General features: G+C 43.3%; 2 protein-coding genes across 3 annotated transcripts in view; both read left to right on the plus strand.

Moving 5' to 3' along the window:
• Positions 1–27,655: 27,655 nt before the first annotated feature.
• On the plus strand, positions 27,656–92,549 carry LOC147903884 (ubiquitin C-terminal hydrolase 13-like). 2 transcript variants are annotated; one of them, XM_087401903.1, is made up of 32 exons: positions 27,656–27,838; positions 27,925–27,973; positions 28,053–28,197; positions 28,281–28,438; positions 28,629–28,894; positions 29,731–29,949; positions 30,046–30,154; positions 30,257–30,372; positions 30,490–30,588; positions 48,043–48,152; positions 48,263–48,337; positions 48,626–48,704; positions 48,822–48,968; positions 49,092–49,172; positions 49,276–49,395; positions 49,491–49,613; positions 49,699–49,776; positions 50,044–50,135; positions 50,219–50,327; positions 66,872–66,940; positions 86,527–86,637; positions 88,632–88,687; positions 88,791–88,983; positions 89,120–89,221; positions 89,331–89,402; positions 90,132–90,197; positions 90,286–90,351; positions 90,438–90,524; positions 90,623–90,736; positions 91,295–91,369; positions 91,610–91,696; positions 91,839–92,549. In XM_087401903.1, exons 1-32 carry the CDS (start codon positions 27,812–27,814, stop codon positions 91,878–91,880), a joined length of 3,342 nt encoding a protein of 1,113 aa, XP_087258029.1. In that variant the 5' UTR covers positions 27,656–27,811; the 3' UTR covers positions 91,881–92,549. The 2 variants fall into 2 exon arrangements, with proteins under 2 accessions (XP_087258029.1, XP_087258037.1); XM_087401911.1 differs by having other exon boundaries at positions 88,791–88,968.
• Positions 92,550–144,000: 51,451 nt separating this feature from the next.
• Positions 144,001–144,179, plus strand: part of OGG1 (8-oxoguanine-DNA glycosylase 1) — a 42,818-nt gene continuing 42,639 nt past the window's right edge. Inside the window, 1 exon segment of the mRNA XM_087372356.1 lies at positions 144,001–144,179. This exon segment is cut by the window's right edge and continues 58 nt beyond it. Coding sequence (XP_087228482.1) covers positions 144,001–144,179 — 179 coding nt within the window.

The following is a 144,179-nucleotide window of genomic DNA, read 5'->3' on the forward strand; positions in this document are numbered from 1 at the left end:
ATAAGCCAAATGCAAAGTGCTATGTGCCAAATTAAAATTGCATTATGCTAAATGCAAATTGAAATGAACCCAAGGAAGGGCATGTTCCTTGGTCTTACAAATTTTGGAGAGGAACTGTGCCAACTCTCTCCCCATACAAATTTGTGGTTATGTGGTTAATGCAAAGTACTATGTTTAGAATGCAAAGTGCTATGTGCTAAATGAGCAATCTATATACAGCATATAACAATTTGAATTTGGCACATAGACTTTGCATTTAGCATAAACCACACATTGGTGTGGTTTATGCTAAATGCAAAGTCCTATGTGCCATTTAGCACATTGAATTTGGCACATAGGAATTTGCATTTAGGATAACCACACATTAGTGTGGGGGGAGATTTGGCACCTTCCTCTCCAAAGATTATATGACTAAGGAATGTGCTCTTCATGGGTTCATGGTAGTTTGAATCAACACATGGCATTTTGCATTTAATTGGCACATAGAAATTTGAATTAACACATAGCATGTTGCATTTTGCACATAGCACTTTGCATTTAGCACATAACCACACATTTGTATGGTGGGAGAGTTGGCACACTCCCTCTCCAAAAATTCTAAGACCAAGGAACATGCCCTTCCTTGGAATCAACACATGGCATTTTGCATTTAATTGGCACATAGAAATTTGAATTTAACACATAGCACATTGCATTTTGCACATAGCACTTTGCATTTAGCACATAACCACACATTTGTGCATAGTATCTATAAGTTTTTTAATTTGTCCTTTCATCTTGAGCAAGTGAACCTTGCAAATTGGGCTTCAACACCAATCAGTACATTTGCAATTGCCAAGTAATCCTTGAAGACCATCTCCCACATATTGAAGTAAACTTGACAAATTTTCAAACATGGGAGGAGCACCTATCAAAGAATCTATTGGATAGAGTCTGTCAACACTCCACAAGTCGACATGTCTTGCTCCTTATTGTACTTGGTTTAATTGTTCTTTTTCAACAATCTTGTGGCCACCACATTGACTAGCAATAGTGTATTTAGGTGGGACTTAAATGTGCAAGGTGCTTCTTTGTAGCTTATTGGTGCAATTTTGTAATGGAGCCATGAGAGGATTCAAAACTAGATTTGCAAACAGAAAGTCAAATGACGTAAGATTTGAGATTACTAAATGGTAGAAAAGGATTCATGGAAGTAGTAATGGTTTGAAATTATAACAAAATGAATTGATTTTTAAAAAATGGATTTAGGGGTTGAAAAGTTCTTATGGTGATAGTACCTAGGATTTAGGGATTATGGTGAGAAGATGAAGGGTTAGTGGTTGGAAGGTGATTTTGCAGCATACATATGGTCTAGGGGAAGGTGTCATGCCATTTTTGAAACTTTTGAAAAATTTTGAATTTTTGGTAGGAGTGGTACCCACCGCAAGCTACTTTTGGTTATGGGACCCCTTAGAGAGGGAGAGAGGAGCATCTTTTTCCAAGTAGGGGGATCATCCAATTGGAACAAGGAGGTGCACTTTTTGAGGCATATTGGGACCACCACCTCCTAGGGAGATGCCCCTTTTTTGGATTCACATTGACCTTAGTTCTTAATCCATTTTGCTAAGCCACTCCTTATGAGATTCTTTTTGAGTCCAAAGGTTCCCTAATGTATTTCTATTGTGTGCGTTGTGTATACTATTTATTGTCTATAATATGTGTTGTGTGTAGTGCACTATATTAATGGAAAATTTGTGGAGTAAATATTAGACCAATGGTGAATCTAGAGGCTTCTCCAAGTTGCCTGGGATAATAGTATAGCTTTAAATTTAATAAATTAATTCAAAAACTATTATAACATAAAGCATGAATTTAGCCCTCTAGGTACTCAATCGATTAGCACAAGTCATCTATAAGCTTAGATTTTCCAAATTCTAGCTTATAAAAAACTATAAGAAAATAATACGTCTATGCTCAACAGATAACAGGATCTCGTACGCAAGAGAGAAAACAAGATAGTATGGAGAATCAAAATTTTGATTATTGTAGAACTGATACAATAGATGGCGCTGCCTCCCAATAGTGCACTCCTGTGAAAGAAGCTTCAATGGCATGCTAGAAACAGTAGAAGACGGAGGCTGAATGCTAAGGAATCAGGGTTGCTGTAGCCAGTGATGAAATGGGCTTCATGGGCTTGCTCTTATATAGCCACCAATCGTAGTCAGTTAGGCTCAATTGGGTGACCGACCCAATCCGCCCAAAACAGTCGACTAAGGGTCAGTCCCGAAATAGGCCACCGACCATACGATAGAACCAGTGTGCAAAACAGAGCAACTATCCTACGGTCCCCGTTTAGCCCACAGCCATTCGAGATCATCTGAGGCTCCAAACGGGCCCTGCGACTCGAGAGTGGGCTGTCCCGAGAAATGCTCCATCTACCCTCAGTGTGGTCAGTCAAGGGATGCCTTCCTGCACTTGCATGTAGCCTAGTTCGCGGTGTGCCAACTCTATCTAAAGCTGTCCAGCCATCAGGCCACACATGGCCCCCATCTGGTGTCCAAACCAGGACCTACCATATAACCGAGCTACTCAAATGCCTTCTCCTCATATGGGGGGCTTACAAGTAGAGTTAGCTGGTTCTCGCGTAGTTACATGAGAGTGGAGCATTGATATCTAACACCCCCCCTCAATGTCCACCCGCAAGTGAACTTACTTTTTCGGCCCAATGCCAAGTCGATGAAGATGCCTCTCTAGCAAGTCTCTTCCAAGAGCCTTTGTGAAGATGTCCGCAGCATTCTTTGTAGTTGGACAGTACACCGAGTTGACCTCTCCATCCATGATGAGCTCGCATACAAAGTGATATTGAATCTCAATGTGTTTTGTACGAGCGTGGAACACCGGGTTCTTTGCAATCGCCATGCAACTCTCATTGTCACATGATAACTGCATAGGCTTGTTTTGCACTGCACCCATGTCCCCTAAAGTCCTCCTCAACCACACTGCCTTGCAAGAAGCAAAGCATGCAGATTTGTACTCAGCCTCAGTAGAAGAAAGAGCAACTGTGGGTTGCTTCTTGGTGACCCATGACACAACTCCAGATCCAAGTGAGAAACAGTATCCTATCACTGATCTCCTGCTGTCCACGTCTCCTGCCCAATCCGAGTTACAGAATTCGGTCAAGATGTTGCCCTTGGTATAGGTGATGCCATAATCAAGTGTGCCTTTGATGTATTTCAACACCCGCATCCTTGCCCTCCAATGGTTCTCCCGGGGCTTATTGGAAACTTGCTTAGTACACCAATCACAAAACTGATGTGTGGCCGTGTGTTGCATAAGTAGATCAAGCTGCCCACAAGCCTTCTGTACTTTGCTTCGTCCACCAGTGGTGATGAATCCTTGTTTGAGAGCTTCGCGTCAACCTCCAGTGGGGTACCAACTGTCTTGGACTCAGCCATGCCAAATGCCTTCAGTATCTCTCTAGCATACTTCAGCTGTGAAATGAAGATCTGTTTCGACTCCTGCCAAACTTCAATCCCCAAATAGAAATGCATCAGCCCGAGGTCTGTCATTTTAAACTCTCTTCCTAGCAAATGCTTCGTCTGCAAGATCTTCTCTTCATGGTTCCCTGTTATGACAAGGTCGTCCACGTAAAGAACCATGATCATACACCTGCCTCCTTCTTTGAAGATATACAAATTTGCATCAGATGGGCTCCTCCTGAACCCGTTTTGCAGAAAGTAGGCATCAATTCGCTGGTACCACACTCATGGGGCTTGTTTCAGCCCGTAAAGTGCCTCCTTCAGTTTATAGACTTTACCTTCTGAACCGGGGATCTCAAAACCTGGTGGTTATTCCACGTATACCTCCTCCTTGAGATCTCCATTCAGAAAGGCAGATTTCACATCCATCTGAAACACGGGCCAACTTCCCTCGGCAGCTAAAGCCAAAACACTACGAATTGTGGTTAGTCGAGCTCTGGGAGCAAAAGTATCTTGATAATCAAAACCATGTACCTGTGCAAATCCTTTTGCCACGAGCCGAGCCTTGTACTTATCCAACGTGCCGTCAGATTTGTACTTGGTCTTGTACACCCACTTGGTTCCGATTACCTTGCGTTTTGGTGGTCGATCCAAAAGGTCCCAAGTGTTGTTCTTCATTATGGAGCCATACTCCGACTACATAGCCTCCATCCACCTATCATCGCCCTGTGCCTCTTCAAGACACTTGGGTTCATCAGCACAGATCACTTCTGTCATCAAAGCATAGTTGACCAAGTGTTCCTGTGCCCTTCTTTGCTCCTCTAATCTCTTGGACCGGTGGTGTTTTGATGGTTGTTCCTCAATGGCTGGAGGTTCTCTGCCGTCCAAAAGCTGCTTTACCCACTTCGGGAATGGCCATTGCCATTGTCGTTCTGCAAGCTCTTCTTCATCTTCTTTGTCTTGAATCCTCTCAAGCACCGTTAGGGGAGTTCGGTCTACTGTTGGTGGTGGTACTAGATGGATATCCTGGTCCTGGTTGTCTAGGAAGGAAGCATCCTCCTCCAATTGATGCGGCTGTTCTGAGAAGACCACATCGTGACTTACAATTACCTTCTTGGTAGCAGGGTTATAGAGATGGTAACACTTTGCCTCTTCACTGTAGCCCAAGAAAATACTCTTCTGGCTCTTCGGTTCCCATTTGGTCCTGGTAGCATCAGGGACATGCACAAAACAGTCACATCCAAAAACTCTGAAATGTGCAGCTGAAGGTTTCTTACCAGAAAAGGCTTGCAGTGGAGTCATCCCGTTCACAGCCTTCATGTAGCTACGATTGAGAATGTAAACTACAGTGTTATATGCTTCAATCCAAAAAGTATTTGGCAAATATATCCCTTTCATCATACTCCGGCCCATTTCGCAGATGACGCACATCTTGCGTTCTGCTACTCCATTTTGCTATGATGTATGTGGCGGATATTTTTGCCTCTTGATCCTATGACTTTTGCAGTAACTTTCGAATTCAGTCGATGTGAACTCTCCACCTCTTTCTGATCTCAGCTTCTTCACCTTCCTCCTCGATTCTTTCTTGATCATTACATGCCATTCCTTGAACCTACTGAAAGCCTCATCTTTCGTCTTCAGGAAGTATATCCATATCCTTCTACTGTAGTCATCGATCAGCGTCATGAAGTAGTAGGAACCACCCAAAGCTTCTGTCTCCATCTTTCCTCAGAGGTCCGTGTGAACGAGCTCTAGAGATGCCTTTGCCCTGCTGGCCTCTTTAGGAAAGGGTTGCCGATGCTGTTTGCCCATCATGCAAGCTTCACATACATCGCGCAGATCTAAAATTTCTAGTAGGTCTGCAATCATTCCACTTTTATGCATCTCCTTCAAAGAACTAAGGTTTAGATGACCAAACCTCTCATGCCACAGCTTAGTGTTCTTCACATCCACTCGAGCGCTGAAAGCTGAGAGTTCATAAATGTTGTTGCGCCGTGTACCTTTACCAACGACCTTTCCTTGAAGATCTAGGATCTATGCACCATTCTTATCGAATTGAACTTTGAGGTCCCGATCTAGGATCACATAAACGGACAACAAGTTCCTCTTGATATCTGGCACATAAAGAACATCGGACAACTATTTTACAACTCCATCTGACTTGAGAGCAATCGTACCTTTTCCTTTTGCTGGACATTTTGCATCATTGCCGACTGCTACTAGGATGTCATTCCCTACCGGCTGTAGAGAGGTATATTAATCCTTCCGACTGGTCATGTGGCACGATGCACCACTGTCAATGATCCACGGTTCATCCGCAGGTACATGAATTGCCTCTGTGCAAATCTCCTCAATTGCGATGAACAGCTCTACTGGTACCACCTGCGTGCTGTTGCTGGACTCTTTCTTCACTCCGTTCTTCTCATCTGCAATCTTCTTGTAGCACTCATTCTGCTTGTGCCCTACCTTGTTGCAATAGAAGCACTTGATCTTCTTCTTTCTCTTTTTATCATTAGAAGAAGATGGGTTACTAGAGTCCTTACCCTTACCTTTCTTTGATTCGGTCCAGAAAGCCGAATCTTCTCCAGTCCTCGTCATTTGACGCGTCTCCTCCTCCAAAAGCATCGTGCTGAAATCCTCAAAGTTGAGGGGCGAATTTCTGTTCTGTGTATTTAGCGTCGTAACAAGACCGTCGTACTTTGGTGGGAGAATCCGTATGCACCTTCATGCTAGATTCTTGCTGGTGATGGTGATGCCAATCGCAGTCATCTGATCGCGCAGATTCTTCACCCTAGTGATGAACTTCTCTGTCACTTTAGACTTCGACAACTTCTCGTTTGTGAGTTGAGTCTCCAAATTGTGAATCTGCGTCTGATTCATGGTCTCGTACTAATTTTTCAAGACCGTCCATGCCTCCTCCACTGTGGTGACGTGTTGAATTAATGCCATGACGGAATCACTAACACTACAGACAATAGAACACAACGCATCTGCATTTCTTCTTGTCCACGTGAGAATCTCATCCGCAATTGGTACTATCTGTTGTCCTGCATTGGCTGGATCCGGTCTCACAACCGGCCACCCCAGTAGCAGTGTCCCAAAGCTCGTATGCACTTAGGATGGTCTTCATCTTGAACTTCCAGAGTGGATAGTTAGAGCCGTCTAACTTTTCGCTTTCACCAAACGGTGGGATTCGCTGTCTTGTAGGCTGGGCCATCTCTCACAATCTGCTCGCAACCAGAAACACACTACCAAATCTTCTTGCTAGAGTCCAGGCTCTGATACCATGTAAGAAAATAATACAACGTCTATGCTCAACAGATAACAAGATCTCATATGCAAGAGAGAAAACAAGATAGTATGGAGAATCAAAAATTTGATTACTGTAGAACTGATATAATAAATGGCGCTGCCTCCCAACAGTGCGCTCCTGTGAAAGAAGCTTCAATGGTGTGCTGGAAACGGTAGAAGACGAAGGCTGAATGCTAAGGAATCAGGGTTGCTGTAGCCAGTGATAAAATGGGCTTCACAGGCTTACTCTTATATAGCCACCAGTCGTAGTCGGTTAGGCTCAATTCGGTGACCAACCCAGTCCACCCAAAATGGTTGATTGGGGGTCGGTCCCGAAATAGGCCCCCGACCATACGATCGAACCGGTGTGCAAAATAGAGCAACTAAACTACAGTCCGTATTCGGCTCGCAGCTATCTGGGATCATTTGAGGCTCTAAATGGGCCTCGCAACTTGAGAGTGGGCTGCCCTGGGAAATGCTCCGTCTACCCTCAGTGCAGTCAGTCAAGGGATGCCTTCCCACACTTGCATGTAGCCTAGTTGGCGGTGTGCCAACTCTATCTGAAGCCGTCCAGCCATCAAGCCACACATGGCCCCCATTTGGTGTCCAAACCAAGACCTACCGGATAACCGAGCTACTCAAATGCCTTCTCCTCATATGGGGGGCTTACAAGTAGAGTTAGCTAGTTCTTGCGTAGTTACATGAGAGTGGAGCATTGATATCTAACAAAAACATGTACATGAAGATTACATATACTACACCCATTGAAGACTTGAAAATAGTAGCATGGGATAATATTTTTATGTCTATATTGGGGAAAGTTTTTCCCAATGACCTACAATTCCATACGTTTTTCACTCATGGTGTTGCAATTCATAAACGTTGTATTGATATGTTGGTTAATAAGTTGGAGACAGACACAACTTGTTGCTTGAGCAACGACTTGGTTTGCAACACAACCTCTTGCTAGAATCAAGAGTTTTGTTGATATAAGCAACAACTTTAATTTCACCCCAAGGTATTCCTTGAGTAATAAGTTGAGTGAAACACAACATGGTTGAGGTGCAACACATCTTGTTGCTAGAATCAATATATTTTACTCATGTAAGCATAAGTTGATCTCCATTCAAGGCACTTCTTGCTCGAATCAAGTGATCTTGGTGATCTAAGCAACAAGTAATGTTTCACTCCAAGGTGTATCAATTGTCACAATATAACCTAATGCTTGAATGAAATAAATTTCTTGATTTGAGCAACAGGTTGGAAAAAGACCCAACCTATTACTCAAGCAATAGGGAAAATACCCAACTATTCCTTAAGCATTAGGGGAAAAACGAGGAAAAGACCCAATAGGTGCAACAAAACCTATTGCTCTACCTAAGACAATTTGAAAATTATTGCTAGTGTTTTAGATTTTAGGATTTAGGCTCTATAGTCTAGGGTCTAGTGTTTAGGATTTAAGATCTACGGTATTGGATTTAGGGCATAGGCTTCTAATTTAAGGCACTAGGGTTAAAAATATAAGGTTAGGGTCTACAATTTAGGGTTTACGGTTTAGGGTCTAGGTTCTAGGGTCCAAGGTCTAGGTTCTAGGGTCCAGGGTTTAGGTTCCAGGGTCTAGGGTCTAGGGTATAGATCTATGAGGAGCTAGGGTTTAGGATTTAGGATTTAAGGTAAAGAGTTTAAGATATAGGGCCTTGGGTTTAGGGCTTAAGGTTTAGCGTATGGGTTTAGGCTCTATGGTATATGGTTTAGGGTTTAAGATTCAAGGTTTAGTGTATAGGGTTTAAGATTCTAGGTTCAGTGTATAGGCTTTAGATTCTAGGGTATAGGGCCTAGGATATATGTTTTAAAATGTAGGTAAAGGATTTAGGGTTTCAAAATTTAGGGTCTAGGGTCTAGGATTTAGTATATGATTAAAGGAATACGATTTTGGATTTAGGTTTTGGATTTACGATTTATGGTTTAGGGTCTAGGGTATAGGGCTTAGAATTTAGGATTAAGGGTACAAGGATATAGGTTATGGGTTATAGGTTTTAAGAGATATGGTTGAGGGTTTAGGGTTAAGAGTATAGGGTATAGAGTTTAGGGTTTATGGTTTGGGGTTTAGGGTATAGGGCATATGTATAGGATTTAGGATTTATGGTATAGGATTTAGGATTAAAGGTTTAGGGTCTAGGGCCTTGGGTCTAGGCTTTAGGGTCTAAGGTTTAGGGACTATGGTCTAGGGTTTATGGTATAGGGTTTAAGGTTTAGGGTCTAGCATTTAGGATTTAGGATTCATGATATAGGGGTTAGGGTTTAGGATTTAGTGTATAGAGTTTAGGGTTTAGGGTATAGGTTTAAGATTTAAGATCTATGTTGAGGATCTAAGATTTTGGATTTAGAATTTGGGATTTAGGATCTACCATCTAGAGTGTAGAGATTATGGTCCATGGGCTTCCTAATATACATTGCCCATAAATGTTTCTATATGGCCCAATCTTTGGCCACTTTTGGTTATGAATATCTATATTTTTTGGCTTCCATACAACCCCAAAAAACTTCATGACTATGTACGAATGGGAGAAGAACATACACCATTCTGAATCTTTGCATGGTTTCCAAGCATGAATATTTAGCATGATCGAATCTCTCATGCCACAAGCTTAAAGCATATTCATTGTCTTGTACCATCAAAGCACTAATCATATAAAGACCCTTATCCTCTACTGCTTTACATTTTATGCCCATGTGGCTTTGTACATGACGAGGACATTGTCTTTGTCATAGTCAACACTTATTGAATTTCTTACAAGCTAGCTTATGAAGAGCAAACTCTTGCATAGATCTAAGTACTTTCTCTTCTTTGATGGTAGCACTATCCAACTTCGTTGATGGGACAACTTTGGCTATCGCCCACCATGATACTGCATTTGGAGCCAACTTTAGTGATTCACTCTCAAGTCTTTGAATGTAGTACTTTCTCCTCTTTGATGGTAGCACTATCCAACTTCGTTGATGGGACAACTTTGGCTATCGCCCACCATGATACTGCATTTGGAGCCAACTTTAGTGATTGGCTAGAGCCACTCTCAAGTCTTTGAATGTGGCTAGAAGTACCACTATCTAGGTACCAATCTTCACCCACCAAAGTTATCACAAAGTGTAGAACATATTTTTTTCACACAAGAAACAAGAAACTTGATGATGTTTGTCATTCATGCCTTTGGTGTCTCGTTCTCTCAAGTTGTTACATTATAGACCCACGCTCTTACTTTGGCAATTTTGTGATGGGACTTGCTAGACAGTTTCATTAGCTAGCAATGGGGGTAGCTAGTGGTAATAGCTTGGAATAGAATCATGTTTTTTTCCCCTTTTTGTCTTATTATCTCTCTAGTTATCCTAGGCATGATCAAAGTAGGTAATCCAAAAAACCAATTATTGCAACTACCAAGCTACCCCTATTTATAGTCATGGTGGGAAGGGTAGCTTGCAGTTTAAATAAAGGAAAGCAAATTTGTAGATTCAATAATGGATTTTTATAGGTGGATAATTATTTCCATGTTTTTTTGTTTTGTGGTTACAATTAAAAATTGGGCTTTGGATTTGGAATCTACATAAAAGCTATCTTTGTGAGGTAGTCAATAGTGCACACAAGTGAAGCATAGTTTGGCCAGTTCTAGAGGTAGCTCCCCATGACAAAGGTTGCAAAGATAGAGAAACTATTGACATAGCTAAGGATCAATGCAAGAGATTGCAGATGACATAAAAGAATTTTAAAAAAATGTCAAGAGAATTAGAGATGAATAGAGGGTGTGATATTATCTCTAGTTGTAGGATCCTTGATCTTGACTAGGCGTTTAGAGTCCCACTGTGTAGATTCATACCCACTATGAAGGTGAGGGGGCTTAGGTCTGATATCTTACCTCTCAAAAGAGAATTACAATTTGAGTTTTGTCCCTAGAAAGGGTATGCTTATCGTACTTCTTTATTTGACTGATAGTTTTGGGTCCCATGAAATGATGTCATCAAGTGGAGACATGATAGAGAAAAAGAATGACACGTTTGAAGCTTAGTTAGGAGAGGAAACTACAATGAGATTTTTTGGTGGGAAGGAAATCATAAGAAATATATGCAATTGGTGAAGGAGTATTCAAAAGTATATGACATGTATCTTGCAATTGTGTGCACTTTAATTGATCCTCGACATCCTAGTGAGATAGATTTGGTGGCAAATTTACACAGAATTGTGTGCACTTTTATTCATCCTCAACATCCTAATGAGATAGCTTTGGTGGCACGTCTACACATAATAGGAGCATTGTGATAGCTTTGGTGGTGTTGGGTAGTCTCCTTGGATTTCTATATGGAGGGCGTATTGATAGTGGGCCAGAAAATTTGTACGATAAGTGAGCATGCCATCATCTAAACAAACCTTGAAGTTTACATTTTGAATACAATAATATTGTGTGCTTGCAAAGAGAGGACTTCACTTTCTTACTCACCATTGCTGAGGCCATACTAGCTCTCCACCCCTCCATAGTACACTTGTGCCTTACAATTTTATGTAGGCTTATACTTTTGTATAGCAAAGAGAAAGGCGCACACTTTTGTGTAAGGGTCAAAACTTTAGAACATCTCTCAATGGAAAGAAGCTCTCACTCTTGGGGATTCGGTGCTCATTTCTCTTTGGTGCCCATGTGCTTGATCTCCTTGCATCCATGCTCCCTCAACATTATCAATGTGTCATATCATGCTATGAAGGTAAATTGTCATTGTGCTAATGCATTTTTAGACACTATGGGTGTTTGCTTACTGTAGTAAGGTTGAGCTTGTGTTTAGGCCATGAGTTGTTGAATCTTTTTTTTGCTTTATAGATGACTTCAAGTCTATTTCCTTATTGAGTTGATGGGTGCCGAGTTGTTGAAGCTATCTGGTGGTTGTGTAGGTGTTTATAGGAGACTACTCAACTATCATTTTACTTGAGTTTCCCATCTTTTCCTGCTTGGAATATAGTGAGTCAAGGTTAATTATGTCAGAGCTTATAGTATCTTGTCCATGAACTTTTTTGAGTTGCTTGCTCCAAACTCTTTGAAGTAGGAGAAGGATAAGGTATCAACTGTTAGAAAACACAAAAAATGAATCCTACAAAGAATAAAGTCTCATAAAAGGAACTTTAAACAATATTTCACTCAAGAGAGCACAACTAAAGCACAAGGAATGGATTCTTCAACTTTGTAAAAAGTCAGATAGTAGATGGAGCCCTAAAAGGTGAGCTAAAGAAAGATGAAGATGTTATGGATGGTGTATATAACATAGGGTCAAACCCTTACCCTAGCCTTGAGGGGTTCATGTATATATTCACATTTATGTTCAATACAACATAGTGTATAGTTTGCTATCACATGCACTCCACTCTCTCGCTCGACCCTCCAAACATGGTATCAAAGCCACTCATGATTTATGCATTGTGAGAGGATGAAAGCCCTTGCTTCATCAAGTTGTAAGCCCTTCTAGATATGCTACAAAGGGCATATGATGACCAACACAAACACGCATCAGCAATAGGCCAAGCATTGGCATACATTAAGGCCAATATCATGACAAGATCAAACAAACATAGAAGGATGAGAACAATGAGGATTTATCCATGGAGTTTGTCGCCTTATCTTAGTTTTAGACTTTGTAGTTGCTTGTGAGCTTGATTTTGGTATTTGTATTTGCAAAGCGGTGGGACATAAAGGATTGTTATGGTTCTTTTAAGGATGTTGATGGTTCTAGGTTTGCATACATGGATGTTATAAACACATACATTTGGGATGTACTTTTACTTTTACTTGTAGTTATTATTGAAAGTGTTGGTGAATTTAGGGTGTCCTAGATAAAAATTAATTACTTGATGAATGGATTTCAATTATTTGTATTGATCTTGCATTATTAAAAATTAATTACTTCATGAATGTATTTAAATTATTTGTATTGAGCTTCCATTATTAATGATGGCAAAAACTTTGTGAATTGTGTCTATGCAACCAACTCTAGATGAGCTCACATAGCTAACCACTCATGGTGATGAGCTATAATAAAATAGGGCAAAAATAAATGATTAGATAGTCATGGTGATGAGTTATAATAAAATAGGACAAAATTAAATGATTAGATAATCAAGGGTTTCCAACAATTTAAATATCCAATCAACACAATACAAAGGTCTTCATCTATTGTGCAATCTACTAAGAGGTATTTGTATGGATTATCTATCTCTTTCTATGTCCCTAGCAAAATTTGTAATGACCTAGCTCAATGTTATGAAAGCATCAAGTAATTTGTAGCTTGCTAGCAAAACATTGGGAATGATGCCACCTTGGAGGAGCCACACAAGTAATATAGTAAGCATGCTAGCTGGACCACATCAAAAGAATCATAGATTAATACCTCCATCAAGAGCTATCATTGATACTACATTCTAAATTTATACATAGTGGTTTTTATAACCCTCAAACGAGTATACAAAATTCACTAGTTGATGGAGCCAATCGATTTATGCGATGAATTCTGATACAGAATGACTAGAGTGAGTGCTCAAAGGAATATTATTGGATTGACAAAACCCACAATAAGCACATGTTAGATTTTTTCCTCATAAACAATATGATGGTCTTTAGTAATCATTCACAGGTTTTTAGATACACCCAACCTAGACTTTCGCTTAAGGTTAGGGGGGTTTCACACCCCAAATATGCTTGTCTGCCTCCAATTCCAACAGAATGTTGCATCCGTCCGTGCCACTTTTCACAAGAGAGCAGACTTGTTCTCTTCAAATAGTTAATGCTCCAAATGTAATACACAAAAAAGGCATAGCTTGTTGGTAAAGCTCACAACCTTAGTGAGGTAGGTACTAGGTTTTAATCTTGGTGCGGGGTCTGATTGGTCCACTTTGTCGGTGGTGAATTAAGCCAAGCCCGCTTTAGAGGTTTGACATGGTGGCGGACAAGTCTGAAGTGACTTATCGACGGACGCGCCCGTCCGCCATTTTGTTAGATTAAGATTGTTTTGCACCTTTCTTAGATTAAGATTGTTTTGTTGCTTCTTCGTTTTGTTGCTTTTTTAGGCGCCGTGCTTCAAAAGCTTTTTGAGCCCATGCTGTTCGATCGTTAACAAGCTTGTACATTTTCTTTTCAGCTCACTGTATAAGCGCCTTACCATCTCGGCCTACACAACAGTTTTCACACATTTCCAGTTTCACATCATGGCAGCCTTCCGGAATCTTATCAATCAGCACGAAGAAGAGAGCATTTGTCGACCTCGACCTGGTCGAGAATCACAAGAAGATGCTTTCAGTCGGCACTACTTCGAGCGCAGGCAACTATTGAAGGAACAAGAGCGTCAGAAATTGCAAGGGAAAATTAGAGGCGCTCTGGATACAAAGCGATCCTTAGCTTGTGATGGTTATGGGTCATTCTTCGGACCATCAAAGCCTGTCTTGGCGAAGCGGATTCTTGAGGAGGCTATGGCTAGAAATGAAAAGCAAGCACCCGTCAAGGTGTCTACAATGGGACGAGGAATGGATACAGCATTGAAACTGAAAGTCTTAAAAGAATCTAGAGACTATTCCTTTCTTTTAGATGACGAAGACCTCACTACGTCGCCACAACAAGTTACTCGACCCGTAGATTGTAGAAATGTGGACTTTGACAGAACAATGACAGTCAGTCTTGCTCGGCCCATAGATTCGAGAAATGCAGACAAAGAGAGACAGAAGGAGGCCAGTCCTCATGCACCGGAAATTACAACACAGAAAAGACGTCGTCCCTTAAAAGTAAGCAGGCCAATGAAATCGAATACCACCACAGAGCGGAAAGTCCCCAGTTCCAGGGACAGGGAGCTAGGTTATAGCAGCAAACTTGCTCAGCCTACTACAAAAGCAAGTTATGAAGGCCGGGGATATTTTAGTAGAATGATTGGCAAGATCTTTCATTACAACAGAAACAAGTACCGTGATCTAGGTGATGAAGATGATCCAAATATGGAAGCAGGATTTCGTGAAATCCAAATGGAAGAAAGAAGGAGTGCAAGGATCGCTAGAGAAGAAGACGCAAGAGAGCTAGCTTTAATTGACGAAGAGGAGAGAGCAGAAAGGAGGGAAGCAAAAAGGCGGAAGCTGAATCACTAACTATGTAACTTATGCAATGCCTTCTCAAATGTCTTCCATCATCTTCCTCAAAACGGCTTAAAATATTGGCATTTCTCTTTCATGCATATTAATGCAACCTTTTGTAATTTTGTTCAAACAATCAATTCTGCCCTTGGATCTGAATTTCAGTTTCTAGACCCATTGATGTAGTAAATGTGTGAGAGATGCTTAAATTTTAACATTTGGACTTCTAAGTCTTGTTTTACTTAATTAGAATTTTTTAAAGGAAATTAAGGAACTCCCTCCCTTTTAAGGAAACTAAGGAACTCCCTCCCTTTTTACATTGCAATTCCATTCAGAAAAACCAAAACTATGGCCATACAAGTCAACCCCTAGGACCATTGACTTAGATAATGTAGCTTATGATCTGAGCTACTTGATGTTTAAGAACCTTACTAAAGGTATCTAGATTATGTATTATGTTACTCTAATAGGGGATGACTTTGGATGGATGGTCCCCTTACCCTCCTCCCTCTCCAGTGGTGGGCCCAAATTCGTAGAGATTTATTTCCCTCCTTAAAATTTTTGGAGAGGTATCCCCACCCCCCTAAACCTATCCCCATTCACTCACCATCTTCCTCTCATCCCCTAGGCCCCTCTCGACCTCTTCTCAATCTCTAGGCTCCTCTCAACCTCTTCTTAGCCTCCTCCTCTCAGCCTCCTCCTCTCAAACTCTTTCTCTTTGCTCCCATTGTTTCTATAATGGTGAAGCACTCCCCTTCCCCTAGCCCAAAGCTCACATTTTGAAGGTCGACGGTGATATTTGGAATGCTCAAGAGTTTAGGCTAAGGTCATGGGTTACAATGCAACCTTCTACAACATGTCCATTCAAGGTTTCAAGAAAGGACAAAGCATAGGAAGGATTGCATTGTAGGGTTTTGTAATACCAAAAAGGGACTCAAGGTGAAAATGCAACACGTGTACGGGACGTATACATGGCTCGAGATATGACTTTGGTCCTACAAATTGAACTTGCTTTCCTTCAAATTCGATGTACCTTTTATATTGCCATTTTGGCATTATAACAACTTCATTTATCCATTCTACTATGTATGTTGTGTGTGTTGAGAGGGGTGGCCATATTGAGATTTAAAGAGTAAGAGGAAAAGAGAGAGAGAGAGACACTAGGGGGAGTGCGTATCATTTTTTTATTACTACGCAGATATTTTTCCTTCTACCAAAGACAAAACCCAACTCTTGGAGAGTCTCACGGGAACATTTCAAGCCTTCCATTCAAACATTGTAATGTTCTCAAGGTGGAGTCCTGCTTACTTGACAAAGTTTGGTATTTTTTCTATAATGCGTGCTACCAAGTACCTCAAAGAGAGAGTGCATATGGAAGCCTCCGCCGACTTCCTCTTCCTAAATTTGATAGTCTAGAATGGCCTTTTCCTGATCCATTCTCAGTAGATGCACTCAGGATGAAGATTGTAGGGGTTAAAGGTCACTGTGCCTTACCCCGGTTATGTACAATACTCAAAACACATATATAAATGAATGAAAAAGAAGATTAGGGTGGTTCTACATCCACTAAAACTTGTGTGGCTCTCTATTTCTCTCTCTCCCTCTTCCATTCTTGCTTCCGTTGAGAGCACTCTCAACTGGTATCAGAGCCCAAGTGATCTAGCTGAGCATGCGTGAATGCTTGAAGCTCAGCAGCTGGGAGGAAGGAGAAGCTCTGTGGGAAGCTTTGTGGGTGACTTTACTTGCATCCGAGTGTGTAGAGACCTTGGAGGAACCTTTGGAAAAGTCACTTTGGTTTTGCGAAGTCGTTTTGAGAGCCTGTTAAGTATTTTCAAAGAAAAAGTCGTTTTTTGAGATTTTCCTTGTTCCGTTCGATGACAGAGACTCCGTATTGACTTGTAGAGGCAACTATTGCTTGCTTTTGGTGTCCACTTCACTTCAGAAGCTTGGAAACACCTTCATTCTTGAATCTGGGATCATTTCATTGGATTTTTGACTCACTCTGTCAGTTTCTGCGTTTTTTTGCCCGGGTGTTAGAACTCAAGTTTGGAGCAACCATTTGCAGATCTGTCAGTTCCGGTGAACTTAGGAGGTCTTAAAACTTCTATGTTGCTCATCATTTGCACTCCGGTGGAGTTTACAAACAGCTCTGTTTTCAAAAACATTTTTCAGTCCGTGTGTTGGACCCAGTGATTGAGACCACGGTTTCCAAAACCGTCTGTCCCATTGCGTTTCGGACGCCCAAAAACCCCTACTTGTCAGTTCTTACGTGATTCGGTGGAGGATTTTCAGAGTTATAGATCTCTGTGTATTCGATTTCGTCTCTCTGTTATGCATTTTTCATTCTAAGGTTTTGAAACCTTAGATTTATGCCACATGGCAGTGGATAAGTGTTGACTCCCATTTCTCACTCATCGGTTGGGATTTTGGAGTTCAGCAAAAGAGAGATATTTGCAGATTTTCTTGCTAAGTCCGATTATGCAATGGCGCCCATGTTTTGAGGCATCTCAGGTTCTATTTTTAGTAGCGGTCATTACCGTGGGACTATGATTTCTTGAGCATACCTTATGCAGATCACTCTGGTTGCAGTTTGAGCAGTGGTTTGAGCAGTGTGCGCTCATTCGTGGTGTGTATTGGGTTGCAGTGGATCATTTATAGGCCATTTGGATGCATTGCGGTCCTTATTGGATTCACTGATAGGCCCAAATTGCCTTGTGGGATGCTATTTTTATGGACACTTTGCACATGGATGCTATTTTATGCTGAGGGATAGCTTTGACACATTGCAAGTGATGCACTGATAGCGCTATGCTCTCTTGGATGAGATATTATTAATGCATATGCTAGTGGACGGTGTTTATGCTTGAGTCATTTGGCACTTATTGGCATTTTGGATTGCCATTGCAGTTGGCATTTTCTTTTGGGCCAGATTTGCTGATATGGATGCATAGTATATGCACATGAGTCAGATGCTTTGAGACATGAGTTTTGGTGATATTTCACTCTATTGTGGCATACACATTGGGTGCACCTGGTATTTGTTGTGATTCTCTCTTGTAGGCACTAGCATTTGGGATTTTTACTTCATTTGCATCATGGCATCCTCTTCCATGTCTGAAAAGGAGCTTTTTAGCATTAAAAAGTTTGATGGGACAAACTTTTCTTTGTGGAAAGAACAAATAAGGGATGTGCTTATTCAAAAGAAGTAGATTAAACCCTTGGCAGGGATTGAAGCTAAGCTTGTAAATATGTCTGAGTATGATTGGAATGAGTTGGATGCATTAGCAAAATCTACTATTAGACTTCATCTTGCAGAGTCGGTTTATTTCACAGTAGTACTACAGAAGATTTGTGGAAAAAACTGTGTGCCACTTATGAAAAGGAAACTGCCTCTAATAAAGTTTACCTCATGAAGAGGTTGTTTGAGCTGCAGATGAAGGAAGGGGTCTCCATTGCTTCTCACTTGAATGAATTCAATATTATTTTTAGCCAGCTTCAGGCTCAAAAGATGAATTTTGATGCGGAGACTAAGCCAATATTTCTCTTATGTTCATTGCCATCCTCATGGGATACCTTCCGCACAGCTGTTAGTAACTCTGCACTTGGTGGAGTACTGAAATTTAATGATGTTGTGGGTAGCTTGTTGGCCAAGGAGATTAGACGGAAGTCTATGGACGGCAACAAGCAGGATGCAGCCTTAAATGTGCAAAGGGGCAGATCACAGTTCAGGGGGAAGCCCCAACAAAGAGGGAAGTCTCGTAGCAAATCTAGGGCACGAAACATTGAGTGTTACCACTGTGGCAAGAAGGGCCATATGAAAAAGGATTGCTACAAGCTGAAAAGAGAGCAAAAGGATAAGAAAAAGAATGCAAATTGGGGTGCAAATAAGAAGGAAGAGAGTCCAAGGGAGGACAAAGGAAAAGTGAAGATCAAGGAGATCAATGCAGTCACACATGATAGTGACAATGACGTTCTCTTCATGTCTAGTTTATCTGCAGAGTTGCTTACCACTTCAGATGATGCATATTCCCAGGATTGGATTTTGGATTCTGGTGCTTCATTCCATGTTACTCCCCATAGGGAATGGTTCTCCACTTATGATAGTCGAAAGACAAGTTGTGTGCATCTTGGAAATGACTATGCATGTGACATAGTGGGAGCAGGTGACATAAAGTTTTCTTTTGCAAATGGGTTTACATTTGTTTTGAAACATATGAGACATGTGCCTAAGTTGACCAAGAGTTTTATTTCAGTGGGTCAGCTAGATGATGCTGGTTTTCACACCACTTTTGGCTTTCAGAGTTGGAAAATTCAGAAGGGATTTATGCTTTTGGCCAGGGGTGCCAAGTGTGGGAGTTTGTATCCCTTACATGTATCAGGGGTATTTGATCATGTTGTTGCAATAATCGAGCAACCAAGCACTTCTTTGTGGCATTGCAGGTTAGGGCACATGAGCCAGAATGGAATGAAACTCTTATGCCATTTGGGTTATGTAGTGCATTTGAGTTTCTCTGATTTTGAATTTTGTGAGCACTGTCTCTATGGGAAGCATACTAAATCAGCCCATAAAAAAAGGGGAAAGAAAGAGTTTGAAAAGCTTGATTTGGTGCATTTAGACGTATGTGGTCCCATGCCTACACGGTCATTAGGCGGGGCTAAATACTATGTGACATTCATTGATGATGCAACTAGGAAAGTGTGGGCTTATGCTATAGCTCGGAAGAATGATGTGTTCCAGGTATTTCAATAATGGTTGGCCTTGGTTGAGAATCAGTTAGGTAGAATGCTTAAATGCCTACGAATTGACAATGGTGGAGAGTATCTCTCTCGTGACTTTCAGCATTTCTGTGATACACGTGGGATTAAGAGGGAGCTCACATCCCCTCGTACTCCAAAGCAAAATCCAGTTGCAGAAAAGATGAACCGTACCATTCAAGAAAGGTTGCAATGCATGCTTTCCAATGCAAGTCTTTCTAGTGGTTTTTGGGCTGAGGCAATGAAGACTGCAGTGCATGTGATCAATAGATCACCTAGTAAGAGTTTGTATGGTGGTATTCCTGAAGAGGCATGGAGTGGCAAGAAGCCCTCTTACTCTCATTTGCGTATATTTGGGTGTGAGACATATGCACATGTGCCAAAAGAGCTTCGAAAGAAGCTAGATCCTAAGTCTAGGAAATGCATCTTTCTAGGTTATGGTGAAAGTGGAGAGATGGGCTATCATCTCTGGGATCCAGAAGCAAAGAAGATCATAGGCAGCCATGATGTAGTCTTCAATGAGAAGAAGATGCATAAGGCACCCATGAGGGATGTGGAAATGAGGAGAATCACTTTCCAAGATGTGAATCCACCTACATATGTTGATAGACATCAAGCTGTCCATGCACCAAATGTGCAAGAAATGGTACCACCAAATACTCCCACAAGTATACAATCAAGTGTAGATGATGGATCATCGATTGGTGGAAATGATGAGCCAAATGTGGCTGATATGCAAGTGGGACAGCAAGTTGAAATGCCCTTGAGAAGATCATATAGAGTGTCTAGACCGCCTGATAGGTTTGTTCCAGGGGTAGACTATGTGATGCTTACTGATTGTGGAGAGCCTTCTTGCAACAGAGAGGCTATGATGCGCGAGGATCAACGCAAGTGGGAGTATGCTATGCAATCAAAGATGAGTTCACTTATGAAGAATAAGACTTGGGACTTGGTTTCTTTGCCACATGGAAAGAAAGCATTGCCATGTAAATGGGTCTATAAGATGAAGGTCACAGGTGATGATGTGCCTAGGTACAAGGCCCTTTTGGTCGCTAAACGGTTCAAGCAAGAGAAGGGTGTGGACTTTGATGAGATATTCTCTCCGGTTGTGAAGATGACCACACTTAGATGCATGCTTGGACTAGTGGCATTAGAGGATATGGAGCTTATGCAGATGGATGTCAAGACAGCTTTCTTGCATGGGGATTTGCATGAGGAAATTTACATGGTGCAACCGGAAGGCTTTGAAGAAAAGGGCAAAGAGCATTTAGTTTGCAAGCTAAAGAAGAGTCTCTATGGTCTTAAGCAAGCGCCTAGAGAATGGTATCAAAAGTTTGATGCTTTCATTCGGTCCCAGGGTTTTTTTAGGAGTGAAATTGATCACTGCCTCTACACTAAAAGGGCTAAGGATAATAGCCTGATAATCCTGGCACTATATGTGGATGATATCCTATTGGCTAGCAAGAATACTTATGAGCTAGATGCCTTAAAGGCCAAGTTGCATGAGGCCTTTGATATGAAGGATTTGGGACTTGCAGGTCATATTCTTGGTATGCGCATCACGCATGATCGGAGTAGGAAACTCCTTTGGCTTTCACAAAAAGAGTATGTTACAAAAGTATTGCAGCGTTTCAATATGGAGGGGGGGAAGGCAGTGAGTACTCCATTGCCTCCATATATGAAACTGAGTCATACAGATAGTCCCAAATCAGATGAGAAAAGGGCCATGATGGCCAAGGTTCCTTATGCATCAGCAATTGGGAGTCTTATGTATGCTATGATAGCTACTAGACCAGACATTGCATTTGCAATGGGAGTTGTTAGCCGGTATATGGCTAATCTAGGAAAGAGGCATTGGGAGGCAGTTAAGTGCATCATGAGGTACATGAAGGGTACCAAGGAGATGTGCATCTGCTTTGGTAGAGGAGACATGTGTGTACTTAGGTACACAAATTCAGACTATGCAAGGCATGTGGATAGTAGGAGATCCACTTCTGGTTATGTGTTCACCTTTGCAGGTGGTGCAGTGTCGTGGATGTCTTGTGCACAGAAGTGCGTTGCTTTGTCTACCACAGAGGCTAAGTATGTTGCAGCCACAGAGGGTTGCAAGGAGGCTATATGGCTTGATCAGCTAGTGGGAGATTTGGGGATTCATACAAGTGTACCGACATTGCATAGTGATTCCATGAGTGCTGTTCAGCTAGCATGTTCAGCTAGCACGGAATCCGGTCTTTCACGCAAAAACCAAACACATTGAGGTCAGGTACCATTTCATCAGGGAGGTACTTGAGGACAAGCGCATAGAGCTTGTCAAGGTTCATACAGATGATAACCCTATAGATATGCTGACGAAGAGTCTACCTAGTCAGTGGTTTGAGTATTGTCATGTATTGATGGGCATTGGATAGTATGCTCACTGGTTGTTCTCCATTAAAGGCACATTTTCCTTTAAGTAGGAGGTTGTGGGGGTTAAAGGTCACTGTGCCTTTACCCCAGTTATGTACAATACTTAAACACATATATAAATGAATGAAAAAGAAGATTAGGGTGGTTCTGCACCCACTAAACTTGTGTGGCTCTCTGTTTCTCTCTCTCCCTCTTCCGTTCTTGCTTCCGTTGAGAGCACTCTCAAAGATGAGGTCTGATATTCACTCGTCAATTGGAATGATTCTGGCACAATCGGACGGGAAGATGGATTACCCAATTTTATTATGCAAGGAGATTGATGCCACAATCTTCATTATATCTCATCAAGGAAACGGTGGTCAAGGCAAGTTGGTGAGATGGATTTTGTTGCCTCGAGGATCAAATTTTGCATAGTTCATAAACCCAAGAAGTTGCAATTAAGAGCTGATTGTTTGTCTTCATTGCCATTAAAAGAAAATGAAAGAGGTGTAACCACCAAGTTACCGAATGCCAATCTCTGAGGACTACCAAAAAGCAAGCGACAAAAAGTGAGCGATACAAAACAATAAAAGATTTATAAATCCCCTATTTGAGTAGTAAAAACATATAATTTATTCAAAAGTCCATATGTCTCCTTAATGTTAGACGGTTAAATATGCATACAACTTTAAAGGCACTAACACTAATTTCACATCACCCATAAGAGAGTTGGTATGTTTCATTGCCAAGTCATCATTAGTATCAAAGACATATGCTACTACAGTCAAGTTCTCTCTTTCCACCATAGTAATTAAGATCATCAATGCAACCTTCCACACAAGTGGGGTGTTTCCAAGGACTACTTGAATGGATTAGTCTAGATTCCATGCATATGTAAATGATTAGATCAAATATAAATGGCATAATGTTACATATCAAACCAAATGACAAGGCATGATTTATATGAATATCATGACTTTTTGCACCATGTAAAAAAGTTGTGTCCATCAGAATATGGATTTTGTAATTTTTGGCCAATTTGTTACACCAAATTTAAAGCAAGGTTTCCCATAATAGGGAGCGAGAAGACACTATCTATTAAGGTTTTTTTTAAAAGCCAAATTTTAACATCCTTTACCTTTTAATTGCACTTGGTGGGTCACTCTTCATAAACCCTTAAAGTATGTGCAAGTAATGATGAGTTAAAATATTCCTTCATAAATCTACATATATGAATTACATCAAGTTCCTATTTTATAAATCCCCTCATGCACATAAATGGCATGTCAGTCCCCCCATTAACAAGATACGCCTCAGTGCACTAAAGTGCTATGCTATATGTTTATGAGTGACCATTGATGTAATTGCCAAACCCAAATGGGATCACATTAAAATAGTCCTTAACTTTGGACTGCTCAATTTCAAGGACTGTGACATATAACCCCCCTTTTAATTACTTTCTATTCAAACAATTATTTTATGGGACACTTAGATTCTTTCTTTGCTTGCTTGATTTTCTATTGCTTCAAGAAATTGCCGCTCGCTTTTTTGGGCTTGCCCGCTTTTTTTTGCTTGCTCTATTGATTGTCTCCCAATCTCTTTGCAATCCATTTTATTGAGACTGAGTATCATGATATGCTCCGCTATTTATCTTACGGAACATTTATTAAACATATGTCCAAAGACAACCACAAGAAACTAGCTAGCAAGGCTTGGAAATATAGCTTACTATGTATCACTAGGGTGCCGATGGTGTCTTATGTAGGTGAGCATTGCCACACGAGCGAGTTGTAATACTTGAGCTCATAAAGGGCTTGCTAGAGATCATTTTGCAAGGGACCTAACTGCCAAAAAAGTATTACAAGCTAGATTATGGTAGAATACTATGTTTCAAGATGCATATGATCATTGTGTTCAATGTGATGCTTGTTAGCACATGGGGCAAATGCTACCCCCAAATCAGATGCCTTTGCAATCGAGCAAGCCATGGGAATCTTTTTAACAGTAGGGCCCAAACTTCATCGGTACGTTCAAAACCACACAACATTACAACCAATGTGTTATTGTAGCAATGATCATGCTACTAAATGGGATGAAGCTAACGTTTTTAGACATAACTCAACTCAGACACCATCAAAATTCCTCTTTGAAAATATTATCTGTAGATATGGATGCCCAATAGAATTTGCTAGTGATCAAGGTACTCATTTTATGAATGAATTCTTTGAGTTGTTAACTAGAGAATTTAAGGTGATACACTGAGTGGTGACTACATATTATCCACGGTGTAATGGACAAGTCGAGTCCATCAACATGACTCTCAAATTGATTCTTACCAAAATTGTGAATGAGAGAGAGGATGGAAGTGCTGAAGGGGGCAAGGGGGGTGAAATGGGAGGAGAGGGAAGGGAGTGAGAGAATGAAAGGGGGTAGGGGGGGTAGGGAATAGGGATGGGATGTAAAAAGATAAAAGAGGGGTTTGATAGAAAAAGGGAGGGTGTGAGAGAGAGAGAGGTGTGGCATGTGAAAAATGAATTTTGCCACTCCTAGACCATTGTGTGGTAGTCCATTATGTCACATGACAACTCTAGATGGATAATTTTCCAAGCCAAGACTCAAGTTTATGAGCCTTGGTAATATAGCATTAGCATAGGATGGGAGACTATGTGAAGATTTGCACCCTAAGGAGGTGCTCTATGATTGCTAATGTAATACGTTGCTATAATTTCACTACCTAAAATTGACTCCATCTTGTCATGTCACCTTGGTTTGCCTCATTTTCTCAGTTGTTCATGCCTTACTTACCTTATTGAGTTACAACTATGTTGGTTGGTTACCATGCACTACTTGCTCGACAAGCATTAGTTGCCATCTTGAGCTCAACGCAATTCACGCAAGTTACAAGTATGTTTAGCTATGCTAATGGCTTGGCTATCATGGATTTCCATCCACTAATTACCATGTAGAGCTCAAGGAAATTCAGTCAAGCTACAATTATGTTGATGCTATTTGCTCAGTCATTTGCTCAGTCACTGTGGGTTTCCATACAACTATTGCCATGTCTTTGAAGCTCTAGGCAATTCACTCAAGCTTTGGAGGTTTGAGTACTTAGGTACTATTTTCAAGCTACTGCAAGAGGCACTCTTGATGACTAGAACCTATGGCCTTTTGGGAGGTAGTGCAATGCTCTTAATGCTATAAATGTCGAGTAAATGCCATGCATGTATTTAAATATGTTGTTGACTTCTATGACATCATAATGAGCTTGGGGGAGATCTTGCTAAACCGTATCACCCTTAAAATTGTAAGCAATGAATACATGATCAAAGCTCAAGAGACACAACCAAAGCTCAAGAGTTAGGAGCTTTGAAGGAAGATATTGCATATAGGAAGCCGCATGGATCTTTTATTGAGCTAAAAAATCTATGTAAACAAGGAGCTTCCATTCTTGGAGAATGTAACTAGACATGCAAACCTATGTTCTACCTTCTTCTCTCAAAACCACGCTCTCTCACTCGAAAAATGCAGACATAATGCAATACTAAAAGATAATCTAAAAATTAGTTACATTTAAAAACTCCATAATTTCCATTCTAAGCTTGAATTCTTGATCTATCTAAATCACTTTGTAGTGGAAGAGTCCGTCTACCAAAACAACTTGCTAAATAGGAAGAATGTCTTGACACAAAGGGCATATCCCTTGAATATGTAATGGGATTTCCTTAGTTCTGACACCATGCAAAAAAGGTAGGGGGAAGAGAGAGAGAGAGAGAGAGAGAGAGAGAGTGAGAAAGAGAGAGAGAGAGAGAAAGAGTGAGAGAGGAGTTCACACACACACATACACACACACACTACATGACTATACATTGGCTGACATTGAGAGGAGAATTCCCTAACACAAAGGGCTTATTAGTTAGCTATAGCAAGGGATTTCCTTAGCTTTGATACCATGTTAGATAGATAGATAGATAGATAGATAGATAGATAGATAGACAGATAGATAGATAGATATATATATATGTATATATATATGTATATATATATATATATATATATATATATATATATATCTAGAGAGAGAGAGAGAGAGAGAGAGAGAGAGAGAGAGAGAGAGAGCACGTACATTACTAGCTATATTCTAACATTGGAAATGAATATGGGAGATATTTATACAAAAAACGAATACATTTTCCAAGCCAAGGCTCAAGTTTATGAGCCTTGGTAATATAGCATTAGCATACGATGGGGGACTATGTGAAGATTTGCACCCTAAGGAGGTGCTCTATGATTGCTAATGTAATACATTGCTACAATTTCACTACCTAAAATTGACTCCATCTTGTCATGTCACCTTGGTCTGCCTGATTTGCTCAGTTGTTCATGCCTCACTTACCTTATTGAGTTACAACTATGTTGCTCAATGCTATTGGCTTGGTTGGTTACCATGCACTACTTGCTTGGCAAGCATTAATTGCCATCCTCAGCTCAAGGCAATTCACGCAAGCTACAAGCATGTTTAGCTATGCTAATGGCTTGGCTATCATGGATTTCCATCCACTAATTACCATATAGAGCTCAAGGCAATTCAGTCAAGCTACAATTATGTTGATGCTATTTGGTCAGTCACTGTGGGTTTCCATACAACTATTGCCATGTCTTTGAAGCACTAGGCAATTCACTCAAGCTTTGGAGGTTTGAGTACTTAGGTACTATTCTCAAGCTACCGCAAGAGGCACTCTTGATGACTAGAAGCAATGGCCTTTTGGGAGGTAGTGCAATGTTCTTAATGCTATAAATGTTGAGTAAATGTCATGCATGTATTTAAATATGTTGTTGACATCTATGATATCATAATGAGCTTTGGGGAGAGCATTGCTAAACCATATCACCCCTAAAATTCTAAGTAATGAATACAGATGAAAGCTCAAGAGACACAACCAAAGCTCAAGAGTGAGGAGCAATGAAGGAATATATTGCATATAGGAAGCCACGTGGATCTTTTATTGAGCACAAAAATCTATGTAAACAAGGAGCTTCCATTCTTGGAGAATGTAACTAGACGTGCAAACCTATGTTCTACCTTATTCTCTCAAAACCACTCTCTCTCACACAAAAAATGCAGACACAATGCAATACTTAAATATAATCTAAAAAGTAGTTACATTTAAAAACTCCATAACTTCCATTCTAAGCTTGAATTCTTGATCTATCTAAATCACTTTGTAGTGGAAGAGTCCGCCTACCAAAACAGCCTGCTAAATAGGAAGAATGTCTTGAGACAAAGGGCTTATGCCTTGAATATGTAATGGGATTTCCTTAGTTCTGACACCATGTTAGAAAGGTAGGGGGAAGAGAGAGAGAGAGAGAGAGAGAGAGAGAGAGAGAGAGAGAGAGAAGAAGAAGAAGAAGAAGAATGTATTACCGTCCTCTGTAGATGTTACATCTAAAAGCTCCTCCCTCTCCATGTCTAAACTAGGAAGATGGATCGAGTGATGAAGAGCAAGCACATAACCTGGGTAGACTAATATAAACCTACCCAAGTTCCAACCGAGTTGGTGAGGGATAATTGTTTGGTAATGATAGGGGTTAGTAGGAGATGCGTGTCTTAGATTTCAAGAAATTGAAGAGAAAGAAGAAGAAGAAGAAGAAGAAGAAGAAGGAGTTGCAAATATACCACCCTTGTTTTTGTTTGGTGCATTTGTTCATCATCAAAGCTCTCTGTGCATCATCTTCATCAAATCAAAGCTCTCCATTTCTCAGCTATGGCGCTCCCCCTTTCGCCATGATCATCATGGCCCCTGCCCTCGACGTAATCAAGCTCGCACCAATTTTGCACTCTTCGTCTTCGATTTCCTCCTCCTTCCCATTTTGAAGTTTGCTTTTTCTTGCTCGCAGGAGGATCGTGATATGCTCGATCCCAGCAATGGCATCGAGCCCTTGGACGGTAATTCTCAATTCTCCATCGCTGCTGTGTTGTTGTTTCTTTTGTTGCCTCGTCCCTGCCTCACCTGAGCTGCAATCAGGGCAATCCGAAGCTTTGCCGACCGTGGCGAACAAGCCAGTTGATGATCCCCTGCAAGGGAAGTTCACTTGGCGGATCCAAAATTTTTCAAAACTGAATGTTCGCAAACACTATTCCGATACGTTCGTTGTGGGTGGATATAAATGGTGCGTTGCTTCACTGAGACTCAGGATCGCGCTTCAATGGATTCTATCATTCGGATCACTCAAATCGTTTTCGATCCATGCAGGCGCGTTTTAATATTTCCGAAGGGGAACAATGTCGATCACTTTTCGATGTATCTGGATGTTGCGGATGCTGCTGTCTTGCCGTACGGTTGGAACAGATTCGCACATTTCAGTCTGGCTGTTCTAAATCAGCTGGAGCCAAAGTTAAGCATAAGGAAAGGTAAAACCATCGATTCGAAGTTCCATTTCGGCGCGCTTTAACGTAAGAAGCGGGCAACTATTCAAGTTTTTCTCTGGGGTGGAAATTTTGTCCCGATTTGAGATTGAGAACGCTTAAGTGAGGTCTATTGATGAACCTTGACAGCTCTTGCCAGCTCTAATTGCCAAAGCTATTGTGGCGTGCTTTTCAGATACTCAACATCAATTTACAGCGAGAGAAAGCGATTGGGGTTTCACTTCCTTCATGTTTCTACGCGATCTGTATGATCTATCACGGTCTTATTTGGTTAACGACACATTGGTGGTAGAAGCAGTCGTGAGTGTCAGGAAGGTGGTGGATTACTCGGCTTATGATTCTAAGAAGGAGACGGGCTTTGTTGGCTTGAAGAATCAAGGGGCTACTTGTTACATGAACTCCCTTCTTCAAACTTTGTATCATATCCCTTACTTCCGAAAGGTATGCCTTCTTTTCCTCTCATCGTATTCCTCAACTCCTGCTTGCATTGGGAATCACGTACCATGGTTGTTAAGACACTTGAGACACGTGTCTTACCTTAAGACACCTTTAGACGCTCTTGTTTTTTCTTTTCTTTTTTGTGGTGGGTAGGGTGTAACAACAAACATTGAGTTTGACTTAACCATGCTATCATTGATGGTGACTTTGGATCCAGCAGTGGGAGTGACCTCATTAGGATGAATCTTGAGAGCTTTGACTCTTGAGAGTCGAAAGTTTCCTTTCAATTATATGTGTTGAGATGCAGATTTCATTCATGTCACATGTGTTTGACTGACTATTGCCATGATATTTATGTTTATTGATATGTGATGATTGGTTTATAATATATGTAGCCTTCTAGGCTCTTGTTAAGTTGTTTATCTGGATTTTCAATATCAAGATTCAATTGTCAGTTTAAACCTTTACAATTGTGAGTCGTGACTTGCAAGCTCTTAAGTCATGACTCTTAACTTGCAAGCTCTTGAGTCGTGAGTCTTAACTTTTAAGTCGAGAGTGACAAGTCTTGACTCTTAACTACATTGTACGAGTGCATTGTTACTTCTTGCCTTGTTTAAGTGTAGCTTATTTGTACTTCTAGAATCTAGCAACTAGCAAGTTGTACACACTTTATACATATAGTAGTTAAATATTTATTATTATAACCACAATAACGTGTCTTACGTGTCTTATCTTTAAGACACTTTAGACACTCGTGTCTGACGTGTCGTGTCTTAACGTGTCTTACAACCATGTCACGTACATCCCTGCATGTATTTATTGCTTCTTGTTTTTCACAGGCAGTATACCATATGCCCACTACTGAAAATGATGTACCTTCAGATAGTATTCCATTGGCTCTCCAAAGTTTGTTCTACAAACTTCAGTACAGTGGTACAAGTGTTGCAACAAAAGACCTCACGAAGTCTTTTGGCTGGGACACTTACGATTCGTTCATGCAACATGATGTACAGGAGCTCAATCGTGTTCTTTGTGAGAAACTTGAAGATAAAATGAAGGTATTAATGGGTTCAGGCGTCAACTTAGCATCTACCTAATGCAAAGCAGAAGTGGGTTTTCAGATGCTTATATGCTGTTTGCATTTGTATATTCAGGGGACAGCAGTGGAAGGCACGATTCAGCAATTGTTTGCGGGGTACCACATGAACTACATAGAGTGTATCAATGTAGATTACAAATCAACTCGGAAAGAATCATTTTATGGTATGTGCAGTCTTCTATTCCATGTGCTTCTTATTCTGTCTTGCCATGGTCTGTATTGGTTCTTTTGCAAAAAGAGTAATGAGTTTCCCATACGCTTTACAGATTTGCAACTGGATGTCAAAGGCTGCAAGGATGTGTATGCATCATTCGACAAGTATGTGGAGGTGGAGAACCTTGAAGGGGACAATAAATACCATGCAGAGCAGCATGGCTTGCAGGTGATCGTTGTGTTTCCACTTGCAAAAAAAACCTGAGGTGCAGATGGATTGTTAATTTGCATTTGTAAATGAACTCTTGAAGTCCTTTTGAGAGATTTGCACTTCTTGTATTTGCAGGATGCACGGAAGGGAGTCCTATTTCTTGACTTCCCGCCAGTACTTCAGCTCCAGTTAAAGCGATTTGAATATGATTTTACACGGGACACTATGGTTAAGGTTGGTGCTATGGTTCAGTTTAGAGTCTACATCAGAAATTTGCCATGATTCTGAGCAAAATGAGACAAAACTTTTCAACATGAAGGAGACAAGTCAATAAGTGATAACAAACGAGTTGGGAACATGATTGATTTTTCCATTTATTTTACATCGACACTCTCTCTCTTTCTCTCACACATTTTTTTTTTTTGGGGGTGAAATCATTGATTGATTATATTATATGAGTAGCAACCTCAAAAAAAGGTGCTACAATTACATCAACTGAAGATTTCAGTATATGCCAAAAAGACCTCATGATCTATACAGCGGGTCTGCAAGCAATCAAAGAAAGATTGCTGCAGAGAATGCCTAAAAAAGCCAAATAGAGAGAAAGTAGGATCACCAAACACTTTACACTTCCTATATGTTCATAAAGTCCATAGTGCCCAGTAGCAAACCCAAACGAAGAAAAGATGAAACTCCGGTGTGGATGGATGAAACCCAAATAGCCAGAAGAACTTCCCAAACGGAACAGATGGGAATCTTGCTCGCAGGTGCTGTCGAAAACTCACGAGAGCACGGACAATGCCAAAACAAGTGAGGCATAGTCTCTGAAGAAGCAGAACATCTATGGCAAAGTGCAGGAGCAATGTGTTGATGAGCTAATAGCTGTCCAGATGGAAACACTCCCAAAAGAACTCGCCTAAAGAAAACCTTTTGCCGAAGCGGTACTTTATAGGCCCAAAGTTGCTGTAATCTTTTCCTCCACCACTTGGTTGGGCGATGCATTCGCCAAACAGAATCACCTCTCTCTGAAACCCAAGGTTGAGGCAAAAGGATTTTATACAATGCAGGTACAGTAATCTAAGATAGCCTCAAAGGACGAGAAGAGGACCCTTGAGAATTCAAAGTCCAATCTTCTAGTCGGTCGTGGAGTTCCAAAGGAGGAATCGGAACAAAGGGCGAAAGCATAGAAGTAATTTGTCGCCACAAAGGACGATAATGAGAGCCCAATCCATATGTAGTGGCTGCTAGAGAAAAGGAGAGCACAGTACCAGCATCATCTATAACATCAGCAACCGAGGTGATGCCTTTAAACGAGACAAAGTAGGAACGTCGAGGTTTGTGTAAAGCCAAGGGAGGCTGAAAGACTTTCGACCAGTGAATGCTTTCAGCTCTCAAAGAATTCCCAAGCAAAGATTGCCGTCCATTCCATTCCAGATGAGAAAGAACATGCTTCCAGTCAAGGAGCAAGCGGGAGACAAAAGGGCATCCAGGCAAAGTGCCATCAGTGCAGCCAAAAAAGAAATCCCAGTGATCGAGTTGCCAATGACCAAACGCAGAAATACTGATATGAGTGACCAGAGTCCTAATCATAAGAGCCCAAGGTTGATCACCTTGCAGAAATTGCAGCAACATTTTTCCCCTGTGGGCAAGAATATGCACATGAATATCCATGATGTTCAATCCACCATGCATCTTGGGAGAACAAATGTGATGCATCGAAAGCAGCCTGAGACTTTTTCTGCCATGTTTGGATCGCCAGAAGAGTTCCATAAAGACAGACATGAAAGATGTAAGATTTGCCTTAGTGAACATGATCAATGGCAAATAAAATTGAATATATGCCACAAGGATGGAATGCACTATTCGAAGACGAACGTGCAAAGGCCAGGTTGCCAGTTTTCAATACTCAAGCTTTTTCCGAAGCTTAGTCAAAACCCAATTAGTTTGTTGTCGGCGAGTGAGTTCCCACCCCAAAGGGTAACCAAGATGACGAACAAACTGAGTGGGTGGAATGATATCCCCGGGCCATAATGGACTATGCCAGTCTTTGGAATGCAAAGGGAGCAGCTTAGACTTCTGAAAATTAACATGAAGACCAGCTGCCAAACCATAAATAGAGAGGGCCTGCAGCAAGGCACCAAGATCATGGGGCGTATTCTTCGGGGTAAAGAAAGAATCATTAGCATAAGCTTGAGCAACCATGCTGCGATTAGCATCCAATTCCAAGCCATGAAGTGATCCTGTAGCCACAAGATGATCAATATATTGCAGCATAGGATGAGTAGCAATGGCATACAGTAAAGCACTGAGAGGGCATCCCTGGCGGACCGAACAACGAAGAGTCCACTCATCAGAGATATGCCCAGAGATAATGCAAGCCGCATTGCTATCTCTGTAAAGCCAGTAAATAACCTGCTGCATTTTTTGTTGAAACCCCAAAGCTCGCACTCTCTCTCTCTCCCTCCCTCTGGCAGCCACAGCTGCCAGAAGTTTCATTCTCTCTCTCTCCCTCTCTCTCCCTCTCTCTCTTTCTCTCTCTCTCCCTCTCTCTCTCCTCTCTCTCCCTCTCTCTCTTTCTCTCTCTCTCTCCCTCTCTCTCTCCCTCAGTCTCCCTCCTCTCTTCTCTCTCATTTTTCTCTCTCTCTCTCTCTCCCTCTCTCTCCCTACTCTCTCCCTCCCTCTGGCAACCACAGCCGCTAGGAGACCCTCTTCTCTCTCTTAATCTCTCTCTCCCTCTCTCCTCTCTCTCTTTCTTTCCCTCCCTGCTCTTCTCTCTCATTTAAGGAGCCCCTCTTCTCTCTCTAAATCTCTCTCTCTCTCTCCCTCTCTCCTCTCTCTCTTTCTCTCCCTCCCTACTCTTCTCTCTCATTTCTCATTCTCTCTCTCCCTTTGGCGGCCACGGCCGCCAAGAGCCCCTCTTCTCTCTCTTAATTTCTCTCTTTCCCTCTCTCCTCTCTTTCTTTCCCTCCCTATTCTCTCTCATTTCTCATTTTCTCGCTCTTTCTTGCGAGATGAAATCCCATTGAACTGTGTCAAAGGCTTTTGCAATATCTACCTGTAAGAGTAGAACATCCTGTTGCGTGTATTTGGCATATTCAATCCCAATATAAGCATTGGCAATGTTACTTGTGATATGGCGATGTGGAACAAAGCCGTATTGGGAGGGATGCAACCCATTATGCAAATAACCTTTAATCCGATCAACCACCATTTTGGCAATGACTGGCATGAGTGTGATTGGCCTCCAATCACCAAGTGAATCAATTAGCTGCTTTTTTGGAATCAGCTTTTGGATCCCAGAATGCAAGAAAAAATTCAATAGTGAGACCATCCCATCCTGGAGATTTCCATCTGCCACAGGATCTCAGTGCATCAGACAATTCCCTTTCAGTGAAGGGATGTTCAAGTTCCAAAGCCTGAGCATCAGAGACAGAATTGGATGAACATGCTGCAAAAGAAGCTGACGTGCAGACACGACCCGAGGAGAAAGAGTATCCAGATGCCCAAAATGAGTGAAGAAGTGTTGCACACATAAATCAGCAAGCTCTGAACGAGATGTTGACCAAGAAGCATTAGGCATCCGGATCCGACAGATATTGGCAGCCTGTCTTTTGTAGTGTAAACTCTTGGAAGAGCAGCCTTTATCCAAAAATGCCCGTTGTCTGGATCGAGTTTCCCATTTAGCAAGCTTTCTGCGATCATTAGATTGAAGAGAGAATTGAGCCTGACATAAGAGCATGCTTTCCTCTGAAGACAAAGGGCGAAGATGAGCAAGCTCGGTCAAACTCTAACATGTAAATTTGGCATGTGCTACAGTCTCCCATGTGGCTTGCATATAGGATTTGCCATAATCTTGAATAACTGCTTGCATCCGAGCAACAAAAGCCTGCCAGGCATAATCCAAACCAATGCGTATCTGACGAGAGAGAGAGGCTGAATAGCATCAGAGACCAAGGCTTTAAAGTCAGCATGCTGCAGATAACTATTATTAATCAGCAAAAGCCTTCGGCAAGGCAATCTGTCAGTGGGAAATTCATGTAAGGAAAGCCTCAACCAAAGAGGAGCATGATCCGAATGTGTGAAAGCATGATCAACCCAAATTTGACAAGTAAAGGCATCACAATGCTGTGGATCAATCTGATACCATCTGTCCAAGCGTGCCCGATAAGAAGATTGAGCATTATGCCGAAAGGTATAACCCGGAAGCATGGGCTGTAATTCCTTCCAGAGATCAACCAGGCGCAACTGAAGCAAAAAATCAGACCATGCCTGTGTTTCAGAAGCCAACATATGAGTGTGGCCTGAGGTGTTGTCACCCGATTGAGGGGCATTATTAAAGTCACCACAAATGAAGGCATGTTGTCGCCATGGATAAGTATGCATGGCAGCCCAGATCAAAGCTCTATCATGAGAAGAGTGGGGGGCATAAACCGATGCAAATTCAAAAATTTCCCCTTGAACAATAATCCATCTACCATGGCGATCATTGAGAGCCACAACAGGTTGAAGGTCGTGCTTTACCAAAAAAGCCACACCAGAAAAGGAGTGCTCTCCAGCATAGAAGATATCATAACCAGCAAAATGGCCTATTTGACTAGCATACATATGGCTGATTATGCTCTTGCAAAGCAATTATATCAGGCTGCAATTGCCTGATATACATCCAGACCAGTTTCCATTTGCGACCATCACACATTCCCTGTACATTACGGGTGTCTTCAAACCCTTCATGCATAACCTCATAAACAAGGTGAGCCTCAGCACAGTCATGAAGGGAATCATCTGAATCCATCACCTGTTTTTGTTTCTTGTTGGAAACTGACTTGTCTTTGTGAACATAGGAATAATCCGCCATTCGAGTTAAGGAAAAAACTTGGAAGTAGCAACGCTTTACAAGGAGGAAAGCGCAGTAGGTACAAAACTGTACGGTGTTTTCCTGGCTGAACGGACGAAATCGTATAGATTTTTGACAGTATAATAAAAAAACTTTTTTTTTCCTGACAGGCAAACTGTACGGACAAAATTGTATGGATTGTACGGACAAAACTGTACGGACTTTTTTGACTGTATGGACAAAATCGTACGGATTTTTTAATTGTACGGATTTTCGATAGTAAAATTTTTTTTTCTCTGACAAGCAAAATGTACGGACTTCCCCGACTATACGGACAAAACTTTACGGATTGTACGGATTTTTATGACTGTACGGACGAAATTGTACGGGATTTTGATAGTACAAAAAAAAGAAAAAAATTTTTTTTTTCTCTCTCACACACACACATTTTATTATTATAGTGAAAGCTTTGATTGATTATATTATAAGAATAGTCACCTCAAAAAAGAGGGGCTAGAAAATACATCAACTGAAGATCTCAGTATAAGCCAAATATACATCCTAATCTATTTGGCGAGTTTGCAAGCAATCAAAGAAAGATTGCTGTAGAGAACGCTTAAAGAAAGCAAACAAAGAAAATTTGGGATCACTAAAGACTTTACAATTGCGAATTCAATGCAAATAACCATGGCACCCATTAATTGTTAGCCTTTCGCATGCAAAATAACTCCTCTAGACTAATCCAAGTCTCTGTGGGCGTCCCCACCATACAAACCAATGCACAAACAATTTTGGGTCAACCATCCTAGACCAAAGTCAAGTCTTGTTGGCCGAAGTCAACTCTCTGACCGTAGTCAACTCTCTAACCGTAGTCAGCTTTCTAGTACTCTGGTTGACCGTAATGAATCCTCCTTGACCACAATCAAGTCTCCTTGGCTAGGGCCAAGTCTCTTTGACCGTAGTCAATGCTTTGGCCAAAGTCAAAATAAAAAGAAAACTTTATTTATTGCTTGGGATCTTTAAAATTGGTGACACTAGTACAGTTTGCACGTTGGGGAGAGATTGACTTTTTCAAATAAATCCCTAGCTACCAAACAGCTCTGTACCTTGGATGTCAGGTTGCTATAGACGTTTTTGCATGCCAACAAGCAGTTCTAGTTCTTAGCATTGCCAAGATTTACCTTGTTAGTAGAGCTTTCATAGTGAACTAGGTGTTGCTGGTTATATGTTACATCCTGTGTGCGCTTCCATAGAGGATGTATTGGTCAATTGAGGAGACTATTCCAAAACACTTTGAGCAGGCTTGGATGGGCCCCATGACACCCAAGCCGAGTAAAGTGTGGCAAACCTTGATCCTTCACTAGGCATAGGCTCTCTCTCTCCTGCTCAACACTAACTGCAAACTGCAAGATAATGCACTCAAGAGTCAATACACAAAGTGATGCTGTTGATGTGAGTGAGAAAATAAGAGGGAGAGAATATAGTGGGCCTTCGAAGAGGAATATATAACTGAAATGTATGAGTGCCCAAAGGGCTGAATACAACTACATGAAGGGGCTGGAACCCTCACTGCAAAACTGGGAAAGAGCTAGACTAACGACTGACTGGAGGAGGTATATCCTCACTAGATTCTTGAAGAGGCTGAGGCTACCCTGCCGGGCTGCTGTGGTACTGAAAGCTGAAGTGCCCAAGTGTGGGATGATGAATAAGGGCCAAGGGGGCTGCCTTTTTTTGGCATCCAAGCCTTGGTGTTGATAATCTGGTCGGACTTTGAATTGGTGCCACCATCGTTGCTCCCAAGATGACCTCCACTGCCTAAGTACGTGCAACCCTGAGTGGCTGACTATGTACTCACCCTGAGATCTTCAGAGTGGCTGAAGCTACATGCATGTTGCTCTCTATTTGCTGCCCCGAAAATGCACCATTCAAGGCCATTGGTTCCATTTTGGCGTAAGAGGCAACTGAGCCTTCTTAGCTGCTTTGGTGGAAATGATGTCCTCTGAACTGCCTGAATCTGCCAAGATAAGGACTTTTTGACCTCCAACTTGTCCATAAAATTGAAACATATTGGGAAACTGACGAGGTTCCCCCTTCTGCTGATCTTCAAGCTCCTTGATGACTACTAAGGTTGTCCGTGTAGTCTACTGATTTTCAAGCTCCTCGATGACTACTGAGGTTTTTGAAGATGTTGTTGAACCACTTGACATGGCTCCTGCTACTAGAAGCTTTTGGTAATGTGGGCAATCTTCCTTAATATGGTCCGGCACATGACAATGGAAGCATCTGTTCTCCTTGGCATAGAGTGCTCGTGTCGCTGCATCCAAGTAGCCACCATAGCCGTTGCCGTCCTTCGCCATCCAGCTCTTCTTTTGCTGCCCATTCCCACCATCAACTGGCATGGAATCCTGGGACTTCGTACTGTTGACCTGCTTGGATCCTTGATCCTTGTGCATGAGCTCAAAGTTTTTAGCAAGCTGGTATGCACACTCATAATCCCGTGGCCTGAAACTTCTGACATACCACTGGATGTCTGTACGCAGCCCATGGAGAAATTTTCTCAGCTTCTGATTATACTTCAGCTGCAATTGTATAAACACCTGGGTGAATTTGTTGGCATAATGATTCACCGACTCGGTGTCCCCCTGACATAGCTCGTAGAACTGACTCTAGAGCCTGTCTAGATTCAGGGATGGCAGTATAGAGAAACGATAGGGTTTGCAGTGGAGTGATAAAAAATAGACGATACTCAGACACAACTGAAGAACGGAACTCAGAAAACATAGTGCCTGTTTGGTAATATGAAAAACTGAATACAAGAACCTCAAGCCATCGTGTCTCAAGGACCGTGGCTGAGGTGAATCAGAAAGATATTCCATGTAGAGAAACAGTAGAAAAGATAGCAGCAGAGGGAGCGAAACGCAGTCCTCCGTGTAGCTCGATGATGACGAAGATGATGAAGAGCTGGAGCTGCCCTAAAATGTGGAAGCTTGTCAGGCAGCAGTCAGGAGCAGATCTGGAGCAGCAACTGGAGGTTCAGGGCTAGATCTGAAGGAGAGGAATAGAGAGACAGAGGAGTTGGGGCAGAACTGGAGCAGAGGAGTAGATCTGGAGCAGGAGGGGCTGCAGCAAAGGATGGAGGAGGTGAGGAGCAGCTGCAGGTCCAGTCCACTGAGAGTGAGGGGGTAGGGAGTCTTTTATAGGCCTGACCTAGGAGGTCGGCCAGCTGGTCGATGGACTGGCCAGCTGGTCGGCCAGGTCTGGGTTGGCTAGACCAGCTGGTCGGCCTGATTCTGGCCGACAGCATGGTCCTGCTGGCTGCTGGTTTGTTTGCCCCTAAATTGGGGATCGTAGTTGCTTAACACCCCCTCTCAATTGCCAATTTGGAGGGGCAGACATTGTGTGCTTGGAGCTTCGTGTAGAGATGTCGACGGTGGCTATCCCTGCGAAATGCCCAAGCGATGCAATGCAAAAATGCAGAGAAGGTCACAAGAGGAGTGCCCTTGCAAGGGGGAAGTCGATGTCGATGGTGTTAGAGGTGAAGGATCATGACCTTGTTCGAAGGAATGGGGAGGGTCAAGCCTGAAACCGAAAAGGGAGGGAGGGATGGGAGTGGAAGATGGAGGTTAGAAAGGGAGGGATGGGAGTAGAAGATGGAGTTTAGAAAGGGAGGGATGGGAGTAGAAGATGGAGTTTAGAAAGGGAGGGAGGGATGGGAGTAGAAGATGGAGGTCTCTCCCGTAGTGCGCAGCGGAATGAAGAGGAAACTGATATGTTCCTAGGAGTGATGCTCCCCGTACCTATGGCCTCCATGAAGAAGTAGGATCTTTAGATCACCAGAGATCTGGGGTCTTTAAATCACCATGGCTCTGATACCATATAGAGAAACGATAGGGTTTGCAGTGGAGCGATAAAAAATAGACGATACTCAGACACAACTGAAGAACAGAACTCAGAAAACATAGTGCCTGTTTGGTAATATGAAAAACTGAATACAAGAACCTCAAGCCATCGTGTCTCAAGGATCGTGGCTGAGGTGAATCAGAAAGATGATTCCATGTAGAGAAACAGTAGAAAAGATAGCAGCAGAGGGAACGAAACGCAGTCCTTCGTGTAGCTCGATGATGATGAAGATGATGAAGAGCTGGAGCTGCCCTAGAGGTAGGAGAGGATGGCAGCAGATGAAGAGGAGAAATGTGGAAGCTTGTTAGGCAGCAGTCAGGAGCAGATCTGGAGCAGCAGCTGGAGGTTCAGGGCTAGATCTGAAGGAGAGGAATAGAGAGACAGAGGAGTTGGGGCAAAACTGGAGTAGAGGAGTAGATCTGGAGTAGGAGGGGCTGCAACAAAGGATGGAGGAGGTGAGGAGCAGCTGCAGGCCCAGTCCACTGAGAGTGAGGGGGTAGGGAGTCTTTTATAAGCCTAACCTAGGAGGTCGGCCAGCTGGTCGGCCAGCTAGTCGATGGGCTGGCCAACTGGTCGGCCAGGTCTGGGTTGGCTAGACCAACTGGTCGGCCTGATTCTGGCCGACAGCATGGCCCTGTTGGTTGCTGGTTTGTTTGCCCCTAAATTGGGGATTGTAGTTGCTTAACAAGCAGGAACCGTGATCAAAGATCTTTCACGAATTTCGTCCAGCTGTAAAGACGTGTCTCCTCGTCTGCATCATAGTGGTCTTTTTGCCACTCGAGCCACCAGGTGACTGCTTCGCCTGTAAGATGCATGGATTCCAGGATGCAGCGCTCTTTGTCATTTGTACACATCACTGAAAAGTAAGTTTCGAATTGATTGCACCATGACGTCAACACCAACCTTTCTTGCTTACCACCCTACCGCATGAAGTTGAGCTTTCTCAGAAAAGAAGGCTTGATTGGCGGTGGGGGTCCTCCTTGGATGGTCTAAGTAAGGTAAGGAGGAGTCGCCGGTCCCGTTCTTCCTTCTCCTCCCGAGGCACGCTCTTTGCCTCCCTGACCTCTTGAGCCTTGTAGTCTCGGAGCTCCATGGTTTCTCTAGCCTCTCGATCGCGTTCCTCTCTCGTGCTCTGTCATGCTCTCTAGCAGCTTGCTCACGATTGTCCTACATTTCTTGGAGTTGGGCCATGTTGGTGAGGAGAGCCTCGGACTGCTGCATCTGCATTTGCATCATGTTCTACATCATGGCCATCATGGAAGACCTGGAAGTATTTGCAGGATTTTGTGCTGGGGGTGGTGGCGTTGCTCATCCCCCCCTATGTTGAACTGCACATTGCTGCTCATGGTGTCCTTACCGGATCTTGTCTGGACCATAAACAATGGGGGCTGTCCCTAAACTGACCCTCCCTATCTCAAGAAAGAAAACTGAAGCTCTGATACCAATGTAACGGGAGATAGACTAGCTCACTCTCTCTCCTGCTCAACACTAACTGCAAATTGCAAGATAATGCACGCAATACACAAAGTGATGCTGTGGATGTGAATAAGAGAATCAGAGGGAGAGAATATGGTGGGCCTCTGAAGAGGAATATATAACTGAAATGTATAAATGCCCAAAGGGCTGAATACAACTGTATGAAGGGGTTGGAACGCTCACTGCAAACTAGACTAAGAGGAGGTGAATCCTCACTAGATCCCTGAAGAGTCTGAGGCTACCCTGCTGGGCTGCTGCAGCTCTTATAAAAACCACGTACTTTGAAATTGCAGACTTTATTGTTTTTCCAGCCGAAATATTGGATACAATGGGGATAGTCTCCCCTCTATTCCTAGCAACCACACGCTGTGTTTTACCCTTATGTACAAATTCAAGCACTCTCTCAGAAAGAGCTAACTTCACTGCCTTGCGATGGAACCAAGGCATACCCAAAACCACGTTGTGATGTTTCAGTGGGGAGATGAAGAAGTCTTCTTGGTCAACATAATTTTGTACATGAAGATAGAGCTTTCCTATTAGGGGAGTAACTGGCACAGTGTTCCCACATAACATCTGGTTAGCATCCTGAGCTCTGCCCAACTCCTCCGTCTTTATTCCTAGCCTTAGGGCTAAATTCTCTAATATGAAGTTATCTGTGGCCCTCGTTTCAAATAAAATCAGCGCTTTCTGGTCTCTAATCTTGCCCCAAGATAGCATCAACTCTCTTTGCTCTGGGTTTGTCACTCGACCCAAAATGTCAGGAATTCCTCCTGCCATCGGCTTTTGCTGTCTTGGTGGCTTTCTCTGTTCCCTAGAACCCGAAGGTTTCTTGGGACACTAGGCAGCCACATGCCCTTCCTTCCTACATCTAAAATATTTCCCCTCTTTGCGAAATATGGCTATCTACTCAAGGGAAAACTAGGGTTTTCCCTTGAAGGCTTTTGGTTCTTGGTTTCCTCTCGGCTTCTGAGGCTGAAATTCCCTCTTCTAAGCCTTGGGAAACTCCTTTTTTGGGGTGTGGCTGTCTTTTTCTTGTTTGTCCCGGCATAAAGAGAAGGCACTATGGTGGGATCTTACATATTCATTTAACTCGCCACAGTGGCTGCGTGCAGGATATCCTGTATGCCCTTAAGTTGCTGGGTACTAACCACAGCCTGAATCTTTGGCGTGAGACCAGACTTGTACTTTCTTACCTGGGTCTTCTTTGAGACCTTCTTGAAGGGAGTGATTTGCAAAAATGCATCCCAAAATTTCTGGTTGTAGGCCTCTACTGTATCTCCTGCATCCATACGCAAGCTGTCCCAGGCGCCAAGTACATGGTCTTTAGACTGCTTGGGCATAAATTGTTTGTAGAAGGCTTTCTTGAAGCCCTTCCACTTTCTTGGAGCAGTGCTAGCTGTAGTCTGCGTGCTCCACCATGCACTAGTCGTTGCTGTCAGGTGTAAACTAACCGTGTGCAGTTTCGAAGACTTTGAAAATCCCTCTGTGCCAAAAGCTGCATCAAACTTTCTAATGAACCGCATGGCGTTTTCTGTCTGGCCATACTAGTCATTAAAGGTTGCAAACCTGATAGACTTACCACCTTCTTTGAACTCTTTGGTCTTTGCTCTCTTGTCTTCTTCTTATGCTTTGGCTTTGATGATCCAGAAGAAGAAGGCAATGATGAGGATGAAGAGGTAGAACTAGAAGAAGAGGAACTTGAAGAACTATGATGATGCTTAGTCTTCTTCTTCTTGGAAGGCGTACTCCCTTCCTGACTACTTGCTTTCCTCTTTTTGCTGTCCTCCTTTCAAGGTTTCTTGCTCTTCTTGAAAACATCATTTACAGAAAGAACAGGAACTGTGTCCATGGATCTTTTTTTGCCTGTCACCCTCTGGTTGGACCCAAAAGAAACTCTCTGCTGCTCTTCCTCTGCACGAGGATTTACGAGCCTGTGAAACAATGGATCCTTTCTAGCTTCCATGAGCTGTGCCAGTAAATGTCTGTAACTTGCCTCAGTCTTTTGACTCTGTTCTTGCATAGCTTGATCCTTCCTGGCACTCTCCTCATGGGAGGGCATGGCATCTTGCTGTGAAGCCATCACTGCAACTTATTTGAGACTTGCAAACTCTCACACACACTGTGTATGTAGCTGATCCACTCAGCCTTTGCTTTCAAGGAGAAAATTCCTCAACAAGAGGTGTATTGCATTCACGACTTGTGCCAGTAACAGGCTGTCAACTCAAAGCATAAACCAAAAGTATAAACCCCTTTTCTGGCTCCTACAAAAAGCACTGAAAATGCATCTGTTTTGCCCTTTTTGTCTGTTCAAAGGCATGCATTTTCCTTTCGACAAATCTCTGATTTTTCTATGTTTTTCCGCTGATTTTCTGACAGATAAAACTCTTTCTGACAGTTAAAAATTGACAAAAATTCTGCCCTTTTTTTCCCCTTTTTTTTGTAACTGGATGGGTAACTGTATGGTTATACTAATCGAACCGTTGACCAACTAGCTCTGGTCTGGTTGGTCTGTGACTGAGCCTCTAACCAGGGTTACTGATCTGGTTACAGTCTGGTTACACTAACTAAACTGGTCTGGTTAAGCCAAGCTAATTGGACCTCTGACCAGTTCAATTAACTGTAGTGAGCTAGACCAGGGTTACACTAACCACAGGTCTGCTACCTCACCAGCCTACTGTCCATTTGCCACATGTCACTGTCAGGCCACATCAGCGTTGTACAGTGTACTGCCACGTCTCCCGCATGTGTGTGCCACGTCAGCACCTGCAGAGCTGCATGCCACATCAAGACCACGTGTCATTGCACCATGTCATCGAACACATGTGGCACCGCATTATTGTCTCTCTGCCACCTTGCATTTCCTCTCAGTTCAGGCTTGCGTGAAGGCTTCGCCATCAGAGCGCTTGGAAGCCGCCTAACGCATGAACTCTGTAGGCGACCACCACATGGGTGGAGCGTCGTTGATCACGAGAGGGCATTTCTTAAGTCGTCCACCGTAATCGCCATGTTTGAGGAATCACGCACAGCGTCGCGGGTGCACAGAGCCTGGCTGAGAATTTTGTCATTGGCCACGTGATTAATCCTTGCGCTGCCTGAAAGTCCGTGACTGCGCGAATTCAACTTCACCTTTGATCACGTTTGTTGGTCAGAACTAGCAGCCGATGCCCACAAAATTAAGGTTAGGAGGGAGCAAGATCTGCGAACATGTGGCAATGGTTGATTGGATGGCCGACTTGGAGATACGTGATTGGTACATGATACGTAGGTTTGCATGGACGGCCACTTGGCGGTGCACTGAGTTGGAGACCTCTGTATCAAGGCGGAAGCTACTCGAGCTGATCGTGGCAGTGGCTGAGGTGGTTGTGCAGCGATCCCGTTAAAAGCTTGAAGAGGCGACTTGTTCCTTCTCTTTGTCGAGGCCGTGTGCCTGTAGGTGTCTTGTATGAGCAATCGCTCTTAGTTGGTTGTCATCGAGTCTATTAGACAGTAAGAAGTCTTTTACATTAGTGTCTACACTATTGTATGCCAACAAACTCAGTAGAGGTGAGGCAATTGATCTCTGGTCTATTTTGTCGTGATAATAGATCATTTTTGGCTTGCTTATGGTGTCGCCTTTCTTCCTATTCCGACTTTGTTCATGCTCTGCAGTTTTGATAAGATAACTCAATTGCATGCAATATCAATTTACGTGATTATTAGATCCAATACCTAACAGTGGTATCAGAGCAGTGTATAGGTCTTGGAGAGAGTTCCTTTGCACCGTTTTCATGATTTAGTTGTGCTCGCATGCAAAGCTTCTATTCTGAAGGAATTTGAGTCTTCAGTGACTTTGTCGTTCGAATTGCATGGCACAACAAAGTTGAATTCTAGAGAGTGGCTCAAGTGCGTGATCTGAGAGCCAGGATTCTTGTCTAATGAGGCTTTAAGTTGAAAGCATTGAAGTTAATCTGCAATTTTGGATGAAGACCATTGGTCTTTCGACGATATTGAACAAAGAATTGCTAGGATAGATCGAGGCAGTTTTGTGCCCTGAACGTGCAAAAGATGAAGAAGCTACAATTGGAAAAAGAAGAAACTTGGACTCGAAGTGCTTGTTGAAGCATGTGCACTATTCTTGGAAGATTATCTGAGCTGATCGAGATCGTGATGAGGGAATTGTGCCCTGTGTGGGTGATCCGATGTTGATGCCATGCCTTGTGTGGGTGGTTGTCGGTTACTATGCCTTGTGTAGGTGGTAGCTTTTTGTGTTTTGGTCTTGGTGAATATATTGAGCAGATAGTCTTGTAGTTCCCATGCTCGGATTTCGGGAGGGCAGTGTTGATTGCCAAGGTTTGGGCTCTTTGTGAGCGATCTTTGTTGAGCTCTTTGTGAGCATTTGATGGAGTGTTTGTTGTTCTTTGTGAGCAGGCGTTCTTTGTGAATATGAGTTTCAGTTCTCGAGATGTTTTTTGTGAGCAAAAGATTTTTTCTCTAATCTCCCCATTTTAGTTGAGGGAGGGAATGTTAGTATTAGGTGGTCACCATCATCCTCATGGGGTGACTCACAGTCTATTAAGGCTAGGAGGGAGCAAGACCTGCGAACACTTGGCAATGGTTGATTGGATGGCCGACTTGCAGATACGTGATTGGTACATGATACATAGGTTTGCATGGACGGCCACTTGGCAGTGCACAGAGTTAGCGACCATTGTATCAAGGCGGAAGCTACTTGAGCTGATCGTGGCGGTGGTTGAGGCGGTTGTGCAATGATCCCATTAAAAGCTTGAAGAGGCGACTTGTTCCTTCTCTTTGTTGAGGCTGTGTACTTGTAGGTGTCTTGTATGAGCAGCTCTTAGTTGGTCGTCATCAAGTTTGTTGGACAATAAGAAGTCTTTTACGTGAGTGTCTACACTATTGTATGCCAACAAACTCAGTAGAGGTGAGGCAGTTGATCTCTGGTCTGTTTTGTCGTGATAATAGATAATTTTTGGCTTGCTTATGGTGTCACCTTTATTCGTATTCCGACTCTGCTTATGCTCTGCAGTTTTGATAAGATAACTCAATTGCATGCAATATCACTTTACGTGATTATTAGGTCCAATACCTAACACTCACCAATGTTTGCTTCGTCAAAGGTTCCGTTATCAAGCTCTCACCAAACCTTCCGTTGTCGGACAATCTAGTTGCCTACGCTTACAAAGAGGCTTCTCAGCGCAGTTTCTTTTTGCATATGTGCATTCCCAATGGACCGTGCTCTTTTCAAAAAGAGAGCAGGCCTTGAGCTCTGATACCAATGTAAAACAAGTAAAACCTCTCTAAATACAGCCTCTGGCAAGCTGGCCGTTCAGAAAGTCTTTGCTTTGAAGTCATACCCTCTCTCTCTCTCACACACACACAGAGCACTGCGGCCTAGGACAATAGTCCGACGGCCGGCCCCCCCCATAGAGGTCTTTATTCATTCAATGAAAACTGAGTACAAGAGTTCAGCTCACGGGCTGCTTACAGAAAATCATGCGTGAGTGAATTACAAGGGAGCTCAAAGCTCATTTCTTTTGGCAACATGCCAAGTGTCCAAATTCTAGACTAGCCTTGATTACATGCCCCAAAGGGCAATTTTTGGGGGTCTTAATAGCACCAAGTCACATGAACCATTCTTGGTCGCTGGCTAGGCTCCATATAGCTTAGGCTTTTAATCCCTCTTGGTAACTATAATCATTTACTAAAGCGCACAACCATGGCACCCGTCAATGGTTAGCGCTTTGCATGCAAATATTAATATGTGGAGTAATCCAAGTCACTGTGGGCGTCCCCACCAAACAAACATGTGCACATAACATAAAACAAATTCTTTGGTCGATCGAGGTCAACCCTCTTGATCATAATTAAGGGGCTTGACCATCAGTCGAAGCCCCTTAACTATGGCCAAGTCTCTCCAACCGAGGTTGGCACATCTTGGTTAACTGAAGTTAACCCTCTTGGCATAAGCCAAGTCTTGTTGAGCGAAGTCAACACTCTCGGACCGAAGTCAGTGCCTTGGTTCTTTGGTTAACCATAGTTAACCATCTTGGCCTAAGCCAAATCTTCCTAACCGAGGTTAGGCTTACTTAACCGGAGTTAAGTGTCTTTGACCGAAGTCAATACTTTGACCAAATAAATATAATTTTTTGAACGTAATTAAATAAATGAAGAACTCATTAATTATGATCAATAAATGGCCAACTAGAACTTTGACTTTGGAGTATTTACAGCTTGGTGATAGCTATTTTGCCTTGGTCTTTGTACAGTTCTTGGGCAGTCTTGTGTGGTCTCCCACAGTTCCTAGACACTTGTGTGCGCAATTTCCAGCCCTGCAGTTGTCACCAGAGTGAGGCGAAGTTCCTTACCTCAATTTGGAGTGTTCCCAAGCGCAGTTCTAGCCTGGAGTTGTACCAATTTGTAGGCGCAGTTCAGCTTACTCTACGTGAGTACTTACACATGTCAAATACATAGTCTGATGAGAATCCAATAAAAGTCCCACTACATTCAACATTTAAGGAGGAGCCTAAGAATACACTGTACTGAATCGACTAACACTAACACCTCTAGGATCTTACATCAATCCTTAGTGATAGTGATAGTGCAGTCCTGTCTCAGTTTGCAGTCCACCAGTGGTGCAGTTCTGCCCTGTAATGGTGATCATTTTTTGGCTCAATGTGGCATCCATCTCAAAGATTTCCCTAGGACACCCCTGCCCTTGGATAATTCGGCAACAATCCTAATGGCGGATCTCCAAACTTGCTGCACCATCTGGCATCTCTAGAGGCAATGTTGGACGGTTTCTTGTGCGCTATTAGTGCGATGGCGGCAGGTGCTATTATGTCTCATCTGCTCTAACAAGGGCCAATAGATAGCCTTGCACGGGTGACCAAACAAATGTAAACATTGTCAAAGTGCAGCGGAGTAAACACGCAGAGATAGAGAGCAGATCTGCGTACAGAAAGAGACAGCTAAATGCTACTAGAGAGAGAACAGACTGCACATGAATATACAGGAAAAACTCTGCATGTATTACTGAGAAAACATCCTTTCCTCCCTCACTCCAAAGTGACAGTTTATTTCTATCTCATTTTTAAAGGTTGTGGACATTGGGGATATGTTGAGTGTGGTGCTGAAACGGTGAAGGAATACAAAGCAAAGATTTGTTGTCATCTATCTTTTACTACTAAACTAGGTTTCTAGAGGTAGTTTGGGGTGAGATACGAAAACTCCATCAATTGAAATAAGGCAGGAAATGTGTGCCCAAAAATAAATCAAACTAAGTTCAACAGAATCTTACATGGAGAATACCTCAATTTGGGAAACCTTGCTCAAAGGATGGACTTCCTCTATTTCTTGTTCTTCAAAGTGTTTGATGGCTTCAATTTCGTCTGCATATGGGTTTTCCATCTTTATGAATAGTCAGATTTGCACTTTTGGATTTTTGCATTCTTACAAAGATATGCTTACTCTCTTGATGTCAGATCAATGACCGTTATGAATTCCCAGTACAACTTGATTTAGATAGAGATGATGGTAGGTATTTATCCCCGGGTGCGGATCGGAGTGTACGTAACCTGTACACACTGCATAGGTGAGGGCTAAGAAGACAGTTGATGCTAAAGTGTCTTTCAATTGTTTCAGGAGAAGCTAGTTCATAAATAAGGTTAGCTAGAATCTAAAGCTCATCGTTTGTTGTGACAGTGTATTGGTTCATAGCGGTGGTGTTCATGGTGGGCATTACTATGCTTTCATCAGGCCGACTCTTGCAGATCAATGGTGTGGAATACTTCCAAGTCCAGCAGATGATCATTTGCAGCTATTGATTTGATACATTGCTCCTTTGTTTATTGTATGCTTTGACCTTGTGCAATTGCATAGTGCCTGGATAGAATCTCAAAACTGCCAAATAATTCATTTTCCTGAGTGTATGTGATTGCTTTGTCTTTAATGCAGACTTACTAAGGACCTGTGTGTGTGACGTTTGCATAAACTACTGTCTTCATATTAAGTTTTGATGCTGATATCTTTTGCATTGATGACATTTATGGTTCTTGCCTCTGGCAGGTATAAATTTGATGATGAACGTGTTACCAAAGAAGAGCAGAAACGAGCTCTTGAGGAGCAATTTGGTGGAGAAGAAGAAGTAAGCAAGATTACGTTCCATATATGATTATCCATGACTTCAAGTGGTGGTTTTTGACAGACTTTTGATAATGCTTATAATGGCTGATTTCACCATTGTGTACTTGGTACTGTGCAGCTTCCTCAGATGAATCCAGGGTTTAATAATACACCCTTTAAGTTTACAAAGTATTCAAATGCATATATGCTTGTATATATCAGGGAGACAGACAAAGAGAAGGTTGTATGCAAGGTGGACGAGAAAGACATTGCTGAACACTTATGGGTATTGTTGAATTTCAATTCTATCAATGAAAATATGCCAGTCCACTAGCAGTTTCTGCTGGCATTGTTTGTAAGGTTGGAATATACAGTCTCTAAGAGTTAAAACATTTGCCTCTCTGGTCAGGTGAGGCTGAAAAAAGAGCAGGAGGAAAAAGAAAAGAAGAGGAAGGAAAAGACAGAAGCTCATTTGTACACAGTTATCAAGGTTGGAACTCCCAGTCTACACCTCTGCTTGTAAGCTTTGTCACGGTGATGTTGTGGTGTTTTCTGGATCCTGGTTGTATGTTCTCATGATGTGCGCTTCTCAGATAGCATGTGATGAAGACCTTGTCAATCAAATTGGAAAAGACATTTTCTTTGACCTGGTCGATCACGATAAGGTCAGGAGTTATCGAATTCAGAAGCAGACCCCATTCAAAGATTTCAAGGTACACTGAACTTTTGAATTTGAAATCTAGTGATGTGTATGCTGGGCTTGCTGAGTGTTTACAAACAACAAATAAATCTTGTGCGCTTGTTACAGGAAGATATGGCAAAGGAGCTTGGTGTACCTGTGGAGTGCTTACGGTTTTGGGTTTGGGCAAAACGGCAAAACCATACTTATCGACCAAATCGACCTCTAACAGAGTTTGAAGAATCTCAGACTGTAAGGATGTCAGTGGGGTTGTATGAATTTACTGCTACTTTTGAAGGATTCAAGATTTACAAGAAAAGCTCTGTTTAATATGCAGGTAGGTTATTTAAAGGAAACTTCAAATAAACTTTACAATGCAGATCTGAAGCTGTTCTTGGAAGTCAACCGAAGCAAGGTATCATGCATTGGACCAGTGTTTGTCATGTTGAAATAGGTGGGATTGTTCCTGCAAGCTTGCAATAGACAATGTTTTTTGATAATAGTTTTGAGAAATAGATTGTTAAACTTGCTCTGTCTGGCAATACTTGCAGCAAGCAATGATCTTTCTCTGGTTAAACAGTATGTTTGATGCTGGTTAAAGCATTTAGCATGGTCAATTGTTGAATTCTACATGCAGGTCTGTTAGTAGGCTGCCTATTTATAAATCTGAATGCATATTCAGGATCAAGGGATTCCTCAACTTCCTCCTCAGAGAACCAGAGATGATATTTTGCTCTTCTTCAAGCTATATAGTCCAGCCAGGGAGGAGTTTCGGTAAGCCTCTTTTATGGCTGTTTTGCTCTGTTTTGAGCTTTTTTGCCAGTGTGTTAAGCTCTTCTGCTCTTATATTTCCATAGCTATGTGGGGCGAACTTTTGTCAAGGCTGGAGGAAGGCCCCGCGAGATATTGGAGAAATTGAATGAGATGGCTGGTTTTTCTCCAACAGAAGAGATTGACCTTTATGAGGTATTGTAACACCTATCTGATGATGTTGCTGTTTGTTTGGTATGCCTTCCGAATCATGCTGCATTCACCATGGTCATGTTGTTGAGTTACATCATAGATCTTGTCAAGGATGCATCTCTTAGCCTTGGAACGTCCTGTCATATAATACTTTTTAGTTTGAGCGTTTATTTAAAATTCCATCTAGATGGTAGCACTGGTGATGATTAGATAGAAGGGGTAGACTTGCACCCATGATCGTTTGAAGATAAAGATGGACGGATGACAACAAACTGAACTTTACTGTGGCATGACTTAGCACATTTTCTCCCGTCTCCTTTATCTCCTATTTCCCTAGTTTAGTGTAGAATTATATTTGTGTAATATACACTTTCATTTTCAGACTGGATCTCAGTGTTTTCCTAGCTGGTACGGGTAGATTTATCTACCCCAGTTTAGGCTGTTGTCCAGTTTTGTGGCACCACTTTTGTATATTGGTCTTTTTCCGGTCCTGTAGATCCAGGCAGGTCTCCCTTGGACTTCAATTCATGCATTTGATTTCATTTCTTTCTCTCTCACACACACTTTTATTTTGGTGTAAAAGAAAGTATGTATTAAAAGAAAACATACATTCAAAGTGCGCATACACACCCTCAAGGGATCGATCCAGGGAGGATCTAAAAAAGCTATAAAGATCCACAGAGGAAAACCCATACAGGTTAGAGTTCCGGGCATGATATAATGACCATAAAGCCCATTAATGATGCCATGCAAAAAAGTAATCATAATCCGGTGCTGCCAAAAGTATCAGTAGGAAAGCGAGTACACAGATAAGACCCCAATCAAGGAAGAGAGTCTTTGGCAGCTGAGCAGGTCCAAAGCAGATTCAGAACCGTCTCCTTGGGATGCGAGCACCTGGCAGCCAAGAAACAGCCACATGGTGCCAAATAGACCTAGGATGCAATCCCAAACGGAATTGTCTCCTAGCTTGAGGGAAGGAAAGCGTGAGGTGTCGATCATCCACCACATCAGCCACTGTAGGGATACCCAATCGAATGCAGAAAATAAGTATTTCTGGGCTGAAGATGAGCCAACGGACGATAAAAAACATGGCTCTAATGAATGCTCTGCAGGTGGAGAGTATTGCGAGCATCCAGAGGACGGTCCAACCAATGTAAATGTTCTAGAAGAAGCTGCCAATCATGGAGCAGTCTAATAGAAACGCACAGCCAAGACTGCGTCCATGAAGATGCCCAAAAATCACATCTGATATGGCAGGAATCCAATGTGCAAAAGCATCAATGCGAAGTGATGTAACTAGACAAGAAAGCATAAGCGACCATTGCTGATTAAGCAAAAACATGGCCTTACGAGCATGAGTGTGAAGATATTCGGGCCCCCGTGCATATTGGGTGAACAGACATAATCATAACAAAGAAGCCGAAGCGCCTTTCCGATTAGATTTAGTGCGGTATTCCATAGCCCTGGAGACAAATTTCTGAATATCTGAAGAAGACCAGGGGCGAATAAGTGGCAAATGAAACTGCACTTAGGCCATAATAATGGATTGCACAATTCGCAATGGCAATGTAGACAATTTCCAATAATCAATCTTATGGAAAAGTTTTTCCTATTTGCAAAGCCGTTTCTGTGGTAATGAAGTATGCCAACCAATGGGGTATCCTAAACGGACTTTGCAAAATTGACTTTTAACTTGGCTGTGAGACAAAACAAGTCCCATGCCTGCATAAGATGCCGGACATCCGATTCAGAGTTCCTACGAAAGGAGTCGTCATCTGCATAAGCCTGATTGACAAAAGGAGCACCTCCAGGAAATTGAACACTATGCAGAAGCTGGTGTGAAACTAAATTATCCACATACATCAGAAGTTGATGAGTGGCAATGCAAAACGTAAAGCACTGAGGGGACGGCCCTGACGAACAAAGTCCATGGAGAGGAAATTGCATCAGATCAAAGACAGGATGCACTGCTGCCCTCATAGAGCCAATAAACCACTCGTTGCATCTTAGATCCAAACTCCAACCTCTACATGACATCAGCAAGAAAGTCCCTTCTAACAATTTCAAAAGCTTTTTCAATGTCTATCTGCATGATCAACACATCCTGCTGTGTATATTTAGCATATTCAATACCAATATAGGCATTTGCAATGTTATCCATAATCTGTCTACGAGGCACAAACCCATATTGTGCAGGATGCAAGCTTGTGAATAAGATATGCGATATACCAGCATTTTAGAAATAAATTTATAAACCACAGGCATCAAAGTAATTAGCCGCTAGTCAGAAAAATGCTTGCATGGAGGCTTCTTGGGAATTAAATGCAGCAAGCTATTTTTCCAAGAAATAGGCATGGACTGTGAGAGCCAGGCATCATTAATCATGTACAACAAAACAAGACTGATTTCATCCCAAAATTCAACAAAATATTCCACTGTGACACCATTCCATCTTCGGGATTTGAAGTGTCCCAATTTAGATAAGGCCGCTTTCAATTCTTGATCTGTGAATGGCAACTCCAACAAGGCTGCCTCTTCAATTGAGAGAATTGGATGAACATGATGGAGAGCAAATCTGGCATTAGCGTCCACTAACAAAGAAGGAGAAGGGGCTGCAAACAACACACTGTAATAATGCTGAACAACTTTATCAAGCTGCTGCTTAGTCCACGAACCATTTGGACGCAAGACATGATGCAAGGAATGCATTCTTTGAGAAGTGTGCAAGCTTTTGAAAAAGGCCTTGGAAGAACAACCACTATCCTGCATGGCTTTTTGATGAAAATGAAGCTTCTCAGCCAGGGCAGCAAGAAATGCAGATCGCTCTTCACCAGATAATTTCGCCAGATAATTGATGCTGCTGTGCAGCCACAGTAAAATGCTGAATTTGAGCTGTTGCAGGAGTTACTTTCTGGTGTAGGTCACCTAGATAGCATTTATCATATCCTTTGATCAAAGTTTGTAAACCAGAATAAAAACAACCCATGCCCAGTCGATATTCACAGAAGCATGCAAAGCAAGCCTATTGATATGTCCCTTAACTATAACTGAAAAGGGCTGGTGATTCAAGTAGTAATTATTGACCAGCAAGGGTCTCTTGTAAGGCAACGGCACATCATGTAGTGGGAGGCCAAAAAACAAAGTCATAATGACTGGAAAGTGATCCAATAGATGCAATGAATAATCCAAAGAAATATCACAAGTAAAATCCTCAAATTGCACTGCATGAAGCATATACCAATCTTGCCCAGTACTGTGTGAATGCATTATGGTGAAATGTGTACCCATGGTCATCATGCATCGTGAAATGTGTACCCTTTTTGAAATGTGTACCCATGGTCATCAGGCATAAGATGTTTCCACAAATCACAGGCATGTAAAGAGTCATCCATTTGAGTCCATGCAACCCGTTCTCTCTGTAGCATATAAGACCAATGAGTAGTACTATTATCAATTTTAGAGAAATTGTTAAAGTTGCCTCAAATGAAAGCATTCCCACTCCAAGGTAATCAACCAGATGATGCCACATTTCAGTGGGAGCTCTCTCTCTCTCTCTCTCTCTCTCTCTCTCTCTCTCTCTCACGCACCCACGAGAGAGAGAGAGAGAGAGAGAGAGAGAGAGAGGTATTAACGTTTGTAAGAGGCCTTGCGGGCCTATGAGACAAAGTACAAGCAAAGAAGTAACTCATACAAGCCACAGAGGGCTGAAGCAAAGGGTTCACTAAGACCCTTGCTGAAAGCTAAAGTGCTAAGATGCTAAGATGCTAAACTAGTGAATCAAATGTCCAAATACTAGAGTAGCAAAAGCAAATAACAGAGAAAGTATCAGGTGCTCAGGGCTAGCACTCCTAGTACATGCTCAGGTTCTGTGTATCCAGGTAACCTAGTGGTCTGTGATGAGATGTGAGGAGCTCTCGTATCTGTGTGTGTCGAGCTGTCTCTCGACGTGGGGGAGGGCGTGGTTTCCTTGAGCTCTGGATCCGTTGGGCTACGTCAAGGGTGATACCTCGTCTCTAGCGGTCACCTCTGAGGAGGGCTGAGATAGACCGAACCTTGATCCTGCGTGCTATGGTCCCTCTCCGTGTCCCACGTGGAGTGTGTGTCCCTCGTCTGGCAGCATCGTGGTGGAGACTTCCACTGCTAATCCATGATGCTCTCATCTCATCAAGCTCCTCTCTCTCAATCTCACTGGCAACTAACTCAGATGCATAGAAGTTTGTAACAAAAGTATGTGATCTGTCGATCTCGGTGACCTGTAGCATTAGTCCCTGTTGCTCCTTGGTCTGTTGCATCAATGTGTCTCTCCGTCGCCGCATCTCAATCAGATAGAGCCCAACACAAACCTGATCGTGAAAATCGATCAGTCGTATAAGTGGACCAAAGCCATGTCCCTCTTGAAAGAGGCAGTGGTATTGTCCTCGGATCTCATAATAGACTGGGCAAACACATAGAAAATGCTCCTCCATCTCGATCTCCTCCATGTGGCATAATGTGCAAGTCCTCTGCTCTCTGGGTATGCCTGCAGCTCTCCCTGCCTCAATCTGCAGCTAATGTGATGAGACTCGCAACTGACCGATGGTGACCTCAGTGCATATAAGACTCCCGTCCTCGAGATACTGAGGTCTGATGACAAGACCGTGCTCTGAGACCCTCAGGAAGTGGTCATGGTAGAACTAGATGTCGGTGGAGAACTCTCCCCCCCAAGCCCTAGTTGTATGGAGCTGGAGGAGGTCCAACCGTATGATACGATTGATCTTATCTCGTGGGATCATCTCGGGTGGTGCATCTAGACTGTACTGAAAGGGGGAACTCTGTCCATCTGAATGCCGTGACTACCAAACCACGTGGATATCCGTGCATACCATGCCGTATCAACACTGCTCTCTGCTAGTCGCCTGGAGGACTCTAATGCTAACCTCGGTAACCTCCACTGGGGTAAGGCCCAAACTCTGTGGAGGAACGTCATTGTCTGAAAGACGGCATCAACCTGGAGAGCGGGCATGGCGAACTCAGCCTGTATAATCTGATGGGGAACTGAGGGTTCACTCCGAATCATCCTGGATCTCATAGACACCTGTAGCCTCTCAAATCTCCGCCACTCTGTGGCTGAAATATCACTCCCCCAGAAAGGTGTTGCATACATGGCATTCGGTCTCACCAGCATGTCAAAAAGAACACCCTTCGTCGGAGGGTCCTGGAAGTGTGCTTGGAAGCATCGCCTCTCCAGTTGGGCTAGAGCACCCCCTCCTCATGCGAGTCGTGCCGCACCCGCATGGATCATCGTGAAACTTGGTCCGGTGAACACTATCCCCAAATATCTGTAAGATTGCACTATCTCCACAGGCTCGCCACGGTATGTGAAGCTTTGGCGACGAGACATTTCTCGTGAGGTTTTGAAGATCATAACCTTGGTTTTCCCAAGGTTAACTGTCAAGTCTCTCTCTTCACAAAACATCTCCAGAGTCTCTAAATGTTTCTGCAGTCCCTCTATTGAGGATGATATGAGGACTATGTCATCGGCGTACAACAATATGTGCACCATTAGGTCCACCAGAAGCGAACCCCCTCCACCTAGGCGATCGACAAAAGAAGCGAGCTCATCGATATAGAGCCTGAAAAGAGTCGGTGATGGGGGGCAACCTTGTTTTACTCCGATAGTGCTCTCAACCCAGTCTGATAGGCCTCCTGGGGCACGTACCCTCCCTCTAACGGACTCATATAGACTCATGATCTCTAGGAGCTGCAACTCCTGTAACCTCTTGGTCAGGCGAGAGCGTGGAACAGTATCAAATGCCTTACGAAAGTCTACGAAGCAAGTGTAAACTTCATGATGCCTCGACTTCACCTCCTCAATAATAGCCCTTAAGGTTATTATTGCTAGAGAGAGAGATCATGGTTTACAACAGCATATGGAATTGCTAGAGAATTTCTACACACAGAGCTGCGTGACTGCAAACCTTAACAAGACCATGGTCATGGCCTTTCATACTTTGAGTCGGGTGAGACATGATGTGACTATGGCAACTGGGTAGAGGTGATGTTATCTGGATGCTAATCCTTGAATTAGTGGACTTAATCCAAGGTTAGGGGGCCTTGGGATTAAGGGAAGCAAGCTAATGTGGGACTAGAGGACTTAAACATTAGCAAAGAGCCAGTTGGCTATATTTAGCCAAGATGCTTTCCATAGAGCAGGATGTTCTTCTATCTACGAGCTGCTACACTCATGTCGAGATAACATGACCTTGTAAGGGTCATCGGGCTGTTTCCTTTAGGGGACCAAACTTTGTATTATATTTGCATTGTGTTTTATTATATTTGCATTGTGTTTTATGTGAATGGTTGAAAGGAATTAATGCCAAGGTTGTTGCTCAAGGTGAACTGGCATGATCTAAGACTAATGGCCTGTTAGAAATGACCCAACAGAGGGTACGCACAGCGGAAGACTGATAGTAATGCCCACAGGAGCTCACACAGTGTGATGTGTGGGGTGTGGAATCACAAACTTCTTAACTTATGTGCATAAAATAGATGTGCAGACTCATCAATAGACAATGAACCAGCCAGATAGAGAAACCACCAAAATAATATATTTCCGTCCAAAGCTATGGACACAATACAAAAGAGATAGATCTAGAGTCCCACCAATGGTGTGGTCCTCTGATCTTACCACAAGGTACTTCACCTATCTGCCGGCTATCTCTAGACTCGAGCCTGCGTACTCCAACCTCGAGCTTCTGTAGACTATCCGTCCAGATCCCTTCCACCTTGCTGTCTTTGCACCAGCCTAGGTAGGCAGCACTCTGAGCTAGGTCTGCAGCTCTACAGCCCACTTGAATCCTCCTGGATAGAGGCCTACAGGTGGCTGTTCTGCTGCTCTTTCTGCTCCCTAAATTGCTGCTCCAAGTGATGTAGAATGAGGCCAAGAGTCTCTGCTTTTATAGGCCCCAAGGGCCTGGCCAGCCAACCGACCCAGCAGCCCTAGAAAGGGCCGACTGCTGGTCGGTTCAGCCCCCTGCCCCTGGCCGACTTTTCTGGCCCCTCCTGGGCCGACTTTACTGTCCTATATAAGGGCTGTTGCTGGGCTCTTTTGGGCTGCTGCTTGGCCCCAAGGGCAGCCCCCATTTCGCCCTACTCTTGGGCATATCTATGACCAGGTGGCTGGCCCACCATAGCCTCCACCTCTGCCCCTTCTGTCCTGCTGGTTCTGCTTATGTCACTGCGCCTTGTCCAGGGCTTGCTGCAGGTCGAGATCCTGCCTGCAACCCTTGCCATCCGGGTCGCCTATTACGTGACTGCATCTTGCCATGAAAGCACCTTGAGCTACCTCTGCCAGACCCTTCACTGGCACCTGGGTACCATGCTTTTGTGCTTAGGTTCATGTGCTTAGGTTCACCCCCACCCCCCCCCCCCCCCCCCCCCAATGCTCTCCTCATATGGGGGCTCACAGATCGGGAGGTGACCATTCCAACAGGGCCTTGGTCCATTGAATTGTGAAATTGTGCCTAGGGGCAAGTGAACAAATTGTGTATCCCAAGAGGGGGTAAAGGGGGGTATATGAGTGCATCAAAGTGTGGCTTTAATTATTGGACAGGTGGCATCTAGATGTATCTATTTGTGGCTCTTCAGCAAGACTTGAACTTGAACGAAATAGATTAGGTGTGTCACGTGTGACATCTTAGTTGTTGAGATTGTCCAAGTGGTTATTTAGCGAAATGGAAAAGAGAATGCATTTAATGTCAGATTGGCCAAGGTAGCCTACGTGGTAAAGGATGTGGACTTTGTATTGGTTGGCCCAAGTTCAAATCTCGCTGTTAGCATGAAAATTGTAATTTTGTGAGATGGTCGGGGTATGGATGGGGAGTGGAGGCTAGACATCAAATGGGCACCCCGTTGTTTTGTGTGCCCACACACGTGGAGGCCATCACAGCCCACACCCCTACTTGCCCACCGTTGGCCCCTCGATTTGTAAGCAACCTCACCATCCAACCATACAGCGATCAGTTTATCCTTGAACACTGGAGGTCCTAGGGAAGACATAGGGCCTGCTCTAGATTAGCACATCTCTATGTCTCATACCATGGATGCCCATCCATGAGGGATGCATGATGCATCGACCTAGCTTGACATGTACAACATGCCTCTTTGGAGATCAGTATATGGGTATTGATCAATGTTTTGAACAAATGCATGTGAGACTCCTCTTTCCTCAACGTACTGGGGTCTAACGACGAGTCCATCCTTTGATAATCTCAAGAAGTGGTCGCGATAGAATTGCACCTTGGTAGGGAGCTCTTGGTCCCCCCCCCCCCCCCCAAAAGCCCGTACTATATGTAGGTGGAGGAGGTCTATTGATCCCCCTATACTAGTATATAGCTGCAGGCGACAACTATAATCAGCGTACAAGCAACATTCGACCTGCTAGGGTCTCCCTCGACCCATAGGTGAGTCACTAGGGTCTCCTTTGACACTAAACCCTAAATCCTAAACCTCTTGATTGCACCCACTAGGGTCTCTTTTAGGTGAGCGACTAGCTTATTGTGGTTAGCTAGGGGTATAACAAATCTAGATCTAGATCTAGATATAAATGTGTGTGTGCTAGCACATGCGCTTGTGTGCATTTTGCAATGACGAACATGTAAACTCCATGCTATAATAAAATTATCTAAATTTTTTTGACATCATGGGAAGTCTTTTCTATCTTGAAAATCAGCCAATCCCCAATGAGTTCCATTAGTGTACAGCAGGTGTCCAAAAGTGCAAAAGTGAGATAGATCCTAAGCTCCTGCGAGCCCCCCTCCCTCCCTCCCGCAGCTACCTCCCTACCCTCCTCCGCCTCTCCCCCTCGCCCTCGCCTCCCCTCACCCTCGCCGTCCCCCCCGCTCTTGCCGCACACCCCCACCCCTCGCCTCATCCTGCCTCCTTGCCCTCACCCCTCGCCCCTCCGTCCCGTTGCCCCTCGCCCCTCGCCTCACCTCCCGCCTTGCCCCTCGCCCTCACCACCCCGCCCCTCGCCTCACCCTCACCTCGCCCCTCCGTCCGCCCCTCGCCTCACCCCTCCGCCCGCCCCTCGACTCACCCCTCGCCTCGCCCTCTCCGTCTCGCCCCCGCTCCTCGCCATGCCCCCGTCCTCCGCCCCTCCCCCCCCGCCCTTCCGCCCCGCCTCTTGCCCCTCACCCCTCCGCCCTCGCTCTTTCCTCCCTTCCGTCCCTCCGCCCTCGTTCCTCGCCCTCGCCCCCCCTCCCCCCTCCGCCCTCGCCTCCGCCGCTGTCCCTCCCTCGCCTTCGACCTTTGCCCTCCGCCCTCGCCTCCACATCCGCCCTCCGCCCCCTTCCGTCCTCCGCCTCCGTCCCCGCCTTCGCCTCCGCTTCCCCCGCCCGCCTCGATTCGTCTCGCCTCGTCCTCTTCCGTCACACCCAGGCTCCATCCTTCGTCTATCTCCCCCCTTTTTGGTGGCAGCCTCTTCTTCATCGGAGGTCTCGCAGTTTGTCTTGACGGTATGGCGGCTCCCTGTCCGGAACCTGAGGTCCAGCCGGACCCTCCCTCTCCAGATGCCTACCGTGTGATCTTGACAGAGCAACAGTCGTCTCGGGTTCAACAGGTTGCCAATGACTTTGACCTTACTTCCGTCTATGGCAGAGTCATTGGACACTCCCCCTCCAGATCAACCATCAGGGACTGGCTCCAGTCCACTCTCATGCTAGAGGACAGCCACATCGAGGAGGTGGCCCTTATGGGAAGGGGCATCTTCTGGCTTAAACTCTCAACTGCGAAAGCTGCGAGCAACCTGATTGTTGGTTCCCCCACATCTGTGGACGAAAAGATCATCATGATAGTCCCTTGGTACCGTGGATTCAGCGCAGTGGACTTTGATGCTCGTTTCCGCATACCTCGCCACCCAGTGACGCTAGTTTTTTCAAGCCTTGCTGTTGAGTTGTGGCCGATAGTCAGAGACCTGGGTTCCCACTTTAGCTGGGTGATGCACGACACTTTCGTCGACGCGGTTACTGCGGCAGGAGCTCTCCGAGTCCGTGTGGCTGTGGCAGACCCTGCAACTCTTCCTGCAGTGATTGAGATTGTGACCGATGCTGGCAGCATTACTCAGAGCATGGTAGTCATAGGACAGCCAGGCCAGTGCCTGAGGTGTCATGGCTTTGGGCACCTGGCTGCTGCTTGTCCACGATTCTCCAACTCCTCTTGGCCCCCCCTAACCCCCCCCTCCGCCCCCTCCTCCCCCCTCCGGGCAGCCACGTCAGGAGGAGCAGAGGCTGCCGGAGTCCGGTCCAGAGGTGGCTGGCGGCTGGACTGAGGTTAGAAGGAAAAGAGGAAAGAATAAGAAGATTTCTGACAAAGGCAAGAAGGCAGAGGTTACCCAACCTGCAGCAGAGCCTCAGAGACCTGACAGGCAGCCGCCCCAGGGTCCTGGGAGAGCTTCTTCTTCGACTGTAGCCCGCCCTCCGCAGCCCCCCTCCACTCAGCCCCAGCCCCCTCCCCAGCCGCAGCCCCTTCTTCCCGACCCACAGCATCAGCCCCCGCCTCTTCCTCTTCAGCTCCCTCCTCTTCCTACTCAGCCCCAGTCCCAGGTTCAGCCCCATCCCCCCTCCCCCGTCCCTCTCAGCTCTCGTGCAGTGTCAGCTGCATCGATGGCTCCTCAGCCACGGGCAGCCCCCACTCCCCCTCCTCGGCCCCCACCGATACTCGCCTCTGTGGAGTCTGAGCTGCCGATCCCTCAGCCTCCCTCCCCTTTCCCACCCCAGGCAGGGCAGCCCGAGTCTACACCACCCCTGGAGCAGTCTTCCCTGTCTGCTAGCCCGACCCCCTCAGTTGCAGACTCTGGCGGGCCTCAGCTTCAGGAGAGAGCTTCCTCGCGACTTCTACAGATCTGGTCCCTGGGATTACTTGGATGTGGCCGACCTCGGGACCTTCCCTGCCTGCCTCGACATCAGTATCTTCCTGCTCCGTAAAGAGGCGGGTGGGAAGATCGCAGCCTTGGCCCCGAGGGATGGCCCTAGCTTTGCTTTCACCTTTCTCAGCGACGGCACCGAGACTTGGACAGACGACTCGGTCTTGGAGGCTCTCAAAGAGCAGACGCACGCTCAGGTTTGCTCCTGGATAGGCCCGTCAGGTGGACAGCTTCTCGAGACTCAGTGGTTCGAGGGTGACGTGCGCCTGCAGTGGCGTTGCGCTGCCAAGCGCTTCAGATTGATTGTGATCCTCAGGCCCCCTCTGTCGTGGCCCCTTCCCCAGGATGTCAGAGCCTGGACTCCTCAGAAACTCCGAGCCTTCTACGGGATGACTACCTCGGACATCTCGAGTTGGCTCGAGAAAGCGTTTGTCCATGGCACTAAAGGCCTCACGCCTTTGCTAAAAGTTTTGAAGAATGGGCAGGACGACCCCGCCTCCCCCTCCAAACCCTCTCATAAGCGTCAGTGTCTTCATTCTGAAATGCCAGCTTCTTCATCGACATCAGCCGCGAGCAGACAGTTGTTCGCAACCTACCAGTCCTCACCATGAGCTTACACACCTTGTCTCCTGGAACGTGAACGGGTTTCATTCTTCTGGCACCCGTGGTCCTAGGAAGCTCATCTTGAGATAGGAACTTCAGCCAGCAGTGATTGGTCGCTTGGATTTACTCTTGCTCCAGGAGCATAAGCTTTCAGTGGCCCATTCCCGTAGCTGTGGGAAGATCCTCCCTGGGCGCTCTCATACTTACTGGGAGCCCTTGATCGGTGCACAGGGGAGGAGCGGCGGTGTCTGTACTTCCGTTTGCGAGCCGTTTGCCCAGGGAGTTTTTGGTCATGGTACCTTGATCCCAGGCCGTGCACTTTGGGTTGGCCTAGAGTTGGAGGGCTCCAAAATAGGAATCCTAAACATCTATGAACCCACAGACCTCCGATGCAGAGCCACTTTCTGGAGGACACTCACAGAGATTCTCCCAGACATGGATTCATGGATTGTTGGAGGTGACTTCAACAATCTGGAGATTGTGGAGGACTAGCAGGGCAGAGGACCAGAGTTTACAGGTATAGCTCAGGCAGAGCAGTCCGCTTGGGGCTCCTTTATCTTCGCGACAAGAGGTAGGGACAGCTGGAGAGACCCGTCCTTCCGTCGATGGCACGGGAGCTTGGACTTCTCATGGGGCTTCCGCAGGGAAGGAGGCAGACTCCTGGAGAGACTGGACATATTTTATGTCAGTGATTGGGCCATTAGCAGAGGTGGTCAGGTGGGTATAGTGCCAGGGACGACACTCTCCGACCACGCGCCTGTGCTCTTATCACTAGACTCGGCAGCTCAGTCCCTTCCTCCCCGGTCGTGCAGGATTCCCGATTCCATTTTCTCTAGGGAGGAGGTGCGCAGCAGTATCGATAGCCTTTGGGACAGAGATTGGGACGAGTGCGTGGATCTGGTAGAGTCGGTGGCTCAGGCTTTGCAGGAATCCAGCTAGATTTGCCAGCTCGTAGCCCTTCAGGTTCGCCAGGAGTGGTGGGGCAGAGAGAGAGCTCTTCGTAGGGACCTCGCCTCCATTCAGCGACTCCAGCAGGCAGCTCCGGGTTCGGAGGAGCTTCGGATCCAGGCCCTTCGTGCCAGAGCCCTTCTTGAGGAGACTCTCCAGCGCCGCTCAGAGTTTTCTTATCACGCCTCCCTCTCCTACTGGGCTTGGAAGGGTGACCGGATGAGCAGAGAGTTCTTCAGGACGCATGGCCAGAGGGCAGCAGGTGATCAGCTCCGGAGTCTTAGGACAGCGGAGGGGCACATCGTTACTGATCCGAAAGAGGTCTTGGGGTTGGCTACCGACTTCTACAGGACTCTTTTCCAGCAGGAGCAGCTTGCCCCTCGTACTAGACATTCCCGCGAGGATGTGTGGAGGTATATTCCACCCCTTGTTCAGCCCAGCATGCAGGCGACGCTGATGGCACCGTTCACTACTGTCGAGATGCAGGAGGCCTTGATGGCCATCGATGGGCAGAAATGCCCTGGCAAGGATGGGCTCTCTCGCGCTTTCTTCACCTCTTTCTGGGATCAGATCCATCAGTCCCTCTACAGAGGATTTTCAGCAGCGGACGTATGCCAGAGAGCCTCTCTTCGGGATTGATTTGACTCATCCCGAAGGGAGTAGACCGACAGGAGATCCGTCCGTGACGCCCGATCACTCTCCTCACCACTGCCTACAAAATCCTTGTCAAGATGATCAGCGCCATAGTTCGGTCTCTACTTCCTGACCTCATTCATGACACTCAGACATGCTTTGTCTAGGATCGCAGTATCCTGGATAATGTCTTCACCTTCTCAGAGGCGACGGAGTGGGCTCAGCACAGTGGGTCGCACTTAGTCATCCTACTTCTCGACTTTGAGAAGGCCTACGATCGAGTGGACTGGTCATTCTTGGAAGGTACTTTGGAGAGACTAGGATTCCCAGTTTGATGGATTCAAGGTATCTCAGCGCTATACAGGACAGCTTCCAGCAGGGTCATGATCGGCGGTAGGATGGGAGAGCGATTTCGTTTGGAGAGATCAGTGCGTCAGGGTTGCCCCCTCGCTCCTTACCTGTTTCTCTTCTTCGTCGAGGCGATGACATATTACCTTCGGGCGAGGTCGACTGGGATCCGGGGTGTTCGTCTTCCCATCAGGGAGGATACGGAGCTTCTGGACTCGGAGTATGCAGATGACACAGCGCTGTATGTTCAGGACCATGAGATGATGCTGGAGAGGGTGAGGCTGGCCTTAGAGGTCTTCTGCTCGGCAGCCGGTGCGAAAATCAATTGGAACAAATCAGTTGGTTTTCTCACAAACCCTGGGGCATGCTCACGGTGGGGGAGGTTTTAGGGTTTCAAATGGATCCCGTGGGGACAGACAGCCAGATATCTCGACTTTCAGGTCGGCCTGGACATCACGCCAGCTCAGCAATTTCTCCCGGTGCTAGATTCCATTTGACAGAAGCTGGCTTTCTGGAGCACTGCTAAGCTCTCTTGCAGGACGTGCTCTTGTAGTCAACCAGGTTCTCCTGGCCACGGCCTGGTATGTGGCCTCCTGTTGGTGCTTCTCGAGATCCAGTGTGGCACAGCTCAGGAGGTTGGTCCGGAATTCCCTGTGGTCTGGGGGGATGGCCTCAGAGATACCAGAGCCAGGGTAGCCTGGCAGACAGTCATTCTTCCGCAGGCTGAGGGTGGCTTGGGAGTCATTGATCCTGAGCTTCAGAGTCAGGCCCTGTTGGGCAAGTTAGTTATCTGCGGTTTGACCCTCGGGGGGCAGACGTGGAAGATGTTACTTCAGCAGGGGATCGGTTCTTGCGTCCCACGCCGAGGTGGAGAGTGGCTACCGTCCCTTCGGTGGATCTTCACCTCTGCACCGCTCACTCACCTCGCTCCCCGCTCATTCGTAGCCTGCTCATGGTTTGGAGGCGACTCCGCCTCAGTCTCATCCAGTCCCCTCCTAGCTGTCAGGAGGAGATCGACCGCCAGCCGCTCATCTGGAACGATCAGGTCAGAGATGTCTTGGGCCTTCAGCTGGGGGAGAGGTCACATATCATGTGGGACAGTTGGATGCGGGGGCCAGCCCGGTCCCTTCGAGTTTGGAGGGACACTTACAGACACTTGGAGACCGTTGCTCTAGCGGCCGCACCTGGAGGTGTCCGTGGAGCTCAGGCGAGACGCACAGAGATAGACGGAGCGATTCCTGCCGGTTGGCTGGCTCCACCCGAGATTCAGAGCCTCATGCCTGGTGATGACCGTTGGTTTGGACAGTTCACTCCCCGTGGCATCCCATTGGTGGTTGCAGGCCGGTTGGACGACACCTCGGTTTCCTTCTTCGCGGTTTTGGGGGACAGCCGACTCAGGAGAGAGGGTGTGCTCATCGACCCCCTTCTCCCGTGGCAGAGGGTGCGGGTTGTAGGCCTCGTGGGGAAGGTTTGGCGGACCGATCCTAGTATAGAGCAGGCTTAGCTGCAGTTATGGTGACTCTGGCTTTGGGAGGGGTGGGCCTTGTCAGAGCTTGATTGGGACCCAGGTGAGTGGAGATGGCCAGAGGTTGCGGCAGGCCAGGGGCCGACCCCTTTCTTCGCTTACAGCACGACATTGGACAGGAGAGTTCTCGAGTGCAGAGCCGCCCGCCCACCCAGCGGCCCAGTTGGTATGCTCAGGGTATCTCCAAGCTATTTTTGCAGGCCTTCTGGAAGGCCTTGTGGGAGAGTTGGCGGCCGCGGAAGATTTCCTACTTCCTTTGGCTACTCGCCCACAAGGGTCTTCCAGTGGGGAGTTGGTTGCAGCAAGTTGGTCAGGATGGACTTTGTCAGATCTGTCATGAGGAGGAGGAGTCACCAAAACACTGCCTGTGGAGCTGCACTCGTGCCCAGGAAGTGTGGAGGTGGACCTTCGGGATCCTTACTCGCACAGCACTGGAGCTAGGTTTGGTTGATCACTTGGGGCGCGTTCTGCTGGAGCAACACCACACCTGACTTTCATCAGTGGTTCGAGGCAGGCCCGCAGGACCCCATGTTCCTTATCACACATGGGACTTCGGGGCCGTTAGAGGGCATTCCGCCGCACCTGGCAGAAACTGACACAGGATCTCAGGAGAGACAGCCAGTCTGGGAGATTATTAGCAGCATCGCTGGATGGCACATTTGGACCTCGCGCTGCGCGCAGATCCTCGGTGGCACCTCTCTTTCGACTGCCCAGGTCATGACTGACATCTGGAGTGAGATTATACACACACTCAGAGGCCAATGGGACCAGATACAGGGAGATTCCCGGGCTGGTCGGGAGAAGCGGAGACGATTCCTCCGTGATTGGGATACGCAGGGCTTCTTCTTCGAGCATACTTCTCAGGGCCTTCAGTGGCGCTATTCACCACCTCTCTGGCTATTCATTCACACTCGTCTGATCCCTCCATGAGAGAGAGCTTTATGTTTCCTTTTTAGGCTGCGTCCGATTTGTGAACGCAGCCCCGTCAGTTGCAAAACTGACCTCTTGTATCTTGTTTTCGAAGTAATATAATCAGCACTGTTTTTTTCGAGGAAAAAAAAAAAAGTCTTTTCTATCTTGAGTGGTTCTATGCACTATCATCTATTTTCTCTAAGCTGTTTTGTGGAGAACCTTTTATGAATTTTGTTCCTTGCAAAGAATTAAAGCTTGGACAACTATGAGACAAACAAGCTTTTCATTAGGTTGAGTGCTAGCAGTTATGAAGCTTGATTTTTTTTTTCAATCTTTGAGCCTTGTGATTTAGGAGACCTTAGGATACGTCATCATGTTGATATGCATGTCTTAGCCTATGTTTATACAATGTAATGTTGGATGGTGACAAAGTAAATCAGAGTGCTGCAGTACAACGACTATTAGGAGGTCCAATAGTATGCTTTTATAGGGTTAGTTGGGGCATGTTTTGAGATTCGTTCAACTAATTATCAATGTATGAAATCTTTTGTACTAAAAGAGGGTCTTTTGAGGGGTTTTATGTTTTTAAGCCCTTTTAAAAGTCATGGACTCGTTCTTGCAACAAAAAATGTTTGTTTTCAAGAGCCTTGCATAATGTTGCTTTTTTCTTTTGCTTAGGAAATCAAGTTCGAGCCAAATGTAATGTGCGAATTGATCGAGAAGAATGTCTCATTCAGGGCCTGCCAGGTGAATTTTTAAAATCGATGGGTTAACAAGAGGTTAACAAGAGTAATTGTTGGCTTTAACGTGTAGATGTTAGCACTAGTGGTTTTTTCCCTAGCATTTTTCATCACCTTCCCTTCACGAATGTGTGCTATTTTGAGGACAAAGGAGCAAAATAAGATGGCTATAAGGGGTTTGTAGGTTGTGCTAGATTACACTCGTAAGATTATTAAGGTTCCCTTTAAACATAGAATTGGCTTATGCTCTTAGTTGCAGCGTGTCCAATTCATAATTTTAATTTCTTCAACATTTGGGAAAAAACTTGTTGTCTAGTTGTACTGTCTAGTTGTACTATAGTACTTCTAGCCTTTCATTCACACTTGTCTAAGAGATTGTACTTTGAGTTTGCTCACAATTGGAAGATAATGTGGAGGTGGTCTACGAATACTACTCAAAAAATACTTTCGTCCTCTATGACGACAAGCTGTGATCATACTGCATAGTTTGAGTTGAAAGGGTCTTCGTTTTGGTCCACCTAGGTTGGGGCGATCTTTCATCCTTGTATCAGTTTGATCTTCTATCTATGTCCACTTCACTTTATGTGGGTGTACTGCCTCTCCCTATGGGCCTCCCTTTGATCGTATCAAAAGAAAGAATCCATATCAAGAGTTGATGTCCTACTCTTGATTGTGTTATAATCCGTGATTTCCATTTTAAAGTTAAAATATCTCAAATGAAAATATGAATAGAGATTTGAGCATATGTACATAGTCAAGAAAAGACCGTGGTACAATTCCAAACATAGACTTTGGAATAGGGCACTAGTTCTTGTAGATGATGCACATGCAAAAAAAGCGAAACGTTCATGCATTGACAATGTGAGTACAAGGTTCATGCATGTGCTGTCTTGTAAATGCATTTATCATTGAAAACTATTTCATGTTCATGAGAATATGCTTATGAAATGCATACACATTTGCACGTCTACCAAGGATCCTTGCTTTTATTGTGGCATTTCTCAATATGTAAGCTACTTAGCCACGATAGGCCTCGTAATGAAAGATTTGCTTCATTTTTAGGAGACATGCCACCATGGTCTAAGTCAAACTTGGTGGGATGGTGTCGAATATCACACCTTTGCAAAGATGGAAGCTATTGTATCATCTTATTTGCTCCAACCATGGGCCCATGGGAAGCCCTCCATGGGCCACTATATAGAAGAAATATGAATTGCGCTTTGACTGCGAATGTTTTGCTATAGCCAGCGTCTTTGGCCCCATGGCGCTGCCATGTTAAGAAAAGAACTTATGATCACTATATTACTTCTCCTAGTCTTGATAATGTAGGTTTAAGTATATATTGAAGTTACCTCAAGTTATGAGTGTTCTTCCTCATGGGTTAGAGGAGTCTAGAAGCATCTTCTAATTGCTTGTAAAAACATTAGAACAAAAGGCCTTCAATTATGCAGACATTGGTAGAAACCTTACAATGCATAGAAATCTAGCCATTCTTAGTAGCCTTGTTGTTGTACTAAAAAGCTTGCTCCCTTCGGTGATAGTTCTTTAGGACACGTTGTTACTGTTGATACTTCTATCCTTCCTACCGCCTTTTTAAGGGATCTTTTCTGACAAGGCACAATATTTCAATTTCTTCTTCTAAGGATTCATGCCTATTAAAAGCCATAGAGAAAGGAGTCTCAAATTTTTCTATTCAAGTAGAAGAATCTTTAGGGGTCCAAGGTCTCTTATCACATTGGAAATCTATAGTTTTTGAATGTAAGTTGCTTCAAAACTAAGAGAAGCTCCTTTGGTTCGCACCTGTGATAGTGGTAGCTCTCTCTCTTCAGAGGATGAGTATTGTTGTGTAAATTCCAGCAAAAGTTTGTGATTTCTTATGTAGACAAATGCTCAAATAATTTTGTCTTCACTTGTAAAAAGTTTTAGTTGCAATCCCTACTAGGAGAGGTTAACCGTACAACAACGACATATGCTAGTTTTCCTATACCTCCAGAGGATTTGATTTTGAAGCATCAAAACTTTTGGGAGTCTTTTGGGTTCATTTGCAACCCAAGTTGTCCTTATTAGAGCCATTGCATGGCTTGTAAGACTTCTCTAACTAATGTCTCAAAGTGGTTGAGTTATTGCTTCAAGGCCATTTTACCAAGTGTCCATGAACTTTGGAGAAACTTATTGAGAGAGGCTGATGTTCTAGTAGAGTTAAGTTTGATTTTGAATGATTCGGTGGGAGTTATACCGTGCCAGAGCACCCCGTCCCCGTGTGAGTTGTGCATGGGCTGCATTTGTCATAGTGAAAAGGGGTTATGTGAAATATGTGTAGGACTGCACTATCTCCTATGGCTCGTATCGATGTGAAGCTGAGTCCACGAAGCACTGCATGTGAGGTGTTAAAGACCATAATTTTGGTCTTCCCAAGGTAGACTGTCAGGTCTCTCTCTGCCGAACATTTCTAGGGCCTCCAAATTTCTCTGCAGCCCCTCTGCTGAGGATGAGATAAGGACTATGTCATCAGCGTATAGCAATATCTGTATCATGAGATCGGCCAGTAGTGATCCTTTGCCTCCTAGGTGGTCTATAAAGGAAGTGATCTCATCAATGTAAAGGCCAAAAAGGGTCGGTGAGAGGGGGCAACCCTGCTTCACTCCGATCGTACTATCGACCCAATCCGATAGGCCACTTGGGGCACATACTCTACCTCTGACTAACTCATATAGGCTCATCACCCTCCAAGAGAGTGCAAGAAGCGCATAGCCAAGGAAAAGAAAAGGGATTTCGGTATGGCTGTATCAGATGCATCAGGTCCACATTGCCATGATGGAGGAGATGTTGCAGCCAACTTGGTTGAAGAGCACTATGCCTTTTTGACTTGCACTTCAGATTTTTCAGTGGGTAGTTCGGATACTACAGCCACTAATGATGATGACCCATATGCTTTTTTGACTTGCAGTTACGATCCTTCAAAGGATGAATGCTCTCTCAGTGTTGATGAGACACTACATACTTGGTATTTTGATAGTGGTGCTTCAAAAAACATCACTTCCAAGAAAAATCTGTTTGTAACTTTGCATTCTTCACCCACCAAGAAGAAAGTCACATGTGCAAATAATTCTTCTCATTCAGTATGTGGAGTTGGAGATATTATTCTCACATCCACTGATGGCACAGATTTCAGAATTTCAGATGTACTCTATGTGCCAGGTATAAATAAGAATTTGCTTTCAGTGTCCTCACTCAATCGAGGAGGATTTCAGGTTGTTTTTTATGATGACAAGTGCGTAGTCAGAGACAAAGAAAGTGAATATGCTTTGAGATTGTCTGGCACTTTGTATTGGGGTCTTTTTCAGCTTGATTTATATGAAAAAATATCCCAACTTGCATTATCAGTTAGCACTCCCACTGCTGCAATGCACAATGCGGAGTTGTGGCATGCTAGGTATGGGCACATGAGCTATGGCAGCTTAATGACACTTCAGAGGCATTATATGGTTGATGCATTACCTCCTTTGGAGTCCCCTCCTCCTCATACATGTGAAGGTTGCATTCTTAGCAAAATGCATAGGCTTCCCTTCAAGAAGGATGGTGCAGTGAAAGCTACAAGAAAATTGCAGCTTATTCACAGTGATGTCTGCGGTCCCATGAGGACACCTGCTTTTGGGGGTTATCTCTATTTTGTTACATTCATGGATGACTTTACCAACTACACTTGGATTTATGGTCTCAAGGCAAAATCAGAAGTGTTTATGCATTTCAAACACTTTGTGGCTATGGTTGAAAATGAGACAGGACTCAAGGTGTAGACACTTCGCACAGATCGAGGGGGGGAGTACATGTCTCATGAATTTGAGACATTTCTGAAAGAAAAAGGTATTATGCATCAGCTTACAGTGAGGCTTACACCTCAACAGAATGGCAAAGCTGAGCGGAAGAATCGCACCACCATGGAAATGGATAGATGCATGCTCACAAGTAAGAAGTTGCCTCACAGGTTTTGGCTGGAAGGCCTCATGTGTACCAACTATATTTTAAATCGGGCTCCTACAAAGGCTTTGAAGACAATCACTCCCTATGAGGCATGGCATGGGAGAAAGCCTTCAGTGCACCACTTCAGAGTTTTTGGTTGTGTTGCATATGCCCACGTGCCTGTGGAGTTCAGACACAAGTTGTCAGATAAGGCACTAAAATGCATTTTTGTGGGATATAGTTTACAAAGCAAAGGCTATCGTCTCTACAATCCTGCTACACGCAAGATTTTTGTCAGTAGAGATGTCATATTCGCTGAAAATTCTGCACATACAAATGCTGAATTTCAGATTCCGGCCTCTTCAGATGATGTGTTTGAGGGGATGCTTCCTATAACATTTGGTTCCCCCGCTGAAAATCAGAATTTACAACCTCCTCCGCCAGCTCCACAAGTACAGATTCAGCCCCGCGAGCTGAGTTGGTACAACCTCAGGGTGTGGATGACGTTGTCAAGCAAGAAATTCAAGAAATACACTCAGCCAAAACAGTCCCGCATTGGTTGCTTCAGACTCTCAGGGAGAGTAGGCTTGAAGCTCCATTGCTTGGCAGAACTCGTAGTGCAGTAAGGCACATGGAGGGAGCTCATTCAGTTGAATCAGCTTATGCAGGTACTCTTCTTGATGAGGAGGAGCCTGAAACATTTGAAGAAGCAAAAGATAATGTGCATTGGATGAATGCCATGCACGATGAGTTGCAGTCCATTCATAAAAATCAAACTTGGGATGTTGTGGATTTGCCACCAGGTAAGAATGCCATAGGTACACGGTGGGTTTTCAAAGTCAAAAGAAAACCAGATGGGTCAATTGATCGGTACAAGGCAAGGCTGGTTGCAAAAGAATATGCTCAAAAAAAGGGCATAGATTATGAGGAGACTTTTGCTCCTACATCCAGGATGACAACCATCAGGTCGGTTATAGCCATGGCTGCAAATTTTGAATGGAATATTCATTAGTTGGACATTAAAACAGCTTTCCTTAATGGAGACTTGTTGGAAGAGGTTTATGTCAAACAACCTTCAGGCTTTCAAATTTCAGAAAATGCACTTCAGGTATGCAAGCTGAATAAAGATTTATATGGGCTGAAACAAGCCCCACGTGCATGGTATGCCAAAATTGATGCCTTTCTGACCAGCAAGGGGCTGCACAATAGTCCAATTGAGAGCACCCTCTACATCAAGAAGGATGGGGGGAATATTCTGGTCATCATTCTTTATGTAGATGACATGCTGCTCACCGGATCAAATGAGGAAGTAATTGCAGATTTCAAGCCCCAATTGAAAGCTACATTTGATATGTCAGACTTGGGTTTGTTACATTTCTTTTTGGGGATCCAGTTTATTCAAGAGAAATGTGGCATTGTTATGTCTCAGTCCAAGTATGTTCAAAAACTCTTGGACAGATTCAACATGCATGATTGCAAGCCTATGTCCATTCCCATGGAGCCGAGGCTGAAGCTTACAATGCATGATGCGGGTGAATCAATTGATGTCACACTCTATAGTCACGCTGTTGGATGCCTCATTTATCTCTGCAATACATGACCTGATATTCAGTTTTCAGTTTCTCAGGTGAGCAGGTATATGCACAGCCCAAAGATTATGCATTGGTAGGTTGTAAAACACATCTTCCGTTACTTGCAAGGTACAAAGTCTTTTGGCTTGATGTTTCTTGGGGGGGTGACTTGCAGATGCATGCTTACAGTGACTCAAATTGGGCTGGAGACTATGATACTAGGCAGTCCACCAGTGGGAATTGTTTCTTTCTAGGACATGCTTGCATTTCTTGATTGAGCAAGAAACAATTTACAGTGCTACCTCCTCATGTGAAGCTGAGTACAGGGCAGCTTTCACAGTGACAGTTGAATGTGTTTGGCTGCGTTGTTTATTTGCTGATCTTCATCTTTCATTGGAGGGTCCTTCTCCGATGCTCACTGATAGTCAGAGTGCTATAGCAGTGGCAAAGAATCCTGTGTTTCATGCTCGCACAAAGCACATTGAGGTTCACTATCACTATGTCAGAGAGAAGTTGCATGCAGGAGAGATCAGTATGATCTATGTGTCAACACATGACAATGTTGCAGACATCTTCGCCAAACCACTTCCACGTGAAAAGTTTGAGGCATTTCGCAGTGCCTTGAACTTCTATCCTTTTGGTGATTGATCATTTCCTTGTACATGACATTGGCACTACAGGGGGGTGTTAGAATTATTATTATAATTCAGCAGTGACCAATGTAATGTAATAAGTAGGTTAGGGGCACTTTTCCCTCATTTAGAGGTTTTCCCTCCTAACCACAGTTAGTTCAGTAACTATGGTTAGTGAAGGATAAGGTTTTGTCACTTAGACAAAACCCATCCCACTTCTTGTAACACTTACTTCTTCTATCGCAAACACTACGTTCAGCTCTCTTGCTTCCTGCTCTCTCACTCTCTTGATATCTAACATGCCCTTCTATGAGTTGTGTTGTAGCTGCATGGGTCGTCCTGAAGCCCGGTGAACACTACCCCCAAATATGTGTAAGACTGCACTATCTCCACTGGCTCATCTCGTTATGTGAAGCTATGGCGGCAGGACACCACTCACGAGGTGTTGAAGATCATAACCTTGGTCTGTCTTTCTAAGGTTAATTGTCAAGTCCTCTCTCAGCAGAACATCTTTAGAGCCTTTAGATGTTTCTCCAATCTGTCAAAGCGATCCTATTGTGGTCATACAACAACTGTGCTTTTATTCAAGGGCGTATTTATCCCCGATGATGATATGAGGACTATGTCATCTGCGTACATTAATATCTACACGATCAGGTCAGCCAAAAGTGAATCCTCTCCACCTAGGCGATCTACAAAGGATGTAATCTCATCGATATAGAGCCCGAAGAGAGTGGGTGAGAGAGGGCAGCCTCGCTTCACTTCGATAGTGCTCTCAACCCAATCTGATAGACCTCCTAGGGCACGCATTCTCCCTCTGACAGACTCGTATAAACTCATAAGCCCCCAGATCATGATCTTTGGGACCTGCAACTCCTATAACCTTGTGATCAGGCAAGAATGTGGGACAATATCAAATACCTTACGAAAGTCTACAAAGCAAGTGTAGACTTTCTGGTGGTTGGACTTCGCCTCATTGACCAGGACTTCGCCTCCTCAATGATAGCCTGAGAGAGAGAGAGAGAGAGAGAGAGAGAGAGAGAGAGAGAGAGAGAGAGAGATTATCTATTAACGTCCACTGGAGACCAAAAGGTCTATGGGACAGCAAGAAACCCTCTAGTACATCTGCTTTAGGGAGGAGCTCCCAAGGAGTGCAAAAAGTAACCCACATTATTTTAGAGTATCTACATAATAGTATGAAAGAGTAAACAACAATCCCTCTGCCGAAGATGATAGGAGGACTTTGTCATCCGCGTATAGTAGAATCTGTATCATCAAGTTAGCTAGTGGTGCTCCCTCGCCTCCTAGGCGGTCTATGAAAGTCGTATGGAGGACTCGAGTACCAGCCGCGGAAGTGTCTCGTGAGGTAGGTCCCAAACTCTGTGGAGGAAAGTCATTGTCTGAAAAATGGCATCAACCTGGAGAGGGGTCATGGCAAACTCTGGCTGTACTATTTGATGGGGGACCGAGGGCTTACTCCGAATCATCCTGGAGCCCATAATCACCTGTAGCCGCTCGAATCTCTTCCATTCTGCTGCTGAAATATCACATCCCCAAAAAGGTGCCGCATACATGGCAGGCGGCGTCACTAGAGTGTCGAAAAGACAACACTTCGTCGGTGGATCCTAGAAGTGCGCCTGGAAGCATTGTCACTCTAGTCGGGCCAAGGCACCATGCCCTTGTGTGAGTCGTGCTTTGTCTGCGTGGGTCATTGTGAAAACTGCACCCAAGTATGTGTAGGACTGCCGAATCTCCATTGACTGACTCTGGTATGTAAAGCTTTGTCGGTGAAGCACTGTGTAAGAGGTGTTGAAGATCAAGACCTGGGTCTTCCCAAGGTTAACCATCAGGTCTCTCTCTATGCAAAACCCCTCTGGGGCATCTAGATGTCTCTGTAGTCCCTCTGCCGAAGAAACTATGTCATCCGCATATAGTAGAATCTGTATCATCAAGTCTGCTAGTGGTGCTCCCTCGCCTCCTAGGCGGTCTATGAAAGATGTAATCTCATCAATGTAGAGCCCGAAGAGAGTCGGTGAGAGAGGGCATCCCTGCTTTACTCCGATCGTGCTCTCAACCCAGTCTGATAGGTCTCCTGGGACATGAACTCTCCCTCTAACGGACTTGTATAGGCTCACCACTCCCTAGATTAGAACCTCTGGAATCTGCATATCTTGTAGTCTCCTGATTATGCGGGATCGCGGGACAGTGTCGAAGGCCTTTCGAAAGTCTATAAAACAAGCGTAGATTTTATGGCGTCTCGACCTCGCCTCCTCAACGATAGCCCTCAAGGTGAAGATGTGGTCTAGAGTGGAGTGCTGTCTCCGGAAACTTGCTTGCCCTAGTGCACGTTGCCCATGTGCCTCTGTATGGCTGCTGATCTCCCTCTCCAGTATCGATCCATAGATCTTGGCCAGTGTGTGGCCAATCATGAGAGTGCGATAGTTTCCAGTAGGTGGTGGTACTTCATGAGGGTGGGAAGCCGTGACATATGGCATGGTTGAACTTCTGTGCTAGTACTGGAGCCAAAACCTCTTGTCCATGATCAAAATGCTTAGTCGGTAGTCCCTCATGGTCTGTGCTCTCCGGTTATGAAGCTGGCTGAGTGCAGCCCACACATTCTGTGCAGTGAATAAGTGGCAAGTGGTGGGCTGGGGCATAGTGGACATATCAGGTGGTGCTTGCATCGGGACATCATAAAGAGAGCATGCATAAGTGTGCCAAACAGCTGGGTCTATGATGGGTATAGGTGGCTTCCCCTCTGATAGGAGCCCCCATCCAATGGTGGGATCCCCCCCTCGAAATGAACTGATCACCTCGTCCATTCTATGTATGAGGAAGGCCCGCTCCTTACAATGTGTTAGTCGCTGTGAAATCTGTTGTGCCTCGGATGATGTCAAGTGGCCAAGGGCTCGTTCGCGTGTGAGGTGAGCTCTCATCTCTCTGCACTCATCATCATACCAAGGATTCCTGTGGCATCTTTCCTAGTGAGGCACGTGCAGATCGATTTGTGGGGAAAGACCTGATGGCTGCGTTCATGACTACTGTGGAAAGGATGTCTGAGGTGTGGGCGAGGTCTACAACATCTCCAAGTAGTAGGGCTGGAAGTCCCTTTGCCAAGTTGCTCACATAGATGGGGTCCAGGAAACGATCAAAGTGAACCTGTACACGAGTGGGCGCGGGGGGGACCCTCTCTGTGGCTGGCATAGTGGTAGAGATACAAAAGGCTAGGTACGAGTGATCAGCACCGAGTGGGGGAGGGGGCACAATAAAGTCATATATCCGTGAGGTAAAGGTGAAGGGACCCAATAGGTAGTCCACTGTGCTTGTCCCTCCGCCATGTGGGAAACAAGTGAGACCACCGGATGATGGCCATCTCTGTAGACCATTGTAAATGATCAAATCATGAACAGCCCCTAGCTCAAGTAGACGTCGTACATACTCTTTCACCTGTGGTGCATCTGCAGAGTGTCTCACTATCCCGAGCTCAGCTGCATCTAGTTCTGGTACTATGAGGGAATCTGATACAAAGTCTAATAGGCCCACCTGCCTATTCCCTGTGCATGCATTGAAGTCACCAAGAAGAAGGATGTCCCCCTGCTTGGAGAATTCAGTGATATCATCTTGAATCGACTCATATGGATTGTGCCAAACTGTGGTGACCTCACGTGCATAGGATGAAGTATCTAGAGGGAAATAGCACACTGTTAGGAGAATCGGTCGTGCGTCTAGTAGCTGGACTCGTATCCACATGTGTTGCGTATGCTCCTCTCTCCGTGCCATTGATACGAGAGGTCTCATGTGTGATCTAAAGAGGATAGCCACTCCCCCCGAACCCCGCACACCAGTGTCTCTCCTCGTCTCCTTCCTATGAGATGACTCCCATGTATATCCTGTCACGGTGGGCAGTCCTCTTGGGGCTCTCATGTGTCTCAGTGTAGAAGACCATGTCTTTGTCAGTGTATGTCTCCGAGAAACCACTTGGATCAGACCAGAGTGTGCCATTGCAATTCCACACTGCAATTCTCAGTCCACTTTGTGTCCCTCTGGCCCGACACCGTCATAATTCACCCTCTTCTTTCTCTTTCTTTTCTTCCTTACCCCCCCGGTCCTGATCTCCTCTCTCTTGGATGATCACCCTACCATCTCTGTATGCAGCCCATTTCCCTGCTTCTCTCGCTGCCATGACGTGTACCATACTTTCCCTTCGGTGTTACTGTTGTAGGAGGGTGAGGTCATCGTCTAGGTAGATCCGGGTTCCTTTCAAGGTCACCCTTGTGCTCATGAGAGTCTTCCTATCCATGGCTGTTTGGAGCTTCATCACAAGTGGCCTTGTAGGTGCATCGGTCTTACCAACTCTCCAAGCTGTCTCACATGTCAGGTTCACACCCGTTTTGGTGAACAAAGCATTTGCATTTACCATAGGATTATCTCCTAATGTGAGGCCTTGGACTAAGACATTTAGGGCTTTACTGTTTCTCCTTTTATCCTCCTCTAGAGCATCTGAAATGAACTCTTTCTTGGGGACAGCAGTACCATTCTTGACCACATCGCTCCATTCCAAGATTGCAGCCTCTCCTTTCTTGATTTTCTGGGTGAATTCAGCATGTTTACCCTTCATAGTGTCTTGCAAGAATGCCAAGTCTTTTCCGAGTTTTTCATTCTCAGATTTCAGTTCATTTATGATCTTGCATCCTTCTTCTGACGTCCCCTTTGCCCCTTTGAGCTGCTTCATTTGTTCCCTAATGATGTTCAGCTCCTCATGTAGGGATGGTTGGAGCTCCCCTTCATCTCCAGGGTGCATAGTCTACAGATCCCCTGCTCTTGTCTGAATCCTCAACTAATGGGATGAGTCCCGTGTCTGTCCAATGGCGATGCTCAAGGCATGTGAGACGCATCTATCCTCCAAGTACTGGGATTTGATAATCACTCCATCCACCGATACTCTGAGGAAATGTTCGCGGTAGAAACGGATCTTGGTAGGGCCGCTCCAAGTCTCCTCCCCAAGCCCGCGATGTGTGGAGCTTGAGTAGGGCCAACCATGTGATACAATTGATCTCATTCCGTGGAATTAGGTGATCCGGAGCATCTTGTTAGAAAATTACTCAATAGAGGGTACGCACAGCGGAAGACTTATAGTAATGCCCAGGAGCTCACACAGTGTGCGTGTGGGGTGTGGAATCACAAACTTCTTTACTTAATGTGCGTCACATAGATTAGATGTGCAGACTCATCAATAGACAATGAACCAGCCAGATAGAGAAGCCACCAAAATATATTTCCGTCCAAAACTATGGACACAATACAAAAGATATAGATCCAGAGTCCCACCAATGGTGTGGTCCTCTGATCTTACCACAAGGTCCTTCTCCTATCAGCCAGTTATCTCTAGACTCGAGTCCTCATGCTCCACTTCAAGCTTCTGTAGACTATCCGTCCAAATCCCTTCCACCTTGCTGTCTTTGCACCAGCCTAGGTGGGCAGCTCTCTCAGCTCTTAGTCTGCAGCTCCTTGTGCTCCCTCCACCTCCTGAACATAGGCCCAAGGGAAGCTCCTTTGCTGCTCCTATCTGCTGGCTGTTTGCTGCTGCAAGTGATGAATGAATGAGGCGAGTGCCTCTCCTTTTATAGGGCACAAGGCCTGCCCCAAAAAACCGACCAGCAGCATCATACTGGCCGACCCAAACAGGCCGACCAGTCTGCTGGAAAACCACCCTTAAAGGGCTCTCATTACAAGGGCTCTTCGCCCACAACACTAGGGCTTTGACCCCCATTTCAAGGGCAGATGCCCTCCTATATATTCAGGGTCCAGCCCCACCAAACCTGCTGCAAACAGTGCGCCTCCATGTCCTAGATCCATCGCAATCTGTCCCAGACTATCTTGCCTCTGCTCCAGGCTTGTTCCAGCTCTAGGGCTATTGCCCGAGCTCTGTACATGTCCCTGAAACTAGCGCTACAGCAGGCGTCTGTAATCCGTACAGATCCGCCATGCTTCTGCACTATTCTGACCCTCTGATCTGCTCATAACAGCTCTAGATGTGCTGCCCACATGACAGCCAAGATGCTGTCCATGTGGCAGCCCCATCTTATCACTCAATCCCTTCTGGCTCTTGTCCTCATGGCATCCAATCAGATGCCCATGTGGCAGACACTCAAACCCTAGGTCCACCTTCCCTATGCTCTCCTCATATGGGGGCTTACAGATGGGGAGGTGACCTTTCCAACACATCTAAGCTGTACTGAAAGGGGGAGTGACCGTCCATTTGGATACCTTGGTTGTGAAACCATTTGGATATGCGTGTGTACCGAGCCATGCTAACTTCCCTCTCAGCTAGGATAGCGCAAGGAACACAAGAGCCATGGTTACTTGGCAGACGATGATCTTGCCCTAAGCGGATGTCGTTTTGATCTCTAACACAACAAAGAGACTCCGTATGCATTGGACAACGATAGAGTCGAGACATGGAGGTCAACTTGGGTAAAACCAAGGTCATGAGCTTCAACACCAATGACACTACGCTTCGGTGTGTGACATTGAAATTTGCAAGGGAGCGTGTTGAGATAGTCAAATCATCTATATATTTGAGATTCACCTTCATAGGTCTCAAGTTCACCTTGAAACCAACAACGCATACATGCTTGACCAGAGGGTACACGTCACTGGTAAGATTGGAAAGACAATGCTTCTAGGCACAATTTTAGCACGCGAATACGAAGTCACCCTTGTTTGATCCTTTAGTCCAACTAGCTGCCCTCTACATATTTTTTCTTTTTTTGATAGTAGGCCTCTTAGAAGACCGGTTTTGAGAGACTACCGGTCATGATAGTTTCTTGCATGATGCGAGGGAGTAGGTGCACTCCGCATGGCATTATCTTGGCGAGACCCCTCCACATAGGTGTCTCATTCTAGATCATTACGTATCTTGATTGAGTTAGACGCTTGGTTGGATTCATATGGGCCAACAAAGATTGCCATGGAGGGTCCTCTTATCATCGAAGCGGCTTGCCACGAAGGAAGATGAGCAACGCTGGTATGCGCAAGTCTCCAGATGGTTCCGCTTGCAAGGGATGGACATTGATTATTTACTGCCATATCAGTCTCACTTGATGTGCCCTTCTTACGATTGACACAACAAGAGATTTGTTAGATCATTCGCACCGATCTGTGGCGGTTATACATCCATCAGACACACATATCTCCCTTATAGCCACTTGCAACCAAGATACCCTTTTATTGAGGCATTTCCTTCATCTAAATGAGGATTATGGTTTCATCTAGACAATGTGGTACCTACAGACTCGCCTTTCTCATGCAGTACTGATCACTCTGGGCCCAGCTCAAGACCTCATCTCGTGGGCTTCAGACTGAGTTAGCGGAAGATTGCTGCTACTCGACATCATAGAAACGAGGCTTTGTACACTTTGTGAGACAATTGAGATGGAGACGAAGGATCATGTTCTGATGCGATGCCTCATATATTATGAGACTCGGGGGAGTATCATTGTCTTTTTGTCCATGGATACACATATATGAGCATTGTGATTGACTTCCTTGACCAGACATGTGTTGCACTCTTCAGATATGAGGTCACCCGATATAGGTCTAGACTTGCGAGATCCACCATGGGACATGAGCATAGACAACACGTGATCATAGACTTCTTCATAGGCCAGAGATGCTTCAGAGACGCTGAGATTGAGACTCTGACTTTTAGGCATGCTAGGTCAGTAGGATATTGGGTAGAGGCTCTGCGAGCACTTACCCCATCAGGGAGATCGAAATTGGAGCATCTAAGCAATAGTCAGGCTCATGATGTCCCTGAGTACATTCTACAAAGAGGAGTTGAGGATGGCAACATTTGATCTCATACACGATCTAGAGACACGAGAACTCTCAATGGGACCCTAGTTAGCCCATGGAGTTTAGACTATTCATGATAGATACTTGATGTACTACACATGTGAGGACATGATAGGAACTACTCCCGACACATGGAGTCTTTCTCGTTGTTCATAGGTTTACCAGTACTTTATTTGATCTTTTGTCTTCTAAGGTATGATAGACACCTCCAATCATCCGCCCCCCAAATTGGAGGTGTACTTATATGTTGACTTGAGTCTGTTGCTGTCATTGGCTTTTTTGGCCCTTTGTAGACATTAATGAATTTCCTTCTTTCTCCAAGTTTTTTGCTGCATTGAGTTGGCTACAACAAGCAACTCTGGACAAGAACTCGGGGCTCCAACTTTAGTTTGAACTGATAAATAACTTCGGGAAACCAGGAGTATAGGGCCTCGCTCCCCTCATCTCGAGGGCAACTTTGTCCACGGGATGTAGCCCTACCTTCTTTGCAAGGCTATAAAATGCAATCTCCGACATGCAAATAGTGGCATTCATATCAGCCCCACAACCTCTGTAATCGCTGCTGTAGAAGCAATTCTGATATTGTGTCTTGAAGGAGCAGTCTATCAAGCCAAAGGACAAGGTAGGGTTTCTATCAAGCCAGAGGAGAAGGTGGAGTTTTTGTCCTCATGCTTTCAAGAGATGCCAAGAAAACAGCCAATGTTTGGCATTTTCTAGGCATCACCAACAATTTACTCGGTAGTTCGAGAAATGACATACTCCTCCTTTCACGTGTTGTTATGATCCTTCTTTATGTTATGTCCAAGACCACTGTGAACAGAATTAATGAGGGCCAACTGTACAAGATCAATGCAACTATAAAGGAGAGAATGTTGGTTAGTTTGCTTGCAATACAGTTAACCTTCAAAATTTGTAAAGCATGCATAAAATGAAAACATAGTAGGCAAAGACTTGAGAAAGGAGGGGCTTCATGTTCTAGAAATTGTAAACATGGAGATTGGAGCCTGGAGGGCCTACACAACACTTAATCTTTAGGAGTGGAAACATGTTATGTCCTTTGCTGTTGCTTTTTTTCCAAAGAATTAATGCTTGAAAAACTAGCCATACAAATCAATATCCATGTGGTGCTGATTGTGGAAGTAAACAACAAGAAAAAACTGGTTGTTGTCCAGCCTGTTCACAGAGAACCCAGCTTATTGCCTAGGGAATCTCTAGAACAGGGGCTAACAACCAGGGTAGTGGAACGTACAGCCAGCCAATGCCTCGCTCTGTAAAAAGTGGAAGACTGTTGCTTTTCTAGAAACATAAATCAAAAGAATTTGGGCATACTCTACATTTCAACATGTTGGAAAGACAAACAAGAAAATGATATTTTATATACTTTATTGGCGCAAAGAGAAGGGCATTTAAAGACAACTCACAGTTGCTCACACCCCTTACAAACATGGAGTGGTGTAAGGAGAAACATGACAATTATTGAATGTGTTAGGCAAGGCAACCACCTTGGGCTGATGCTGTAGGTTTCAGAAGAAGCATTTACACGAACGAGACCCAAGGTCTCTCATCTCAAAGTTTTTGGATGTACAGCTCAAGAAGCATATGTTTCACCTAAGAAGCAACACTGGCAAACAGCCCAAATTTTTTAGAGATATCTTCTAAGTACATGGCACCATGTTCAAAGTACGCAGTGGAAGATAGTGTGGGGAGAGGAAAATGTCTAGAGAGAGAAAGAACTGCACAGCAAACTACAATAGACTGCAAGGTACAAGTGCTGGACAAACCTCTGTTCTTTACTGCTGAGAAGGACCAGGCCTTAACCACCAGTGCATAAAAAGGCCCTCTTACTAGCCTACTTTGCCCTGGCAGTACGCCCAACTAACCACATATCACTATCTCGGGCAGGCACACCCACAATGTAGCTCTCTCTCCCTATAGTACAGACAGGAGATGCCTAACCCTCTCTCCCTATAGTACAGACGGGAGATGCCTAACCCTCACACCCCCTCTCAGCTGCTCGATGTTGAACCATACCCAAGGAATTGGAGTAATTACAGAGCATCTGAAGAGGCTTCTGTCCTCTGTCGAACTCGCCTCCTTGCCAAGTAACCTTCGTAGCCACACCATCTCATCTGCAGCCCCACAAGCATCCTGATTCTCAGCCTTCATTGATGACAAGGTTGGTTGCTTCTCGCCGCTGCATGAGATTGCTCTGAGACCAAGTGTAAAACTGTCCTCTGATGTAGATCTCCTCATGCATGGATCTCCTTTCCAACTTTGAGGCTTCACTCCCACTCCACCATCTTGGAATGCCACAAGTTACTTAGATGAGTACCTATAAGAGAAGAGAGCACAGGGAGTTTGTAGATCCCATCATCCTGCTCCTTTTCAAATTATCCCGCCTATTTATTTAGGGATGATCAACTGCTCCTTCCCCAAGGTTTCCTTCTCCTTCTACTCATTTGGATCTTGAATGACAACTCCAACTGGTATGAAATCAGCCAAGTCCTATGATTGCAACACGGATTCCATTATTACCCTCCAGTCCAACTGACGGTAGACTGGGAATGTAGGAAGAATGGGGATCTTCATCGGCTTCTCAGCCATCTCTAGCAAACTTGCCACCTAGGAGGTGACCTTGCTCTTGTGAAGGGAGAGTGGATGGGAGAGAAAAGGAGTGTGTGGGGGAGTGGTGATGGCAGGAGCGATGGAGCCCTCCTCCTCTTCCTCCCTGTTTCCGTCCGTACAATCCTTGTCCGTATAGTCCCCCTTCACGACCCTACCGCCTCCTCTGTCTTCCGTACAGTTGCCGTCAGCTGTACGGCCTTTCGTATTGCTGACGTGACGGCAGCTGTACGGCCTTCCGTATTGCTGACGTGCAGCCTGTTGCCTCTCGTACCGTCGCCCGTACAGATTCCTGTGCAGTCTCCCGTACGCTTCCCGTGCCCTGTGGACCTTCCCGTACAACCTTCAGTCCCTGTTGTACGGTCTTCCGTACAGGTTGTACGGTCGATCGTACAGTCCGTACGGAAGACCGTACAGCTTGTACAGTCCCCTGCGCAGCCTCCTCCCTCTTTTGTTTTCTCGGCCTTGGCACCGCCTTCTGCCTCTGGTCCTACTCGTGTGTTCCTTCGGCGAAAGTATGGTGGTCTACCTGCCTCCCCTTTCATCAAATCGGCAAAGCTGGATAATTTTGATTGCCCTTCTTCTTCTCTCCAGTTGGATCTTCTTTGCCAATTGTGCTCTGCCTCTGTTATAGAAGTTCCTTCATCGAGTTTCCCGCTTGTTTGTTCCTTGGATTCTTCCCTTTTGGTCTTTGGTCTTCGACAGGCTTAACAATTTGGAGTCTACCTCTACTTCATGGGCAGGGTTTTATCTTCAGCTCAGCTCCGTCATTGGGCTGATGTTGCAGTGGGTCTGGATTGTATTTCTTCCTTTGTCTTTCTAGGCAAAGGATTTTACTATGCCCAATGCTCTTCGACTGAGGTGGTAGAGCGCCTTGTCAATGATGCTGGCGTTCCTGGAGCGGGTTTCTTCGCCTATGTTATGCCCTGGGATCCACTTTTCGATCCTTCTGCAACACTTCTGACTCACTGTCTGGTTTGGATTACTCTCAAAGCGCTGCCTGTGCCTCTTTTTCAGCATCTTCCAACTCTTGCAGCTTTTTTGGGAAGGCCTCTCCATGTTCTGAGTCAGGAGTTTTTGCAAGCCTCCCGTGATGTTCGTCTTTGCATCCTGTGGGATATGACGGAGCCCGTGCCATGTACTCTGGATCTTTATTTGGGATTTGCTCATCCGATGCGCATCAAGCTCCATTTTGCATCTTTCCCCATTGCATGTTATCGGTGCCGACAGATTGGTCACTTTGCACGTGCTTGCCCTTCTATATCTAGGCCCAAACCACCTGCTCCTTCTTTAGCTGTCAAGGTTACTCTCCCTTCTCCTCTGGTTTCTGCTATGGCTTCTTTGGTGAAGCCCTCTACTGCTCCAAAGCACTACTGGAGGAAGGTTGATAAATCACAGGCAAATCTTCCTCTTGCTGAAGAAGCTCAGGATTGCACCCTTGTTGAGCACCATCAATTTCCTTCTATTCAGGATATGGATGTACCTCTTGCAGAGGGCAATTTACAGGATGACATGCATGGTCTCTCTCAGGATACTGCCCTTGCTCTTACTCAGATTGATCCTCCGAATGAAGCTCAAATGCTGAACCCTGCTTCATCAGATGCAGCTTTTTCATCGGAAGATACGGATGTTGATTTAGCTTCTCTGCCTTTGATGCCTATGCCAGAGTCTTCTTCTATCAGGGATGCAGAAGTACCTTTTTTACTGGAATATTTTCATCCCATGTAACAACAGGTTTTTGACCCTCTGATTCAAAAATTTCGGGTACCAGCCTATATCAAGAAGAATCACAAGGGCAAAAAACAGCTTGTTTTTATTGATGGTGTGGTTTCATCACTGCATCAGTTTTTACAGTAGAACGATTTGAAGCTGGAGGATGCTGTGTTTGACTCTCCTCCAGCTTGAGGAGAACGTCTAAAGAGAGTAAATTGCATTTAGAGAGAGAGAGAACTGCACAGCAAACTGCAATGGACTGCAAGGCACAAGTGCTGGAAAACCTCTGTTCTTTACTGCTGAGAAAAAGCACTGCTGGAAGACCACACTCAAATCAACAAGCTGCACCCTAGGAGACTCCAAACAAGCTGATCTCTGCCTGAGACGTTTACAAATAATGGGCACAATGGCCCTTTATATAGGAGGGGTGTTTGGCTGACTGGTCTGCTTAACCCGACCTGATCTGGTTGGCTGGCCCGACCCTGGTTGGATCGTTGGCTTGGCCTGTTTGGCCTCAACCCAGCTGGCAATAGCCTGCTCTTTATGGCCTTAACCAGGCCATAAAGAGGCCCTCTAACCAGCCTATTTTACAGGAAGATTCTACTTAATATCTCGAGCGGGCACGCACACAATAAAGCCCTTGCTCCCTATAGTACATACAGGAGATGTCTAACTTCACATATGATATAGATGACCTAAAATTAAGAGATTTCTCAGATGCTGATATGCCATCAACATTGGAAGCGGAGCTATTTTGTGTCCATAAGAGACTACTGTTTTACTTTTCTCAGCCTGCTGTTTTGCTTTTCTCAACTGAAGCTGAGTGCAGAGGCATCTACAATGCAATATGTGAATGCATATAGTTGAGGAGACAGAGGCTCGGCAATGAAAGTGGCTGGTACTGTTGTCTGTCCTGGTTGTAAGAGGAACGCGGGAGTAAGAAAGAAGGATTTATTAGCGTCTACCCCATAATATCCTTTTGAGCGCTCTCTAGCTAATTGTCCCCTAGCGCTGACCTCAACTATTTAGCTTATTTTATCACTTCATTACAATATTGTTTCTTACAGTGGAAAATCTGAAATTTACCTGTAGTTTTGTTATAATTGCAAAGAAAGTCAATTTTTGCATGATATTCATTCTACTAGTATAAGGCAATAACGTTTTATATCTGTATTATCATTTTTGTTTTATTCAACATAGTAAGTTTTATGAAATATCATTATTTTTTGGTGTTGTAGCTTGAAGATGGTGACATTGTTTGCTTTCAAAAATCCGTTACCATTGAAGACATGGAAAAGTATCGCTTCCCAGATGTTCTATCTTATTTGGAGTATGTTCACAATAGACAGGTACTGTCAAATTGCTGTGATGCTTTGTTTTACAAGATTTAGTTCATGCAGATTTAAAAAATTTCTTCATGACGGTGATGTGATGAAGTGTTCTGCTCGTTCTGGTACTGTGGTATTATATAGCACTTGGATAAATATTGGATTATCTGTTGTGCATTGCTCTAATAATTTGGCTCTCAAACTCTCTATAAATAAAAGCTGTGTAGTACTCTTTAGACATTGTTTTTACTAATCATGTGTCTTCGACACATAAGAAAAAGCATGATATTGAGAGGATGTAACCCGTTTTTGGGCTATTTGAGCCAATTCGCAAATCAGAGGTGGTGTCTTGTTACTCATTATGAACATATAATCTCTGCTCTTTGCTCATAATGAACATATACGCTCTGATCTCGAGACTCTAGTGCTAGCTTTTTTGGGTCTTCTCTTTGCCTCCAAATAAGAACTTAATCATGTGACCTGCTCAATATCAACAATGGTAATGCAAACAGGGATGTGATAGCATGTATTTGAGGTGGTGGTAGTTCCTTGAAACGTTAGTGCATCTGGATTTTGAATAATTAAAGATTTTCTGACTGGGGATTCTGTGCATTGCTCCAGCCATGGACAAATGCTTTCATGCTATTAGCTGTGTCTTGAGTGAGTTTAAAGTTCTTTGCATTTATTTTCCATATCTGGATGCGTCCATGCAAGGTGTTAAAACAAAGGATGCAAACAGTTTTCTGATGGTTGAAGTGAATTGCATTTGATGTGACGTCGTATTGCTTACACATAATTCCCGTACGTGCTACCCATGCATTACGCTGCTAATTGGGCTTTGCAAATGTCAAAACTCCCTGGACTGCATCAAAATTTTGAAATACTATTTTTTTAAACAGATCACATATAAGATCTATGCTTCTGATCTCAGATGTCCGTGCTCATATTGCTCATCTTTTGGGTCATCAGATGAGCACGTAAATCTTTTGCTGTTTTCTTCTGATGATTTTTGGACCCAAATCTTTTGGGTAAATCTGACCCAAATCTTTTGCTGTTTTCTTCTGATGTATGTGTGTACATGATTTTTGGACCTACCAGGTGAGAATATGTGTCTGTTTGACAAATGTATCATTCTTTTACTAGTTTGAGATAAGGGAGGGAGGTGAAGTAATTTTACTGCCGTCTTCTGACTTTTCAACTGGTTTGAGGGACATATATTGACATTTGACCTCTTGCGGTCCTGAGCCTTCACCCCGTCTATGCTGATTCCATTTCAACCTTTTATATATATGTATGTATGTGTGTGTGTGTGTTTCTTTTACGGCAATCTCTGTATGAAGCTTGTCATCTGATGACTTGGATGTATCATCTTTAGAAGTGTTTTCCCACTGCTTTTGATTTTTCAGAATAGTCTTTTCTTTAGACTATTCTCATTGTAAAAACTTTTCTTGATATAAATACAGTGGTTTCACCCAAAAAACAAAAAGAGTGTAATTCTTTTACCCCCAAAAAAAAGTGTGTTTAAACTTCAGGTAAGGTATCGTAAAACAATGGAGCCTGTTTTCTGGGTTGCCCTAGATTTTCTGCTTTTTTGGTTTGCTTTATAAGCAAGGCATTCTTTTTGGGCTTGCCATATAGGGAAGCCATTGCGATGCATTTCAAGTTTTAGTCAAAGTTGATTACTTAACCTTGGTTGATATTTATCATACTGTTTTTGTTAAAACTCTTACAAGCACACACCTCTTCAATTCGATGTGATCCACCAAGACTAAGCTCTGTTCCTTGCTCAATGGGAGCCTTAACAACTTCAACATTATGAGATCCCATAATCATACAATCCAAAAACGAACCAAACACGTCAAATAGATCTAAGTAGGCCTCCAAAGCAAGTATTTTTTTGCAAAGCTTATTGTGTCTATTATGTTTTAAAACAGCATGACTATTATTGATATTTGTAAAATTTTCTGCGAGTCTGGAATGGTTCCAACTGATTATAAAGTTATGTATTGCTCAAGATGATACATTTTCGTCGGTTGGATGCACCCAACGAAGAAGCATTTTTCCTGGAACTGTGAGTGTTTGTCCATAGATCTATTTTCTAGTTATGGAACAGCTGACTTAGTACAGATGGAAGTGAAGTTGCTGATTCCTTATTTTATCTCTTTGTTTATCAGGTCTAAACAGCACACTTATGATGATGTTGTGGAGAGGGTTGCATTTGAGTTAGGTATTGATGATCCCTTGAAGATCAGACTCACTGCACACAATTGCTACTCACAGCAGCCAAAGCCGCAGCCAATCAAATACAGGGGCTTTGAACGCCTAATTGACATGCTTGTACACTATACACAGGTTCCTTTTGATGAGGTTATATCACGTTGGCTTTCCATTTTTCCATGTTTTTGTTTCAGTTTTCTCATACTTCCATCTCACTGAGCTGCCACTGAGTTGCTAGCTACATGATATAATTGTTTCTTTATTTAGACGGTGCTGCTTTTCTCAGTTTTCAGACATCTTGTACTTTGAAGTGTTGGATATTCCCTTGCCTGAGCTGCAATGTTTGAAGACCTTAAAAGTAGTCTTCCACAATGGCCGCACTGAAGAGGTGGGTGCAAAGTCATGTGTTCTCATTCTCATATGTTCTTCGCTTAGTTAAAGATAAAGTTTGTTTAGCCGCTGATTTTGTCTTCTAATCTTAATATTTTGAGATGCAGGTTTCTGTACACAGTATAAGACTTCCAAAGCAGAGTGCAGTTGGCGATGCTATCAGTGCACTGAAGGAAAAGGTAGAGAATTGTCAAATTTTTCTCACTGACTGATATGCTGTGTAAGGTTATGTGAAGACTTTTATGTGTGATTTGCACCAACTGTGGCTCTTGATGATGTGGTTATGAATGATGCATACATATAAATTGATTGCCTTCTTTTTTGGGGGACAAACAGTCATTTGAATAGATTCTTTTGAGGTACCTCTGGGATTGCATTTTTCCACCTCCAAGACATGTCACCATCGTATTTTTGAAGCACTAAGTTTTTGATCAATTTCTTGGAACATTTTATCTCTGAGACAGCTCATTTCTCTTGGAATAAGCTTGTCAGTTTGTTGAAACTTTTGCCATACCTGTGAGCCTTGCAAATCCTTCTCTTTTGTACCCACACAGCCCCAAAACTCCCTCATTTTGTGGCATTTTTGTTGGGGGGATTGATGTAGAGCTTATATTGTACTTAAGAGAAGATTTTCTTTGCATGTGAATGGACTAGCAAACATTGTTGTTAGTTTTGTACCACCTTCCTCTTACTACATGCTTGTTTGGAACTTCTATAGAGTCTATCGAAGTGAATTTCCGAAGGGATTCTGTAAGGGTGAATGATATGACAGGACATTGCTTACTGTTATTTGTTGTCTTCTACTTCCCCTTTCCATATGTCTTATGTTCCTTTTTCATTTGAATTGAAGGCCTCGTCTTTAGACTTATTGTTATTTACAAACTCGATCTTGAATTTTCTTTTCAAAGGTGGAACTGTCAAACCCTCAAGCAGAGCTACGGATTCTAGAGGTTTTCTATCACAAGATCTACAAGGTATAGTGGCATTAAGCACTGCTTTTGCTTTTCACGTTCTTCACAGTGCCTCTCAAGTTAATGGTTGCATGTGTTTGGGGTTGCACAGATATTTCCCTTGAATGAGAGGATTGACAATATAAATGATCAATACTGGACGTTGAGAGCAGAGGAGGTGAAGAATTACTTCCTGTCTAGTTCTTTTTTGGTCACTTGCATCTTTCTTACTCATTATCATGTAGCTTTCATGCACATGTACAGGTTCCTGAAGAGGAGAAGGAGATTGGTCCTCATAAAAAGCTTATACATGTGTACCACTTCACACGGGATGCAACACAGAATCACGTGGTAACATGCATTAAGATTGCATTTGTCTGCACACTGGCACATTTTTACGGTGAAGCCTTTTTTGTGTGTTGCACTCTCTTAATTGTAATGTTTCACAGGTGCAGAACTTTGGGGATCCTTTTTTTTTGGTTGTCCATGAAACTGAAACTTTGGCTGCTGTCAAGGAGCGTATCAAGAATAAGTTGGAAGTGCCACCAGATGATTTTTGCAAGGTCTGTAATTATCAACATTTTGTGCAATGTTTATACTATGGTCTACACCCACCGTCGGGCACAAATGATGTCAGTGGGGATGTCAGAGTAGCTAGTCCCTGCTATGCGCAATGGGGTTTGTGGTTTTCAACCTTATGAATGACATATCATGAGATTGAAACTGCACTGTGTTGTGTTTGAAGAGGATGAGTTAGGGCATGTTCCTGGATTCATCTAGATATATATAATGGTCTACTGTTTCGGCCTACTGAATATGCAGCGATATGTCTTACCTACTGAATAGGAGTAAAAGGAAGGAAATAAGGGAAGCTGTTGATGGAGGAGGAAATGATACGTTTTGAAAGGTAAAAGACTGGTATATTAGGTTATGGGAAAATCCAGAGAGTTCATTAATCGGGTGCTGGGAAGGGATAACAACTGTGGTTCTTGAGCTCTTGTCTGGGCTGCAGTAAAACTGATCCCTCTCTTACATTGAAATAAACTAGCTCTATGCAGCAATACAATCCATGCCCTTGTCCCTATGGAGGTTTTGACACTGTTTTTTTTTTTCTTTTGCAGTGGAAGCTTGCATTTGTTTCTTTAGGGTGCGTGGAATATCTTCAAGATACTGACATTGTAGCAAGCCGTTTCTTGGTATGTTCTGCAGCTCTTTGTTTCTGAAATAATTAATCATACACTCCAGAGAAAAGTAGGACATATATGAAAGGCTGGCACATCACTGCGTGCAGCCTTCCAAACGAGTTTAAAAAGTCTGATTTTTTTCTGGATTCTATTTGTGTTGAGGGAAATTTTTAGGCGGGAAAGAAAGGGAGGGCATACGATATAATTTGGGGATGCATCAGACGGTTGAAAATGCTTAATCTTATTCTACAGAGAAGAGACACATATGGTGCCTGGGAGCACTACCTGGGATTGGAACATGTGGACAACACACCTAGGAGATCACACCAGGCCAATCAGGTTTGCTAGTCAAATCTTTCAATGGTCATGCAAATGATCGATTCTGTTTCTTGCTAGTCTAAGGAATTTCTGAGCTCTGTGCCTCATAGATTATTGCAATCATTTCGCATGACAACGGTTACATGATGATGGTTGATTGCAGAACCGACATATGTATGAGAAGCCTGTGAAGATCTATAATTGAAGGGTGCAGAATACACGTTTGTGACTGGCTGTATGAAAATTCAGGATAGACTTCAGCTCATGTTTGAGAAAGTCAGTTTTGTGGTCCTTTTCCTGAGTTCCCAACAATGGAGGCTGTCCTGTTCCGAGTCTCCCACAAAGCCGGTTGTTCTGATATGCACCTTGTTTAGATTGATCGCAGGGAAGGAAACAGTCACAGGTCAATTCAGCATCCTGTCCTGCATTAGTACAGTTGGATGTGAGATCCTTAATTTAAGAGCAGAGATATTTGTAGATATACTTATCTTGCAGGGGTATAGTCAATCATTGTAGTGTTATAGCTGAGCTCTTAAAGACACAGTATGCTACCACCACGCGAGCCCTTGTTAGTCTTATGGGTTCTTGCTGCTACTTGAAGTGAGTTTCCTTTTGTAGGTTTTTCCCCATACGTAGGAGGCCTTTCCACTCCAAAATTGTGGGCATGAGGCACGACTGTTGTAATAACACTTGGAGCCATATTTGTGGCACGAGAGGATTCTATAATATTTTTCTGTCATTTTATGTACCATTTCGAGATTCAATATGTATGAACTTGCATGCACAAGTTGAGATCCATTCAAGGCTTTAATGGCCTCAGGATCTGGTGGTGGCAGAGTGTTCAATTTTATTCTAAAACTATCTAAAACTACCATCTTACGGGCAACATGTATTGGAATGAAAGCACGACTCTTTTAGTTATGGTTCCTGAGGAAATTTGAATGGCTTATGCTCTAGTGTTTGTAGGTCTCTTAAGATGTAGAAGAGTGGGGAAAATCAATTGGTAGGATGTGCAATGGAATAATATAGCTAGCTCAACAAATTTTGACCGACACCCATAACCCCCACGCTCTTCACAATACACACCTGATTTGAATGGTTCTGTTGACTGTAAAAGATGAGATTCATTTTGTAGGCCATAACAAGATACAATAATATTGATTTAAGGAGGACCTCAACCTGCCTATGAATTCTTTTAGATAACTCCCACTTTTCAATTAGAGTTAGTCAGTGGAAGAAATTCATTCTAAACTGGTCAAGATGGTGTAAAATTAATGATTGAAACAAAAATTGACCAATGTTGTAGGAGAATAAACTAAAATGGAATTATGGCAACAAATTTAAAATGTACTTTGACAATGCTTTAGAAGAGTAGGTCCCAACTATTATCCTAAGGTTGGATTATCAAGCCTTAAAGATCTATATGAAAACGAGGAAAAAGGCTCACTAGGTGGGCAAAAATCTCTCTTGTTGATGCTGGAAAATTTTGGTACCTTTGTCATGAAGATGGCTTTAAATCGTGTAATGATCCATGTTGATGCTTTTTTTGTGCCATTGAGGCTTACGGGACCTTGCTCACCGTCCGCTTCTCACACGCTCGTCGTCTTGATTTGTGGAGGGTGGCAAGAATCAAAGCGTAACATGATTTTCATCATGGGCGCTTGTACTCAAGCAAGGTTTTCCCATTGGTTGTTCCAGTGGCGTTTGATTATCCAAATGGATTATAGTGTATTGGGTGATACTTGTAGCTTTGTGCTCTCATTTATCATGGACTAAAGATGTTACAACAATTATATTCTTACATCACTTGCTAGGGATATTATATTATAGTCATGTTGACTATGGCAAAGTATTCCATAAGATTGCATCGGATGCGGCAAGGGTCCTAGTGGATGGTTTGTGTGGTTTAGTTAGGGAGGTCTACGTGGACTTGTGTTTTGTTATGTTAGATGTTTAGTATTGTGGGTTATTCCATGTTAATACTGATGTTGCTAGTGTTATTGGTGTTGTGTTTGCTTATTGTACATTAAGTGCAATTATATTGGGATTAAATGATTTGGTAATTCGTGCAATTGATTGTTACTAATATGATTGCGTCTTGAGTATAGGTCATCTAACTAATGACGAGGGTTGGAGTTGGTGTGAGGGTATGGATTAAGGTGTTGCATGGCACACATAGTATGGCTATAGGCCAAATGTTTGTATGCAAATATTTTGTATGAGGACATAATCATTTTTTATTGAATTAAGCCCAAAGAGGCTGTGGAAAATCCATCCCTTATTTTGGTGGAGGAAAAGGAAAATCATGATGCTTCAATAAAAAGATGTCAAATATGCTAGATGAGGAAGCTTGAGGCACTCATTCAGGGGAGGATGTTGTTACTAGTTTGTTGTCGCTATCTTCTTGTGCCTTTGATTCTTACATAATCATTTTTTATTGAATTAAGCCCGAAGAGGTTGTGGAAAATCCATCCCTTATTTTGGTGGAGGAAAGGGAAAATCATGATGCTTTAATAAAAAGATGTCAAATATGCTAGATGAGGAAGCTTGAGGCACTCATCCAGGGGAGGATGTTGTTACTAGTTTGTTGTCGCTATCTTCTTGTGCCTTTGATTCTTTCATAGTTCCTCAAGTGATGCTTTGTGTGTGAGAATTCCTAATTTTTGATTCAATGGTGTGAGAGCAAGGCAATGCACTAGGCCTATTTGGGAAGACGGAAAAATCATATCGAGAAGTGTGGTCAGAATTGAATTGGCAAAAGGGTTCAAATCAAGTTCCTTTAGAGAGATACTCCTGGTTCTTTGCTACAAGAGAGATAGGAGAGTCATGGATAATCTTGTAGTACATGTGGAAAAGAAGGAAAGCTATTGTCACAAACTTTTAGAGGCTTTCCAAAGAGTGTTGCAGTAGTGATTCAGAGGGTTTGAACTTTGCACTAAAGTGATTTGCATTGGCTCTGCTACTACAAGGGATTTAGCTGCCTCTACCTATGCATCATAGCAGGTGCATCGGAGTCAATTAGACTCCATGTTTCTAATACATAAAGGCTCCAATAATTTGCGCTACAGTAGAAAGACTGCAAGTTTAGTTCTGAGAAAGCCCTAGTAGCAGTTTGCGAACCTTGCAAAATACCTACACTCAGCATTATTAACACACACACGCACGCACACATGCACGAACGGGTGTGCACAGAGGAAGGATTACCAATATAAGTGCCTAGAGGGGATGGGGGTTGGCACTTAGGATTATGTGGTAGAGTGTTTTAACGAGTGAGAGGCTGAATGGAGGCAAAAAATAGCTGGAGCGGTTTTTATTTTCCTCCTCAAGAATTTTTTCAAGTAGGTAACCAGCATCATTTCAAAGTTGCTCATGCCAGATTGTAACATCTATTGCAAGGCTTCAAGTATGTGGTTGTATAAGATTATAATGCCAGTGGGGTGATATTTTGGGGCATTATCTTAAAGCATATACTTGCAAGTTCTCATGGCCTGTTGGCATCCCTAGTGTTGCAACCACGTAAGGCAATCAGCTAAGGAATGCGAATTGCAAGGCTAGGCCTAGAGAGTTTCAAAATGTCCTCATCAGGTGGAAAACTAGAGGACCCTTGGATTGTCTTACACCAAGCTTGAAAATTCAAAATGATTGGATGTAGGTTCAGTTGGGAGATTTTTGTGTCTCATCCTAGGGTGAGCTCACTGTCCTTGAAAAATCCCATGGCCAAAATGGATAGGTGAAAAATTGAATGGCGGCAGAAAAGGGATTGGAAAACATTAGGAGGAAGGGGTGTGGTGAGACCAAATTGGTAGGGTGTGGATTGTGAGGTGAGTGTGGCGTAGTGGAGCGTGAATGTGTCCTTGACTATGCATGGGCTGAGTGCATGGCGAGATAGTGGGGCATGTACATAAGCCATACAAGCTCGTCTACCTATTGTTGCCAACAAGTAAGGGAGGAGGAGTCTTCTGGTCAGGGCCCTACTTAGAAAAGCTACCTCCTATTGTAGCTACCAATTGCTTTCTTGTTTTAGGGTATCATGTAGGGTTGAAATATATACATTATGAGCCACTGCTTGCATCTCTATGGGTAGCCAATGTTTCTCGAAGTCCTTTTATTATGTCAGGTATAGTTGTTGATTGTTGAGATACTTTTAAGTTAGCTCTTCATTGCGGTGACTTTCCTCCATGAGTTCTTCCAATTGTTTAAGGCGGGCTTGCATCTCCTTCACTTACTCCCTGTATTGCTTTATTGCTAGAATGTTGGCTTCTCTACTACTTGAGTGGTTGTTACATTATGTCTTTCATTGATTAAATGTTGCTTCAGCTTGTTGCTATGGAGATTTGACTTTATGAGCTGGGTTATAGTGACAATTTGTGCTTCATGGCATTGTGGGAAGACATTAAGAGCCATTTGCCAGTACTAGATCATAGACATCATGACCCTCTCCTCCATCTAATCACCCTGGTGGAAATGCTGAGTCCACATCTCATTGTATGCCTCTCTTACTTTCATAAGAAGCCGAGGAGCAAAAAGCAAGCATCTCTTGCACTTCTTTCTAGTTGATGCCATAAGAAGGGATGGACTGGGCCGATGAATAGGCAGTAGTGGTAGGGCTTGGTTGCTGGGCAATTGATGGTCCAACAGGAAAAGTGCATGAGGGCAATTGTGTGATATTTTGAAGGGAGCTTACGAGGGTAGAGATTCCCTATTGGTCCAAACCTATATGGTAATATGCACAGAGGACATGTTCATCATGCAGCTCCAACACGTTTTGTGGCTCGCTGTTGAGCCCACCTTCCTCTGGGTCATGGATAGCCTTGCCCTTCTCTTGCTCTTTTTCTTTTTCCTTTTGTTTTTCCTGTGCTATAGATAGTTTGTAGCCTCCTGTTTGGCCTTCTCTTTCTTGTGTTGTTCCATATATTCTCGGTATTCTTTCTCTGCCTTGGCCTCTTTTGCTACTTTGGCTTTGGTTGTGTCCTATTCCTTGGTGGTCTTATATTTGCTCCACTTGGTTGACGTATGGTCGATGTCTCGCCTTGTGGCGGCTGCACAATTTTTTAAGACTCTTGGAATGCATTCTTTGGTGGCTTAACCAAATGCTCCATTTTTGAAAGTCCTTCTCCTCTCTCGTGTGATATATCATCGACATTAGCATCGTGGGGTTACAAATATTTGGAGAAGTTCCAAAGCGCCTCAACAAAGAACATAGCCCAATTTGTGGGCTGGGGTTGGTGCAAGCAAACATACAGATTTGGCATGATGTTGCTGGGATGATATGTCATCTCCACCTTGGTTAGAATTGAAGAGCTCGAGCGCGGGCTTGACCAAGGTGAGAATATGGATAGCATTGAATGGTACACTCCGCTTCTGTGTTTCTCTGTGGTATAGTCCACCACCCCTAGCAGCTTCTTATCCATGCTCTTGATATTCTTGTATCCTTCTACCATCATCAAGAGGCAGTAGACTGCTCACACCATATTGATGTCAAGGTGGTGCTAAGTGAGCTGGCTCTCTCTATTGTTGTGGATGAAAGCTACATTGCAGTTCTTGAGGAACTTTATGATCAAAGTCATGTCGATGCAGCTAGGTTCTATAATCTGAGGGCTTGTCAGTGAGGTTGGACTTCTGGGTCACAAAGGGCTTCATAGCATTGTGCTATGTAATAGTACAAGAGGTATTCTCCTATGGCATTGAACGTGTACTTTGAGTGGATTGCCTAGCCACCCAGTTTGTTGAGCCATTGTGCACCCAGAGGGGAGTACGTTGTTTGGGTCACTCCAAACCTTGTGTCCATCGAGGGTTCCTCTATCTCTTCATTTCTCTTTCTCTTAGCCTTGAGCACCACTTGCTCAACTTCATGGTTAGCCTCGTCCCTAAGCTCTTCTTCCTAGACTTGGGATAGCATGACAATGGAGGCAGGGTGAGACATTGAGGTATCCGTCGACTATCTCACGACTACGAGAGCAGGAGGGCCCGAGATGGGAATATCCATCTTGAACTCAAAATCAAGTTTTGGATTCATGGGAAACTGGCAGGGAGTCGATGTTGAGCGATCAAAGGACATTCAAAAAGATAAAAATTTATTGGAAGTCAAATGGAAACTCGTAGAGATTATTAGAAAATTTTGGCAAAGTTTTGCTCAAACCGTTAACACGACGTGGAGGGTCAGGGGTCCCCAAGGCCTTTTTTTAAAAGAATTTCCTAACATGATGGTGGGGTATTACTACAATGCAACTACCTAGCATTAACCGTATTGCATTGTGATGGGCTATTAGGGATGGTGCATTAGGAATTCGCAACATGTGTGGCATTAGCATTATTGTGGCATGGTGAAGCATTAGCAAACAAGGTGTTAGTATTATTGCTGCGGCATGGCATTAAAATTATTGTCGCAGGCATTAGCAGATGGGGAATTATCGACATCACATCGTGCATAGCATTAAGCTTATTTTATTGGGCATTGTGTTAGGCACATTGCAACATGACATTGTGTTAGTGTTAATGCAATGTGGTGTCTTTAGTTGGACAGTTTGGGTCTATGTGGTGGTGGTGGTTGATTTAGACTCTTCCCATCTTGTGCCCATGTGCCAATATGTATGTATAAAATATCCATATGATAACACACTCGGTGGTGAAGATGGCGTGGGAGGGAATCCCTAGCCCAACTTGTGCTTTTGTACCTACTCACCAAGTGTTCTCTTTGTGCAATAGAGTTAGAAGCATTTTGTAGACTTGACTTGTGTAGGGTCCTTGCAATTGCCCATCTAGCCTATGAACTCACCTAGACCTATTACATGGTTCGTGCAAATGAGTGTGTGAGGGTAGCAATGACAAAACATGTGTGCCTCAGGATCTATGGAGCGCTCTAAGGTGGATGGAACCTATGTGGAAACATGATGAAGAGAGTGCTCATGACATGTATCTCAAGTCAATTAGGTTCCAAGATAGATTAGCTTGGACTCATAAAGAGAATCTTGAGATAGTGCAAAGTGCTTGATTGATATTCCTTCAAATGAACCTCCCTTTTATAGGTGAGGGTACTTACATCCATTTTGCTTGCTCACATGTGGGATATCTCCTCCATGCCATGTGGCAGCTTATCCTTTGCTCATACCTTTGCTCTACATGTGCTCATGGCACCACAACTCTCAACACCTCCCCTTGGTGCCATAATCCTTTGGCTACTGCAAGGTAGTCAGATGTGAGTTACATTCCATCACCTCCCCTTAGTGCATGCATTGCTACTTAAGGTAGTCAAGTGTGGCTTTTACATGTCAATACCTCCCCTGGGTGCTTTCATAGCTACTCTCAGGTGGTCAGGTTTGATTACAAAATATAGGCAAGGTTGGCAAGGTTTTTGGCTTTTCATTACATTCCATTGATGTCACCTTTTCGCTCATGGCTTGATGATGACTCGTTTGCTTCTTTGCTTGGTGTAGCTACCTGCATGATGCTTTGTTCTTCCATGTGCCTTGATGCTTTATGTGTGGATGCCATGCTACCTGCTATGGTCATCTCATGCACTTGTGCTTTTGGCATGCTTATGACAATAATGTGTGCATTCATGCTTTGCTTTTCCGTTTGTTGCAAAGGTCTTACCAATTGAATTCTTTCAATATTGGCAGTGTCTAATTGCATACAATAATTCTGATCTGACAGGTGCGTAGAGCTTGAAAAGACGATCATTTTTCCTTTTTGGAGCGTGTCCAAATTCTTCCTGGATTGCAAGTTATGGCTTGTTGAAGCTTTTGTGAAGAAGAGGGCCTTTGATGATGTGGCACAGGGATTCACATGCTGAATTCCATACTGTGCTTAGCAAGAGGCTGTGTGCTTAGAAGGCACATGCTTATGTGGCACTTTTAACTAATCCTAATCCTAAACCTAACCATGGTTTAGTGTGGGTTGCTTGACCAATGACCTAACCTAGGGTGGCCTGACTCAATCATAATCCAACCCTATGTACCAGTGACCAGACCAAGGTTAACTGCACCTAACCAAGGTAAAGACTTATCTTGCCATGTGTCATAATTTTAACCAAATGAGTTCAACCCAAAGTTTAACAAACCTAATCCTGGTCACATCCAATCTTGACATGTGGCAGTCAATGGGAACCTTGGCAAAACCTTGGAGTTTCTGTTGGCCTCCAATTTCTGTCGCCCGTCAATGGAGCTGGAGTTCATTCTTGGATTAAGCTGCGATTGCTCGTCCTCCTCCTCGAGTCGTCGTCCTCCTCTTCCAGCCTTGTGTCTGACTATAGCTCCACCCGGGCCACAATACAGAGGAGCATTCCTTCAGCTCTTCATCACGGGTGCGATCGGAATGGCGTGGGAGCTGCAGCTCTTTCCAAAAACAAAGCTGGTTCCTGAGCTGCATTTCTGTTGTAAGCTAGGATTGGCAATGCGGGTTTGGCAGCTTCTTCAGTTCTTGTCCACAGGGAAGATTGGGATGAAGGTGTGGTCGTCGAAGCTTTGGAGGCAGAGCTTTGGGCTGAGCGTAGCTCATTCGAAGCTTTGGCGTGGAGCGAGAGCCAATTGAAGGAGCTGTTGTTCGGTGGAGGCAGTTGCTCGTCTGTGGAGCGTAGAGTTGCAGATGGTCGTTGGGACTGTGTGCAGCCACCGTGAAGGAAGGCTACAGTTTGCCTTCGTGTTCAGAAGGTGTTGTAGCTAGGATCTTTGAAGGCGCTGAGGCACGTGAAGTCGCTGGTGATGCAGGCATTGGTGGCACAGTTAACTCGGTGTGCGAAGAGTCTACTTTGTAGAAGAGAGTCGTAGTGGGCGATGGCGACTACGTCCTTCACAGTTGGAGACATTTGCATTTCAGCAGCAAGGCTTAGTGCGGTTCATGAGGTCAAGAGTTGCAAGTCGATAGAGAGCTTTGTGTGGTGCTTTTGCTCGTCGATGAAGCTTCGAATAAAGCACACTATTACTCTCTTTCTCTCTGGAAAGAAAAGGTCTATGAGTCTCCCTATCTCATTAAGCTTCTGAAGCTCCTTATCTCTCACAAATGAACAAAGAGGAACTCTCCATGAGCAGTCAACTAAAGAAATATGGACGGAATTTTCTCATCATGGGAATGAGAGAATGAACTCACTTGATCAAGAACACTCACATTCTCTCAACCTAAACTAAAACTAATCTAGGAGAACTCTTGAGATCCTAAGGCATGCATACAACTAATCTAGACTTAGCTAAACCTATGCTCTGATACCATGACAAAACATGTGTGCCTCAGGATCTATGGAGCGCTCTAAGGTGGATGGAACCTATGTGGAAACATGATGAAGAGAGTGCTCATGACATGTATCTCAAGTCAATTAGGTTCCAAGATAGATTAGCTTGGACTCATAAAGAGAATCTTGAGATAGTGCAAAGTGCTTGATTGATATTCCTTCAAATGAACCTCCCTTTTATAGGTGAGGGTACTTACATCCATTTTGCTTGCTCACATGTGGGATATCTCCTCCATGCCATGTGGCAGCTTATCCTTTGCTCATACCTTTGCTCTACATGTGCTCATGGCACCACAACTCTCAACAAGCAATTTCTTTAAGAGTACAGTAGAGTGGCATACCTTGTTTTTAGCCAAAATGTACAAGGGGTTGGTCAGATGAACCACTGCCTCTCATGGGGAGGATCTTGTTGTATACTCCACACAGGTGTCAAAGGCCACCCTTGTTGGTAGCAATAGAGCAGTGTCACATCCAATGGTTCAAGGCCCTTCTCCTCAGGAGGTTCTTGTGATGTTACCCTCATGGCAGGGGTAGGTTCTTGTGGGAATATTGAGGTTGAAGTGGGTGAAATTTGGTTTGGTTGACCCTAGCTTGATCTCCTTTGGTGTGGATCGAGATGGCTAGAGTGCTGAGGAGAGTATATGCTAAGGCTGGAGCCAACCTTATAATAGGTTCTTGTGGGGCTACTCTCTTCTTCTAGATTATAGTGCTAGAGTTTTTTCGATGGCCCCCTTTGCTTAGTGGTGGCGGATTCTTGTGTTACTGCTCCATTGTTAGGAGCAGGTTCTTGTGCTACTACCCATTGGTTACTTCTTGATTGACTCTGGAGACACAATGCCCTTGGCTCCATCTCGTGTCTCTCTTTGGAGTCGAGCGGTAGCTCTTGTGGCTCCAACTAACCTAGAAAGGCCAAACTTGGCTTAGCCAATGCTAATATTGTCGTATTCTGGGGGACTAGCCTTTTCTGGGTGTGGGGATACTACATTTTTTGAAAATGGGTGGCTTGGGTGGGAGATGGAATTAGGTTGACGAGGATGAGGTATCCAAATGAAGGCACCTCTCATAGTACCCTTGGGCCCTTAGCTTCCTTTTTGGGACCCATTGTGAATGAATTTTCTATTGTTTGGAGCTTGGCACTCGCGTTCTTAAGGCACCTTCTGTTTTGACAAAGTGAAGTGGCTTTGTGTTGCTCATTATGGGGGGAGGAAGCATTAACTGTTGAGGACTCGTGGTTAGGATCCAAATATACCTTTCCACTTCGAAGTAATGTTGGGCTTGAAGTACCTCTTTTCACACCCACGTTCTATGACTCCTTTGTCATCTTCTTCTCATTCTTGTCATAGCTATAGCTTGCCTTCTTTGAGCTGATAAGTCGGTTGGTACACTTGGAAGGTCTTGACTTCGCAAATGTCGATATGTATTTTGTGACACTTCCACAAAGGACTACCATAGATGTATGCCCCCATGTGTCAGTGTGGTTGTGTGTTGCCACCAGTTGATTTGGTTTTGATTTTCCAACACCATCCTCTATCCAAGATTACCCATTTGTCTATTGCACCTATGGGCATCACATAAAATTGGCTTGCTACTCAATGGTTGTTCGTGGTTGTGTCAATATCCACATAGCCAATTGAGGGCATGCCCTAATCATTAATTGTTTTTACTATGGTAGGACTGGGTTTGATAGGTACCTCTAGTAGTTTTACCATGCTTATTGTGACATGAGATTGTGGCTTATTGAGGGCTTACTCTGAAATCCACCAAGGGTTTGACAGAGTTTATCATTAACCCACAAACCTACAATTCCATTTGCAACTTGGGGGATCAATTAATAGATCATAAAGATAACCTCTGTGGTATTGCAATTCTTAGGCTAGGGGATATGAACTCCATGGGTAGGACTGCCTCTACAACAAAGGCCAGACTAAAGGGGGTGTAGGTGGTGGCCACTTTGTAAGTGGTATGGTAAGCCCATACTGTGGCTGTGAGTTTGTGTTCCCAGTAAATTTGACAGGCTTTGACCATTCATGGTCAGGCAGAATGTCTTATTCAAGCTTTTGGATTTGCCATTGGCTCTAGGATAATAGGCTGTGGACTTCCGATGGACAATCATAAATTCACTTGTTAGGATGACAATGGTTTCATTGAGAAAATAGGCACCCAAATCTTGTGATCACATTTTTGTAGAGGAACTTGGCCGTGGACCTGGCATTGGCCCATGTTGTGGACTTTATTTCAGCCCATTTTGTGAAGCAATCAATGGTGGCTGTTATGATGTATTAAGCCCCAATACCCTTAGATGCAAACTTGTAGGTCCTATGAAATTGGTACACCACTTCTCAAATAATTGGTTGATAAGCACACCGGTGAGGGGCATCATACTGGCATCTTGAGGCACCTTCACTCATTGGCATGGATCACAACATTTAACAAATTTGTCCACATTCGTGGAGTGTGGGACACCAAAGGCGTGCTTGCAATACATTTTGTGCCATGATTGTTGCATCAAAGTGTCCTTCGATGATCCCAAAATGAACCTCGTCAAGCACTTCTATGAACTCATCTCCCATACACATCGTTGCATGATGCCAACCTTTTCCATATGATACAGTTGGGCAGCTATAAATTGGTACAATGAGGAGTCCTTAACGAGTTTACTTTATCTTTGTTAATCGGTCTATCTAGTGGAAACACATTGGCAAGAAAATTTCCAATCTCCTTGGCCCATTCTAGTATTAAGTCCACAAGAAAAAGTGTGACATCAGGAAGATCATCCTCAAGGCATGTTGGTGGTTCTCAATTTGGGATCTGAGACAAATGGTCACCTAGCACATGTGTCTTCCCCTAACAAACTATGATTGTGAAGTCAAATTAGAGAAGGATTAGCATCTAATAGGCTATTCTCCCTATCATACATGGCTTATTTACAAGATAAAGGCATGCCTAGTGATCAACAATGCCAACAAGTAGTGTCTAGGCTTCTTGACCACATATACTGGGGCTAGTGCTTCCCTTTCTGTGGTCATCTAATTTACTTCAGCATCATTGAGCTAATAGCTCACAAAGTAGATTGCGTAGTCTAAATTGTGCCCACCTGTCGAAGTCAACACACACAATTTGAAAAATTTCAAGGCATCTATATGGACATGGAATATTAAATCCCAGTCTGATGCCTTTAAAACTAATGTGGTAGGAAAGGCTAGTTTAAGGGTGTCAAAAGCTACTTGGCATTCCTCTGTCCAAACAAAAGCCACCAACAACTTGTACAACCGGGTGGGAGTTGTTTGCATAAAAGAGTTTTAACCTTTGATATAGCCCGTATGCCTTGTGAAATGTTGCACCCTTAGGGTTCATAGGAGGTGGAAGCTCCAGGATGAGCTTAATCTTATTATAGTCTATGGAAATCCCGCACTTGGACATGATGTGGCCAATAATTAATCCATGCTTTACCTAGAATTTGCACTTGAGGGGGTTGAGACATATGCAATACAAGCGACACCTCTCTAGGACAAGTCTGAGGTAGGCCTAAGGTACTTAGCCTTTGGAATGTTGCAGGAGCATTAGTGAGCCCAAAGAGAATCACTTGTGAAGAATAGAATCCCCATTTTGTGACAAATGCTATCTTATGTTGATCTGCCAAGGCTATGGATACCTGCTTGTACCCAAAGAATCTGTCTCAAGAAAGATGTAGGCTTCTTTCCCAACGACCCTTTCTAGTACATGCTTCGTAAATGGTAGCGGATAGTGGTCTTTTTGTGTGGTGGCATTCACTTTCTTTAGGTCCACACATACTTGAATCTTGCCATTTTATTCTCTTATGATTGGTCACATATTTGGGATTCATGGGGTAAGGTCTTTTCCTAATCTGTTTGACATCGTCCATCATAGGAATGGTATACAAATGTGGGAGGCACACCTTTCATATCCGTGTACTTCCAAGCAAAGAAATCCTTATATTCTAGGAGGAGCTTAATTAGTGCCATCTTCTCAGTTTGAGTGAGGTCATCATCGGTGATAAACACTAGTATCCGCATCTTCTCGAGTAAGATTTACTTCTACCTTTGTAGGTATGTCATAGCCCCCAGGCTTGTTTCTTTGTTTGCTAGGCTTACTGGAAGAGGATCTTTTGATCTTAGAATATGTAAGCCTTGTAGTGGCGAGGGACTTCTCGTAAATCATTCTTTTCATTATCCTCCTCCTCCACCGTTACTTTAGGTAAAGGTTTGGTTTAGGCGGATCCTGGGGCACCAACTCAATATGTAATATGTTACTACCCTCATCTAAAATCCAGGGTGTGAGAGAACATGGTCTATATAGAAGATGCATGGATTTCCTTTAAATTTTTCAAATATGCAAGGGAAAAATATGAAAATTTCATGTCCCCCCTCCCACAAAATATAAGGTATATACCTTGAAATATATGCAAGACTTTAAGATTTATACATATTTTTCATAATATGTGAGGCCCAAGGGGAGGTGTCTTTTGGATGAGGGGGGGTAAAACAAAAAATACACTAAAATATGGAAATCCATCTCCTTTCAAATTAATGTAACTTTTTCATGTGTTACCCAAATTTCAAGGTGTAAAGACATATTTGAAGCTCTTTTAGTGTAGAACACAACCATGTTACTTTGACTAATTTCTACTCACGGCATATTTTTAAATTCATCTCCAGATTTTGATAGGTTTTCTTACTAAAGGGAGTTGGTGCCCCAGGAGGCGGACTTCACCTTGGCCTTTGTAGCCTTGGCCCCTTGTACTTGTTCCTTGTCTGTATTGGTGTCATCGCTTTCAAAGTATTGAACTAGCTTATTTTTTATAGGCACCTTTGGAAGCTCTTGAGCCTCTCATAAAGGCTCCACTATTTATAGGCTTGGGGATGCAGGCATTACAATTTGCCCATTCATCCAATCTGATAGGTCTCTGTAGAGAGTTAGATTACCTCTCAATAGCATTACAATGGAAAATTTATTTCCATGGACAAGAATGAGGCTAAATGGGCTATGTCTTGAGGCCTTGAGATTGGTCCTTTTGCAATTTTGAAGTCATAGAAGATCATGTCCACCCCATTTCTCAATTGTTGCAGGATGGTATCTTCCTTGCAATATGCTGCATTATCATTGGACCTTCCATAGAGGGATTGGTTATTATAGCTTCTTCCTCAACCCTCTTTGATACCTATAGGGCTCTCGCGATTCAAGGAGCTGGTTGATAATTAGGATGTATGGTATTATCTCTCTCACTAGTCTTGAGAATTTGTTGAAATTTTGCTTGGCACTCAAGTGCCAAGTTCTAAGTGCATTGTTTTACAACCTGGGGGTTGGGGTATCGTGGTTTCCTCTTGATGCACTCCCATGAGCTTGGATGGGGGTGCTAACCCATTCCCCCTTGGGTTAAGGTGGAACGAACTTACCATCTTGTGAGGATGCCTTGCTCAAAGATGAGGATGTGGCCAAAGTGGTTGTCTCCTCATCAAATCCATCTTGAATAATCACTTCATCTTGGCCTTTTCCTATCCTCATTGTGTACTTAGTTCTTGCATGTGTGGCTTTGGTCCTCTCCACAGGCCGAGATGTACTGGCCTTGTTTTGTTTGGCTTGCTTGCAATGTTCCTAGTTAAAGGCTTGCAAAGTTTTTAGTTAAAGGCTTTCGCTTGCAGTTTGGTGAGGACATTTAAGGGAGAAAAACGGTACTTTGGCTCCTTCAACACTTAGCATGTTAAGAGAGGCGGCCTTAGGGTTTACAGCTAGAGTGGAAGGCCATCTCATAGGACAATCCTTATACAAGTGGTCCAACCCACACCATGAGCACAAAAGCACAGGTTCATTTGAACTAGGAACTACTAGCATAGGTTGGTTGTTCTTATAGGGACAATCCCTAAGGAAGAGAGGTCCTTGCCACTTAAAGCACACGATGAGCTGATTAATAGCTATTGTTGTCTTGAATGGATTCTCACTCACTCTATAGGATCCTTGATAGGTATAGCAATGGATTAGGGGCTTCTTGGTTGTGCTATTCATATCTCTACCCTTTTGCAAAATTGAGGTTGTTTGATAGACCAGTACGTACTGGTCCTTGTGCAACACATAATGACTTATGACTCCATCATCATCCTCATAAGGAGAGTAATCCCTCGGTTGGAGTCTTGGTCTTGAATTTTCTAGTCATATGATACCTTCTCCACTAGCATCTGGTTTACCAAAATGACTCATTGAGGTGGAGGTAGGGCCTAGTATAGGTGGAGGTAACAAGATAGTTTGGTTCCTATACAGGCTTAGATCATTAAACGTGGGACCCTACACTACCATTTGGATTGGATTGACTGCATAAGGTGGGATGAATCAGGCAAGTTGTGGCCTTGATTGGTAAGATGGTCAAGGAAACATTTTAGATATCTACATTGGGAAGTGTCGTAAATTTTCTAGCAGGCACAGTGAGCATAGTAGAGTGACAGCTTTGCCCAAAGGCACATGCACTCATTACTAAGATAATTCCCATTGCATACCCCACACCATACATTATCTCTTTCTGGAAAGAAATGGGGGTTATTAGGAGCCTCTTTTGATGCCCCTACCTTGCATTGCTAATCTAGTTGGTTTAGGAGACTAGTGGCTAGCTCTTCCATGTTCATACCATTGGAAAGCATGCTTGAGTCCTTGGATGTCTCCAAGGTTATAGCCTTCTCCGTTTGTGACACATTGGAGGAAGTGGAGGACTTCACCATTTGAGCCTTCTCGATCATGTTATCACCTAGTTGTACCATCGTCTTGCTGCATAATTCAAATGATGTGGGATTCATGGCAAACAGGTGGTCATGGAGCTTTGGATTACTTAGTCTGACGAGGAAACATCACAGGAGCTATGCATTGATCATCCTCTCAAGTGGCTCACATCACAATTTTAGGTGTTTAATCCTCATTATATAGCCCCTTAAACACTTTGTTTCCTTCTATTTTACCTCGCAAAGCTGATTGATTGGACTCCACTTAGGGCCATTGGGATCAAACCCCACTATGAAAGATTTATGCAATGTGTCCCAGTTGATTTTCTTCGTAGGGTTTAAGGCCCTGAACCATTTTCTAGCCTTAGCATCCACACTTAATCCAAAAGCATTGGCCTTGTCTAAATCTCCAATATCACCAAATGTCTCAAAAATCTGCTCAAAGCATTCAACATGGGAGACTAGGTCTCCTTCTCCAAGGAACTTGGTGGTTAACTTCGACTTGTGAAAGGTTTACTCCTTGAGGGATTTGCATCCCTCCCTAGAAACATTGGAGGTGTTGTGGCCCTCCTTCTTAGGACTTGCATGAGGATCCCCATGGCCTTGTTCGTTATTAGGGTCATTTGGGGTGCTAGAGGGGGTTGTGGAATTGCATTATATACAAGTGGCCTTACTGGTGGTGCCCATTGTTTCAATATAACAAAAGTAGGGTTTCTAGATCTTGATCCATCAGACACTGGAATGATGATGTGGGCTGAGTAGTGTTGGATATATCATAGCCAAAGAGTGTGTTGATGTGATGTGTTGGTGTGTAGTACTAGGAGATCTAGTGCTAGTTCATGCGTGAGTCATGTATGAGTGCCACATGTCACTATGGGACTTATCCCCTATGGACTTAGTGCAAGTGTGTAAGTGTGTGGCCTATATAAGACTTTAGACTTGTACTTCACTTATCTTATCATACTTAGTGAGGATGTGATGAATGAATGAAAGCATTCATTTGTCTACCATTTCTTCACTCCCTAGCCTTTCTCTCTCTCTCTCTCTCTCTCTCTCTCTCACACACACACACACACACACACACACACACACACACACACACAAACCATGTTTCTAACGTGGTATTAGAGTAGGTCAATCTGCCATAGCCATCTTACCACGTCATCTTTGCCTAACCCTAACCCTAGTTTTGTTCAAGCTCCTCCCTCTTGTAGCCACCTTAGTTTTTTGTCATTTCACCTCCTCCTTCCGACCTTCTCTACCCGTATAAGTCTTTTGCCATAGCTGCCTCATTTCACCTCTCTTTCTTGCAGCTTTTTCTGCTCATTTTTGCCAGTCTAGAATCTCCATAGCCTGCCACCACCATTTGAATCTCTTGGAGTTGTCCTTGAGTCCTTTACCTCCCTTAGTGGCCTCCGAGCTTGCCGGTCATCACACTGATCAAGGAACGCCTGCACGTATGGACCTTTGAAGATGTTTCTAAAAATTTCATCGTTGATTTTAGGGCTTGCAGGTCACTACAACAGCAACTAACCACTTGTGCACATTGGTTAAGAATTTTGAGGCTTTTGGGAGGATTTTCTAAGCTACTTGAGGCTATTGTGGGGCTATTGTTTGCATCTCTGAATTGTTTTGGTGCTACTGCAACACAACCGCCTCCACTAGAGTAATCTCCAAGTAGTTTCTTGATCTCGGGGGCATCTAGAATAGTCTTTCTTCTGACGAGTGTTTTGCTATATCATTTCAGAGCTATTCTAGGGAGACGCCATGCACATTGAAGACCCACCTTTGCATCTAGATCACCTTTAATCACTCAGACCTACTGTTGCATACCTATACACCTACTACAACATCTTGAGACATCATCAAGCCCACAAGTGCTCTTCACTTGGCTCAGTTTTGCATTTTGGGGCATCTACTTGCTACTCCTTGACTCGAGTTCATCATTTCAAGGCGTATTCTTGCTGCTTTTCCATTAAAGTTTGCATTTTGGTGTCTCTTAGGTCATCCACTAGCTATTGGATATGTTTATTGAAGCATTTGTTAGGCTACTGATACATTTTAGAGCCCTAGACTAGCTCCTCTATTAGTTAGTTATTCATTTCACCTTGTTGGCTCTTCATTTGCTGCTATGAAGTTTGATACTATGGAGCCTTGTCCTCATGGTGAATATTCATCAGCACCACTCTTAGATAGGGATGAGCAGAATGACAAAGCACTCGCACTTATTGGTGTGAGACTAGCTAACAAACTACTTCATCACCTTGACCTCACTATTTCAGCCAAGGAGACACTAGATAAGCTCAATAATATTTACGCCACATTTGCTATATTGCATGATCTATCCCTCTGGAAGGTGGTAGATGATGCTTAGCTCTATGTGTTTATGTTCAGTCAATAAAGGCTCTCAGCCTTGAGTTGTCCCTCTAAAGTGAATGTCTTTGGAGTCAATAAGAGGTACTCTACCCTTGGTTGTCCCCCAAAAATAAATGTATTGTCTTTTACTTTGGTTTGATGGTATGGACCACCTAGTTCAGAGTAAGGGGGGTGATGAGTGATAGGTTTTCCCTTGCTGGTCTCGCAAGCTGACTGAGAAATCACTATCACATGGGAGGTGTTGGATAGTTGGACTTGCTCTTTGTAGTATTGCGGTGGAGGAGGGATAGGTCTACTCCTTACATGTTGGGTCTCACACTCTTTTCTCTGAAGGGGGGTGTTGGAGATATCATAGCCTAAGAGTGTGTTGGTGTGATGTGTTGGTGTGTAGAACTAGGAGGTCTAGTACTAGCTCATGTGAGTGCCACGTGTCACTACGAGACTTATCCCATATGCACTTGGTGCAAGTGTGTGGCTGTGTGGCCTATATAAGGTTTGTACTTTACTTGTCTTGTCATACTTAGTGATGATGATGAATGAATGAAAGACTTCATGGATTATACATTTGTCCACTCACACCATGTTTTGAACAAGTAGGCCATGTTGACTAGATTGGTGGTCCTCTAGGGATTGACATATTCACCACAAAGATAGGTCTATATGGGGTGATCATTGGGTAGGACATGCCTCCCATGTGCTGGGTCCATGGCGAGAATGTTGGTGCTTCAGTTGTAAAGGGTCTCATAGGTGGACCTCCTAAAAAACCGATACTTGGAAGTCTTGCGGTGGTCATGAACCAAATTCATTTCCAAATGACTGGCTATCATCATAGGGTGAATACACTGCGGATTGGTTACTCATGAACTTTGTTAGGATTTGGCTCCCTAAACATGGATTTTGACACCACACTTAGGGTGGCAACAGGTGGCTCCTAGGGCTCTCTCTGATTGCAAAGAGTGTTGAGCAAGTAGCTCAAAAATGTTCATGACAATATAATATAAGATTTGACATAATTAACCTTGACTCACTATATTTCAAGCAAGAAAAGATGGGAAACTCAAGTAAAATGATAATTGAGTAGTCTCCTACAAACACCTACACAAATACCAGATAGCTTCAACAACTCGGCACCCATCAACTCAATAAGGAAATAGACTATAAAGCAAACAAAAGTTCAACAACTCATAGCCTAAACACAAGCTCAACCTTACTATAGTAAGCAGACACCCATAGTGTCTAGAAATGCATGAGCACACTTACCATTTACCTTCATAGCATGCTATCACACATTGATAATGTTGAGGGAGCATGGACCCAAGGAGATCAAGAACATGAGCACCAAAGGGAAATGAATACTGAACCCCAAGAGTGAAAGTTTCTTTCCATTGAGAGATATTTGTACATGTTCCAAAGTTTCCACCCTTACATAAAATTGTGAGCCTTTCTCTCTCCTACACAAACATATGAGCCTACATAAAATTGTAAGGCAAAAGTGTACTATGGAGGGGTGGAGAGCTGGTATGGCCTCACCAATGGTGATCAAGAAAGTGAAGTCCTCTCTTTGCAAGCACAAAATGTTATTGTATTAAAAAGTTAAACTTCAAGGTTTGTTTACATAATGGTATGGTCACTTAGCCGACAAATTTTCTAGCCCACTATCAATACCCCCTACATATAGAAATCCAAGGAGACTACCCAACACCACCAAAGCTATCACAATGCTCGTATACTACTCATCAAAAAATGGTTTTACCATATCAGAGGACTCTGATAGTCCAAACCTTTCCGTGATGTTGGCAAGGTGCCCTTTATACGGGCTGTTGCTAAGGGAGCAAGGGAGCTAGGTGGGATTGATTTAGACTTTGGGGCCTTCGAGGCTCTCATGTTGGATGGCCCACCCATGTGTCCATATATGCTTACTGATTCTTTGGAGCTTGATGTGTCCTCTCGTGGGGCTCTTGTGGTGGTATGTGCACAATGCAATCAAGTTGCATGATTGGTTGGCTCTAACTGCAATAGTACGTGTCAGCGTCATAATTCTTAATGGATGTGGTCGTGGCTCTTGGATGTTCTTGATGGTTCTGGCTTCTATGATTACAAATCATTATTCGACTCCTTGTAGTGCCATACCAACCTGTTGATCGTCTGATGAGAGTCGGCTCTAGAGGTAGATATAGGCTAGGATGTAGAGAAGATGGTTGCCATGATTGTGAGCTCCAACAAGGTCGCTGACCTGAGGAGACGTGCATGGCCAAGTGACTATTTAGAGAGATTGTTGATTCTTAGACTGCCCATTAGTTGCTTGCAATAGAAGAGTTTATGAGTTGATCATGGAGCAAGAGTTCTTTGTTGTCTTCTCTTGTATTTTCATCATTTTATGCAATTTGTTTCGTTCCCAATCATACAACAAATGAGTGCCCGGTCCTAAGAGCCAGCATCACTGCACAGGCAAATCCACCACCAAGGTTGTGGTGCCATATCTGTGTCATCGACAGCCATGATGAGAATAGTTACATCTTCAATATGCGCAACAACTCGCCTCGACCTCAACAATACCAAGCGACACCCATGCTAGTATACAGACAACGAGCACTTGCACAAGCGCCCCCAGCTTCGAGACTAAATTTTGTTTCCGTTCGAACACAAGTCCCACAACTACTCAGGAATCCGAATCCACGACCATATCCAAGAGCACCAAATACAGCTCCTCAGGCAATTCCAATACATCAATTAGAAGCCGAGGAAGTAGACTCGTCATTTGTATGAAACAGAGTACCCAGTGTACTATGTAGAAGGTGCAAAGGGTCTAATACCAATTTATGCAAATCAAGTACGTCCCAACACATATCGTTCACCAATCAAGTGCTACGGTTGTGGCGAAAATCACCGGATCACAGAGTGTCCTCATCGTGGTAGCCCACGTACTTTCCAACCCCTCTGTAGAGATTGTGGCATAGCACATGCCTGTATGGATTGTCCCATGAAAAATAAAGGCCCAAAACAAACAGAGGTTAAGCCTGACGTCCCAATCAGCATCATTGGGATGAACCATCAAAGTCTGGGTCCAACAAGTGTAATATCACAACCTGTAAATGTAATTACACACCAACAAAAAGAGGCCACCAAGGACCCTAACATTTCAATCTAACCAAAGCGACTTATGAAAAAGAAAGCACAAGTGCCTCCACCTCCGCCAAGTAGGAGCAGCGGAGCTCATCCACATCAACTCCCGAGCCTCAAATAAAAGAAGCTCATACCCAAATGCAGAGTTGGAGAAGACTCGTTTTCAGGCACTTCAACAATGGGTACAAAACGAACAAGCTCAATTTGAGGATGAGAAACAAGCTTAAGACTCAATCCATGACTTCATTCCACAAAGTATTGATACTGTACTCAAGCCTTTGTTCCAACAACAGACTCCACAACATAATGTACGGCCACGTCAACTTGAAGGAGCCGCACTCTCTAGCATACTGTGTCTTTGATCCACAAGGCATATAATGAAGTCTAAGCCATAGTGGATGGTGGAGCAAGTGTAAATGTCCTATCTAATGAGCTCTACAAAGAATGGGATCTCCCACCAATGCAAAAGGCTAATTTCACCATACGTCTTACCGATGATTCCCGGGATAAACCCTTGGGAATAGTGAATGGCGTGTCCACAAAGATCGCAGGAGTCCGCTTTTCCCTTCAATTCACAATCTTGGATCTTCCCAAAAAATCCTATCAAATCTTACTGGGACGTCCTTCGTTACGGGAAGCATCAGTCCTCCATGATTGGGGAACTGATAGACTGACAATCCAGAATTGTGACACCGAAATCAGGGTGAATGTGGAGACAAGAGCTATTAAACCAATTGTGTCTAGAGCGTTGAATGACACATCTTCAATAACAATCTCAAGTAAATCGGCTCCCTTGCAACAGCATGCCATAGCAGGTGACTCACAAAGCAATGTCAATAACTGGATACAAACATTCATTACCATCAACAACTACCTAAGCCACATGTGCGTCTGAAGATCGATCAAGAGAATTCACCAAATATATATATATATATATATATCTCCAAGAGCCAAACAAATTTATCATACTATGCCATCCCGTACACATGGCACATGTTAGGCTAGTTCAACACCATCAAAGGGTGATATTCAAGAAGTGTTGGAGTACTTCAAGAATTACACAAGTGGTAGTGTCCCCATAGCAATGCCAAGACCACTAAAAGAATCTAAAGTTCAAGCTATGCCACTAGAAACATTGGACGGAGTCCAATTCAACACAACCATAAACGGGAGCCGATTGAAGCGATACAACATCATCACGCAAGCCATCCCCGACAATAATGAAGTTTTGGAAATGCCAAGTCTTCCTTAGCTTGGATTAGATTGTATCACGAGTACTCACTAGCATACTAGACTGTTACACGCACACTCACTAGCATATGCACGTTTTTGTACATTTGGGAAGATCTAATCAATCTCGTATTAGGAATGATTGAGTCTTAGTTTCCCTATTAAATCCCACAAATAAGCATATAGTTAGACACATCACGTGCACTCACACGATTTTGCATAGGCACATAATAGATTGCATTAATAATAGTATCACACGCTTTCATTGCATACTCTCAAAGCATGCAATGAATTCACAAGCAGGACAAGAAGCTATGCCAAAACTCAAGATGAATTGGCAAAAGAGTCTACAAGCTCAACAACGAGACCCCCGCCAAACTTCACAGCCGTCTCCTATATGCAAAAATATCAAACTTGCATACAAACTTATCCTACAAGCTCAATGATACGGGTGCAATCGCATCCAACATGTATGCAAGATAGCAAGAAATGCAAGCCTCAACAACGAGACCCCCTATATGCAAAAATATCAAACAACTTCACAGCCAAGATACGGGTGCAATCGCATCCAACATGTATGCAAGATAGCAAGAAATGCAAGCCTCAACAACTTCACAGCCGTCTCCTATATGCAAAAATATCAAACTTGCATACAAACTTATCCTACAAGCTCAATGATACGGGTGCAATCACATCCAACATGTATGCAAGATAGCAAGAAATGCAAGCCTCAACAACGAGACCCCCACCGAACCTCTTCCCAAGAAGATTCAATGGCAGAGTCCGCAACCTCAGCAACGAGATCCCCTCTGAAATTCACAATCGTCTATCCCTTCTTAAGAGCAGATAAGCTTCTTGACTACAGACCACAAATTGTATGGTGCAAAAGCATTACAGCAGGAATGACTCGCATGCCACAAGCTCAAGAGTCATCGGGTTACGCACATGGCATCCCAATTCTGAAATCAAAATAAGCCATAATCCGAGGACGGGTAATAAAATGGATCCGGGAATATGTTGACTCTGTGCTAACATGGACTTAGGTAGAACAAAATGTGTGTGTAGAGAAGCGGCAAAGCTCCGCTTGTACTTGCATAAGGCTAGAAATAATCCCTCTTAGAAATCCAACTTACATGTTCTACATGCAAGTTCTACATGCAACTCCTACATGCGAGTTGTACATGCGAGTTCTACATGCGAGTTCTACGTACAACTTCTACATACAACTCCTACATGCAACTCCTACATGCGAGTTGTACATGCGAGTTCTACATGCAAGTTCTACATATGACTTCTACATGCAAGTTGTCCATGCAAGTTCTACATACGACTTGTACATGCGAGTTCTGCATGCAAGTTCTACATACGACTTCTACATACGACTTGTACGTGCGAGTTCTACATGCGAGTTCTACATACGACTCCTACATGCAACTCCTACATGCGAGTTGTACATGCGAGTTCTACATGCAAGTTCTACATACGACTTCTACATGCAACTTCTATATGCTGCAAGTTCTACATGTAGAGAGAGAATGTGTTAGAATTCCTACATGCAGAGACAGAAGCTCTCCAACTTGTATAAATACCCCATAATGGAATGAAGCCCACACTCTTTGGGACATTGTGTTGAGTTCTACTTTGGTATTCCGAGCAATTTGTCTCAAGTGTCCATGCTTCCTTGCACTCCATGTCCAAAAGCATGTCCTAACCTTGCAACTCCTCCTCCCCTCTTCTCCAACCTTACAACCTATCCTCTCCCTCTCCTTCTTCCTCCTCCTCCTCCTCCTCCTCTCTCCTCCTCCTTTCTTCTTCTCCCTCCTCTCTCTTCTTTTCCCTATGCTCTTACACCTTCTTCCTCTCCCACTCCTATGCTCCCCCTAAACCCTTTGTTCCTCAACCCTTAAACTCCATGATCTACGAGGAAGACGAGTTCTCCACCATGTACTCTACCCTAAACCTTGGAACCTCCTTCTAAACCTTGGAACTCCTCCTAACCCTGGAACCTCCTTCTAAACCTTGGAACTCCTCCTAACCCTGGAACCTCCTTCTAAACCTTGGAACTCCTAATCATCCTTGGAACTCCTTCTAATCTTGGAACCTCCTTCTAAACCTTGGAATCTCCTTCTAAACCCTCGAATCTCCTTTTAACCCTTAAACTCCTCCTAAACCCTGCAACCCCCAATGAAGATGAAAGCCTTCATTACCTCAATCATGATGATACACGTTCCTTTTACACATGCATGCACTTTGTTTGCTTAGCACACTTAAGCCTACGTCTCTCACTGGAACACGACTCGAGATCCTAAGCTACGCATATACTACAACCGACAATCCCGATATATCTGTAGGTGACAAAAAGCCTCGGAACCCTGCATACTGAGAAAACCCTACTCTTCCTACGAAAGCCGTAGGAAAGAGCCAACAATGTCTGTATGAATGTGTATGTTCTTTGTCTATACGAATATATATCTAGATGAATTTAGGAAACTGACCACACTTGTGCTTTAAAACAAAACAAAGAGTGCAGTTTCAACAAGATCTTCGTACTAAGTTTATGTCGGGACCCCAAACGTGTTTGTACATACATCTAGATGTATGTGTATGTGTGTCTCTATATATACATGCATGCCTATCTATTCTATGTCCCCACACTCCACAAGAAAAATAAAAATACATTACGCATTAGTGGATATGAGAGCGCAAGGGGCCGCAAATTTTTGGGCCCAAGCTTATACTCTAAAAAACACAACACAGTGTGCGATTTCAATGTCACAAGGTTGAAAGCCATCAACTCCGTCACGCACAACAACGACTAGCTACTACAGCTTTTGGCCCTCCTTTGTGTCCCTATGATGTACAATCAATGCTATATTCTTTGGTTATCATGCCTTGCTTTTATACCAAAAAGGTCAATATTCTAACAAGAGAGTGATATAGCCCCTTTCTAAGAGCATTTTCCATTACGACTTTCAGGATAAACATTATCGATTGCAATGAATTTGTATGTGGCTATTTGCAATAATAGAGATGCCACAAAAGTAGAAAATTCATAAATTTTCTCAATGAAAGGTCCTTACACCTAGCATTTTCTATGCTACGATTCCTTTCATGGGATATAAACATTTTGTTTGCCCTTGTCTTTTGTGCTTTGGCATGTAAATTAAGCTATCTTATGATGCACATTGGTAGGCTAGTAGCTCTTGTAAATCTACCACAAATTACGGTTAGCATTGATGCTACCCCTCGTGATAGCATTCCTTGCTTTAAAAGAAAGAAAATAACATGCCATTTATCCTTCCTCATTTTCACTTTCTTTAGCCAATAATCACAAATTCAATATTAGTCTTTGCCTTTGCCCAAAGGATTAAAGATGGTAATAAAGGTCTCCTTGTGAAGCTTATTCAAAGCTTCAAGCTACATCGTTTCATATTCTGCAAGTTACCTATTCCTTCCTCTCATAGACCTGTTGGTCTCCCATGACATTACTAGACTTTCTCTCTTAATATTTAAGATACAACCCTCTATAACTTTGGAATTTTCTATTGTGGCAGGCAACGGGTTTCAAGTATGGGCTTGTAGGATTATGAAGCCCTAGGAGATGCCACTACATACCTCAAGAAAGTTGCAAGTTAACAATCCATTGTAGGTTAGGCATGTTGTTATCCTAGATCATAGAACTTGGAAATTGGTAATCTTTTTTAAGGAGAGTTTTCAAGGGAACGCAGAGAATGGAGAGGAAATCACGACTTAAAGTAAAAACGTTTCAAACAACTCAAAATCAAAAAACAAAAAGAAAAAGTACTACTAACCTTTACTGAAGAGCTATGTGGGAGCAAGGTAGCAAGAATGTGAGTGCAAGAAACAATAGCTGAATTCGAACTAAAAGTTTATTGCATCAACAACAAAGTATACTAAGGCTAACCCTAAACCCTAGTCTGATGAACTCATGTTATAAGAGTTGACTTTGTTCAAAATGAACTAGCCTACAAGGCCATACCAAGCACTAAACCGCACAAACCCCCCTCCATGGTATGGGTGAAGTACTCTAAAAATATCTCAAAAGATGCATGAACCTAATGTCATGTTGTACATGTTCATCCAAAAGGATATTGCATATACCTTTGTAAGACTAGAATATATCCAATCGTACAAATTCAGATTTTTGTTTTGTTCAAAAAGATATAGCAACCTATGAAAGTACAAGGACGGCAAAATTTGAAATCAAGTGTAAAGCTTATATATACCTTTGTAAGAATAGAACATATCCAATTGTACAAATTCAGATTTTTGTTGTTCTAGAGACCAAAATTCTACAAAGAAAATAAAAGAGAAAATGAAAGAGAAGAAAAATGAGGTAACCACCCAAAAAAAAAAAAAAGGGTAGACATACTTAGCAAGCAACGCAACACATGTCGTTTTCAGTGCCCAAGCATAAGCAGCTATACTAGGTTTCTAAAGACCCGCGGACTCTCTTGGGCACTCCAGGGCTTACTAAAGTACGTCAATTAAACAAAAGAGAGAGATTCAAAAAAGGAAGAAGGTGACTAAGCAATAATAAACAAACAAATCAAGAAAGAAAATCGACCAAATACACAGCATCCGAGCCCGTCAGGCAGAGTTGACACATTACACCCACGAGCAGGCCCGATACACCCATGAGCAAGCCTGCATTATACAACGAGCAGGGCACCCTTATCCAGGGACTCAGACACGACATCACACAGCTTCGAGAGGAGCTCGGGACCCTCAGAGCAGCGCCTAGAGGGACCCCAGTCACAGAGATGTAGGCACAGATAGCCACAATACAGTCAGCTATAGCAGAGACGACTAGATGGGTGGACGTGGCAAAACGGGAGCCCGCAAAGGCAACCGTTTCAGCCGCCATATAGGGGCAGCAACAGAGGGCTTTGAAGGCCCTCAACATCCGGATACGAGGGATCACGCGAGACAGCACCAGCACCACTACGACACCCATGGAGGAGGCAATCACCTGTGTGACCACCACCATGGGGGTCCCCGACCATGGCATAGAGGGAGCATGGCGTGTTGGGAGAGATCCCAACCGAGAGCAGCCCCTAGTCATTCGCTTCAGAGATTCACATGCTCAACTAGCAACACTCCAACGCCGAGCCGCTCTACGAGAGCATCCCACCCTGTCCATGGACGATGATTTGACACCACTACAGATTGAGGAGCGACGAGTTCTTCTGCAACAGCAAGATGTTGCCCGCAAGGAGGGGAAATGGGCCGTGGTCCGAGATGGTAGGTTATTGACCGACACCCGTGGAGCTCCCACCCGTACCCCTTAGGGGGACGGGGCCTATGAGACTCAAGTTTCTGAGACCCTAGCCTGCACCATTTGGAACTGTAATGGTACCTTATGGTTAGACCCAAGGAACTTCTCGGAGTCTTATACAAGACGAGACATAGTCTTTTACACAGAGACACACCAGAGCCCAGAGCGTCCACTACCGATAGTCAGTGGCTACACATGGGAGTTAGCCTTCAGGGATGAGACGAGGGATACAGGAGTCGTCCGAGGATCAGGCGGAGTCGCAGTATTTTACAGGTCTTCCCTCGCTGGAGCCATCACCATTGAGAGGAAGGACGCACACTCCCGATTCATGTGGATCCGAATCCGACGCACAGACACCATGACCTTTTCATAGCAATATGCTACTTCTCGCCAAACACATCCCACTTCGCCAAAGTGGCACGAGAGGAGGGTGAGACATCGCCATATGCACCCTTACATCAAGATATCCCAGACCTTTCAACCCTCGGGGAAGTTCTCCTTGTTGGGGACTTCAACGCCAAGACGAGCACGCATCAAGCACCACTCCTGAACTTCCAAGACGACTCTATCATGCTACCAGACATGGACCTGGACAGAGCAGGTATGACCAAGACCTCATCGGACCGACACGAGCCAGTTACACCATATAGACATGCGCTCCTTGATCTGGGCAGGATGCATGATCTCATCATCTACAACAAGCTTGACCTATGGCTCTCCACGAGGGGGGCACTAGTGTTGTAGATTACATCATGGGATCCCCTACCTTCACTTCATGTATCACCGACTTCACCGTAGCATCACTCCCTCCAGGAGCTGATCACACATACCTATTCTTCACTATCGCCATCCCACGCTTAGCCATACCACACACCCCACATAGGAAGCACGACACCTACCACGACATACACTTTGATCACAGTCTCTCACCGGCCTACTCTGGACACCTAAACAGACTCCTAACCTACATCGATCACATACCACTCATAGAGGACCGTGCTGCCCTGATTAGTCGCACACTCCACGAGGCTGCCCTCCAAATCTTTTCCCACACCGCACAGTCCACTAAACCACCACCTCTTGGTTCTATACCCTGCAACAACTGGTATGATGCAGAGTCCAAGGCTTATCGCCGACAGCTCCGACTTGAAACCAGATGTCACCTCCCGAACACACCAGACACGGTACGCAAGTATCGACGTCTCATATGTCAGAAGAAGCAAGCTTTTCTTCGTCAAAATGAGAAGGAGCTGCTGCACATCTTATACAGTAGCAACTCTTAAGGATTTTTCGGAGAGATTCTTTGAGCGTAGGTCTCCATCACCCCTCATCGACACGAGAGTTTTGCACACGTATGCACACCATCTTTATGATGTCTTATACCAGCCCACTCCACATCTCATACACACACCTCGCCCCACCACTTGCACGTTGTTCACCAGAGGGGAAGTCAAGGACGCGACATCGAAACTGCACAATGGCCGAGCTAAGGATCATGAGGGGCTATGCACTGAGTTTATCGCATATGGGATTGGCACGTTAGCCCCGCCTAGCAAAGCTATTCAATGACATTGTTTGCCTTGGCTTACCTCGCACTTGGACACTCAACACCATCACCCCCATCCACAAGGCAGGGGATCCCATGGACCCAAGTAACTACAGGACTATCATGATTGAACATGTGATGTCCAAGATCTATGCAGTTGTATTGCATGCATCAGTCAACTTGTTCGCAGAGATGAGAGGACTCAGAGCAGAGGGTCAGGCCGGTTTCAGGCAGGACCATGGAACTATGGATCACATACTCACACTCAGGAGTGTCATTGAGGAGGCCAAATCACAGAAGGAGAGGGTATATTGTTGCTTTGTGGATTTCCGCAAAGCCTTTGACACAGTACCTCGAGCTCATCCCATCACGCGCCTACAGACACTGGGATTTGATCAGATCATCTGGGCAGTCATGGCACTTTATGAGAGTCTCAGGCCGAGTTCGAACAGGCGGCGCAGGTTGGACAGATGAGATCTTGAGTACCATAGGGATCAAATAGGGTTGTCCCTTATCACCAACCCTGTTTGGCCTCTACATCGATGAGCTTGAGACTTTCATGGGGGCGTTCGGAGGGACTGGTTGCTCACTTGCCGAGATCATCATCAGGATTCTTCTTTATGCAGTGACATGGCACTCTTGTTGTCCACCCCCTTGCCGCAGCTCTGGTAGCCAATATGTGGAAGGTCGCTCAAGAGTTTGCGGCCTATCACAAGCATATGTCAGCACAATGGCATCTGCCTTTTTGCACTCCGTCTGGAGTTTTCCTTTATCTTCGGGTCTGCCAAGTAGTTATATATGGTGAGCAAAGCTGCTAGGACAAAAAGGAGATGCATCTTTTCATTTCTGGACTAAGCCTATACTCTAATGAGTGCTCTTCGTCCGCAACATATTACGAGCAAGATGATCACCTGGATGAGGTATCGATGATAGTTAAAGGCACCCTATCTGGGTAGAAGTCGGGAGGCAGCCGGGTTGGCGGCAAGACAGGTGGAACTCTGTTAGGAAAAGAGTCCGTAGCTACAGAGATTGTAAGGCTAGACTTGCCGGTACCCACATCTCCAATAACGACAGCTCGAACATTGGAGATGTTGCTAGGCCCTGGAGTGGAGTTTGCCATGTTTGCTCTGAGCTCACAACAGAATGGATGCTTGATTCAACTCTTGAGACAGCAACCTGGCACCTGCAAGCATTTGTGCCCACAAGGAGAAACCGTTTATGAGCTCACACAAATTCTGGTTGCAATCATCATTGCGTCTTGAATGATTGGTACTGCTATTCTAAGATTGCTTGATTGTGACTGCAAGATCACACTCTTCTCTCATGATTTTCAAGGAGTTTAACTACAAGAAGTTCAAATCTTGCTCGTTAATTTCCAGCAAGCAAAGATGGAAAGCAATGCAATGGAGAGTAGTCATGGCAGCACCTAGCTCCTTTGGGTGCCTCCAAGGGGCTAAAACTTAATGGGCGTGTGCGCCGGTCTTGAGCTCTGTATAGCGGCACTATGTTAGCACTTTCAATTTCAGTACAACGCGGAAAAAAAAACACCTATCTCCTTCTAGGGTGCCTCCAAGACTTTTTGGCCTCGTGATTTGACCATTAGGTTTCTTATGCTAGGGGCATAGAGTAGGTCTCTATCCCACCCTAAACCAAATTGGTCTAGAATGGGAATCGCTACATTTTCTCCCATTGTGATGGCTTGATGAAATATGCCACCTCCTAAATACATGATGCCATGTGTCCTCTCCTACCCAATCCATTCATGGTTCTTTTGAGTGTTAGTTAGCCCATGGTGGGAAAAGAGCATTTGAATACGGATAAGAACACCTTTTTCCTTTCCCATCAAACTTCCTACGTGTGCTAAGACCATAGGCTCTCACTTCGGGTAAGACATGAGCAAGTCGTGTCAGTGAGGTAATGGGCACTACCTCTATGGTTAAGGATATGTCGTAAAAAAGGATGTCTTTTTCTTGAAATTTAAATGAGAGCTAGCAATCTCATCAATGTACAGCCCAAAAAGTGTCAGTGAGAGGGAGCATCCTTGCTTCACTCCAATCGTGCTCTCGATCCATCTTAAAGGCCTCTAGGAGCACGCACTCTCCCTCTGACTAACTCATATACACTTATCACCCCCAAATCATGTCGCCTAGGATCTGCATCTCCAGTCTCCGAGTCATGCGGGATCTGAACTATATCAAAGGCCTTCTAAAAAGTCTACAAGGCAAGCGTAGACTTTTTGGGATCTTGATTTCGCCTCCTCAATAGCATCCCATAGAGAGGAGATGGGATCAAGAGTAGATTAATGCTACCTCTAAAACCCAGCCTATCCCAAAGCCACTGTCCCCGTGCCTCCGTGTAAAACTTAAAAGTGGACTCTTTTGCTTAAAAATTGGCCTTTTAGCTTTAGAATAGTTTCTTTCAAAACATTGGTTTTTTGGCTTTAGAACAATTCGTTTAGTTGCTATTAGTTTTTTTGACTTCACTTTCAGAGGAGCTTTACTCAACATCAAAGATGAAATCGTTATAAAAACTAGCAATATAAACAACATACACACAAATTCCCATACTCCAAAAGCTTCAATAATATGCATCACCAGTACCCATGACAATTGATAGAATATCACCCCAAAAAAATTAGTTATAAAGATCATGCAAGATCCGAGTAGACCATGAGCTACCTTGCATACCTACAACTCATAAGACAAATTGGAAGCTTCTTGTATGGGACCTTACGCTCCATAACAATTGCAAATGTAAACAATGGCTTGAAAATTGTCCCCAGCACCAATGATGAGGGTAAAAAATTCTTGCTCAAAGCTCCTTAAATCAACACACACTTGCTTGAATTGGCAGGAACAATACTACTCTTGTTAATTAACCTAGGATATATTGTTTCAAATAGAAAATGTTTCAATACAATGATAGTAGGTATTGGAATTGATGAGACCAAGCCTGTAAGTTGAATAGAATCTACTATCTCATGCAAGTGAATAGATACTTTTCAATTGTGGAGACCTATTAGTGCTAATCCTTGTTCTCTAGCTCCACTTATCGTGGGCATGGTTGACAAATTCCATTAGAACAAGCCACTATTGAAACTAGCAAGCATTCCCTTATCTTTGGTGATGGGAGTAGAGGGTAGTATCAAGCTATAGTTTCGATGCAAGATATTTATTCTATAACATAATAAAAAACTTTAATGCTATAACATAATCAAAAACTTTTATGCTAAGCCTAGTGCATTGGCTTTAGTAATCTTGCACATGCTAAGCCTAGTCCATTGGCTATAACATAATCAAAAACTTTTATGCTAAGCCTAGTCCATTGGCTTTAGTAATTGTTCGCATGATTCACAAAGCTTATTTTCAAAACCCACTGCCAAAACTACTAAGAAACCCTCATCATCGACAATGTTCGTACATAGGTAGTTCCATGAGAAGTTGATGATCGTTGAATTATATCAAAAAATTGAGTACCAAACCAACAACAAGCAACCTCCTATCCTAGTATGGTGGTAGCTATAATAGGGGCAATAGCTTGGAGTTTAGGTATGCAATTTGATTCTATACAATAGGCGAACATCTATACTTTAGTCATCATGAACAATCTAACGAAGTCTTCCAAAAGACCCACTACAAAAATGACAAGCTAACCCCAATCATTGGCATAGGGCTTGGTGGCTTTGGTATTGGGTTTTTTTAAAGGATTTATATGGACCAAATTCTAGTCCTCTTCAGTGTCTTCATGTAGTCCTCCTAGTTCATATCAACATATCTACTCATTTATATTGGTGTTGCCATATAATGGCACCCAAAAACAAGTGATTCAAGTAAAATCAAGTTTCTTAAAGTGTAAAACATCTACAAATGCAACAAATAGAGCAACAACTAGCTTAAATCTAGCTCCATAAAGGCTCTAGGCATGTGCATGCAATGGAGTGTCCAATGGACTAGACCTCGTTTGCAATCCCCAATCAAACGGTCTACTCTTCAAGCCATGAATGTACCTCTAAGAGGCAAGGATTCAATTGCAAAACTTAGCCTTGGGATTTGGTTGGCACACTAAATCTAAAATTTGGTTGCCAAATATGGAGCTTGGGGCTTGGATTGATGTGCAAGCTCCATATGGAGAGACATCTGCTAGTTTAACTCCAGTCTTGAGGTCATGGTTCAAAGTGGTACCAATGCAACTTTGGTTATCAATTCATAGTCCAAAAATCCAACCCAAGATAGCTAATTGAGTTCAACATCTTTGGGATTTTAGGTGCTGGTCAAAAAGGTTAGCTGGGAGACACATGGATGTGGTAATCATATAATCATATACTTTTATACTAAGCCTCATTATATTGGATCTAGTAATCCTATGCATGATTGATGCATTTCTTGATAAAACTCGTTATCAAAGCTAACAATCAACCTACTGTTGCCAATGATGGGGATATATGGATAGTTTCCATAGAGGGTAGTATCTTGTAGTATTTATTTTGTAACGTAATCACAAACTTTTATGTTGAGCCTTGTTGTTTTGATCAAGTAATCCTATGCATGATCAATGAATTATTGCAAAAAACCTAGTACCAAATTACAAAGCAACAGCCTATTCCCAGTGTGATGGGGGTAGGAAGGTCGTTTTGGGGGTAGGAAGGTCGTTTGTATAGGTGAAGTGTCTTGGATTTTAAATATAGTATACATAATTTTCAAACATTTATGTTGTGCTAATCATGGACAATCTAACAAAATGTTCCTATTTAGACCTCAAGGTCCCCCTATTGCTAGCAATAGGGGTTTGCTTAGTAGTTTTGATAGTGATTTGAGTAAAACCAAGCATGGAATATTTGCAAGCACAACAAATGGAGCAATGGTGAGCTCGAATTGTAGCTCCAAAGAGGCCCTTGGCCGTGCATACAACGGGATGCTCAAAGGACTAGATCTAGTTTCCAAGGCCCAAAGTCAAAATTTTGACTTTATGAATGGGAACTCGGATCTGATGCTCATTCATAAGTTGAGATTTAATGGTCCACTCCTCAAGTTGTGGATATAGCTATCCTTAGGGTCTTGAGTTTCAATATATAGACCTCAATGTTGGCATCTAGTTGCCATCTCAAATCTAGAACTAGTTGACACAAATCAAGAGCCCAAGGCTCGAATTCTTGCATAAGCTCTAGAGAGGGAGCCATCTAATTAGCTCTGACCATAGTTCAAACTTGTTCTACTATCCACTTGTTCACAGGCCAAATAGCCAAGTTTGAGCCAACCCTAAAAAGTAATTTCCTTCAAGCATTAAGGTCTAGAGGTTTAATCTCATTCAAGTTCCAAGTATTGGTCAAGCAAGCTAACGAGGAGACACTCAAATCTATTAATCACCTGATCACATAGTTATAAGATGAGACATTATTTGGCTCCAATAATCCTAGGCATGATTAACATAATATTTGAAAAGTCCATTATCAAAACTAGCAAGAACCTCGATCTTTGGCGATGGTGGTAAGTAGAGGGTAGATTCAAAGCATGCCTTTTATTTTGTAGCTAATTATAAACTTTTATGATAAGAATTATTCTTTGGATCAAGTAATCCCATGTATGATTGAGGAATTGTTTCAAAAAAACTAGTACTGAACTACCAAGCAAAGCCCTATCAATGACAATGGCGGTAGCTGGGTAGTTTTAATAGTAGTAGTAGCTTGGAATTTAGATACAGGAGTTTGATCCATTCAATAAGTAGACAGACTTATGCTATGACAATGTGGACAATCTAATAAAGTCTTCTAAAAAACCCACTACAGAAACCACAATCTACCCCTATCCTGATAATAGGGGGTTGCTTGATAGTCTTAGTAGGTTTTTCATATTGATGAAGATCAAAATGTGGGAATGCCAAAAAACAAATGATCCTAGAGGAGTCTAATGCAAACATGGGAAGTTTCTTGCTCATTATCCACTCCTCATCTATTCCTCTTTAATGGTGTTCATCAAGTTTCCTTATCTATCCTGGCTTATCATACTCATGTATATTGATGTTGCCATAAAAATTGTAGCCACAAATAATTGATTCAAGTTAAATCAAAGGGATAAAATTTGACAATCTCAAGTCAGCTTCAAAGAGAATTGTACAGTATGCATGCAATGGAGTGTTTGAGGTCCTACATGTGATTTCCAAACCCTGAAGTCCAAAATCCAAAGCCCATATCCAAAGTCTAAACTTCAAATATCATATTTAAGACTCGCGGCCCACAACCAAGGTGCTAAGCTAGTCTTAGTACATGGAGTCAAAGAAGTTGAGAAAGTTGCAAAGTTGAGCAAGTACACAATGTCGCAGTAAAGCCCATTGAGCCTTTTGAGGAGGTAAGTAAGATATACACCATCCTTTCATAGTAGTAACAAAACTTTTGTTGTATACTCAAATGGGGCCAAAAGGATTAAGTCTCCTTGATAGCTATGTGTATTTGAAGAATGAAATAGTTTAATCTTTAACTAATGAAATAATTTTTATATCTTAGTGTGCATCATTCTCATTGTTAAATTGTAGGATTAGATCTCCTTGATAGGTATGTGTATTTAAGGAATGAAGATGTTTAATCTTTGACTAATGAATCAATATTTATATCTTAATGTGCAAGTTTTATATCTTAATGTGCAAGTTTTATATCTTAGTGTGCATCATTTTCATTGTTGCAATATCAAAATCAAGTGTAGGATTGAAGAAAGGATTTTGAGATCAGAGACCCCCCCAGTGAGGATTTTTTCATTATGCAACTAGGGAAAAGGCTAGGTGACTTTTGTAAACACAGTACCCAAGTGTGCTATATTTCCAACACTAACATTATCTCATCCATGACCACCATTTGAACCAATCCAAGCTAGGGACCATTGAAACAATTACCTAAAGGCCATAAAAATAAAGTAAATGCATGTGGTTTGCTAATCCTTTGCCTATGGTACCACTATTTTTATACGCCTCTGTGTGTCTACGTAAAAATCCAAAGGCAACCTGTATCATTGGTGACATTTTTAAATACTTTTGCGAGAACATATTGTAATATGTAAAAATTATAGAGGTGTTTCACATTCTTCACCACTCTTTCGAATATAAAATTGAGCCAATATCATACAATGGTTGACCAAATTATGCAATTTAAATGGAAGGCTACTACATTTGCACATGCTGCAAGGGCTTTATAGTTTTGCACAAGAAGATAGAGGAAAGCATAGTAATGCTTGCTACTACATATGACAAGGCAAACAAAAAGAGCATAGAGATTTACCATCATCAGCCCTATTTTGGCAGCTAATTTGTATGGGGTTCTTGTCAAGCATTAATAAAAGTTTCCTTTATCTTTTGGTATATTGCGGAGAGGCATTAGAACAACTTGAAGGGACATGAGAGGTTATGAATCTGATATGGATGCTTTGAGGACATGTGCATACCAATACTTCCATAGAATCTTGCTAGATAGATGGAAGGACCAATTCAATGAATTTTTTTCCAAAGGCCCCCTTGTTATCCTACCATCCTCACCCTTGAGAAATGATGGCTTAAAATGAGCATCCATGCTTTAAACTTGGGGGAGAAGTTATCCATAACTTATTTTAATGCATGTAGCTGTACAAATGTTGCAAAAGCATGATAAATATCAACATAAGAAAAAAAAACGAAGCTATGGTTGCCCATCTTTTTGTCCCAAACCCAAATGAGCACCTAATTTTTTAAATTTTGCCTTTAAAAGAACACTAGACCAATGGAGCCTCATAGCTTCAAGTTATCTACTAGCATTAGGTGTGGATTTGCTTAATGAAATGAGGTCAGCTGGGAATTTGCATGCCTTGTGGATGAAATTTGACCAGACCTATAGGTCTTGAAGTTGGACAACAATGTTAGCACATATGTATGATCCTTTTGTGCGAGGACTCTTGAAACTACAGTTTATTATTTTGAGGTGGAAAACATATAGGCTTGTGCAATTTTGGGAGATGATGAATGAGACAATGCAAAATTGTGGCCAAGAGTTTTGAGGGTTTATGGTAGCTGAAGCAATAGAAAATTGGAGGGTTGTGATAAATACCTTTACTAGAGGTGATAGTCTAATGGAAGGAAGGGCAATATCATACATTTTTCATTGGGAGAAGAGAATGATTCATCATATCTTACATGCATAAAGTCTTAACATCAAGAGCAGCATACAAAATCATGTCAAAAGTGGAGGTCCATCCTATCTCAAGCTACATGCAATGCACAATCCTAAGATCTCCGTGGAGATCAAATCATGGAAATGGAGGACATGTGCCTACTCTTGAGACATGCTTATTATGGTGGGACATGAGTGCACGACATTGGGGCAAGTGGTCCTTGCAAGAGGAAGAACATGTTTGTTTGCATAAATTTGGAATGTAAAGCACATTTGTGAGTACTTTCTCCTCTCTAGCTCTAGCTTTGGATTGATTCATGAAATCTCTCCCAAAAGGCATTGGTCTTTTTACTCCATTGTTGAGATGTCTTCCATCTCATCGTCACTTTTTCGCTTATCTCTACTTCAATGCTATGCTTGATTGCATTTTGCCCTCTCCATGTTCTAATTCATTGGTTGATAGCATTTAGATTCTTCTCTCAACTCTACAAAATCTCTTTCTACTTCAATGTTTTGGTGATATTGCTTGCCATCGTTCTTCTATGAATCCCAAGCTCCTTGATTAATTTGGTCCTTCTTCCTTTCTTGTGACCTTGTGATCACACTCTCCTTGAGGTGTGCCAACACTATAATTATAGTGGGGCCTATAGCTAGTGGAGTTCTTCTTGGTCACATGCCCCTGTAGTATTTCTAGCTGCTATCGTGAAATTGTATAGGTGAAGTGATGGTTATCCCTCACTCGATGAGATTTGTGGTGATGGTGAAAGGTTTTGCCTTTAGCCCATTTACTAGGTGATGTGATAGTGCTAATTGGGTGGACGAGATTAGTGGTGGGTGTGTGAGATTTTATCTTTATCCCATTATGTCCCTTGGGATTGCTAACCCATCTAAATCCTTTAATGATAGGGTACTGATATCATGAATGTTGAATATTTGATCAGGTCTCCTCTATCCAACCTTTCAATTTTCTTTTTTGGGATCCGACCTAGAATTGTAGATGAGGACAAACATTCTTTCTTAAAATACTTTAGCTTTAAATGTCTATTAGGTAACTAATGAGATATTTGGGTGAACAACAAAGTTAGAATACTTAACCTCAAAGGTGAAAGTAGTCAGAGACCAATCGCTAGCATTTGATGAGGAAACATATTTGTCTCAGATTTTGATTGCTATTTGGCATGCTTCCCATACTACAAAGGTTTCTTGTTTAAAGGGCTAGTTCCATCTTTCGTGTAAGCAGAGGATGAGAGAAAGGCTTTAGAGACAAGGATTTCCTAGTGAAAGGGAATGGAAAAAGGATACCCAAAAAGAGAAAGTTCGATGAGATGTTGAGGTCTACTGAATCTAGAAAGAGGCCAAAGAGATGCTTCAATTATAGAAAATTTGGACACTATTTTCTATAATTATCAAAGCATAAACGTGTTTGATTATTGTATAGAATCAAGATCCTATACCTAGATGTAGGAGGAGGTCAGCATAACATTATAAGGCCTCAAGCTCCCTTGAAGGGGTGAATATCAGCTCAAATCTAGCCTATTAGTGGCTTTTGTGCTCACTCTCATTCATCATCGATAACATAGTCTGTTGGTTGAGAAGCATAGTCAACTATTTCATTGGTTGCAGTGTCAAAGTTTGTAGTTTTCTCTGAAAAACTTTTCATCAACGATTCCAACTCCATAGCTAGATTGAGTTTTTGGAAACACAATATTTGCTGGCATTTTGGTCCTTCCTGACAACCTAAGCTCCTAGGTAACACATAAGCTCCATGAGGGAGCCATCCTATCTAGATCTAGCCTTGAAGTCATAGTTAAAGCAATTCAACTCCTATCATGCTTCCAATTTTGTAGTCGAAAGAGCCACATATATGCCTACCTAGCCAACCAATTGTGTTCAATGTCTTTTAAGATTAAGATTTTGGGAGTTCAATCTCATTTAAATTTCAGGCACTAATCAAGGAAGACAATTGAGAGGAGGTATCCTAGAGATGAATGATGAATTCCAATGAAAAAACTGAGACTCAAATGACAAAGAAACCCCTTATCACTAATGATGGGGGAAGATAAGTAGTTTCCATAGAGAGTAACAACTTGTAGTTTCCATAGAGGGCAGCATAAAATCACAAACTTTTATGATGAGCCTTATTCTTTGGCTCAAATTATCCCATGCATGAACAAAATATTTGTATTTAAAACCCAATACCAAAACTATCAATTTGCTCACTGTCATTGACAATGGTGGCAGCTCCTTAGAGTAGTTCAATAAGGGTAGTAGTAGCTTACAGTAGCTTCAATAGTGGTAGGAGCTTGGAGTAGTTTCAGTGATGATAGTAGCTATGGGTTTGGAGATTCTAATTGGATTCTAGAAACCTCAAAACAATGGTGCTTGATGATTGGACCTTATATCAACTCCAGTTTGCTCTAGTTCAAGGGGGTTCCTAGTTGCTTACACTATTCTTTAGTTCATGGGGATTTCTACTCACTTACTCTATTCTGTAGCCTACAATAATCATGAGTGGAGTATGGAATGAATAATTCATGTTGGACATTCTCATCTTATCCTCAATAAGGAGGGCAACCCTATTGTTGGTGTAGATTTGGTGATGCTAACATGGCAAAACCTTAGTCTCTAAACCTTAAGCCAAAGAGGGATTTTGTGAATTGTGATTTTAATATGTTCTTATCGATCCATACTAGGAAGAGTTGACTTTTTCTTTCAATCCTTAAAAAATAAGCCAATATTTTGTGAGGTCCACTTATTGTAAGTTGTGGTCAACAACTCTCAGCCCCTTGAATGACCAGTCATTGGATTTGAACTCTGAGATCTAGCCATCTAATCCATACAACTAGAGTGAAAGTCCAATTTGGAACTCTGCAAAGGACTATTGAACACAAGCATTGAAGAGTGCCATATGGATATTGACTTTCAAGTTTGACCATAAAATCTAGGTCCTAAAGTTTGGCAAAAGGATTGAAGTTGGACTCGCAGATATAGGCTAAAAAGTTTGACCATTGTATCAAGCCTTTTGAAAATGTGCGTCGTCTCAAGCTCCTCATTTGGCAATCAAATTTTGGATTGAGTCACTTGCAAACATGTTCGTTGTACATAATGTGGGTTTGACATAGTGTAATAATGTTATTATTTCCTCTCCTTTTAGATGAGGAGCCATTTAGTCCACCGAGACAAGAGAAGGATCACATGCAGAGTGCAGGGAAGGGTGTGGTTATCTTTTCTTTTTGCATGATACAACACTATCTTGGTGGCATCATCATCAATGAAGCGCATGCAAAACGATACTGGATGAAAACACGATCATCACTTGCTTGCATCACTTTGATGCCAAAAGGAATACAATCGAAAGATGTTGTGTCTATATGTGTAACCAAAAAACATGTTTCGAGTAGGCAAAACAATTGGAAATGTTTCGACAAGATGGGCGAAATTCCATTGCATTGGGAGTAATGCCCTAGTAGTGCCTTTGCTAGACCTGAGCCACTACTCAAATCTTTATTAACATTCCCAGACTAATCGCCACTTTGCCTCTAATAGACATTGCTTCTCCATGGCTGGATCGGGGTATTCAAGTTGACCCATTGGGCTTACATCCCATCTATGTGGCTATACTTCACTTGTCCTACCCTTCTCCTCAAGCCATGGTGTAGTAAGGTTTAAGATGAACGTGCAGGTCCTGATGATGTCGAGGTGGAGACCATCCTTGTTAAGCTTTGCCAAAGTTAGGCATGTAGTTATGTTACACTACCAAGCTTTGTGCTTGTCTAGACAATTGACTTGTGACTCCCTACATGCCACTAAGTCTCATCTCCCACCAAGAACCTCCCATAAATAGCTCCTTGGCAACGCCACCAATAGTATAAAAAAATTCATGTTCACAAGCTATCTCACAATAGCTTTGACTATCAACCAATCATGCTTCCTTTACTAAGTCAAGCTCCCTTACTGATCACCATCCTATGCATGGTGGTGGTGTCAAATAGTCCATGGACCACCAACCAAAAAGTCTCCCAACAATCACAAGTAGATTCCTCCTAAGTTCTAGTAAGTGAGTCGACCTTATAATACATGCTATGATTCATCATCCAACTTGTCAGCAAGGTTACTTGTCATCCATGAGACTATTGCTCATTTAAAAACCAATCTAGGTTGTATATAGGTTTACTTGTCAACTAGATCTAATCCAAGATGCCTTCTCTCCTAAAACCTAGGCTAAGAATCTTATGCACTTTGCGTTCCATAAAACCTAGGCTAAGAATCTTATACATCTTCATCATTCAACTTCATTGAGAGGATTAAATACCTCTTTGAACTTCACCTTTGTGAGAAAGCCAAATGCAAACTTCATACGTTGCCTTCACTATGAAGGCCAACTACAATTTTTGTCATTCAACTTCATTAAGAAGCCCAAATTGGATCTGCTTAAATGTCCTCCTCATTTGGGGAATCACATGTCAGGAAATGATCTCTAATGCCTCCTCTAAGGAAACTGTGATTCTTTTGGCCATGCTCATGGGGCTTGTTTCAACACATATAATGCCCAAGTCTGCACACTTTGTCATCTTGGATCCAAAACTCAAGTGGATAATCCATGTAGGCCTCCTTCCATGGCATCCTGCTGTCCATAACGCTAACTTCTATCCATCTGGAACATGAATCGACTTGAATTGGTTGCCAATGCAATCATCATTTGGGTTGTCTATGTTTGGGTTGTTGGAGCATAATTTTCTTCATAGCTTAACCTTTTAGTTTGTGGAAATCCCTTGGCAACTAGCCCTACTTTGTACTTATCAAACAAGTCTCATCAAACTTGTACTTGAGTTTGTATATCTACTTGGTCTAATTAACCTTGCACAGCATGGATAGTCTCAGAATTAGACCCCCAAGTTTGGTTTCTCTCAATAGATTCTCAATTTTGACTTCCATTGTGGAGCCAATCCAAATTGTTTTTTTCCTCTTTGAAAGACCTCAACCGTTCAATCAACTTGAAGTGAGCCATCAAAATATAGCTCAATGGAGGCATGGTTTGAAGTTGCCTCAACCTTTATACACCATCCAAACCAACCTCTGAGATGTGGGCATTCCTAGAACTTCCAGTCTCTCTTCAAATTTCCTTCATTTTTACTTATCTCTTCTAAAGTCCCTAATCCAAATTTACTTCTTTGTCACCTAATCCTAGATCTAGGCCAAATACTATAGCCAAATTTGGTTATTTGTTAGAGTATGATCCCAAGGATACTCCATTATCTTGGGAGTCAAGCTCTTAGAAGACCACTTCTTGGTTGATCATTAATTTTTGTGCCTTTGGATCATACAACCTATAGGCCTTGGATTCTTTATTGTAGCAAATGAAGATGCAATTTTGGCTCCTTGAATTATCTTTCTCCTTTTGTAACTATGCACATGGACCAAAGCATCAAAAGTGAATACTGGGTTCTTTCCTATCTATGCTTCCAAAGGTGTCTAAGCTCCTTTCATTTTAATTTGGTTTAAAATGTGAACACATTTACTGACTACCTACCTAGAATGAGCATTGAAAATACTTCTCACTTTGAATGCTTAGCACCATCTTGATAATCACTCCATTCTTTTGTTCCACCACCCTATTTTATTGGGATGTCCTGGCTAGCGTCAGTTGCTTCTTGATCCCAATCAACCTACAGTACATGTCTTGCAGGGATTCTACTGGAATCCAGTCTCTGTTGACCGCACATCCCAGACATTGGCCCATGTTCTCAAGCCTTACGAAAAAGGTTAACAGCTCTTCGCTAATCATGAAGGGCAAAGGGGTCACCTGACCTTGCTAAGGCTTTACTCCACCAAAGCGATTCCATGAGGTTGGCATCACCCCGCAAACCCTTGTGCCCCTTCAAGGTTAGTTGTTCCACACAAACTTTCCAGGCACTAACCATACCTACAATTAGGTCAGTCCCAATAATTTTAATGGGGAAATCCAAAAAGAGTTTGTCGTACTAGGCCAAGCCCTTGGCTAGGAGCCAACCCCTTTGCCCTTGGACTTGGCAATGAAAAAGACGATCATCGATGCCCATGGGGTGCGTCCTTCGAGCACATGAGGGATCCACCTACCAATCAATGAGATGTTTCTCACCCTGCAGTCTGGGAGGCCCACATCGCCCTGATTCTTTGGGGCCTTCAACCGCTCCCAGGGGATGTAATGCATTCGCCGTCGTTTACTACCTTCCTCTACCCATAGGAAACTTCTGAAGAGCCTCTCCACCTCCTGCCAATGAGATTTAGGGAAGTGCCAGATGGAGGAGATATACATGGTTGCCGTGGAGAGGATATGTTTTATGATCAGTAGGGTGGAGTTCCACCCAAGCGTGATGCCATGCCACCTTCTAAGTTTTTCCTTGATCTTTTCTTTGTACAATTTGAAGCTTTGTCTCATCGAGACATCCAGACATAGGGGGGTGCCTAGGTAATGGACGATTCTCCCTCTGGGGATGCAGTTGAGGTTCAGGCTTGTGAGCTAGTTGAGGGGGACGATGATGTTGGTCCTGATTAGGAACGTTTTAGGTCAGCTGCATTTGGAGCCAAAAGCTGCACAGAAGATGTCAAAATTTGGAACAGCCGGGTAATGGACCCCTGGTCTTCCTAGATCAGAGCCACCGTGTCATCTGCGATCATTTGGGCATAGAGTTGATCCCCCGAGGGGAGATACATGCCTGTAATTCTTCGTGCTGACTGCTCCCTTTTCAACATGGATAGCAGTGGCACTGTCGCAATAGCAAAGAGGGAAGGGGCTAGTGGGCAACGCTGGCGCACCGATCTATGAAGGTCAAATCTATCGAGATAGCTCCGCCATTGAGGCACATGACTACACCCGCCTTCCCGAAGATGGTAGACACTTTTCTAGTGAAATCTAGTCCCAGTAGATCCTATCGTAGGCCTTGTCTAGATCGATCCCCAAGTTCTGGCTAGAGGCTAGGGCATAGTCGATTGTAGAGGCTACATTGAGAATGTTCTAAAAAATGTCCCGGTCCCTCACAAATCCATTTTGCTCACGATCGCCGACCATTTTACATATGTTTGTGATTCTGATGGCCAGGGCTTTCACAATGATCTTGTAGGAGGCGTTAAGCATAGTTATCGGGCACCAGTCTCCCACTTTCAGCCCCTGCTGCTTAAGGAAGAGCTTCACGAGCCCTATGTTGACGTCTTCAAAGAGGGAGCCTGCTACCACTGCTGCATTGGCCATCTTAGTCAAGTCATCGCCCAACAGGCCCCATAAGGCTTTAAAGAATTCTAATGTCATGCCGTTTGGGCTTGGGGCACGTTTGTCTGCCATAGCATTAAGGGCCTCCTCCAGTTCTTGCATGGTGAAAGGCCTTGCTAGCCTATTTCTCTGGTGCTCGGAGATCTTTGAGTGAACTCCTTCAAGGGCCAAGTCCAGGTTTCCCTGCCATTCGATGTCTTGTATCGTTGGTTTGGCCACGACCACACTAAGCTCACTGCAGAAGACTTCTGCAATATGCCAAAACTCATTAACTAACTTGCCGTGAGAATCCCTAGTCGATCGTGTCCCTCTGGAGTCTGCCTATTGAGTTTGACTGCTTGGAAGAACATCTTGGAGGGGCAGTCCCCGATTGCAAGCCATGTTAACCTGCTACAGATGTGGGCTTGCTCGGCCTCCATGCTTTAGCATAGCTGAGGTCTTCCCAGGACTTCTTTTTCCCTGCCTTTAATTTAATGTTTGCCTCCTTGGTTACTCTCACGATCCTGCGCATGGCGGCGTCCCATCTGGCCTACGGATCCGCAACCATCTGGTCAGGGTGCTTCCACACTCTCTTGATTGCCGTGCAGTAATCTTTTGCCCTAAGCAGCCTCTTGTTAAATTTCAACGGCACATCCAAGGATCTCGACAGCCTATGGGGAAGATTGAAATGCCAAACAATAGGGGCATGATCAAAGATGGACGTCGAGAGGATTTACTCTCCCCTCATTGGAGCTCGGAGCCACCACCCCTCCCTAGAGACGTAGAGATGATCCAGCCTTGGGTGTCGACCAAGCCCATATTAAGACATAGTCCCAATCCCCACCCAAGACCCAGTGATCCCCCGATAATTCGGACTCCATCCACGCCCAACATTCAGACCTTTCCGACAGTAGATTGGGGGCATACACACTCGCTACGTTGCCTTCTAAGGAAACCGAAGCACCTAAAACCCAAACATGTGGATTGCGGGCAACTTCCCTTGCTGCAAGCAATTGCACTTATTGAGTAGATAAAATTCACTTATTGATCGATTTACGCAATGAGTTCTAATGCAGAATGACTAGAGTGAGTGCTCAAAGGAATATTATTGGATTGACAAAACCCACAATAAGCACATGTTAGATTTTTTCCTCATAAACAATATGATGGTCTTTAGTAATCATTCACAGGTTTTTTGATAAACCCAACCTAGACTTTTGCTTAAGGTTAGGGGGGTTTCACACTCGTCCGACAAAACCCCAAATATGCTTGTCCGCCTCCAATTCCAACAGAATGTTGCATCCATCCATGCTCCTTTTCACAAGAGGGCGAACTTGTTCTCTTCAAATAGTTAATGCTACCAATGTACTATACCAGAAAAGGCATAGCTTGCTGGTAAGACTCACAACCTTAGTGAAGTATGTTCTAGGTTCTAATCCTAGTGCGGGCTCTGATTGGTCCATTTTATCCGGACTCCCCCTTGGGCGCGATGAAGACACCTCTCAAAGTTTTTTTCCCGCACGGGTGTGACTTGGACGCCAAGTAATCTTTTGTCCGCCCGCCTTTCCCGCTCGGGCGTGACTTGGACGCCAGCTGGAGGGCGGACAAGTCTGAATTGACTTATCAACGGGCGCGCCCATTCATTGGGCGCCACCGACGGTTGTGAAACGCACCTTAGATTAAGATTGTTTTGTCGCTTCTTCTTTTTGTTGCTTTTTTATGCGCCGTGCTACGCAAGCTTTTTGAGCCCATGCTTTTCGATCGTTAACAAGCTTGTACATTTGCTTTTCAGCTCACTATATAAGCGCGTTACCATCTCGGCCTACACAACAGTTTTCACACATTTCCAGTTTCACATCATGGCAGCCTTCCGGAATCTTGTCAATCAGCACGAAGAAGAAAGCATTTGTCGGCCTCGACCTGGTCGAGAATCACAAGAAGCTGCTCTCAGTCGGCAGTACTTCGAGCGCAGGGAAATATTGAAGGAACGAGAGCGTCAGAAATTGCAGGGGAAAATTAGAGGCGCTCTGGATACAAAGAATCTAGGTAAAATGAAAAGCAAAAACCAATCCGGGGAATCTGGCAAATCAGGAACAATTTTGGGAGCATCTGGTCCAATGCGACGAATCGGGTCCAATCCGGGAGAATCTGGTCCCGTTAGGAACAATACGGTAAAATCTGGGCCAAACCGGGCCCGATCCTTAGCTTGTGATGGCTATGGGTCATTCTTCGGACCATCAAAGCCCGTCTTGGCGAAGAGGGTTCTTGAGGAGGCTATAGCTAGAAATGAAAAGCAACCCGTCAAAGTGTCTACAATGGGACGAGGAATGGATACAGCATTGAAACTGAAAGTCTTAAAAGAATCTAGAGACTATTCCTTTCTTTTAGATGACGAAGACCTCACTACGTCTCCACAACAAGTTACTCGGCCCGTAGATTCTAGAAATGTGGACAATGACAGACCAATGACGGTCAGTCTTGCTCGGCCCATAGATTCGAGAAATGCAGACAAAGAGAGACGGAAGGAGGCCAGTCCTCATGCAGCGAAAATTACAACACAGAAAAGACGTCGTCCCTTAAAAGTAAGCAAGCCAATGAAATCGAATACCACCACAGAGCGGAAAGTCCCCAGTTCCAGGGACAGGGAGCTAGGTTATAGCAGCAAACCTGCTCAGCCTACTACAAAAGCAAGTTATGAAGGCCGGGGATATGTTAGTAGAATGATTGGCAAGATCTTTCATTACAACAGAAACAAGTACCGTGATCTAGGTGATGAAGATGATCCAAATATGGAAGCAGGATTTCATGAAATCCAAATGGAAGAAAAAAGGAGTGCAAGGATCGCTAGAGAAGAAGATGCACGAGAGCTAGCTTTAATTGAAGAAGAGGAGAGAGCAGAACGGAGGAGGGAAGCAAAAAGGCGGAAGCTGAATCACTAACTATGTAACTTATGCAATGCCTTCTCAAATGTCTTCCATCATCTTCAAATATTGGCATTTCTCTTTCATGCACATTAATGCAACCTTTTGTAATTTTGTTCAAACAATCAATTCTGCCCTTGGATCATTCCATCATGTTGTTTTGACTTACAATTTCAGTTTCTAGGCTCATTGATGTAGTAAATGTGTGAGAAATGCTTTAAATTTAAAATTTGGACTTCTAAGTCTTGTTTAAGTTTACTTCAAAAATTTTAAAGGAAATTAAGGAACTCCCTCCCTTTTTACATTGCAATTCCATTCACAAAAACCAAAACTTTGGCCATACAAGTCAACCCTTAGGACCATTGACTTAGATAATGTAGCTTATGATCCGAGCTACTTGACGTTTAAGAACCTTAGTGAAGGTATCTAGCTTATGTATTATGTTACTCTAACATGGGATGACTTTGGATGGTCCCCTTACCCTCCTCCCTCTCCAATGGTGGGCCCAAATTCGTAGAGATTTATTTCCCTCCTAAATTTTTTTGGAGAGATACCCCACCCCCCCAAACACATCTTAGGAGTCTCCCCAAAGTATCCCCATTCACTCACCATCTTCCTCTCAGCCCCTAGGCTCCTCTCGACCTCTTCTCAGCCTCTAGGCTCCTCTCAACCTCTTCTTAGCCTCCTCCTCTCAAACTCTTTCTCTTTGCTCCGATTGTTTCTATATTGGTGAAGCACTCCCCTTCCCCTAGATCAAAGCTCACATTTTGAAGGTCAACGGTGATATTTGGAATGCTCAAGAGTTTAGGCTAAGGTCATGGGTTGCAATGCAACCTTCTACAACACCTCCATTCAAGGTTTTAAGAAAGGACAGAGCAAAGAAAGAGAAGCATTGGAAGGATTGCATTGTTGGGTTTTGTAATACCAAAAAGGGACTCAAGGTGAAAATGCAACATGTGTATGGGACGTGTACATGGCTCGAGATATGAACTTGGATCCTACAAATTGAGCTTTCTTTCCTTCAAATTCGATGTACCTTTTATATTGCCATTTTGGCATTATGACAACTTCATTGATCCATTCTACTATGTATGTTATGTGTGTTGAGAGGGGTGGCCATATTGAGATTGAGAGACAGAGAGAGAGAGAGAGAGAGAGGGGGCGGGGTAGAAGGGGTGTGTTATGGATGGAGAGAGAGAGAAAGAGAGAGAGAGAGGGTAGAAGGGGTGTGTTATGGATGGAGGGAGGGAGAGAGAGAGAGAGAGAGAGAGAGAGAGAGAGAGAGAGACTAGGGGGAGTGCGTATCATTTTTTGATTACTACGCAGATATATTTCCTTCCACCAAAGACAAAACCCAACCCTTGGAGAGTCTCATGTGAACATTTCAAGCCTTCCATTCAAACATTGGGGAGTTAATGTTCTCAAGGTGGAGTCCTACCTCCTTGACAAAATTTGGTATTTTCTCTATAATGTGTGCTACCAAGTACCTCAAAGAGAGGGTGCATATGGAAGCCTCCGCCAACTTCCTCTTCCTAAATTTGATAGTTTAGAATGGCCTCTTCCTGATCCATTCTCTATAGATTCATTCAGGATGAAGATGAGTTCTAATATTCACTCATCAATGAAGTTTACTTTTGGTTTGAAATCTGTGGGTCTGAGTTGATTCATTCCCTCCGTTGTATTTATTTACTTCTTTAAATTAGTTTTCATCCATAGAACAGAGGCCCTGTGGGCATGCAAAGACCTAGCAGAGGAATTTCTTGACAATCTCCTATACCCAATGTGGGATGTCAGAGGAGGTCTCTAGAAGGGAGACCATTTTAGATGTGTAATTAGTAAGCAGGTATCAAGTAATGAGTAGTATTTGTTACATGAGATATATTTATGGGCGTTGGAATTATAATCATGGCACATCCTATGGATTATGATGTAGTGGACATAATAGAGGTAGAGATACATATGTCAAATGGTGAAATAGAATGTCTTAAGGTTACAGATAAATGGATCTTGTCAATGAAGCACATTCGAGAATGCATTGCTATCACCTTTGATGAGTTAGACTTTGTTTTTTACATTGGATGAAAAGAAGGCAAGAAGGAGACTTGAAGCAATGTCAATGCTTGACACACGGAAGCCTCCTTGTAACTTGGCCATTCATAGTTTAACTGCATAAAAATTTAATCAAATTTAGATGTGATATTACTTGTTGCTGTAGATCTTTTAGATTCCATGTACTGAGCATTTATTGTTTTATTGAAATGTTGAACACTTTAGGAAAAGTATCATTGGTTATGACATTTCATTGCCCAATTTTTTTAATGATTAGGTTTAGAGCAATTTTATGTCCTAGAATAAACTTGTAAAATTTATAGGTGTTGAATGTGGCGATGCTTGTGAATATAAAACTTTCGTGTATTGAGCATTTGCGTTTGGTTGAAATGTTGAATACTTTAGGAGAAATTTCATTGGTTGTTACATCTTATTATCCAAATTTTCTAATGATTAGATTTAGAGCAATTTTGTGTCCTAGAATAATCTTAGAGAATTACTAAGAAAATGAAACAAAATTGATTTTAAAGTCAACTTTGATTTTTTAATGGTTTTCTAAGGAGTCCATGGCTTTTTAATGGTTTTCTAAGGAGACTTAGTGTAGTCTTTCTTGCACTCATCACTTGTCCAACACTCTCCTTTGTCTAGCACATACACCATTCCTCCAATGGCCACCCCTCGTAAGGATTTCCACAATTTCGTGGCATCTACTCCTTACTAGTACAAGAGGACATTCAGGTGGACATTTCTAAAGAGGATTCAAGAGAAAATATAGAATGGTCCTCCAAAACAAATTATTTAGTGCGAGAATCCATGGAGGGTTCATCACATACAAAGGAGACTCATAGAATTCGTAAACTCGACTATACTTGATGAAAAAAGCTCTATGGAGTCTTGTAGATGGGTCAGAAAAGAAGCCAGAAAGCGAACGAGAGTTGGAACAGGGAGTCATAAAAAATCATGCAAATGACAACACAACCCCTTTTTGGGAAAAAAACAAAAAAAGTACCTTTTTTTCCAAACTATGGAGACAAAATACACAATTTATGTTAAACATCTTTTTCAAATAGCTACTTTTATGGAAAAAACATTACTTACATCTTACTCTAAAACCTAAAAACGTCTAATATTATGAATTAGTAAAAGTTCTCTAACCTATAATTTGGAAAACATGACAAATTACAAAGGAGAAGTAACTATTCTAGTCAACTGGGAAAGTCCTTGTACCTTTTTCTTCAAAATATCAATTATTTTTTGGTGCTTTAATTGTACAAAATTTTTTAAGTCAAAACCATACACAATAATTTCTATAGCTTGCAATTTTTAACTTTTCTACACATTGATGAATTCCACTTTTCTTTTCTTTTATTTTTTAAAAACATCTTTGAATCAACTTTCCATTGAGTACTTTTGTTAAGAGAGTTTTATACAAATTACTTCCATACAAGTAACAGCATTGCCCTCAAGTATAAGCTTTGTACCAATATATGTTTCCAAACTCCATGTTATATGTAATGTGCTATCCATAAACCTATAGGAATGCCTTTAGGATCCCACACCTATGAGCCTCCTACTTGGGCTCTGATATCATGTTAGAGTTGTTGTCTTCATGACTTATAATTTATTTTTATAAACTAGAAGTTATATTTTTTTGATGGCTTAGATTGAATAAAGTAAACTCAAAACTTACTACCATCTAAATATTGACCATTAGGTCGAAATGACAATAGATTGTATTACTTTCTTCTCTAAACTTTGACCATTTAGATAGGTTAGTTACTATCTAATTCTAGAGATATTTTAAGTTTCAATAAACCTCTTCTATGAGCATGGACTCCATATACTTATTTATCTTAACATGAAAAATATGCTCTAATTCAAATATTGGAATGAACTACAATGATTGAGATGAAATTTTTTAATTTATTATAGAAAATAAAGTATATTTTGGTAATTATAAGTAGAGGATGTATTATACATTTCATAGTCATGCATGAATTATTGGTAGCTCTTAAAATATTGGATCCTATCATTGACTTTGGTTTTGACATTTTTTTTGTTTGACATGAAAAACAAAAAAAATCTCACCTTTAAACTAGTAATATGTACATTTTTAAAAAAAGTTCAAAAGTATACTTAGTTTGCAAATTTATGAAATTATTTCTCTTTAATGTCACCAAAATATTGTAAAATTGGTTAAAATTTAAAAGTAGCAAAAAATCTAGATAATGTGTTGCAAATGACAACTCATGACTCATTGTCATTTTTCATGAGTCGCTATTTTGGTAGCATGGACACAGAAGAATGACAAGGTGATAGGAATTATTGGAAGAGAAATCGAACCAGATTATTTTCATCATATTGATGTGAAGAAGTCTGCAGTGGCAGAGAACTAGAGGATCTTGGAGACGTTATTCGGACTATGGATGAAACACTCCAAGGCAATATTGAAGCATGAAAGTGAGAACCTTGGCACTTTTCTCAATTAGATGCAGTTGATTCTAAAGCAACTACATGATCTTGATTCTGGCGTGGAAGCAGAAGATAAGAAGGCCATCCTTCTGAAGGCACTACCATCGAGATATGGTGATACTGAACGAACTGTCAATAGAGATGATGATGCAGACTATTTGGATTGTGTGGGATTACTACTAAGCAAGGAGAAGCG

The sequence above is a fragment of the Dipteris shenzhenensis genome, chromosome 3 (assembly GCF_047967505.1).
Source record: "Dipteris shenzhenensis isolate YYH24624 ecotype China chromosome 3, Dip_SZ_1.0, whole genome shotgun sequence".
In the NCBI taxonomy this organism is placed as follows: domain Eukaryota; kingdom Viridiplantae; phylum Streptophyta; class Polypodiopsida; order Gleicheniales; family Dipteridaceae; genus Dipteris; species Dipteris shenzhenensis.

Bases quoted from the DNA above. Each gene is read 5' to 3' on its own strand.
- LOC147903884 (XM_087401903.1), top strand. From the start codon at position 27,812: ATGATCATCATGGCCCCTGCCCTCGAC. The intron at 29,950-30,045 runs GTATTAATGGGT...TTGTATATTCAG, and splicing joins AACTTGAAGATAAAATGAAG to GGGACAGCAGTGGAAGGCAC. The intron at 91,370-91,609 runs GTATGTTCTGCA...CTTATTCTACAG, and splicing joins TTGTAGCAAGCCGTTTCTTG to AGAAGAGACACATATGGTGC.